The sequence below is a fragment of the Nuphar pumila genome, chromosome 8, assembly GCF_984573655.1.
Source record: "Nuphar pumila chromosome 8, dmNupPumi1.hap1.1, whole genome shotgun sequence".
Lineage (NCBI taxonomy): Eukaryota > Viridiplantae > Streptophyta > Magnoliopsida > Nymphaeales > Nymphaeaceae > Nuphar > Nuphar pumila.
Genome location: NC_143256.1, coordinates 17,733,448 through 17,866,419, shown reverse-complemented (window position 1 = coordinate 17,866,419; position 132,972 = coordinate 17,733,448). Strand labels below are relative to the sequence as shown.

General features: G+C 39.2%; 1 protein-coding gene across 1 annotated transcript; it reads right to left on the bottom strand.

Moving 5' to 3' along the window:
• Nucleotides 1-16,110: 16,110 nt before the first annotated feature.
• On the bottom strand, nucleotides 16,111-98,527 carry LOC149829698 (actin-interacting protein 1-2-like). The gene is made up of 6 exons (XM_090015259.1): nucleotides 98,484-98,527; nucleotides 86,060-86,221; nucleotides 81,803-81,986; nucleotides 63,266-63,688; nucleotides 19,510-19,917; nucleotides 16,111-16,368 (listed from the first exon to the last, which is right to left on the bottom strand). The coding sequence occupies exons 1-6, from the start codon at nucleotides 98,525-98,527 to the stop codon at nucleotides 16,111-16,113; spliced, it is 1,479 nt and encodes a 492-aa protein (XP_089871385.1).
• Between the last annotated feature and the right edge of the window lie 34,445 nt (nucleotides 98,528-132,972).

Below are 132,972 nucleotides of genomic sequence, written 5' to 3'. Positions count from 1 at the left end.
AATGGCTGGTTGACATGGTGAGTTGATTCACTTTCTGGGAAGCATATTGATTTTGTCAGTTATCAAGTTTGAACTGAAAAGTTTACTTCAACGATAGGGTCGCGAGATCGAAACTCAGAGGAATTGACAGGGGCCTGCACAAGATTTGAATTGCTTATCCGGTTCGGGCGTCAGGTGTACGGGGGACATAAAAACAATGAAAATATCAGATACAATATAATTGCACCAACATTAAGCACCTCATCACCCTCCATCTTGAGGACAGCCTGTCAGTTGTGGGGCCCAGGGCCTGATGGAGGGCAGTCAAGTGCATAATGCACAAATTTTGTGCCATGTGATTGCACCCGATCAGAATCCACAAAATAGGGTGGTTGTGTCTTAATCTTTGAGAGTCTTATATCGTAGTGGGCCGAGCCCATTAAGCGACCTGGTCTTCGATACGGGTTTTCTTGTCATTAAAAAATAAAGTTTAGATTAAAATATTGTTAAATTGTAAAATAGATGCCGTCATTATCCTAAAGAATTAAACATTAAAATTTTTTAAATATTTTCTAAATAGTCACTTTTTGAGCGCACAATGGTGAAATTTGTCCTTAGCGACCTGTTCCAGCACACAGAGACAAGGTCCTACCCCAGAACTACCCAACAATTAAGCGCACACTCTATCCTACTGAGAAAGTGGAAACTCACTATGACACTTTAGTGATTGGATGTCATCCAAGAAAGTTTGCTCACAAAAAAACCAGGACCGTTTTATGGCACAATATTTGCTACCCCTCGTGGGTAAGGAACCCCTCAGTGAAAAACTGTAATATTTTTATTATTTTTTGCACATTTGACACGATCTACATGTTTAGTTTAGTAGAAAAGGACCTTTGAAACATGTTATTATAACATGCATGTGAGATTTTTTTAGGGTTAAAAAATCAACGGCCTACAATGTACCTTCAAAAAATAATATTTTTACATAAAAAAATATGATCTAAGTGTTCATTCTTACGAATTCGACCATGTTGAATACATTTGCTCAAACCAACCTTCTCCTGTGAGTTCCAATTAGAGGGTCAAATGCTTTCCCCATCTTATATTGCCCTTCGTAATGATGCATCTACTCATTCAGGAATCATGTCAGCCTTTTACATTAATGTTAGATCGTGGTTGTTTTTACTTTAAGCTTACGACATTGTATGTAAGGGTGTCAATAGGTCGGCTTTGGTTCGACCTAGGTGGAACCAAACTTGGATCAGATTTTTGGGTAGGATACTGGGTCTAGACCCAGGTCTAATCGAGCCTACTATAAGATAAATCATACCTAGATCCAATAAGAACTACATGAACCAGACCCAGATCATACCTGATAAAATAATAATTTTTTATCATTTTTACATTAAAAATTTATGGTCTTAATCAAAGCTTGAGTCAAGCTTGGGTCTGGTATAAAATTTCACAAACTATACTCGGGTCCATATATTAATCGGTTCTTCAAGTCGGGACATGAGTCTTAATCGGGTATTCTTTTTTGTCACCAAACCCGAACCCTATAGGGTTTGGTCGAAGTAAACCCAACCCGTTGACACCCCTAATTATATAGAGTCAAACATATTACTTTTCCCTAACAATTATGAGGGTGTGCTTGAGTGCCGAGATCTTGTAATATCGTGTATTAAATTTAGAGATATTTGAGGTTTTGGCTAAGTGCCATAAAAAAATCGATAAATCCTCGATTTTAGGTAGCGTCAATTGAGTTTGGGTTTGACCCATGGGTCATTGATAAGACCTAAATGAGCCAAACAAGATATGATAAAAACTTTTATTTTTGACCTTTAAAATCAAGCAAAATTTGAGCAAAATTCAGGTTAAATTCAAGTTATACATCATTAGATATACCTCAAAATGTTGAATTCAACTATATTTTATTTTTCTGAACTCAGGCTATGGTCTGCTCGAAAATCATATTTTTTAAAAAAGGGTCTGTCTCGATGGGACCGGGTCCAGATTGGATCAAACTGAATCCAATCTGTATGATCCAAGTTAATATGGATCTGAACTCAATCCAAAACCCATATTAATTAGGATCTGATCCAGTTCAAGATCCATATAAATATTGGATATGAATTTGCATCTTGGATCTGGACCCAGATCTAAAATCTAGGTCCAACGAAATTAAAGCTTTCAATTCGGTATAAAGGTTTAATTTAAGGAAATTTAAGGTTAAAAAGACTCCAAGGTGGATAAGGCACTCTATGAAATTTTCTAGATATTTATTAATTATTAATTATTAATTAATTCCAAATTTTAGTTATATATGGTAGTTACCAAATAGTGAAGTCTCTAAAAGAGTCCCTTTGATTGCTTTAAAAAAAATTATTTTTCAATAGGGATGAGTTGGGGTCGCTACAGGTTTGGTATCAGAGTCGACCATAAAATATTATATTTTAATCATTTTTGTGTACCAGAATTTTCTTTTGATAATCAAGCCATGTCCAAATTTTATCAGAAAGTCATGACTTGTATTCTAGAGCAGTCTCCATCACTAGTAAGGGCTACCTGGTATTTTTTTTTGCTAATATCAATTTATTTAAATTTCATATGATAGACTGTGAGAATGGCTTAATTTAATTCCTTTTTATGTGAATTAGGAATTTGATGTGAATATGCAATTATGATTGTTGAGGGGATCAATCCTAAGGGGGTAGGTTTGATAAGGGTGCAAATTTTTTAACTATTTTTCATGTTTTAGATGTATACCCGCTCCCGAGCTTTGACTTCTGGTGCTCCCGCTGATTGACAGGAGCAAAAGGACTTCATGTTGAATGCCCTGAACACCTTGACAATGATAGTGACCACATACGTCCAGGCACAGGTGGCGCAACAGATCATGTGTGTCTATCTTGCCGAGGTCACTCCAAACCCCACCGTGGTGATGTTCAAGAAGTTTCTTAGGTTGAATCTCCAACCTTCTCAGTGAAGGCCGACCCAGAGGCAGCTGAGAGTTGGGTTGAGGAGACTAAAAGGGCGTTTTGTATCCTGCCTGTGCCTGAGGATAGGCAGACTAATTTTGGCATGTTCCAATTGAAGGGTGATGCCAAGAAATTGTGGGACACCCTGTGATGAGTGAAATACGACAGAGTGGAGGTAATTCCTTGAGTGACTTTCAATGAGAATTTCTTAGATGCTTAGTTCCCTGCTTATGCACGAGAATGTATGTAGCAATATTTTTTTGGGTTTGTTCAGGGGAACATTAGTTTGGTGAACTATACCACCAAATTCAGGAGTTTGGAGCTCTACTACTTGAACCTTTTTACTAATGATAAGGCAAGGGCAACGAAGTATGTTCGTGGGCTGAAAGACGGACTCCAGGTTCGTGTGATGACGAGTTGTCCTACTATATTCAGTGATGTGATCAAGTCTGCATCCATCTTGAATGAGGAGTGGAAGAGGTTCAAGGATGAATCACAGAAGAGTGGGGGGTAACCAGGGCATCACCAGTGGCGAAGCGAGGAAGAACCCACCTGTGGGTGGCAGGGGGTAAGGTAAAGAGGCAGAGGACACAACAAGGGCATCAGAAGAATCGACCCCAACAGAGGAAGCAATAGGGGAAGACTTTGTTCATGTGTCAAAGGTGCAACAAGAGTCATCATTAGGGCTCTTGTCCACTCTTTAAGGGAGTCTGCTACTAGTGCCAACAGCCCGAACATATCGTTATCTATTGTCCGAACAAGGCAACGACTCATGGAGGACAACAATAGTAGCAACATAGGCCTCAACAATAGGCGCAACAGAGGACCAACAGGAGAGTGTACGCTGCAACAACTGCCACACAGGGTAATCAAAATGACCTGCTCGAAGGTATTTTCGTAGTCTTTGAACACTATGCTCGTGTGATGTTTGATTTGGGTGCTACCCATTCTTTATATCCTCCTCCTTTGCGAGTTTGCTTGATCTTGTTACATCTAGCCTCGAGAAGGCTTTTTACGTGATGTCTCCGATGGGTATATCTTCTTCTTGCGAAAAATATTTTCCTACAATCTGAGTGATCATCGAGGGGCATGAGTTGTTTGCTGACCTGATCATACTGAACATGACTTTCTATGATGTCATTTTGGGTATAGACTGGTTGTCTAAATACAATGCTACTCTTTAGTGTTGGAGAAATGAGGTTCCGTTAGAGCGCCCTGATTTGTCTGTATTGGTGTTTTAGGCGATTTGATCAACGAGCGAGGTGAAGATTGTCTCGACATTGAAGATCTCCAAGTACCATAAGCAAGGTTGTATGGTGTTCTTGGCCAGTGTGTCTGCGACAGACAGTTAGGTGACACATTTGGAGCAGTTGAACGCGGTTCATGAGTTTTTGAACGTCTTTCCCGAGGACTTGTCAGGTTTGCTACCTCACAGGAAGATCAAGTTCTCAATCGAGCTAATGCCTGGCATGACACCAGTTTCCTGAATACCGTATCACATGGCACTTGCAGAGCTGGTTGAGTTGAAGAAGGAGTTGGTTCTGTAAGATAGATCTTTGTTTCGGGTACCATCAGTTGTGAATCAGGGCAGAGGATGTTCTAAAGACCACATTCAGGTCCAGATACGGGGACTATAAGTTTTTGGTGATGTCTTTTAGACTTACCAATGCCCCTACAACATTCATGGACCTGATGAATCGGGTCTTCAGTTTATGGTTGGATTCTTTTGTCATTATATTCACCGATGGCATTCTTATCTACTCTGAGAGCGTGGAGGAGCACTGAGAGCATCTGTGGATTGTGTTGCAGACACTGAGAGAACATCAACTTTATGTTAAGTTCTTGAAGTGTGAGTTTTGGCTCCACAGGGTGATGTTTCTCAGCCACGTGATCTCTAAGAAGGGCATTGAGGTCGATCCAGCCAAGGTGGAGGCAATGTTGTCTTGGAAGCAACCGAAGACAATTTTAGAGATCAAGAGTTTCTTGGGATTGGTGAGCTACTACTGTCAATTCATTGAGAACTTCTCTCGTATAGTGGCTCCAATGACTCGACTTTTATAGAAGAAGATAAAGTTGGTTTGGTCACCTCGATGTGAGGAGAGCTTTCAGAAGCTGAAGAGGAGGTTGACCACGGCCCCAATATTAACTTTACCTTTTGGGACAGGTAGATTCATTGTGTACAATGATGCTTCAGGGACCGGACTGGACTGTGTCTTGATGCAGCACAGAAAGGTGATCACGTACGCTTCTTGACAACTAAAGGTGCATGAGAAGAATTACCCCATGTATGACTTGGAGTTAGCGGCAATTGTCTTTGCACTGAAGATCTTGTGTCACTACATGTATGCGAAATAGTTTGAGATCCTCTCTGATCATAAGAGCCTCAAGTACATATTCACACAATGTGATTTTAATTTGAGGCAACACAAGTGTTTGGAGTTCCTGAAGGACTACAAGTTCTCCATCACCTACCACCCTGGTAAGGCAAATGTAGTGGCAGACACGCTTAGCAGAAGGCTTTAGTCATGATACTTAGCTTAATAGGGCATATTTGGGATATGATCAAAGAGTTTGTGAGATGACAACCATTTGCAGATGATTCTGGATGCATCCTTTATGCGGGGATGCAGGCGTAACCTAAGATTATAGACCACATTGAGGAGCTTCAGTCAATCGATCTAGAGTTTGAGAGGTTGTGCATGAGTGCCCATAAGCATGATGCATAGTTTTGTCGTGAGGAGGATGAAACCATCATGTTCAAAGACAGATGGTGGGTTCCAAAGGCACTGCAGGAGGAGCTGATGAGTGAGGCATACCGGTCGAGGTATTTTGTTCACCCAAGTTCTACTAAGATGTTCAAGGACCTCCAACGGATGTATTGGTGGAACAAGATAAAGCAGGACGTAGCAGAGTTTGTGTCTCGGTGTCTACCTACCAGTAGGTGAAGATCAAGCATTAGAGACCTGGTGGACTTCCTCAGTCATTAAACATTCCAGAGTGAAAGTGGGATGACAACTTAATGGACTTCATCATAGGGTTGCCGTGGACCCATTGTCAACATGATGCCATCTAGGTGATAGTGAACATGTTAACGAAGAGTGCCCACTTTCTACCGATCAGGATCAGTCAAAGCTTGGAGAGTCTAGCAGACCTCTATGTGGATGAGATAGTCTGGCTTCACGGGGTGCCACATTCGATCATGTCAGATCGATACCCTCATTTTATGTCTCGTTTTTGGCACCAGTTGTAGAAGGCCCTTGGTGCCACATTGAAGTTCAACATGACTTTTCACCCACAAACTGATGGTCAGACAAAGCGCATGATACAAATACTAGAGGATATGCTTAGAGCATGCGCGTTAGATTGGGTAGGAGAGTGAGATAGGCTGTAAAGCTTGTAGAGTTTTCATACAACAATAGTTACCCTGCCAGCATTGGTATGGCCTCATACGAAGCTCTGTATGGCAGACCATGTAGATCCCCAGTGTGCTGAAATAAGGTTGGAGTGAGAGCAGTGGAGTCACCAGAGGCCATCAAGCACTACTCAGACCAGATACGGTTGATCCGACAGAGGTTGGTCGCAGCACAAAGCAGGCAAAAGAGCTATGCCAATCAGCGGCGTAGGAAGCTCAACTTTGCCATGGGTGACCACGTGTTTGTACAGATCTCGCCCACGAAGAGTGTCTTCCGGTTCGGGAAGAAGGGGAAGTTGAGTCCTCAATATGTTGGACCCTTAGAGATCCTTGAGAGTGTTGGGTAGACCGCATACCGTGTGACACTTCTCCCTTAGTTTTCTTAGATTCATAATGTCTTTCACGTCTCGATCTTGAAGAAGTATGTGACTGACCCCTCACATGTGATCCACTATGAGGCGGTTGATGTACAACCTGACTTGATGACATAGGAGAAGCTGATGAAAATTGTGGATCGCCAGGAGAGGACACTGCACAGTAGGATGATTCTATTTGTGAAGGTGTGTTGGCAACATCACAGATTGGACGAGTGCACTTGGGAGCCCAAGGTTGATATGCATGAGCACTACCCACACCTATTCAGTACGTTCTAATTTTGTGAATGAAATTCTTTTAAGAAGGTAGGGATGTAATATCGTGTGTTTTTACACAGTCAAATTCAAAGATTTTGGTTGTGTTGCAGAAAAATTGATAAATCCTCAATTTTAGGTGGTGTCAATTGAGTTTGGGTTTGGCTCAAGTCTCATTGACAAGACCTGAATGAGCTAAACAAGATATGATAAAAACTTTTATTTTTTACCTTTAAAATCAAGTAAAATTTAAGCAAAAATTGAGTTAAATTCATGTGAAAATTGGAGGCAAAATTCAAGTTATGCATCATTGGATGCACCTTGAAATATTGAATTCAATGATATTTTATTTTCCTGAATTCGAACTATAGTTCGCCCAAAAATTACATTTTTTAAAAAAGTGCCCATCTCGATAGGATCGGGTTCGGGTTGGATCAGACTAGATCCGATCCGCATGATCCAAGTTAATATAGATCTAGACTCAGTCGAAGACCTATATTAATTAGGATCTGATTCAATTCAAGATCCATATGAATATTGAATATGGATTTGGATCTTGGATCCAAATTCAGATCCAAAATCTAGGTCCAACGAAATCAAAGCTTTAAATTTAGTATAAAGGTTTAATTTAAGAAAATTTAAGGTTAAAAAGACTCCTAGAGGGATAAGACACCCTCTAGATTTTTTGAATAATTATTAATTATTAATTATTAATTATTAATTAATTAATTAATTATTAATTAATTATTAATTAATTAATTAACTATTAAAAATTAATTAATTTGAAATTTCAGTTAGATATGGTAGTTACCAAATAGTGGAGTCTCTATAAGAGCCCCTTTGGTTGCTTTAAAAAAAAAGTAAGTAATTAGAAAGAGGAAGGAGTTGGAAAAGTCAACAAAAAAAATCTAGAAAGATTAGGAAAGGAGGTTGGAGATAGAATCCCATATGGAAAATTCTATCCCCTGTCCATGTGAGGAAGCCCTAGAGGGGCGTCACCCTCTAGAGGCCCCCTCTGATATAAAACTTGAAAAAGAAAGAAAGAAGAAACAAAGAGAGAGAGAGAGAGAAACCGTGGGAGAGAAAGAAAGAGAAGAAAAAATAAGAAGAAAAGAAGAAGGAGAAGAAGGCTCTTTTTCTCTCCGATCATTCGATCTTTCTTCTGGTCTCTTTTGAGCTTCAAAAAAAGGTACAAGCTTCCTTCTTGATTCAAATGCAGAGAAATAGCACAGATGAGGTTTATGTAATGTTTTTGGTGGAATGAAAAAAGAAGAAAAAAATGAGAATATGATTTTACTAGGTATATATATATAGAGAGAGATTGATAGATAACATTACATTAGTTTTATATATATATATATATATGGTTATAATATATATATATATATATATATATATATATTATAACCATTCATAAATTTTATTCTTTTAGCCTATGCATGCTGTTTCGATTTTCGGTGCATATAGTTAGATTTGTTCCACTGTTCACAAGGATAAATCTGTCCTACCATGTGTATGGACAAATGTGGATAGATCTGCCTATTGTAATGGTGGACAGATCTGACAAGCCTCATAAACGTGCAAATTTGGTCCGGATCTACGGATGTCAATGATTGTTTTTTTTTTTTGGCTTGTTATGCGATAGATTTTCAGCATGTTACATAACTAGATTTTTGGTCTGTTACATGATTAAGATATTGGTCTATTATATGGCTGGTTCTTGGTCTGTACATGATCAGTTCTCGGCCTGTGGCATGATAAGTGTTCAGACTGGTTATATAACATACTAATATAATTGTTTAATGCATTATATAAGACTGTTCATGTTTTACATTATGTCACCAAAACCCAAATTTCGTAAATTATGGTTTTAGTATTGATTTTCAAATTTATTTCATTTTTTTTATGAACTGTGAACAACCTAGCTGACAAAAGTCGGCTGAGCAGTTTCTCTAGTACACAGGCCCATCCAAGTGTTGTTAGCTGAGCAGGGTTCAAAAAATAATACGAGACACTAATATGCCCAACCAACTGTTGTCGACTAAGTATAATTCAAAAACTTCTGTGCCCAACCAACTACAGTTGGCTGATCATATTTTATAATCTGTTATGCCCAGCCAACTGTAGTCGGCTGAGCAGTTTCTAAGCCTGTCAAGCCCAACGGACTGTAGTCAGCTGAGCAGATCTCATGTGTTGCACTCCAGCTGACTGCAGTCAGCTGGGATAGACTCAAACAAAAAAAATGATGAAATGGAGCTGATGTCAGTGGGTTTTAGCCCAGTCGATTATCATCGTCTAGGACCCATATCCAACTTTGTTTGATGCTGCCATTTAGGCCAGCATCAAAACAACCTTTAAAGTTTCATCTTGAACTCTAAGTTAAGATCAGGTATGCTGCCACTGTTAGATTGAATATGGCTTGTTTTGTTGCTGCCACATGAACTGTAGTAAGTCTGATTTTTTTTGGCCTATTATATAGTTGATTTTTTGCATGTACATTACCGAATTCTTGGCCTGATATATGACATATTTTCAGCCTGTCATATAGCTCATTTATGGCCTGTTACATAATAAAAATTTCAACCTATTATATAGTCAGTTTATGGCTTGTTTCATAACAAAAATTTCAGCCTGTCATATAGTTGATTTTCAGCTGGTTACATGACAAATTATCGGACTGGTTAAATACATAATCATGTGACTGTTCATGTATGTCATGATAAGACTGTTCATGCTTTATAAAACGTTACATAATGTGTGCTTCTATATGACTGTTATGCACACTTTTACAGGATTGTCATGCCTTATGAATATTACTAAAAATATGTTATGTGACTGATTATGCATGCTTTTATGTGACTGTTCTTGTATCAAAAAATGTCACAAAATTTTTATATGGTTGTGTCGTAAAGAGACACCACATACGTGGAGAAATTAATATGAGACTGCATATGGTTATCGGTTGAGGCTGTGATGGTTTTGCCTAAGCCTAACCGATTGCCAATGAGGTCTTAGTGTTATGCCGTGTATGATTAACATACCTTCAGGCTCAGTATGTTTTGATTGGTAACCCGAGCATACTCGAATTTGGTAAAGATGTGGTTGTTTACATATGCTCATGAACTTGAGTTTTGTGTTGGCTTAAATATGCATATAGTGAACACGTGAATTCTGAAATTACATTGTTGTTGCATCAGCATGATCATGTGTACGTCTGTATATTATGCATGAGATGAATCATGAAAATAAAAATGTATATTGAAAGCATGTGTTCATATGCATATGTAAATTGTTTATTCATGCACATTCGTATTGTGTGTGAATGAATGTGCATTTGTGAACATGTTTGGATAATTATGTGATCACATGTTCACTTTGCATAAGATGCACCAGTGGTCAGATGTGATCCACTATAGGCCATGTGGACCATGAGCAGGTGTTGCTCTAAGTTTATTCTATGCATTGCAAAAATCCATTTGAAACTATTGATTTCCGAATTAATTGCACTGTTAAATTTTGTAACGGGCCAAGGTCACATGTTGTATTTTGCATGTTGATTTGTAAAATAAATCTTTTGAAAAGAATGTCTTTTGATAAAAGATAAAAAAGATAAAATAGTGTAATTAATGTTTCTTCTTGAATGTTCCTTTTACATTATGGGAATCCTAGATGGCGGTTTTGGAGAACCGTAAGGATACTAAAACTCTGTGTGCGATTGTGCTCCTAAATATGATATGGTGGTTCACCTCTCAGCCACGATTTAGGGAGTTTCTGTCACTTTGCCTGAGGGTGGTGTGCAGACATAGTTATTATTGGTATACCAAGAAAGTGATATCTGTAGATGTTGATTTTCCTGGTGTTCCGACATTAAATGTTGATTTCTAATGTTCTGATGTATGACATTGATTTTTGATATCGGTCGAGGGCCAAATCTGAAACCCATTAATAAAACACAAATTATGTGTTAAGCTATAATTAGGATATCTTGAACTTCGGGAATTGTTGTGCCCATTTTTTCATATCCGCAGGTTTTAATGAAAAGTGAAACTAAAATTGTGTACATTTAATAGCGACATGCATACAAAAGAAAACTCTGACAAGAATTTAGTAAGCTATTCATGCATGTGCATTGATATCATGCATATTTACTATTCTGAAATTAGTTTATGCACCTTTACCTATTTTCATTTCATGTGAGATATTGTTGTTGCATGCTAATTGTTATTAAATGCATGATTGGTTGTTTGGATTATGAGATAGTTGTAGTCATGTTCCTCTAAAAATGTTATATGAATTGATTTATACTTCTCTTGCCTATTTGTATCTTTAGAAAAATTCGTACACAGGATCTTTAATTTTGACCCTGTGCTCTTTATGTTTTTCATAGGTCCTGAAGCCCAATGATGAGGACATGTACTATATGGGGCTTATGAGGCTTCATGACTACTTTCTGATATTTTGTTTGGGACAGTGTGGCTCTATAATTAAGGACATTTATTTGATTATGTTCTTAAACTTTAATTATTGATGAATAAAGTTAATTAGTCGATTGTTGGGTTAATGTAAGATCCCTTGTGGTTTGGATTGTGTTATATCTGTAAGGCTCCGGATCTCTGGGTAGAGTTTCCACAATTATAAAAAAAAAATCCACTTTTCAATAGGGATGAGTTTGGTTTGTTACAGATCTCTGGATTGAAGTCAAATTCGACAGATGCCAAATCCTTTTTTTTAGAAAGGCAAGATGGGGTTAGGCATAACCCCACCAGTTATTGTTCAATGTACCACTAAGGTTTTTTAACCTGCAACATCCCACCACAAGGAGACGTACACTGATAGCTCTTACCAACCACGCCGAGCCCCATTGGTAACTCATGCCAAATCCTCCAATTACTAAAATGAGAGATCTCAAATCCGTGGATCTAAAATCTTCAAAACTGCCAAAAATGCAAGGCTTTTTGGCAAGGGGGTCAAGCTAAAAATCCTTTGAGGATCCCAATTTCATAAGATGTTAGAGCAGTATTTCAAAGAATGGCTAAGTGCCATGGCTATTTGACACAGGCAAACACATGACAACATTTCACGTGGGGTCTAAACTTTGTAGTTGTGGGCGCCATGCAATGCTGTCGTGTGATTGGCTAGTGTCATATAGTCATGGTTGTTAGCTGCTCCTTTAATCTCAAACTCAAAGAGACTTGTGCACACTTACATATTTTTATTAGTTTTTTTACACCTAATGGTGGGTTTGACCGATTAGATTGTGCCTTGCTGGTGACTGATTAGATCTTGGTACTAGCCCTTGTGTGTGGATGTAGAATTATTATGGACCAGCAACTCGAAAAATGATTTTGTGGATGTGCAATCATGTTAAGGGGGTGTTTGATTCACCGAAGAATCTCTTGGAGGGACACCACACTCCCTGCTGAGGTGTTGTCCCGCATTTGATTCACCTATCATGTGTGTTATGTGCTCAATTTAATTGAGGGGATGCAAAAGTCCAAAACATTTGTCTCTCACTCAAGATTCTTATATCCAGAACATTTGTCGCTTTGCTTGTTCGACCGACAAATGTTCTACATGGCAAACACTTTTTAAGAGTGCATTGATGCCAATATGTTTTAAGAGGGGCAGAAAGGGAGATAATAAAAGTATGAAAAATTATCATAAGTATTGTACGACAAAAATGATGCATTTCACGAAAAACCTTATAATTTTCAAAAATTTGTTTGATGTCCAAAATTGCAAATATCTGTCATTAAAAAGACCATTTTAACCTTTGCATGAGTGGTTTTCTTTCAGATATGCAAATTTTCCCCCAAATATGTTCCCAAGTATTGCATCAAAGATTTATGACAGACCTTATCACTGATTTTTTACCTAAAAAATAAATGATTTCAAAAACACACACAAAAGAACAAAGAAATTAGACATAAATACCATTTCAACGATACCTAATTCGCTGAAAAATTGTGAACAAATGTTGAGATACAACCCTTACAACATTTCTAAACAGGAGATGAAAAGGCACGACTGTGGTTATCCTTATTATTCTATGCTAATGACCACCTGCAGTAGAAATCTGAAAAAACAACAAAAGGGACAAAGACAAATCGAGGCATTAACTTTCCAATACCATAAAGATCACCTTAATCTAATGAGTGGTTGGGGAGAAATATCCTTTGAAAGATAGACTGTTTGGTTATTCTAGTCTGCAGAGCATGTTTTTGTTTCAGTTTTAGAACTCAAAAACGAGAATCCTAAAGGGGTTTTAGTTGTTACACAAAACAAGAAAGTTACATGCATGTATCTCATTTTCAACAACTATAAAAATGTAAATTTTCAACATCATATCAGAGAGATACATATCAGAGAACAAAGACTGTCATGCAAAAAATATGCAAATTTTATTTAAAATATGTGAATTTTCTCTCAAATATATGAATTTCCTCCTAAATATGTGATTTTCTCCTACATATGTGATTTTTTTTCTAAATATGTGTCAAAGTATTGCATTTAAGATATGTGTTAGAATTTGCCATTAATTTTTTACTTAGAAAATGAAGGATTTTTGAAAAATACATAAAAAACCAAAGAAACTTGACAAAACACATTTTGAACGATTCCTAATTCGCTAAAAAACAATGAACAAGCATTGAGAAACAACCCTGACACGATTCCTAAAATAAGAGATGAATAGGTGTGATTGTGTTTATCCAGATTATTCTATATTATTTTCTGCCCACCTGCATCAAAAATCCAAAAAAATAATAAAAAGAAAAGAGACAGATTGAGGCCTTAGCTTTCCAACACCACCAAGATCACCTTAATCTGATGAAAGGTTGGAGAAAAATATCCACTAGAAGATAGATTGTTTGGTTGTTTCAGTCTGCAGAATATATTTCTGTTCTGATTTTGAAACTGAGAAAGGGGAACCCTAAAGGGCTTTTCGGTTCTGACTTAAAACATAAAAGTTACAGTCTTGTGTTTCCGCTTTCCAACTATTATAAAAATATAGGTTTTCAACTTCGGATATGAGAAATAAAGATTTGAGAACAAAAATTATTCTACAAAAAATATGTGAATATGCGAATTTCATCCTAAATATGTAAATTTCCTTCTAAACATATGAATTTCCTCTTATATATATGATATTTTTCTCTTAAATATACAAATTTCCTTCTAAATATATAAATTTTCTTCCAAATATATGAATGCTAAATGCTAATGCGATAATGATTTGTACTAACGAAGACAAATTCTTGCAGCGATGATTACTTAAGAATGCTAAACATTTCAACAATTTATACTAATGAATGATAAATGCTGAAACGATTATAAACGATTTTAAACCATTTACCTTAGCATTATCCTCCTTGACATTTATTGTAGCCTATCGGTCGATCTTGGAAAAACCATAAATCGCAGGGCCACACTTTGGACAAAAGGCGACAATATGCTCTCATGCTCAGGCCTACAAAAATAATATATTAGTAAGACTATAACCTTCAACAACATTAGTCTATAACTACCAAATATGTAATAAATAATTACCTTAACAAATGGCTAAAACCCTTCGACGGTTTTTGTACCCTTACTCACACGGTAAAGTTGACTGCATAAGAATGCAAGAATAGTAGCACCCCATGCATAGTTGTCTACTTCATCAAAGTCTTTCAAGAACTGCAGCCACAGGTAACTTAACCTCGAACCAGACAAATCCGAAAATAGAGTAAGTCCAAAAAAATAAAGAAGGAAGTTGCGCAACTCTTGGTCAGCTCTTTCAGATGCACATGTAGCAGACCGGCCTTCCCATTTATTACGAAAAGAAGAAACTTTCATTAATGTGAAATTGCTTTCACCAAAAATACATTGACCCCAATCCTCCATCGACATTCCTAGAAGGGTCGTGCACTTGTCCCTTGCATTATAGTTTGAATCTCATGCTAGGACAACAATTCTATGGCACTTAAGACCCGTAATTTGTGGCACATCTTCTAGGGTCATGGTGATCTCAAAAGAATCAAACTGGAATGTGTTCATCTTATGATTTCACTTATTGACCGGGTGGGTCATAGTGTTCCAACACGAGAAAGCCACTGAAGTGCATATTTCATAATTGATCATTCTGATATTCACTCAGATGTCCATATTACGACAGAACTGCAGGCCACTGACACCGCCCTTTGAGCTTTTCACCTGGCGCTCTACTTATCTTCTGACCTCTGTGTTGCACAAAATAACATATTATTTGTATCAAATCAAAATTACTCTCATTTGTACTTTTACATGTCGCTATACACAGTAATTCCTATATATAATAATCGTTGCACACTTGCTATCACTGTAATCATATACACAATAATCAATATCAAAGTAATCGCTATACGTACTAATCGTTATACATAGGTCACAATAATCACTATGCATAGTAATCGCTATCACAGTAATCACTGTACATAATAATACCTATCACAATAAATCATTACGTAATCGCTATATGTTACATATAAACAGATTCAGATATCCTTCAAATTTGGATATTTATCAGATTTGAAAGCAAAATCAGAATCGAATTATACTCGAATAGTTTTAGCTTATCAAATGCAACTGAACAATCAAATTTGGTCGGATATAGAATAAAAAATATGATTCACTGAGTGGCAGTTGTGCCAGAGAATGATGTTAAGGCACTTTATGCATTTGAGAAAGGAGGTGAGACGGCCTTTGTATTTGCATTGAAAACTGGATTTAGCAAGGGATTAAGCATTCTATTATTTCATCACAATTCCAGCAATGAACATTGCATACACAAATATGATCATGGAAAATATTTAGGTGTATGCATGGCTGATCAGACCGACAAAAGGAGAAGGAAAAAAAAAAACACCCAATATAACCCAAAAAGGCGAAAAACTCACATCAGCAAAATCATATCAAAACACGAGCCATTCTGCTATGTTCTTCTAGTCTTCAATCAAAGACAAACTGGAAAGGGTTTTCCTACAAACAAAACAGAGAATTCTTTTGACGAAGACTGCACAGAACAAGAAATGTAAGGCCACACAACTTGCTTCCAAAACCAAATCAACCATCAATTGCAGTTACGATCCCGTTACTGCTGCACTAATCTCCACACACGAATGCATGCATCTTCACCAGAGCTTACAACAGTGCAATCATCATTGAAAACTAATCCATAAACACCTCCCAAGTGAGCACCCTTTATGGTTATACGACTTGAAGCTGGCTTATCAACTTCATATATAATTATGCTTGTGTCTAGAGATCCCGTAGCAACCATTGTGCTATCAGGAGACCAAGCCACACAATTTATACGAGCAGTATGGTACAACATGTTCTTAAGCTTAACCTGCAGAAGATAGTCAACTGGTTAGTGAGACAAATGTTCAGGAAGTTAAAAATCAAACCTTGGTAATTAACATTACATTTCTAAAAAGGATTAATGCGGAAGGGAAAGGAAGAAAGAGAGATGGACTATGCAAATGGGAACCAAAAAGTTAGAAGTATGAACAACTTAAATATAGTGACAAAATCTATCAAAAATAAAGAAAAAAAAAACATGGATGAAGCATGACAGCCTTCCACTACTTTAATGTGTGTAAAAAGAATTTAGGAAACAAAAAGAAAATTAAAAAACCATATAGGATTTACATTGTGCCTGATAAATTGAACCATGGCATTTTGCTATGTCACATGGGTGCGGGTGCGACACGGGTGCGGCGCAATTTCAAAAATTTTGGACACGGGGACTCGGCTATATATATATATAATTCTAGTAAACAATTAAAATTAAGTAGCCAAAACTATGACCTTAATTTTTTCGAAAGTTTCAATTTGGCATTCCCATTTCTTTATGGTAGTTCTTAAGCTAGCTTTTCTAATACTTGTGAAACTAGTATTTTTTTAAACTGGAAAAGCATTTATTTAGCTATCTCAAATGGTTGGGTTACCTTTTATCGTGTTTTATACATATTTTTACATAAGTTGTGACTTGTGAAACAGTCACACAGACTGTGCACACAGTCTGTGCAATGCAGTCTGTGACTGTGCAGACTGTGCACAGTCACACAGACTGTGTGCAATGACTGTGCAGTTGCAGTTGCACAGTCTGTGACTGTGCAACTGCATGCATTGCACAGTCTGGTTATATATTAAAAAAAAAAGATATATAAAAATTGTTTTTTTTTGTTTTTTGTCTTAAAAATGGACATTTTTGGACTCGATCAAAGTTGACCGAGTCCAAAATGTGGACGGATGCGGCCTGGACTCGTTGACCGAGTCCGACTCGGCGTTGACCGAGTCCGGGCCGAGTCCGAAGCCGCACCCGTGTCGGGGCGTGTTGACTCGGGTGCGGCACCTCCCTAGTCGAGTCCGTGTGACATAGGCATTTTGTAGTCTAGGAAAACAAGGGTAATTATAATACCGCACACAAGGCCATAAATGCTTAAGAATTTTCAAGGTTTTTGGATCTAGAATGCCATTGACATACAATAGAATGAATGTCTACTACATTTTTCATAACAGGGATATTGCGCCGAATCAATTCATTCTAGGTCTTGATTGCTTTGTCACCTTCTCATGAAAATCCAGAACATGCAATTAATAGCAAAGTACACCATTATTATCAAAACTGGTATTTGTCTTATGCACCACAATTTGCTTTGTAATCCCATTGTTGCTTAATGCTAAACTTATGGTCCCCAATAGTAATATTCCTGCTTATTGCTGATCTCCAATCTTTACTGGGCTCCTCCTTTTCCCAGTTCCTTCAACTTGCTTCATGTCAAATTTTTTGTGTTCTGTAATTTCAGACAGCTTGTAACATGCCCATTCTATCCCTGACAATGCTCATCTTTCTGTTTAATTAACTCTTAAGGACAAGATGTAAGGATATGTGGCATTTCTTCAATATGTGTTTTTATTTTTGCTTTACGTAACATGCATTAGTATTGTATCATTGTCATCAATGGCTCGGGTAATTGATTTGTAGTACCAGTTGGAGTCACACTATCTCAACCGGGCCATATTCAGGCAAACCTAGCTTGACTAATAAAAAAAAATTAACTCAATCCTAGTGAGGATTAATCTATTATGAGAGATCATCCCATGTGATTAATGAGTTGGGACATCAACCTGTTGTAGTTGGAATATTCATTTTCTCTTTCCTATTTCATTGAGTCAAATTGAAATGACAAAAATTGACACAGAATTAGAGCAGCCATGACGAAGTGATCTATTAATCTCATCTTCATGCTTTTTCCTCTAATCTTCTAACCTCTTTCTTCTCTATGGATTTAATATTTTTCAGAAGATTTCTTTGTTTTGAATGTTAAATTTTAAAACACTTACTGGAATCATAGGCAGATCTGACTGTTAGCTTTGAACAAATCTGGAATCTAACTTGTTTTTTGGTCCCATAGGCTTGGGTGAAGGGGATAAATGGATTGGTACGTGCAAATGGTAGCTCTATCTCAGCTGGTGGTGTGGTTGGCTGGAACCAAATAATCAAATCTTCAAGGGAGTACGACCTTGCAAAGGGGGGTGATTGAATTGGTAATTAAGTTTATGGTTCAAATCAAGCTTGCAAAGGGGTCAAGCTGAGGTTCCAGACTGACTTATGGTCCAGGGATGTAACTCTTGCTGAAAGATATCCACCGTTTTTTCACATAAACAGAGATAACAACATACTTGTAAGTGAATGTTGGAAAGGAAGAGCTAGTTAGTTCACTGAATTCAGAAGGAATTTCAAGGAGCAAGAGGTAGAAGATTGGTTTTGGTTATGGCTATTGGATTTTTAGGCCCATGGAAAATTTCTGACAGCGAGAATTCCTTATATGGAAATGTGACGGATGTGTTATGTTCTCTATAGCTTCATTTAGCCATGCTTTTGGCTGTAAAGATGTAGACCACTTTCCAAATGACACCGTCCAGGGTTTCCATCCCTCTCCTACAGCCAAGATATTTGTGTGGCTCTTAGCACTTGATAAGGTTAATAACCAGTGCAAATTGAAAGACAAAAGTTTCCAGCTTGCAAGTACTTGCTACTTCTGTTTCGATGAGAACGAAACAATTGAGCATTTGTTTTGGTTTTATCCAGCATTTCAGTGGTTGTTCAAACAAGCTTTGGATTGTGCCAATAAAATGGCCAGATGGGGATTTAGCTTGGATTGGTCGGAATAGGACTGGTGGTTAAGAATCTTAATTTGATCTATTCTGTAAGCTTGTTGAAAGATTTCTTATCCCCTGGCTTAAATTATTTCTCTTAGACAAAAAAAAAAGGATTTACATGGTTTGCAAAGTGTTATAATGTGCATCTCCCTCGCATACTGTCTGTAGACTCTGTACATACACCAATTCTTGTTTTCTTTTTGTTATGTGTGTGTGCTTGTGTTCAAGGATTGATACACACACACACACACACACACACACACACACACACATATATATATATATATATATATATATAGAGAGAGAGAGAGAGAGATGGTACCTCTCGAGTGACATGGTCCCATACAACAGCTTCTCGATTGAGATCACCAGAAATAAACATAGAGGCATCTGGGGAGAAACGAATGACGTTAATAGCACCACGATGCTTCTCAAGGACTGACTCTTCAGTGAGAGTGTCCCCATTGACAGAATAGACGTGGAGTTTCCCATCTTGGCCACCAACAATGGCCTCACTTCCATCAGGTGAAATTGCAGATGCCGTCACAGCAAACCCAAGATTCAGAGTTGACAACACTTTGGATCCACGAAGCATGATTACTCCTGAATCAGTTGAAAGCAATGCCAGCTCGGGCTTATCAAGTGCAATATTTAAGTCCTTTGGTTGTGCACCAATATCAATTTGTTCTTCATCACCACACTGATCAGCATGCAGCGGAATTCTCCTTACCTGTAAAATTTTGGGAAAAGGATCATCTCTTGTAGCAAAAGCAAGTTGAACATATTGTACATAGCTACAGTTGTTGTACAGTCAGCAAAATATAAGCCCCACAGCAGGATATCATCAATTGGAATTTGGCAGGTAGATTAAGAAATTGTTCCTTATTAAAGGAATATGCTATTCATCAGACTTGGTGAGCAATACTACCGTGTATTGAACTTTTATAATTGGCTGGAAAGCTTTCCAGACAAGAATATATGGACTATCCCTGATATTTACTATCCGAACATCAAAGAAGAGGACCAAATATTTGGAGAACACCTGATAAAATCATCAAATTGGACTAGGACAATATAACTTAAAAACGAGGAGAAAATCTCCAACCGAATAGCCTTTGGAAATCTTTCACATGTTATTGCCATTAGACATACTAGCGAGCACAGACATGCTCCCAGTCTATGTCACAGGGACTCACCAAAGAGGCCTCTGCACCCACGTTGACGCGACGCGGGTGTGGCACCCAATTCGGTCAACCCGCACCCAAGGTTATCATTGTCCAAAATGGACTTGGTTAACTTTGTCCATTAAAAAAAGGGACAGGGCTTGATAATGGGTAAGGGTACCTCGAGCACCCCCCTCCCCCCCCAATTAAAAAAATAAGGGGGTACCTCGAGAAGGGGTAAAGAGGGATGGGGCTTGAGAATGGGGTACCACGAGAAAGGGTAAAGGGGTGGTGTTAAAATATATATATATATACCCTCCCGCACCCCCACACCCAAGTTCTTTTAAAGTGCCGCATCGCCGCCCCCGCATCTGCACCCGTACCTATGTGACATAGCTCCCAGTTTATCCAATACATATATGCACATGTATGAATACAAATTGTAGTTAGTTGCCTGTTTATAGAGAGCGTGAGAGAGGTTGACTATACCATGCACGTGCGAAAATCAAATTCCACTTGTACAACTTATATAATGAATAAGAAATAGTGTCAACTGTCACATACAAATCAATTCCTTATGCTGTGAACATTGGATCAAGAGAATTTCTACTCATGACATTTTATATGTCAAAATTACAACTGGCACGGTAACAATGTCAGAACAAAACAATATCCATAGTGCTATGATTAGGCCAATGAAGCACTGCTCGTCATATTATATCATTACATGGCAAGGTGTACCTTTCAAAAGGTATATGTGTAATTAGGTTAACCTAAAGTTAGACATAACATACAAGAGAGTTGACTGCGACATCACCCACCATATGAGGCACTTTACAGCCCTGTGGTACCTCCTGTTATCTCTTCTCTATTCTTCGTCTTCACCACATGAACATAAAGTTGAATTACTTGCTTAAAAGATGTAGTACTGCTCATTTCAAGCATGGGCGTGAACAAATCTCAATTCATTTTTTATTTCTTCTCAAGGAGTATTGAAAATGATATTACTTGCATATTTTGGTCAAACTATTTCAATGGAATATTATATAGAATTTCAAAGGCTATTTAAGTTTCTAATTCAAGAATTTGACATCAAGAAATTGGTCTCATTTACGTACCTCTTAGAGATTGAAGTTACAAGAACAACAAAGAGTATATTTATCTTTTAGAGAGAATATGTTGGAAGATACTGTTATTAGTCAGTTTGGAGCCTTGTGAATTAACTAACATATCTGTTATCCGATTAGCCTGATTAATCAATTCATGCACAATGAAATGATACTGAGATGGGCCATGAATATTCAAAAAATTAAAGGCTACTCATCAAAAAGGAATCTTATGCCAATTCCTTTGAAGTACAAAATAGATGACCTGCATGTATGTGCATAAAAGAACCGCCTCTGGTTTTATTTTCTTTGAGAGTGAATTCCGTACCATTGAATAGAAAAGAGACAAATGATCATAAGCTTAAATGTTGAAGCCAAATTATAAAGCCATGTCTTTTGGGCCATTTGAAAAGAATTCATGTAAAAGCAATATTACAAAAGGCAGAGATTCAGGTGAAACTTCTAGGAAGCTTTATGGTGATAAATAATATCTATGAAAAGAAGCAACCATATATTGGTGACTTGCCACTTTAATAAGAAAGAGTTGCATTCAAGATGTTTAGCACTTCAAATTTTCTGAACAGAATTGCAAATTCTCCAAGAGAGTTCAAGGCTTGACTTCATAAATCAATTCGATAGATATCTTTGCAACACCTCAAGATGGAGCATTGTTGCCTATCTCAATTAGGGGTGGCAATCGGGTCGGGTTGGCAGGTCGACCCGGCGGGTTGGCTGGTCAGCATACCTCAACCCGACCCGTTTATTAAACGGGTCGGCTGTGGCAAACACGAACCCGACTCGTTTATTAAACGGGTAACCCGACACGACCCGCCAACTCGTTTATAAACGGGTTGGGTCGGGTAAACGGATTGGCAGGTTGACCCGCCCGCCTAACCCGTTTATTAAACGGGTCAGCTGGGTTGGCATACCCCTAACACGAACCCGACCCGTTTAATAAACGGGTTAGGCGTGAAAAGATACTGTCATTTAGTATAAAGTCTGGATCTCAAGATCCAGACCCAATTCCTTTCATTTTAAACACATGCTCATTAATGTTTCATTAATGACATGCTATAATTTTATCATAACATGTAATGGGTATTTTCGTACCCTAGCTATTGTATCTGTGTGTATTTAATCAGAGAAGCAAAAATGAATACCCTGATTAGGGATTTTTGTTGCAGCCTCGTTCTCTCTCCCCATGCTATGTTGTTGCTTGTAGATGAAGAAAGGAAACCATGATTTCTATCATGGTATCAGAGCAGCAGGTTCAATATTAAAGATCGGTTCCTTCTATGACTGATTTGTCTCCTTCTAAGGTACCTGTTTTCTCATTTTTCCTATCGATTTCTCTTGTATTTAAATCTGCAGTCTGGACTGAAATCTCTTCTTCGTACTCTCCTCTTTCTTTTTGCTCTTTTGAAATACATCATTAATCTGCTTATTGTCTTCTTCAAGTACCTCCTTTTGATTCCCCTTTTTTATTTAAGCCAACATGTTTCTCTTATTTCCAAAATCCAAAACTGAAATTTGGTCACGTTGGCATATTTCCTCCTTCTTTCATTCCCTGTTGTTCTTCTGTCATATCTACTACTTCTTTCACATTGCTGCACGTGATCTTACCCATCCATAAGCAAAATAATCAAGCAAGATCAATTTTTTTGATCTATGTGTGATTACAAGAGTTGAAAAGGATCACTCCAAACTCATTTGCATATTGACGTCAGATCAGATTGTGATCTGCACGCCCAGATCTATCTTGATTAAAATAATTTCATCTTCGAATTCATTTTCATCTCTGTTTTGCCTGTTTTCTCATTATTCTAAAAGGAAAACACATTATTTTCAAAATAACGTACCTATTACTGATTGAATTTTATTCAGAACAGATTCTTTACTATGCAGTCCTGTTTTTCTGCCTCGTGTTCATCAGTTAAAAAAAAAAAACTAGTCTGGTCTTTAGACTTCTCTGATATTAAAATTTATGTTCTGAATTATACTAGAATTCAATTGTGGTTGGGTCTTTGTCGTAAGGCCATTTCTTATTTTTTATTCCTTCTCTTGGTTGGATCTTATTCCTTCTTGTTTTTGGCTTCAAAAGAATATGGACTCATTCCCTCATTCTCAGTCTGGTCTTTCCTCAAACTTTCTCAGCCAACTCGTGTTTGAGAAACTGAACAATTCCAATTTCCTAACTTGGAAGCAACAAATCATACCATTCATAAGAAGTCAGGACCTTTCTGGACATCTGGATGGTTCTGTTCCTGTTCCTCCAGAATTCATACCACAAGAAGAAAAGAATGGTGAGAAAGATCTTTCTATTACCTATGTTAGAAATCCTGAGTATGTATCCTGGATGAAGTGAGATCAGGCGTTGGTTGCCTATATCACTTCTACATTGTCACAAGAAGTGCTTGTGGCAATTCCAGATGACTGCTCTGTTAAAATGTAAAACTGTGCAAATGTTTCATATTTACTGACAAAAATGATAAACTTTCTCCTCGTGTGATTCCCTGTGCCTTTTTAGGATATGCTGAAAACCAGAAAGGTTATAGATGTTTTGACTTCAAAAATAATAAACTATATGTGTCTAGAAATGTTTCCTTTCTTGAAAAGGAGAGCTTCTTTGATTTTAGAAAATTAAAAGACGTCACTGAGTACTCCTTTTTGCTAGATCTAATATCAACATCTGATGAATATGACCTTGATTGTAACTTTGATGATGATCAAAGAATGATTGATCTTAATGTTGAAAATGAAGAAGTTCATAGAGATACTAGTATTCAATATTCCAGGCGACAAGAGTCTAATCCTCCATGTGCACTTGAAAAATATTCTAACATTCCAACTAGACAATCATCCCGAATCTCGAGGCCTCCAGGAAAGTTTATATTCTAACCTTGATTGAAACCGAGTCGACTCATGACTCGGAAAACCGAGTCGAATCGGGACTCGTGAAATCGAGTCGACCGAGACCCGGGCTCTCGATGAGTCTAGAGCCTGCCAAAAGAGGCGAGGGGTAAAACCCTAGCCAGTTTTCTAAAGCTCTGCCCCTCCATTCCAGCGTTCCCCTTCAGTCACAGGCAAGACGACAACCCCATTCGCCGGCAACCCTTGTGCTCTGCAGTGCCGCCGGCCTCCCTTCGGTGAACCCGCGGTGGCGGTGCCCCCCTCTGTAAACACCCCAAATTTTCACTCACCTCCCCTACATCTCCACCAAACATCATCATTCAACCTCTGAAATCGTCGGAGGGCAAAATGGTCATTTTTTTGAGCCCGGACCTTGCAAAAGTCCAAATTTCATCTGAAACTCTCAAATTTTCTCTATTTTTATCTCAGATGTTCAAGATTTTACTCCTGACAGGAGACAGACATCTCCAGAGTCTTGGTTCAAGGTTACATTGCATAAGACATGACATTGCATATCATTGCACGAGCATTTCAAATCACTGCATTGCAAAGCATGTCATTTCGAGGTCCAGAACTCTTGATTTCAAAATTTTCAATCCAGATTAGAATTTCAACTCTTTTCAAAATTGATTTCAAAACCCTGGGTCTTCAAAATTATCAATTCTTCCCATTTCACCCCCAGGACTCTGAATTTTAAAATATTTTCTCAGGAAAACGATCTGGATAGTTTTTAATGTGGATTTCAGTCACTTCACCTCAGATTTTGCCGTTTTTGACAAATTTCAAATATCTTTCTTTTACAAAATCGACCTACAAGGGCCAACTCTTTCCAAAATTCCTGTTTTGCCCATTAGTCCAGATTTTATGAAAATTCCAAAAAGAAGTTGTTATTTTATCCTTATTTCAAAGAAGCAATGTGGGACCCACACTGAGGTGGTGTCACACAAGCTTTTTTTTTTTTGAAAAATTTGAATTTTGAAAAAAACCCAAAAATATAGGAGCCTTGTCCCCTGGATTGGTGCCACTTGTCCTTTCTCTCTCCTCTCATCCACATGCCAAGTGTCAGTGTGGGGCTACCTTCAGAAGTCGCCACATGTCATCCCATTTATCTGCCATGTGTCACCCTACCCATCCTGCGCCATGTGTCATTTCAAAGACTACCAGAAGATGCCAAGTGTCATAGGTTGTCCTGTCTAGAAAAAGTGGAGTTTGTCTCCTCTGAGGTGGCGCCACTTGAAGTGTGTCTCCTGCAGGGGACACGTGTCAACCTCTCCCTCCTTCTAGAAAAGTAGCCTGACACATGTCTCTCCCTACTTTTCTCAAAAAAAGTAGGGGACATGTGTCACTCCTAAATTCCTACAAAAAAGGTAGGCTTGTCTCCTCTGAGGTGGCGCCATCTGGAGTGTCTCCTGCAGAGGACACATGGCAAGCTCTCATTTCCTCAGAAAAAGCAAGTGCCATGTGTCATTTCCTGCTTTCTTCAGAAAAACTAGAATTCAAAAGTTCAAATCTCCTCATAGGTGGCGAAAATCAAGAACTCCTACCTTTTTCATCCCGTCTGAGATGGCGCCACATGGCTTGGCCCACCTTCTCTCCCCTCTGCCACGTGTCATTCTCTGCTTCTTTCAGAAAAAGTAGAGGACACATGTCTTCTCCCTACCTCTTTCAGAAAAGTAGGAGACACATGTCACTCCTGGCCTTCTTCAGAAAAAGCAAACCATTTAAAATTCAAACAAGGCATTAGGTGGCGAAAATCCGAAGCTCTGATTTTTCCAGATGGCCTGTGAGGGCGCCACATGTCCCTTACCTCCTTCTCATCCCTCTGCCACGTGTCATCTTCTGCTTCTTTAGAAAAAGTAGGTAACACATGTCTCCTTCTCATTCCTTCAGAAAAAGTAGAGGACACATGTCCTCTCCCTAATTTCTTCAGAAAAGTAGGAGACACATGTCACTGCCCTCTTTTTCCTCCCTCTTGCCACATGGCATTGTAGGAGCCACCCTGAGGTGGCGCCACATGTCCATCCTCCATTCCTCCAGGGCCAACCTCCATTTGAATTTCAAACTTCTCCCTGAGGTGGCGCCATTTGAGAAAGCCTCTCCAGCAGGCTGACACTTGGAACCATCCTGGACTGCCACATGTCCAGATCTCCTTTCACCAGAAAAAAACAAAATTCAAATTCCTCTGAGGTGGCGCCTTCTGAGCCCACTGCTCTGTCCTTCTGACATGTGTCAAACACCTTTTGAGGTGGCACCATTCCAGGACTCCACTTGGCTCCATTTTTATTTTTATTTTATTTTTAATAAAGGTAGCCCACCATGAGGTGGCGCCACCTGAAGACTCCCTACAAAAAGTGAATTTGAAATTCAAACTCCAAGAGAGCACCCTCTGAGGTGGCACCTTCTGGGAACTCCCTGCAGAGAGAATCAAGCAAACTTTTAAAAAAAATTCCAAATTCCCCCTGCTGAGGTGTCTGACCCACAAAATTTCCATTTTTATTTTTCTCAAAAAATCAAAATAGCCTTTTGAGGTGGCGCCACCTGAGGGCTCCCTGCAAAAGCCAAATTCGAATTTCAAACCCCCAGATGGCACCCCCTGAGATGGCGCCACATGGAGGGCTCAGATTGAACCTGTTTGAATTTCAAAAATTTTCAGAAAAATTATAAAAACAAGGGTTCACGCCCAGCCTAGGGGAGGATTTTTTTTAGCTCTTGTGAACCTGCAAAATCCGACCTAGCCTTCCTAAAATCCGATTTTGAACTTTGGAAATCGTGCCCCCTTTGGCTCATTGAAGAAAGGTGGAGTAGAGCTCGTGCTGTGGCGAATTCGATTCCAACAGAGGTCGATTTTTGTGAACCATCCGAAGCTTGGAGCGAAGGATGAAGGAAGCTCGTGATAGCTGCCCATTTCAAGAGCTCCTACACTGCGTAACGAAACAAGGTGCACTTCTTTTCCCCTTGATGTGACTCTATAATCCGAATCGGGAGTCGTTTGAAGAAAAAGCTCATCCGAGGGATGGATTGAGCTATTCTCGTAAAACGACGTATATAAAAATGTTTCATTATGCTTCCTTGATGATTTTAACATTCATATAGTTAGCTAGGTTTAATTTGCATTTTATTTCATTCATTTAGCATATTTCATGAATTAATTAGGATTAATTTAGCATTTATTTCAATTCTGCTTATTTTCAGTAGGTCTCTGTTTTTGTCAGTCAGTCCACACGTCATTTCATGCATTTGTTTTTTATTAAAAATCCCAAAAAAATCACGGAATGCGCCCTTATGTGTCCCTAAAATTTTGCCAAAAATTCGGAGGCATTTGAATTTGTTTACTGCGGTAAACATTCAAAATGGCAAGTCGGGTTTTTTTACCCGGGATACGTTTTGAAAATCATTTTCCGACTTGTAAAATCGAGATATCCCTCATGGGAGATCCGATTTCCGATCCGAAAGATGTTTGGAACTCGGGAAAATGTCTAGTTTGTAATATGATTTTATCCGATTTTTCTGATTTTTTTTAATATCTGACAAAAATCCGAGATGTCGGTACACGTGTCAGAGCCTAATTTGGGCCTCTGAGATCTTGGATCGACTTAGGGCTATGGTTTCTCTTTGTGTGTTGCTCCAAATCCAAAACTGTAAAAAGTGAAAGTGGTTTCCGAGATGTCCTATGTTTGAATCTGAAAGCCTGTAATTTTTAGAACAGTGTTGACCCATGCTTCAGATTTTTTTTGTCAGCCCCTTGTTTTGCTACATTTGTCTGTTCTGTTAGTTTAGGCAGAAATAGTTATATTTTTATTTGTGTTTCCGTTGATCAAATGCCGAAGTCATAAACATGAAAGTTGTTCATGTAGGTGTCGTGCATAACTCTGATTAATTTCATAAATTTTCATGGCCGTTTTGTATTTGTTTAGCATTTTACATCAGATTAGTGTGATTTTTACCTCTGTCAGAACTAAATCCCTGTTATTGAACTCACCATGGCTCAAATCCCGAGGCTGTAAAAACCAAAAATGTTCCATTTCGGGTATTTTAGCAGTCTGCAAAATATCAGAAGTTTCCATGGTATAAATCTTGCATTATCATATTAGGCATTGCATTTGGTTCGGATCCATAGGCAAAATCCATCATTTTAGGACTTTCTTTGAATTTTGGCATTTAAATCATATCATTTCATGATTTTTAGCATTCTAGGCTGTTTATCAGAGTGTTTAGATGCTTCATACCGAATTTGGTGCAATTTGGAATCCATTTGAGGTTCGGATCATCCATAATACCAAAACAGGGTCCCGCAGGACCCAGATCCAAGCGAAAAACAAGCTAAAATCGCTATTTTTGATAAATTGCAAAATACCAAATTCTGATTTTACAGTCCTAATGTGTTTAGAAGCATGTCATATTGCATTTCATCATCATTGAATTCAATTTGAATTTCGAAATCCCAATTTTACTAAGTTTTCCTCCAAAAAACCCTGATTTTAAAGGTGTAACTTTAATTTTAGGGGTATTTTGGTCATTTTGACCCCAATTCCGAATTTCAAACTGTTTTCCACTGAATTTCTTGCATTTTCATCATTTCAAATATCAAGGAAGCATGAGAATAGGGTTTATATCCAATTAAGTCCAATAATTTCATAATATTATTGGAAAATCTTGGAAAAACCCACATATTTGAGCTAACTTTATTTCAAGCTTGGCAGGGACATTCCAAAGAAGGAGTTGAAGTCTGCAAATTTCTTTTATTTCCTTTATTTAGTGATGTAATAATGTAAATTTTGGAATAAGAGATTTAATTTCCTGCTTAGACTAGGATGCATGTCATATAGTTTGAATTTATGCAATATCTTGATTATATGATTCATGCATTTTATTTCAAAAGCACTATGGATGTTCACGAATGGCACGTGCACCAACTCTTAGGGAGTTGATGGACTCGGTGGGATCCATATTTACGGCCCTAGTCGGAATATGGACGAGACCCAGATCCGTCATCTTTCTACTAGTCACATTGAGCCTACACTCTTAGGCTATCTTAAAATGCACATCATATTTCCAAAGTTTTCAAAATCATGTGCATCAAATCAACTAAATTCTGAACATATTCATGGCCACAGTCAGGATATGTGAAGGATTTATCTTGACTTAATGCATATTTTTCCAACAAATCTCTTAGAAAATCTTTTCAAAGTGCGTTCATTCACTCATGACATTTACATCATGAAATCATTGATTTTCTCAAGATTTTCTCAAGAAAACTTCATTCTCAAGAAATCGATTTCTCAAGAAATTCTAAGGATTTTTCAAAATCGGTTTTCCAAAGACAAGTTTTTCCACAGTTTTCCCAGGAAAATGATATTTTCTTAAGATATTCAAAAGAGTTTTCCAATCTTTCTTCAAGATCCAAAATCGATTTCCAAGTATTTCAAAAGGTAAAATTCCCAGGATTTCGATTCCTCAAGTTTTGAATTTCCTTCTCCAATGAGCTTTCCTATGAATTTCCACCATTTTCCTAAGAAAACTCTCAAAGTCCAAGTTTTCCTAAGAAGTGCTTCCCTTTTCAAAAGGTTCATCTTTTCTCAAGAATCACTTCCATTTTCCCAGGATTACCAACCATTCATAATTTTCCCAAGTCTTTATGAACTTTCCTGAGATTTCAAATCTTTTCCATCTGAGTTTCCTGAGAAATTAACTTTCAGCTTTTTCCTGAGAGAATCTTTTTAACTCCAAATATTTTCTAAGCATACATCATGTTTTCCAACTTGCATTTTCCAAAATCTCATAGCACATGCCTGAATTCTTTGTGCATTTAGGATAGAACATAACTTCGATAATTTAACTAAGTCAAGCATAGTTTTGGTCCTTGGTTCGATTACCCCTGTTAAAGGCGGCAGGAACGGTCGAACCTCGTACCGACAGGTCGAGCCCCATCCCATGGATTTTCCCGCAATTTTCAAAAACGGAGGCGAGTATTTCAAAACAATTTCCAAAATCCGGTCAAAGTTTGAATCGCGAAAGCGTTTCTCTCTTTTTCTCTTCTGCAAGGAAGGGAAGGCGGGGGAAAAATTTCGCGACGATAACAGGTTTGGCGACCGTGATGGGACCTGTCCTTGTCTGACCTAAATTATGCTTGACTTAGTTCAATTATCAAAATTATGTTCATAAAATGTCAGCTCTTTTACTTTCAATATCATGTGAGCCTAGGAGCCTAGATTCTGACCTAGCTGACATTGATTGCATATAGCTTAGGCATGGTTTGGTAGGACCATATTGAGGAGATATTTTCATGCTCACATAGACTTAGGTCTAAATACAACCCTCCTCAATTTAGGATCTGAATGCAAACAATGTATGCTTCTTCAAAATTTTCAAAATCTATCTCTCTAGGACTTAGAGCCCTCTATTTCTTGCATGTGATCATTTTTTAAAACCCTCAATTACCTATCATTACCCGGTCTTCACGTTGCTGGGCTCTCTTCCAGAACCATAGTTCGGGACAGAGCCCCACAACTGGACCAACTATTTGGGTTAACACCCCCCTACCACGTACCGCGGGCCACAGTCCGAAGTATATCGGTAGGCGCTCAAGGATGTTGGAAAACCTTACCTTAGAACCGGAGTTGAAATTCTATGCCACGTACCTCGGATTTCGATTCGGGTATATCGGCATAACTGGATTGGACAAAGATGATCTGAACCTAGAGTTAGGATTAAGGTCCTACAGCTGTTTTCAAATCGATGCATTTAGAGTCAGCCTTTTAGGGAGTGCTGAATGTGCATAAATGTTTGTGCAGGATGTGATTGTATGTATGATTTTCTCAATTCTTTATTTCCCAATGTTTTAACTCATTAGGCCTTTTTCAAAACATCCTTATTTTCCACAAGATGTTTTTTTCAAACCCTGGATGATTTTCTCAAATATCCCATTTCTTTCAAAACTCCAGGTGATTTTTCATTCTACCTTTCTACTGGATCTCGAATTTCTAGCGGCATTTTTATCCTGCCTGCAAAATCTTTCAAAATTTCTCATATTTTCCTAAGTCTCATTCCGAGTCTTTCTCTGTTTTCAGTTCGATGGCATCCAGTCAAGTCGATCCTATCTTTCCTGAAGGTCACATCTCCTTTGAGGTGCGACAAGGTCGTCCTGAACATCGAGCCCTTAGCACCGGAACTTTCATTCCCCGGTGGTATTATTCCTGGCTAAAGAGCTTTTCTCGAATGTTCCCGGACCATTTGAGCGAGTGCGGATTAGAGCTGACATCAGCAGTCGGAAAGCAGACCATCAATGGCAACCTGATCCATGCAATGGCAGAGCGATGGAATCCTCGAACGTGTACCTTCTGGTTCCCGTGGGGAGAGATGACTGTTTTAATGGATGAATTTTCAGAAATCATGGGGTTGCCAGAATCAGCTGGTCGACCAAGCGACCCATTAGAGCATCAATTCCTTATCAATGTCAAGGGTTTGGACCCCCGAGACTCCTTAGCTCGTATGACAGGCCGCCGATCTTGGCCCCTGATCCAGTTAGAAGGAAATGAATATGTTGACCTACTTGAGTTGTACCGCCAGTACGGGACCTTCGTCGAAGTCAGCTCGCTTTCAAGAGCAGCCAAAGAAAAGATTCAGAATGCAATGGTTCTATGCACTGTAGGACTGTCCCTTTTCCCAGATGGACAGAACTACATGGACATCAGGATAATCCAACTTATGAGAAGATGGGGAAGTCGGCAAACCAATCGCCTCTCCATAGCCATGGCAGCGCTCGCCTTCCTATATCGAGGTCTAACTCGATTCTCACTTGGAGAGTCCATTTTAGTTGAAGGATGCATCTACGCACTTCAGTCCTGGTTTTTCCAGCACGTTCCAGCCCGAGCAAGCTCTTTCAGATACAACGGTCAAGAACTCCTTCCAGTGGCGCAGTACCGGTCTATGATCAACAACATTCAAGAGGATGACGTTGTTTGGGACTATTTTGATCGGCAAATATCTCCCCCCAGATATACCTACGCTTATGGCAAGCGGTTCAAGTTGCTGGGACCATTCTTCTGCACTTATTATCAACCAGAGAGATGTGTTCGACAGTTCTCTCAAAGGCAGCAGTACGTTGAAGCCCGACTGTTATCAGGAGCTATGGCAGAGTTCGATCTCACCTCCGCGCAATGGTCCGGGGCATATCATTCTGCCCGCTACGGCTGGGATTCCTTTGTCTCTCTTAAAATCTTTTCAGGTCCTAGAGTGTCTGTCGACTATCGTGAATGGTGGCAAATTGTTTGTCCCCCACCTCTTTGTCAAGATCAATAAAATCTTATTCTTCTCATTTTAATAAAATTCTCTCTTTCCATTGTGGTTTGACGACCTCGCCTAGGTAACAAGGCACATTTTCATTGTTTATTTCTTTTGCAGAAGGAATGACAACACAATTGCCGTGATTCCCACGACGACTCAGTCCCTAGTAATGGGACATCTTTTCCAAATTGTCTACCATATTTTCAGCAAATATTTCCTCCAAAAGCTAATTCCCTCAAAATCTAATCAGGTCTTTTGCCCTGCAGAGAGCATCCATATCATTTGATGGTTGAGACAAGATCAGGCAAAAGAACCACAGCATCCCAGTACTCGTCAGCCTCGGAAGAAGAGATGAGTTCCCCTCGATCCGAGAAGAGTCAAGAGCAGCAGCAAGAAGACGATGGCATAGACCCTCAAATGTATGCCATGTTCAGAAAAATGATGAACAAAATGATGAGTGAGCAGCCCGGGACCAGCTCAGAAAGGAACCCATTCAGAGAAAAGTTCCATGGTCACAGGGGTAAGAAGGCTCCCAAGAAGCAGATCCAGCCAGAAGAGATTTCAGATGAATCAGATTCCACTGAAGATACAGATGAAGAATATGAGGTGCCTCCGGCATTTCAGAAGCGTGGCCAAAGTAAAAGCCGCAGATCCAAGAGCAGAGATAAAGAAGAGCCTTTGCAAGCGCAATTTAAAGAAATGGCCCGAATTGTCAAAGATCTGCAAGCCCGCGACAAGGGCAAGAAAGTCTTCACCAGTGAGGACTTCTATGACGGCTTAGAAGGGGATGACGATCTGGAGAATCTCCCTCGTAAATTCATCAAGTTCGATGGTTCTGGCGACCCAAAAGCTCATCTCGCCACCTTCTTCGCAGAATGCTCGAGGTTCAGAAGGGATAACCGAGCATTGTTTCTATGCTTCCCCCGCAGCTTGGAAGGAGTTGCCACCAAATGGTATGCTGAGCATATCAACCCCATCGAGCTCAAGGAGTTCGATAAAGTTGTAAATCTCTTTATTGAACGCTTCTTGTTCAACACAGAAGCACTGCCTACATTAAGTCATCTCTGCAATTTGAGGCAGAATGAGAATGAAAAAGCACGGGACTTCATTCACAGATGGAGATCAGCCTGTAACAAGATGAGAGATCCTATCTCGGAAAGGCATGCATTGTCCTTAATCCTCAACAATTTCTCGCAGCCATTAAGAGGATTAATTTCCACAGCGCCGTCCAGGACCTTCATTGAGCTGACTGAACGAGCCGAATGGCTCGAGCTGAGTGTGGAAAATGGAGTCTATGAAGGCTTCACTTTTTCCAAGAACAACTCCCATGGTGAGCAGAAGAAGAAAGCTCACTTCACTTATTCTACCAACAACAACAGCAAAGGCCGTAATCAGCACAAAGGGCAGCAGAAAGATTACTGCTACAGCTCAGGCAGTTCGAACAACAAGGATCAGAAAGCAAAGCCTGCTCCTCAATACAGCAAGCCTCCTCAGCAGGATCAAGGGCCGAAACTGCGTGAGAAGACCAAACATGAAGGATGGAGTTACGACAGAAAGTTTACTCCCCTTGACCAATCGCTCGAGGACGTGCTCGAGTACATGCTATCAAAAGAGATGGTCAAATTGCCCAGATTGGCCGATCCTCCTGTGCCCATGGGGAAATGGAAAGATCAGTTCTGCAAGTTCCACAGGACAGTGGGACACAATACCGAGAACTGCTTTGTTCTCAAAAACATCGTGCAAGATCTCATTGAAAAGAATCTATTGGTAGAAGGAGAAGAAGAAGAGAAAATGGACATTCTCAACCACCCCTTCCCTTCGCATACCACAGCAGTAGTGTCTGCACAACCATTTCTACCGCATGAACATATCAAGCCATGTTCTGCGCAAGACCTCCAAGTTCAACATCAGGTGACGGTGCTACGACAAGCAGCTCCAGATTCTAAGAAGATGGACTTAATTTCAGCATTCGGTAAAATGAAAGTTGCGGAAGCACCTGTGAAGTCAATTCCCAAATCAAAAGGAACTCCTGACTTCTTCAAGCAAATCGTTAGACCAAGGCCAGAGAAGTCAAGTCAGAAGCCTCTGACTGCCTTATCCAATGTCTCCATCCTTGACTTGGCCAAGAATTCTAGCAAGCACCAGCAAGTACTGGATGATTTACTCAGGAAAATCAAAGTTAAGCCCACTACCACTCCTGAAGACATGGCACAGATTGTGAACTCTGCCATGACCAATGCGCCAATCACCTTTTCAGATGAGGACCTTCCAAAGCCTCATTCCTTTCACAATAATGCTCTTTATATTGTCGTTCGAGTCAGAGGAATGACGGTTCCCCATGTGCTGGTCGATGGAGGTAGTAGCCTCAACATATGTCCCGAAATGACCGCAAAAGCATTAGGGATCAAGGATGAAGAATATATTCCGGATCCCATCACTATCTATGGGTTTGACAATCATGGTCAAACGGCCAAGGGCAAGATATTCTTGGAGGTGTTTATCAACTATTCGGTGCACTCTGTCCTTTTTCATGTGGATAACGTACCACCAACCTACAACTTGCTACTCGGAAGGACATGGATTCACAATGCTAATGCAGTGCCTTCTACCCTCCATCAATGTGTGAAATGGTCAAAGGGTGGAATGATAACCACAATACTGGGAGAAGACCCAGAAGAAAGGCTCCCGCAGCCCATGATTCCTCGGCCATCATTCAATGCAGACATTGCCAGCATCAGGGAAAGTGAAGAGATCAATCTCGGGGAGAATCGAGAAATACTTCAGGCACCATCAGAGCCATCTCTGCACACAGTAGCCACGACACAGTGGAAAGGTCCTCAATTCTTCAAGGTTGGAGGTCGAATCGACTACAGCACCATTAAGGATCATCCCTTGTTTCCTCAATTCATGAAGTCAAGAAAGGGATTTGATTTACTCCTGAAGCATGGCTATCAACCCTTCAAGGGACTCGGCAAGAATGAAGATGGCCGCATCGAGCCAATGATTCAGAAACATCATCCCCACAGAGCAGGACTGGGGTTCTCCGGAGGAAGCTCATCAAGGAAGACTGTTTTTGTCAAAGGGGCACAATGAAGACCATTTGTTATTTCCTTTCTATTCTTTTCCAAATAAATGTCTCATTTTACCAAGGTCATTGATTCATTCAATCAATAAAATTCCAAGCTTCTTTGTCTATCCGGATGCCATCTACTCCCTTTTTGTCTGTCTCATCATTTTATAATTCAATGCCATTTTATGTATGGTTCTCTTCAAATGATTGCTTGTCTTACTATAGGCCAATTTGTCTGAACCAGATTTCTTCTCCAAAATTTCAGAATGACTTCTCGGACAATCAAGAAGCTCGTACTCAATCCCAAGGCCTTTCAGAAGCCGACAGCAATTCACAGAATCAAAGCAAGCACCGGAAATGACAAGAGTGCAAAGCAGTCTGATGATTGTGCAGAATATGATCAGTCTCTTCAGGAATTACCGGAGTTCGCCGCAGTTCAGAAGCAGGACGAACCATCTCCTCTAGTACAAGAGCCAACTGAAGGTGTCAATATCGGTTCAGAGGAAGATCCAAAAATTCTCCAGATCGAAACCAGTCTGAGTCCAGAAGAAAAGAAAAGGCTTATAGATTTTCTCAAGCGGCATGAAGAAGTGTTCGCATGGACGTATGAAGACATGCCGGGATTAGACCCCAAATTAGTCGAACACCGTCTTGTCCTAAAGCCGGAAGCTAAGCCAGTCAAGCAGAAGCTGAGAAAAATGGATCCCAGAATAGAACAGCAAGTCAAGGAAGGACTTGAAGATCTGCTCAAAGCAGGATTCATCCGAGCTATTGACTACCCGGATTGGTTAGCCAATATCGTCGTTGTCCCAAAGAAAAGCGGAAAAGTAAGGATTTGCATAGACTTCAGAGACCTCAATAAGGCAACTCCGAAGGATGACTATCCACTTCCAAGCATCGATCTTCTAGTCGATAGCACGACAGGACATGCCATGTTCTCTTTCATGGACGGATATTCCGGCTACAATCAGATTAAGTTGGCCGCCCGCGACCAATCAAAAACTTCCTTTACTACGCCTTGGGGCACTTTCTGCTACACGGTTATGCCTTTTGGGCTCAAGAACGCTGGAGCAACATATCAACGGGCAATGGCTGTTATCTTTCACGATCAAATGCGCAAAATCATGGATGCGTATGTTGATGATATTCTCGTGAAATCTAAAGAGGGAGAAGATCACCTCGAAGCACTTGATCAAGTCTTTAAAAGACTTATTCTTTACAAGTTAAGGCTTAACCCGCAAAAGTGTGTCTTTGGAGTCGAATCAGGTAAACTGTTGGGTTTTCTGGTAAGCAAAAAGAGAATTGAAATTGACCCAGCCAAAGCAAAGGCTATCATTGATATGCCTCCCCCGAAGAATCTCAAAGAACTGCGTAGCCTTCAAGGACGTATGCAGTCAATCCGGCGATTCATTTCCAATTTGGCAATGAGATGCGAGCCTTTCAACCACTTGCTCAGAAAAGGAGTGAAGTTCGAATGGGGACCAGAGTGTCAGCAATCGTTCGATCGGATCAAGAAGTATCTTCTTAATCCTCCCATCCTGAAGCCGCCAGAATTGGGAAAGCCTCTTTTGTTATACATCTCAGTCAATCAAGTCGCATGCGGTGGATTCTTGGCGCAATACAAAGAAGGCAGCCTGATAGAGCATGCTATCCATTATGTGAGCAAGACTTTCATAGATTATGAAAAGAGATACTCTCAAATAGAGAAGACCTGCCTAGCTCTGGTATGGATGTGTCAGAAGCTAAGACACTACCTGCTTGCATCAGAAGTCAAAATCTTGTCTAAACTCAACCCTCTCAAGTATATCTTAGAGCAACCTTTCCTCAGCGGACGAGTCGCAAAATGGCAAGTCTTACTGATGCAGTATGACTTAGAATACGTCTCGCAACAATCAATCAAAGGCCAAGCAATTGCAGATCAATTGGCAGATTTTCCTCTGACCGAAGAAGTGAAAGCCGAAGATGACTTCCCTGATGAGCAAATTTGCAACATCCAGCAATCTCCAGTCTGGAATTTATTTTTCGATGGTTCTAAGAATATGGCGGGAATAGGCATCGGAATTTTATTAATCACTCCAGAAAAGGAGATGATTCCATTTTCTCTCAAACTAGACTTTCAATGCACTCACAATATGGCTGAATATGAAGCCCTGATTCAAGGTCTAAAGATTCTACTAGACTTCAATGTTAAGAGAGTGCATGCCTATGGCGACTCATTACTCGTGGTTAATCAAGTTCAAGCCGAATGGCAGGTCAAAGATCAGAAGCTATTTCCCTATCAGAAAATTGTTTCAGCTCTTATCAGCGAGTTTGAAGAATTCCAGCTCTTCCATATCAAGAGAGATTTCAATCAAGTGGCTGATAGCCTAGCCAGCTTAGGCTCCATTATGGCATTCAAGAATGGAGAATCTTGTCGCTCTTTTGAAATTGGCAGACTTAACCAACCTGCCTTCATTCCAGCGGAACAGGTAAACCAGGCTGAGCAAAGGAAAAAGCCCTGGTATTATAACATCAAAACTTTCATAGAAACTGGCGAATTTTCTCCAGAACTCTCAAAGAAAGAGCAGCGAGCAATCCAGCGTATGTCTACTCGATACTTCATTTTGGCCAATGTCCTCTATCGTCGCGGATTCAGTTCAGAGTATTCCAGATGTTTAGATGAAGACGAAGCCAAAGAAGTCGTGCGAGAAGCACACGAAGGCATTTGTGGTGGTCACGTTGGCTACCAAACCCTTGTCAAGCAAATCATAAGAGCAGGGTACTACTGGAAGACTATGCAACAAGACTGTTATCATTATGTGAAGAAGTGTGTGCAATGCGAGATACACGCACCTTCTATTCATGCTCCGGCAACTTATTTACAGTCTGTTGTCTCTCCATGGCCATTTTCTATGTGGGCCTTCGATGTCGTAGGTCCCATCACTCCTTCAGCTTCAAATGGCCACAAATATTTCCTTGCCGCAACAGAATACTTCACCAAGTGGGTAGAAGCCATCAGTCTCCGCACAGTAGAAGGCCGACATGTGGTCTCTTTTATTCACAAGAACATCCTTTGCCGTTTCGGCGTCCCGCATGACATTGTGTCAGACAATGGCAGTCATTTCAAGAATGAAAAGATGAAGACATTCTGCTCAAAATTCAAGATCTATCACCATTTTTCCGCTCCATATTATCCTCAAGGGAATGGTCAGGCAGAGGCCACCAACAAGATTTTAATTCGTATTTTGGAGCGAACTGTGGAAACAGGCCGTGACTGGCATGAGAAGATCCACGATGCACTGTGGGCCTATCGGACCACCATTCGTACACCAACGAATGCTACCCCATCAGAACTGGTTTATAGAACAGAGGTAGTATTGCCGCTACATGTTCAGAAACCCGCTCTGAAATTTGCTTCACTTCTGCAATTACCTCTTGATCAATACCAGCAGCAGCGACTAGTGCAGCTAGACTTACTCGACGAGAGAAGACTAAAAGCAGCAGAGCATGCTCAATCCTATCGCCAGAGAGTAGCCAGGCAATATGCGAAGTCTATCATCAAAAGAAGATTCAAAGTCAATGATTTAGTACTTCGATCCACAGCTTATCTCAAGCATCGTCCTGGCGGCAAATGGTCGCCAAATTGGGAAGGTCCCTATGTTGTCAAAGAAGCATTACCCCGCAACTCATATCGGCTCATCAATGCCGATGGAGTAGAATTGCCAGATCCTATCAATGCTCGACACTTGAAAAAGTTTTATACTTGAAACATTTATTCTCCTCTTGTAATCCTTCCTGTTTCCTTCAAATAATGATCCAACTTTCTTTCCCAGTTACACTGGGGCATTTTAAAATTTTGTTCTATATGCAGGCAGGATAAACAAATTCCTCATTTCATGCACATGTGCATTCATATGCATCAACCCATATTCATTTGCATTCAATTGCATTAATAACAATCCGGTCAGTATTGGGATTTCAACAAACAGTCCCATCACAATTTCTAATGATTCAAAGATCATCGCCAATACTGAACCAAAACCCAGCGCTCGAACTGGTATTATTTCAAAATCCAGTATTCAAGCTGGTACATTTTTCTAAGATCCAACTTTTTGGAAAACCGAGTTCCGACTCGGGTTTTTATTCAAATCATTTTCCTTTGTTGATCCGGGTTCCGACTCGTGATCTCTCTACTTTATTCGAGCCTTGACTCGATTTCTTCATTTTCCTTTGTTGATCCGGGTTCTGACTCGTGATCTCTCTACTTTATTCGAGCCTTGACTCGATTTCTTCATTTTCCTTTGTTGATCCGGGTTCCGACTCGTGATCTCTCTACTTTATTCGAGCCTTGACTCGATTTCTTCATTTTCCTTTGTTGATCCGGGTTCCGACTCGTGATCTCTCTACTTTATTCGAGCCTTGACTCGAACCAATCATTTTCCTTTGTTGATCCGGGTTCTGACTTGTGATCTCTCTACTTTACTCGAGCCTTGACTCGAACTCTTCATTTTCCTTTATTGATCCGGGTTCCGACTCGTGATCTCTCTACTTTACTCGAGCCTTGATTCGAACAAATCATTTTTCTTTGTTGATCCGGGTTCCGACTCGAGATCTTTTTGAGCTTGTCATTCTCTTTTGTTGATCCGGGTTCCGACTCGTGATCTCATTACCTTACTCGAACCCTGAATCGAGTTCTTCATTTTCTTTTGTTGATCCGGGTTCCGACTCGAGATCTCTTTATCTTATCCAAGCTTTAATTCGAGTCCTTCATTTTCCTTTGTTGATCCGGGTTCCGACTCGTGATCTCATTATCTTATTTGAGCTCTGATTCGAGCCTTCCATTTTCCTCTATTGATTCGGGTTCCGACTCGTGATCTCTATATTTTATTCGAGCTCTGACTCGAACTCATCATTCTCTTTTATTGATCCAAGTCATTTCAATCATCAGGGTCTGTCAATTGCTCAAATTTGATATTTTGCTCTCCAAATTCCAATTTAAATCTTCAAATCAGGCAATTCTCCAATTTCGACCTCTGGGTCACCCAATTTTCAATTCTCAATTTCAGTTACCAATCTCAATTTCGACCTTCGGGTCAATCAATTTCCAAATTCTCGACCTTCGGGTCAATCAATTTCCAATTCTCGACCTGCGGGTCAACCAATTTCCAATTTTGACCTTTTTGGTCAAATCAATTTCCAAATTTCGACCTTCGGGTCACCCAATTTCGACCTTTTGGTCAATCAATTCTCAATTTTGACCTTTTTGGTCAAATCAATTCTCAATTTCGACCATCAGGTCATCCAATTTCGACCTTCGGGTCATTCAATTTTCAGCAACCAATTTTCCAATTTTCAATTACGACCTTTAGGTCAATCAATCTCAATATCCAATTTCAATCATTTTCTCTTGCGAGAGACCCTTTTTAGGGAGAGTTCGAGGGAGCTCGTTCTTTTCGCATGCTATCCAATTCGTTCACTTAGCCCTTTTTAGGGAGAGTTTGAAGGGACTCGCGTCTTTGTGAACCGTTTGCAAAACAATTTCCAATTTCACACGAGGAACCCTTTCAAAGGGAGAGGCTCGACGGAGACTCGTTTTCTTGTAACCCCCCAATTTCATACTAGGCCATTTTTCGTCATGAAAGACCCTCTTTGCAGGGAGAGTGTGATGGACTCGTTCCTTTCATGACCCAATTTTCAGACCTCACTATTATCGGCCCCCTTTCCATAAGAGAAGCCTAATATTAGGGAGCTTTGACGAAAGCTTAATTTCTCTTCGAAAGTTCGTTTTGCAAACACCTCCTCTTTAGGGAAGAGAGGAGTATTTCCCATTTCCCATTCAGGTAAGGGCTAAGCCTGAGTCTCTCTTTTTAGGGAAAAAGAGAGGAGAATTTTCGTCACGGATGTGTTGAGCCGGATTTCAAATACTCACTTTCACCAAGGATTTCAAGAAAATTTTGTCAAATTTGTCAATCAATTGTTGATTTCAGAATCTTTTATTGCACTAATCTCTATCTCAATTTACCTTCAGCATCACTTCCAAAAGAGTGAAGCTTTTGCGAAAAGGGATTCAAACTCAAATTCTTTCTATTGGCCAACCAAAAGGATGAAGGATAAATCCTCAATATGGCCAGAAAAGAAGATTCAATGTTATTGAAAAGCCATAGATGATCGATATTGATCGCAGTCGATGGCACATCTTTAAAGGCTATTCTTGCAAAGATGAGGCAGTGGAAATATCCTGAGCGCTAGAAAAGAGAGCATTTACCCAAACCCTGTCTCCTCAAAATCACCTAAGCTGCAATTGAGTATCCGCAAAAGGGATCTCTCACCTGTCGTCAAGATGAAGGCGAATTAGGCGAGTAGACCCCCGGGGCCAAAGAAGTTTCGAAACATCTCCAAGATGACGGAGTTTGTGACGAATCCTTCCAGGGAAAGTCCAAAGCACTGTCGAGATGAAGGCAGATGCGATGAACCTCTCGACAATCCCTAAAAGATATTTAATTTCAGCTATCGCCCAAAGATCTCCAAACCCATCATCCAAGAAGGATCGAAACATCTCCAAGTTGAAGGAGTTTGTGACGTACCCTTTTCCCAAAAGAGAGAAAGAGAAAAAAAAAAAAGAGAAAAAGTCAGAACATCTCCAAAATGAAGGAGAATGTAGCAAAAACCCAGAGAGCCAAAAGAGTGCAGAAAGATTGTCAAGAGAGAAGCTCTCAGGATATCAAACTGCCAAATCTATCAAGAATCCTCTTTAATCTTGTGAAATTCTATTATCAATATTCTTTCATCAATTGCTTTCATAATATCAAATTCTCTTTTCTGCTCATATCAAGGAAATTGATAACTTCCTTGAAGAAGGTCAATTGCGAGCAATTTGGATTTCAAATCTCGATTCTACGAAGTGAACCTTATTTGGAGGTAATGCTTTGGGTAGAAAAGAAAGAATATCTCTGCAACCATGTGCAACATTTTCAAATACTTTGGATTAACAACAAAATTCTCAATATTTTGATAATATTTTCTAGCTATCCTGACGTGAAGTGAGAGCTCGATATCCGTCTTCGATGCATCCTGACACCAATTTTAAATCCCTCCTAAGGACTTGATTCCTTCCCTTCTTTGAGAGCATGAACTCTCAGAATTGCACACTTCCCTGTGTCCCCACTGTCCCACCATAGACAGTCCCATTTCGGTTTGAGGTCGAACCACCAATCATTTTCTCGCAAAAGGCAATTTCAAAAGCTGATTTTAGTCTCAGCAATGAGACGCCCAAAACCAATCCCTTTTCAAGCTTTAGGGACCCCATTCTCCTTCCTTTTGCAAAAAAAACCCTATCGGATTTATTGTGCAAGATCCGAAGGTTCCATCATGGTCTCTTCCTTCGAGGATTCCATTTCATTTTTCGCCCGATCAGGATAAGGGTACAAACCTGAGCCTCAATCAAAGAGGTATTTCATTTTTCCGCCCGATCAGGATAAGGGTACAAACCTAAGCCTCAATCAAAGAGGTATTTCATTTTCCGCCCGATCAGGATAAGGGTACAAACCTGAGCCTCAATCAAAGAGGTATTTCATTTTCTGCCCGATCAGGATAAGGGTACAAACCTGAGCCTCATTCAAAGAGGTATTTCATTTTCCGCCCGATCAGGATAAGGGTACAAACCTGAGCCTCATCCAAAGAGGTATTTCATTTTCCGCCCGATCAGGTTAAGGGTACAAACCTGAGTCTCATTTCGATGAGATATTCCATTCCCCAATCAGGTCAAGGGTCAAAACCTGAGCTTCATTCCATGCGAGGTATTTCTGTCCCATCAGGTTAAGGGTCAAACCTGTGCTTCGTTCCATGCGAGGTATTTCTGTCCCATCCAGGTTAAGGGCATAAACCTGAACTTCACTCTCATAGAGTGAATCTTTTCTCTCCATTCTTCGTTTCATATCTACCATCTTCCTCGGGCCAATTTCTTCACACCCAGTCAGATCCTTCTAACTGGGGCATTTTTTTATGTATAGCCCAAATTTGGTGTGTTTTTCTTTGCCACTAAGCTCGGCCATGAGCCGGCTTAGTAGCAAAGAGGGGCATCTGTAAACACCCCAAATTTTCACTCACCTCCCCTACATCTCCACCAAACATCATCATTCAACCTCTGAAATCGTCGGAGGGCAAAATGGTCATTTTTTTGAGCCCGGACCTTGCAAAAGCCCAAATTTCATCTGAAACTCTCAAATTTTCTCTATTTTTATCTCAGATGTTCAAGATTTTACTCCTGACAGGAGACAGACATCTCCAGAGTCTTGGTTCAAGGTTACATTGCATAAGACATGACATTGCATATCATTGCATGAGCATTTCAAATCACTGCATTGCAAAGCATGTCATTTCGAGGTCCAGAACTCTTGATTTCAAAATTTTCAATCCAGATTAGAATTTCAACTCTTTTCAAAATTGATTTCAAAACCCTGGGTCTTCAAAATTATCAATTCTTCCCATTTCACCCCCAGGACTCTGAATTTCAAAATATTTTCTCAGGAAAACGATCTGGATAGTTTTTAATGTGGATTTCAGTCACTTCACCTCAGATTTTGCCGTTTTTGACAAATTTCAAATATCTTTCTTTTACAAAATCGCCCTACAAGGGCCAACTCTTTCCAAAATTCCTGTTTTGCCCATTAGTCCAGAGTTTATGAAAATTCCAAAAAGAAGTTGTTATTTTATCCTTATTTCAAAGAAGCAATGTGGGACCCACACTGAGGTGGTGTCACACAAGCTTTTTTTTTTTTGAAAAATTTGAATTTTGAAAAAAACCCAAAAATATATGAGCCTTGTCCCCTGGATTGGTGCCACTTGTCCTTTCTCTCTCCTCTCATCCACATGCCAAGTGTCAGTGTGGGGCTACCTTCAGAAGTCGCCACATGTCATCCCATTTATCTGCCATGTGTCATTTCAAAGACTACCAGAAGATGCCAAGTGTCATAGGTTGTCCTGTCTAGAAAAAGTGGAGTTTGTCTCCTCTGAGGTGGCGCCACTTGAAGTGTGTCTCCTGCAGGGGACACGTGTCAACCTCTCCCTCCTTCTAGAAAAGTAGCCTGACACATGTCTCTCCCTACTTTTCTCAAAAAAAGTAGGGGACATGTGTCACTCCTAAATTCCTACAAAAAAGGTAGGCTTGTCTCCTCTGAGGTGGCGCCATCTGGAGTGTCTCCTGCAGAGGACACATGGCAAGCTCTCATTTCCTCAGAAAAAGCAAGTGCCATGTGTCATTTCCTGCTTTCTTCAGAAAAACTAGAATTCAAAAGTTCAAATCTCCTCATAGGTGGCGAAAATCAAGAACTCCTACCTTTTTCATCCCGTCTGAGATGGCGCCACATGGCTTGGCCCACCTTCTCTCCCCTCTGCCACGTGTCATTCTCTGCTTCTTTCAGAAAAAGTAGAGGACACATGTCTTCTCCCTACCTCTTTCAGAAAAGTAGGAGACACATGTCACTCCTGGCCTTCTTCAGAAAAAGCAAACCATTTAAAATTCAAACAAGGCATTAGGTGGCGAAAATCCGAAGCTCTGATTTTTCCAGATGGCCTGTGAGGGCGCCACATGTCCCTTACCTCCTTCTCATCCCTCTGCCACGTGTCATCTTCTGCTTCTTTAGAAAAAGTAGGTAACACATGTCTCCTTCTCATTCCTTCAGAAAAAGTAGAGGACACATGTCCTCTCCCTAATTTCTTCAGAAAAGTAGGAGACACATGTCACTGCCCTCTTTTTCCTCCCTCTTGCCACATGGCATTGTAGGAGCCACCCTGAGGTGGCGCCACATGTCCATCCTCCATTCCTCCAGGGCCAACCTCCATTTGAATTTCAAACTTCTCCCTGAGGTGGCGCCATTTGAGAAAGCCTCTCCAGCAGGCTGACACTTGGAACCATCCTGGACTGCCACATGTCCAGATCTCCTTTCACCAGAAAAAAACAAAATTCAAATTCCTCTGAGGTGGCGCCTTCTGAGCCCACTGCTCTGTCCTTCTGACATGTGTCAAACACCTTTTGAGGTGGCACCATTCCAGGACTCCACTTGGCTCCATTTTTATTTTTATTTTATTTTTAATAAAGGTAGCCCACCATGAGGTGGCGCCACCTGAAGACTCCCTACAAAAAGTGAATTTGAAATTCAAACTCCAAGAGAGCACCCTCTGAGGTGGCACCTTCTGGGAACTCCCTGCAGAGAGAATCAAGCAAACTTTTAAAAAAAATTCCAAATTCCCCCTGCTGAGGTGTCTGACCCACAAAATTTCCATTTTTATTTTCTCAAAAAATCAAAATAGCCTTTTGAGGTGGCGCCACCTGAGGGCTCCCTGCAAAAGCCAAATTCGAATTTCAAACCCCCAGATGGCACCCCCTGAGATGGCGCCACATGGAGGGCTCAGATTGAACCTGTTTGAATTTCAAAAATTTTCAGAAAAATTATAAAAACAAGGGTTCACGCCCAGCCTAGGGGAGGATTTTTTTTAGCTCTTGTGAACCTGCAAAATCCGACCTAGCCTTCCTAAAATCCGATTTTGAACTTTGGAAATCGTGCCCCCTTTGGCTCATTGAAGAAAGGTGGAGTAGAGCTCGTGCTGTGGCGAATTCGATTCCAACAGAGGTCGATTTTTGTGAACCATCCGAAGCTTGGAGCGAAGGACGAAGGAAGCTCGTGATAGCTGCCCATTTCAAGAGCTCCTACACTGCGTAATGAAACAAGGTGCACTTCTTTTCCCCTTGATGTGACTCTATAATCCGAATCGGGAGTCGTTTGAAGAAAAAGCTCATCCGAGGGATGGATTGAGCTATTCTCGTAAAACGACGTATATAAAAATGTTTCATTATGCTTCCTTGATGATTTTAACATTCATATAGTTAGCTAGGTTTAATTTGCATTTTATTTCATTCATTTAGCATATTTCATGAATTAATTAGGATTAATTTAGCATTTATTTCAATTCTGCTTATTTTCAGTAGGTCTCTGTTTTTGTCAGTCAGTCCACACGTCATTTCATGCATTTGTTTTTTATTAAAAATCCCAAAAAAATCACGGAATGCGCCCTTATGTGTCCCTAAAATTTTGCCAAAAATTCGGAGGCATTTGAATTTGTTTACTGCGGTAAACATTCAAAATGGCAAGTCGGGTTTTTTTACCCGGGATACGTTTTGAAAATCATTTTCCGACTTGTAAAATCGAGATATCCCTCATGGGAGATCCGATTTCCGATCCGAAAGATGTTTGGAACTCGGGAAAATGTCTAGTTTGTAATATGATTTTATCCGATTTTTCTGATTTTTTTTAATGTCTGACAAAAATCCGAGATGTCGGTACACATGTCAGAGCCTAATTTGGGCCTCTGAGATCTTGGATCGACTTAGGGCTATGGTTTCTCTTTGTGTGTTGCTCCAAATCCGAAACTATAAAAAGGGAAAGTGGTGTCCGAGATGTCCTATGTTTGAATCTGAAAGCCTGTAATTTTTAGAACAGTGTTGACCCCTGCTTCGGATTTTTCTTGTCAGCCTTCTGTTTTGCTACATTTGTCTGTTCTGTTAGTTTAGGCAGGAATAGTTATATTTTGCTCTGTGTTTCTGTTGATCAAATGCCGAAGTCATAAACATGAAAGTTGTTCATGTAGGTGTCGTTCATAGCTCTGATCAATTTCATAAATTTCCATAGCTGTTTTGTATTTGTTTGGTATTTTACATCAGATTAGAGTGATTTTACCTCTGTCAGAACTAAATCCCTGTTATTGAACTCACCATGGCTCAAATCCCAAGGCTGTAAAAACCAAAAATGTTTCATTTCGGGTCTTTTAGCAGTCTGCAAAATATCAGAAGTTTCCATGGTATAAATCTTGCATTATCATATTAGGCATTGCATTTGGTTCGGATCCATAGGCAAAATCCATCATTTTAGGACTTTCTTTGAATTTTGGCATTTAAATCATATCATTTCATGATTTTTAGCATTCTAGGCTGTTTATCAGAGTGTTTAGATGCTTCATACCGAATTTGGTGCAATTTGGAATCCATTTGAGGTTCGGATCATCCATAATACCAAAACAGGGTCCCGCAGGACCCAGATCCAAGCGAAAAACAAGCGAAAATCGCTATTTTTGATAAATTGCAAAATACCAAATTCTGATTTTACTGTCCTAATGTGTTTAGAAGCATGTCATATTGCATTTCATCATCATTGAATTCAATTTGAATTTCGAAATCCCAATTTTACTAAGTTTTCCTCCAAAAAACCCTGATTTTAAAGGTGTAACTTTAATTTTAGGGGTATTTTGGTCATTTTGACCCCAATTCCGAATTTCAAACTGTTTTCCACTGAATTTCTTGCATTTTCATCATTTCAAATATCAAGGAAGCATGAGAATAGGGTTTATATCCAATTAAGTCCAATAATTTCATAATATTATTGGAAAATCTTGGAAAAACCCACATATTTGAGCTAACTTTATTTCAAGCTTGGCAGGGACATTCCAAAGAAGGAGCTGAAGTCTGCAAATTTCTTTTATTTCCTTTATTTAGTGATGTAATAATGTAAATTTTGGAATAAGAGATTTAATTTCCTGCTTAGACTAGGATGCATGTCATATAGTTTGAATTTATGCAATATCCTGATTATATGATTCATGCATTTTATTTCAAAAGCACTATGGATGTTCACGAATGGCACGTGCACCAACTCTTAGGGAGTTGATGGACTCGGTGGGATCCATATTTACGGCCCTAGTCGGAATATGGACGAGACCCAGATCCGTCATCTTTCTACTAGTCACATTGAGCCTACACTCTTAGGCTATCTTAAAATGCACATCATATTTCCAAAGTTTTCAAAATCATGTGCATCAAATCAACTAAATTCTGAACATATTCATGGCCACAGTCAGGATATGTGAAGGATTTATCTTGACTTAATGCATATTTTTCCGACAAATCTCTTAGAAAATCTTTTCAAAGTGCGTTCATTCACTCATGACATTTACATCATGAAATCATTGATTTTCTCAAGATTTTCTCAAGAAAACTTCATTCTCAAGAAATCGATTTCTCAAGAAATTCTAAGGATTTTTCAAAATCGGTTTTCCAAAGACAAGTTTTTCCACAGTTTTCCCAGGAAAATGATATTTTCTTAAGATATTCAAAAGAGTTTTCCAATCTTTCTTCAAGATCCAAAATCGATTTCCAAGTATTTCAAAAGGTAAAATTCCCAGGATTTCGATTCCTCAAGTTTTGAATTTCCTTCTCCAATGAGCTTTCCTATGAATTTCCACCATTTTCCTAAGAAAACTCTCAAAGTCCAAGTTTTCCTAAGAAGTGCTTCCCTTTTCAAAAGGTTCATCTTTTCTCAAGAATCACTTCCATTTTCCCAGGATTTCCAACCATTCATAATTTTCCCAAGTCTTTATGAACTTTCCTGAGATTTCGAATCTTTTCCATCTGAGTTTCCTGAGAAATTGACTTTCAGCTTTTTTCCTGAGAGAATCTTTTTAACTCCAAATATTTTCTAAGCATACATCATGTTTTCCAACTTACATTTTCCAAAATCTCATAGCACATGCCTGAATTCTTTGTGCATTTAGGATAGAACATAACTTCGATAATTTAACTAAGTCAAGCATAGTTTTGGTCCTTGGTTCGATTACCCCTGTTAAAGGCGGCAGGAACGGTCGAACCTCGTACCGACAGGTCGAGCCCCATCCCATGGATTTTCCCGCAATTTTCAAAAACGGAGGCGAGTATTTCAAAACAATTTCCAAAATCCGGTCAAAGTTTGAATCGCGAAAGCGTTTCTCTCTTTTTCTCTTCCGCAAGGAAGGGAAGGCGGGGGAAAAATTTCACGACGATAACACCCTCCGAGCTTCTCCCTCTCGGCTGCAATCTCCGGCGACGCGAGGCACCGGTGTCGCAGTCAGTCGGACCTTTGCCAATCTCCGGCAACCATCGCTAGCAGTTTGAAGAAGACCCTCTTATCTCCTAAATTTGAGGGTGGGTTTTGTTCATGTTCAGTGGCTCTGGTGATACAGTATCCAGTTATCCATTCTACAGGAGCAATACAGGCCAATCCTTCAATTTGGTTCTTGATCCTTTCTTTTTGGGGCACAACTGAACGTGGGTCTAGTTTCTTTCCTCCTTTTTGGGCGCAACCTCATTGGAAGAGTCAATCTTGCTATCCTTTCTTGGTCATCGTGCGTGCATAGGACTCTCCTTTTGTGCCTGCTGCTAAAAAAAGGTATGGATGTCTATCAATGTAACGAAGGCAATGGATAGCGTATCTTTATCTACCAGATAGTTGGTGAGTGAATTGCTTGTTCTCGATTGTCTAGGATTCTTGTAGTGAGTAACTGTGGCCATTGACAGATTTTAATATTTGGGCGTCTGTATTTTTTGTCTAACAGGCATTTTTATACTCTTTTTGCTTGAATTCTGCATATGGTGCATGTTGGTCATCATCGGTGTCATAAAAAATGTATTCATTTTTTAGCTTAAAGCTTTTTCGGGGTTCTACGGCCAATCTTGGTGGTCAGAGGCGGAGTTGGGGGGGGCGGGGGCAGGAATGGGCTGTAGCCCAGTCCTGCCTCTCGAAACAGTTAAATTTTTTTTTTTTAAAAAGCCCAGTCCTAGCCCAGCTCAGCCCTGACTGCAGCAGATAGTTTGATTTGTCCATATAAAATAGATTTTTATTAATAATTGTAGCCATTTTTTATTTTATCTCAATTTTTTTTTTTCGGAAGCGCTGCCCCCGAGCCCCCGACTATCACGCCATTTTTTTTTTTTGCTACACCCCTGTTTGCCCATCCCCCACGTCAATCCTAGCTACGCCACTGGTTTGTATCATACGAGTCTTTCTCACCCACATATAGGGCAGTTATTGCATTAATTCGCTCATATGAAGAACCATCCACATATTTTCAAGCAAAAAATGATATCAAATGGATAGAAGCCATGAAAGCTGAATTAGATGCACTTGAAAAGGCTTCTACATGGAATATTCAAGATCTTCCTTCAGGGAAGAAAACTATAGGATGTCGATGGGTTTATAAAATTAAAACCAAGAGTGATGGTACTCTTGAAAGATATAAAGCCCGTTTAGTAGCCAAAGGTTATGCCCAAGAATATGGGATTGATTATGAAGAAACCTTTGCTCCGATGGCTCGTATGACTACTGTCCGAACCTTAATTGCCTTAGCTTCTATCAAAAAATAGTCTATTTTTCAAATGGATGTCAAAAATGTTTTTTTAAATGGAAAGCTAGTTGAAGAAGTATACATGGAACCCCCTCCTGGTCTAAGTATTCCTAAGGGTAAAGTCCTTCGCTTAGAAAAAACTCTTTACGGACTTAAACAAGCACCAAAAGCTTGGTATGATAGGTTTAGTCGTGTTATGATTGATATTGGTTTTCAATTCTGTTTAACTGACACTGCTTTGTTTATTAAGAATTCTGATGCAGGGATCATTGTGCTTCTTCTCTATGTGGATGATATGATCATCACCGGAAGCGATAAACAGGGAGTTGAAACAATCAAAACACTTCTTAAATCTCATTTTGAAATGACTGATTTGGGCTTGTTGAGATACTTTTTAGGCATTGAAGTTGCTTATTCTCCTAGAGGATATTTATTATCTCAGACTAAATTTGCTTTTGATATTGTTTTCAGGTCTGGTATTACTGATGATAAGAAAGTTGACACTCCAGAAGTTGTTAATGTTAAAATGAAGATTGATGATGGAGAACTTCTTGCAGACCCTACTCCTTATAGACAGCTTGTCGGGGCACTTTCCTATCTATCCATTACCAGACCAGATATAGCACATGCTGTTCATACAGCAAGTCAATTTCAACATGCTCCTACTTCTGTTCATATGGGAGCAGTCATGCGTATTATCATATACATCAAGTCCTCTCTTTCACAAGGACTTTTCTTATCTTCCTCCTCTTCTCTTGATTTAATTGCATATACTGATGCTGATTGGGGAGGTGATCCCAATAACAGACACTCAACCACTGGCTTTTGTGTCTTTTTAGGGGAATCATTGATCTCGTGGAGGTGTAAAAAGCAGCAGAAGGTATCTCTCTCATCCACCGAAGCTGAATACAGAGCCATGGCAACCACGACCATGAAAGTAGTTTGGCTCCGACGACTGCTTGCTGACATGGGAGCTGAAGCAACAAAGGCTTCACAAATGTGTTGTGACAACAAAAGTGCGATCTACATTGCCAGTAACAGAACATTCCACGAACGCACCAAACACATCGAAATGGATTGTCACTACGTCAGAGAGGAATATCTACACGGGATAATTGATCTGCCATATGTCACTTCAGAATATCAGTTAACAGACTTCTTTACAAAGCCTCTCGCTGCTCCCCGATTTCACTTTCTCTTAGACAAACTTTCGCTCATTGTACCGTAAGTTTGAGGGGGAGTGTTAAAATGTAAAACTGTACACATATGTATATATAATAATATTATATTATTATTATATATATATATAAATACATTTTTCATTTCTTTCTTTTCTGTATTTTTTTTCCTTTATTTTTATTTTTTGTCTTTATGTCATCTAGTTCAGTTTGAACTAGAATGACTGTTGCTAGTCAAGTCCTGTCCAGACTTGACTAGCAATAGAGCTGTTGGACTGACACATTCCAACAGCTCTTAATAGAGCTGTTGGACTGACACATTCCAACAGCTCTAAATAGAGCTGTTGGACTGTGTCCAACAGCTCTATTGAGTCCTCTTTCAGCTGTGTATATAAAGGGGTGCAGCCCCTCTTGTATTTCATTCCAATGCTTCTTAAGCAATTGGTTTTTCATATCAATAAATAATACATTTTTGTTTTTATTTTGTTTCCGGTTATACCCTTTTTAAGGGTTATGCTTTAGTGTCATTCTTGACACTTGCCCTTGTTAATCTAAGCTCGTGTTTCGAAGATCCCCATTTCATTTCATGCTCAACAATGCAATTATGGCATCGACTGGTTCAAACATATTCTCAAGTTTCTCAGGCCAGAGTATTATTTTTAAAGAAAGAGTTTCAAATGCTAAGAAAGGACTCCATGACTATTATGGAGTATTTGAACAAAATGAAGACTATTACAGATCAATTGGCCATTGTGGGATGCCCTGTTAGTGACAAAGATATGGTGCGACAAACTTTGAGTAGGTTGGGGTTGGACTATCATATGATGGTTACTTCCTTATTGTGTTTGCCAGATTTACCTACATTTGAAGATCTTCGTGTCAAGCTTTTACAGTATGAGATGACGTTGAAAGGATTTTCTGAAGATACTCATGCTCATGTTGGAGCACACAATGTTCTTGCCACAGGAGTTGCCTATGGGCGAGGACGTGGTAGGTATGATTTTCGAGACAAATGGGGTCAAGAAAGAAATGGACAAGGAAGTTGTGGAATACTACCTACACCCAATGTTCCTCCCAATGGGCAAAGGCAAAGGACAATACCTACCTGCTTTCTCTGTAACAAAAAGGGACACATAAAGGCAAATTGTTGGTTTAACCCGCAAAATAGAGGAAAGCAATTGGAGACAAGAAAGGGAATAGATACATTGAAAAATAGTGGAGAAGTCAAAGAGTTACTATTATTCGCCTTGGCTGAATTGAATATCAAACAGAATAATCAAGGTACTTGGTATGTTGATTCGGGTGCAGCCACTCATGTCACTGGTGATGCTGGTAAGCTCCTAAATCTTGTTTCTTATGTTGGTAGAAATAGTATAGTCACTGGAGATGGGTCTCACCACCATATTTCGCACATTGAAAATTTTGTAATCCCATTGTCCAACTATTCTCTTGCACTTTCAAATGTCATTCATGCTCCTAATATCAAGAAAAATATTGTTTCTATCTCTAAACTTGTAGATGGCATTAATGCTTCAGTTGAGTTTACTCCTTTTTCTGTTTGTGTTAAGGACCTTCAAACGAGAGAAACATTCACTGAAGGAAAACGTCAAGGAAATATGTACGTGTTCCAAGAGAATCCTTCCTCTCGTGTTCAACCTGTTGATTCCATCTTGAAGCTCACATCATCATCTTCAGTTTCTACTGAGAGTGTTTGTAACGCCCCGGATTTCCAAAACAAAGCTAAGTTAAAATTTTCATGAATTTCTTTTTTTTTTTTTTTTCATTGCAGCGGAACTTAGAAAAGCTTTTAGCAGCGGAATAAGACGATAATGAGTCGTCAGTTTTAGAAAACTCCGAGCACGTTGCAGGTATGTGGCCAAGCAACTCATTGACCACCAAAGTGTTCCATTTTATCGAAAACATATGTTTATTACAACACTACTGCTTAGGAAAGCAGTGTAGGTTCAATAAAAAGGAAGCAGTACAACTCTGTCTAGAGAAACCCTGGAACTTGATGCCGCCTTGCTCCGCATATCGCCACGCAGGTTCAACACCTGAAATCCCCATTAAACGGGGTCAGAACCACTGATGGTCTGGTAAGTAGGCAAACACCTATCTGTTCAACTCAAGTAAATGCATAGACCACTCAGGGTCGCAGTTCGTAATACGACGCTCAAGCCTCCATGACTTAGCGTATATCGCACAAGCCTCATCAGGGCTATGAGTTGAACATCCACGCAAGTCGTCATGACTTCGCATGAGCCTCTTCAGGGCTGTGAGTTAGAATAACCTCTCAAGTCTCTACGACTTAGCCTTGACTTCCTCAGAGTCACGAATGGATGTCTAGCTCAAGCCTTTATGCTTGGCACATCCGTATCCTACGAATCTAAGGACAGCTCTCCGAGCTTCACTTAGTCGTACGGATATCAATGGGGTTCTTTCCCAATCGGTCCAGTAGTATACCGACCATGACACCTTCACAAAGGTTATGCAGGACTGACTCAACAACGTCATCCACTCATACATTCAAAGTAGCGCTGTACCTAAGCTAATGCTTTGTTTCGATAATTGCACCTCCCCCTGGGCTTAGGGGACTCATATCTGGGCGACAACGCGACGATCTGGGGGTTGATTATTCTATGTATTTTAGATACCCCAGAGGCCTGTTGACCCCATCCCCCTAGTAGGACGGTACAGCATACCGGAAGAGATCCTTACTAGGTATCCGAATGCATTCTGCTACTGCAGTAGTTGGGTTCAATCCTTAGATATTAAAGGATAACCACGACCTCCATACCTCTGAGTGACGAAGGCCATCAATGAACTCTATCAGGTTCGGGTGAAATATATGTCACTCAAGGCTGCGCCATCACCGTCTTCCTCGGTGAGAAATTCTGAAAGGGGCCTGCCGGTCTTACAATTACTTGACGAACATTGCATGCCTATAGGGCAGCCTTTGAGAAGTATGTACCCGACCCCAATCAACCACACGGTTTTCACCGTGGAACAAAAGTTTTATTCATATGCATGCTTAACTCTGCTCTCGGCACTTCGGCTTTGACGAGCACTTCACCTCTTTCGGTGGAAACAACACACTCCGGCTCAGCGGCCCTTACGAGTCTGGTTGTCTGATAATTCTCAATGAGCATGCACATGACTCGATCTCTACGGATCGGCTACTCGGCGTATTTTTACGCAACGAGCTCAGGACCTCGTCAAGGCGCTACCACTACTTTGGCGCAACGGCTCTTACAAGTATGATGCCCTTGCAGGTGTCAGGGAGACGAGTCATTCTGACATCGTTCCAACAAAGGACGTCATTGTGCCACTTAACTGGTTTTGGCAGCTCTTCTGCCAACCATTCTGTCAACACCTTCTCTGCTCTACCGGCAGTGGTGCGACGAACCTTTCTACATTGTAGAAGGCGTTTCATAACTCGGTAGCACTTCTGCTACGTTCTTTCTGAGCCATTCTTAGCTCCTTCAGGAATTTCAGCAGCACTTCCTCTCTTTTACGGAGAAAGCGTGCGTTTCTTTTATCCATTTCAGCGGCATCTCCCCTCTTTGGTGGGAAATCGCTACGCTTAACTCGGGAAATGGATGCGCACCGTTGTGCGTACTTTGCATCCATCAAGGTTGCAGGAACCTTGGGCCATAGCTAGGCCATACGTAATTGATTTAGTCTTTACGTAAAGAGCATTTTGCCAAAAGGCGAAGCCTTTCCAATAGGGGCTTCATTCGTCAAGCAGAATCTTGTACGAGGAGCGGTAAGGGAATCGCATGGGCGATTTTGGAGTTGATCTCCGTTTGAACGCTCACTTACGCGCCATATATGTAATATAAGCAGAAGCCTGTGCTTTATACAGCGGCGGCGTAAAGGAAATGCATATACTATTGTTCAGGGTGTGTAACTGAACGAAATATTCTACATATATAACAAAGCAGAAGCCTTGGCATCGTTCGATGCGACGGCGTAAGTAAATACATTGCAGAAAGAAGGAGCCTTGGCATCGTTCGACGCGACGGCGTAAGTAAATGCATAATCGGAAGTACAGTAATCGGAAGTACAGAAAGCAGGGAGCCTTGGCATCATACGACGCGACGGCAAAGGTAAATTACATGGCCTGTGCGATATAAGACGCGTCGGCAGTATCAGCAGATATACACCTAGATCTGTATCCAACGATAGTTACGAGGCGAGCGAGTGAACACCGAAGTGTCCTAGAGGGCTCAACCAAGAACTAGGGTGAGATACTATTTTGAAGAACGCATATACTGCGTATTCGAACATATATATCCGACGATAGTTACGAGGCGAGCGCGTGAACACCGAAGTGTCCTAGAGGGCTCAACCAAGAACTAAAGCAAGATACTACTTCAGAAAGTATATTCTATATACAAACAATCAAATACTTGAGAGAGATGGTTTAATGAAGCGAACTTACTTCAAATCGTGGAAGAAACGGCTCCGGGTTGCTTCTTTGGCTTCGAGCCTTCCTTCGAGAGGTCAGACTAAGTCAGATGAAGCTGACTTAGTTGAGAAAGAGGTAGAGCAGGTCAAGCTACTCAACCTAAGTGGTTTGAACCTAACAGGGTTCAATCCAAGTCAACTGGGTTCAGTAGGTTCGAACTCAGCTCAAGTAGGCTAAGTCTGGGTTCAGAAATCCAAACCGGAATCTGGACCAAAAAGGACTTTGACTTTGACTTTAAACCCAACTAGGTTCAAGTCAAGTCAACTGGGTTTGGACCAGGTCAAGTGGGTTCAGACCCAGGTCAGGTGGGTTAGGACCAGGTCAGGCAGGCTCAGGCTAAGTCAGGCAGGCTCAGACCAGGTCAGGTGGGCTCAGGTGGGCTAGGCTAGGTAGGGGAGGTTTAGGAGAGAGAGAGAAGGCAAGAGAGAGAGGGGGGGTCGATTTTTATGAGAAGAGAGAGAGTGGGGAGGGCTATTTATAGCCCAAGCCCACCTCCTCTTGGGTTTTCTCATGCCCAAACTACCCCCTTGGCTTCTTTTTAATTCCAAGAGGTTCCTTGGTGTGGGGCCCACTTGGATATTCCATGGGATATTTTTGTGGGTCCCACCAGATATTTTCTGAGGAATATTTCTGTGGGTCCCACCAATATTTCCGTGGGTCCCGCAAGAATTTCGGGTTTCCGGCGATTTTTTCCGAAAAACTCTGAGTACGCCATTTTCTTCGTATTGACGTAACTAAGAAAGTTGGCTCGTACGAATCTATTGATTTCGTTTAGTTAGGAAGTTATGGCTTCCCGAGTGTTTGAGCATATATTCGCGATTCGACGAATATCCTAAGTATAACTGGCTCGCAGGAATTGATTCGTTTCGCATTCTGAGAAGAAATGCTATTTTTACCGGTAAATGCCTCATGAATTTTATTCAGATATTTTCTGAAAAATTGCGGGTCTTACATCATTACCCCCTTAAAGGAATTTCGTCCGCGAAATTCAGCTAAGAGTACAAGGTGAAGAGTTCAGGATATTTATCCCGCATATCCGATTCGGGCTCCCAAGTGCAATCATCGACTCCGTGATGTTGCCATCTTACTTTGACAAGTGGAATGACCTTTGTCCTTAGCACTTGCTCCCGTCGGTCCATGATCTCTATTGGCCTTTCTTCCACCGTCATATCCTCCTGGATGTCAATATCTTCATGTTGGATGACGTGGGAAGGGTCGTGAACGTATTTTCTAAGCATTGACATATGAAATACATTGTGTATCTGTGTATACTGCGGTGGCAATGCTACTCTGTAGGCGGTCTCTCCTATCCGGCTCAAAACCTCGAAGGGACCAACGAATCTGGGGCTGAGCTTCCCCTTCTTTCCGAAACGAAACACACTCTTGGTTGGGGAGACCTTGATAAAAACCTTATCTCCAACCGCAAAAGCGAGTTCCCTACGCTGCTGATCGGCGTAGCTCTTCTGTCGACTCTGAGCAGCCAGTAGCTTCTTTCTGATCATGTGGACCTGCTCAGTGTAATGCTGTAACACAATGGGCGAGTCCAAGGTTCGCTCACCCACTTCACCCCAATGGATCGGTGATCTACAGGGTCGTCCATACAAGGCTTCATACGGCGCCATCCCAATGCTAGCGTGGTGGCTATTATTATAAGCAAATTCAGCCAACGCTAGGTGGGAATCCCAATCACCTTTCCATTCCAGCATACAGGCTCTTAGCATATCTTCAAGAGTCTGTATGGTTCGTTCTGATTGCCCATCTGTTTGGGGATGGAATGCTGTACTGAACTTGAGTTTCGTCCCCAGGGCTCTCTGAAGCTGCTCCCAAAAGTGAGAGGTGAACTTCGGGTCACGATCGGATATGATCGAAATCGGCACTCCATGGAGTCTAACGATTTCCCGAATGTAGATCTCCGCCAATCGTTCAGTTGAGTATCGAGTGTTGATTGGCAGGAAGTGAGCAGACTTGGTGAGTCTGTCCACGATCACCCATATTGAGTCATGTTGTCTCCTGGATCGAGGCAATCCAACGATGAAATCCATCGTAATGCCTTCCCATTTCCATTCTGGAATCTCGATCCGTTGCATCTTTCCACCAGGGCGCTGATGTTCGATCTTAACTTGCTGGCAGATCAAACACTTCGAGACAAACGTAGCCACATCCCGCTTCATACCCTTCCACCAGTACTTTCTCTGCAAATCTCGGAACATCTTCGTACCCCCAGGGTGGATAGTATATTTGCTACTATGGGCCTCCTGGAGTACTTCTTGTCTTAGCTCAGGGTTATTTGGAACCCAAATTCTCTCTTCCATCCATATTCCTCCATCTTCTTTCAAATGAAAGAAAGTATCATCTTTTTCAGCACGAGCTTTTAATTCCAAGTACTGGGGATCCTTGAACTGTTCGGCTACGATGCGATCGAGGAACTCAATGTGGATCGTCAAACATGACATTTTGATTCTACCTGAATCAGCCAAAAATGGCTTCCACTTGACGAAATCCTCCATCAACTTCCATTGTCCGGTTAGGCTGGCCAGAGTGCCAACAGTCTTGCGACTAAGGGCATCTGCTACAACATTCGCCTTTCCAGGGTGATAGGAAAGCGTGAATTCATAATCTTTGAGGAATTCCAGCCATCGCCGTTGCCGCATATTGAGTTCTTTTTGAGAAAAGAGGTATTTTAGGCTTTTATGGTCCGACATGACCTCAAATTTCTCTCCATTCTGAGAAGAAATGCTATTTTTACCGGTAAATGCCTCATGAATTTTATTCAGATATTTTCTGAAAAATTGCGGGTCTTACAGTGTTTTTAATCTTTCTGAATGTATTGAGTCGAATCTTTGGCATGGTCATCTGGGTCATTGTAGTAGTCGCTTTATTGATAAGCTTGTTTCAAGTAGTCTTATTCCCAAGTCAAGTCTAGACTTAAGTGTCGATAATAAAAAGTGTTCTAGTTGTCTTCAGTGTAAGAGTCATGTTCTTCCTTTTCATTCCATTAATAAAAGAGCTTCAAGACCATTTGAAATTATATGTTCTGATGTTTGGGGCCCGGCTCCAGTTCCTTCCATGTATGGCACTAGATATTATCTCATATTTGTTGACAGTTATTCTCGATATACATGGATCTTCTTTATGAAAAGTAAATCTAAAACCTTCAAGTTATTTCAGAATTTTCATTCTTTTGTTCAAAACCAATTCTCTCAGAATATTATTTGTTTCCAATGTGATGGAGGGGGTGAATTCTCTTCAAATGACTTCATAAATTTCCTCCAAACAAATGGAATAAGTAGATATGTGTCTTGCCCTCACACACCTCAACAGAATGGGATTACTCAACGGAAGCATTGTCATATTGTCAAGAGTGCAATGAGCATGATGCATGATAGTAACCTTCCAGTTACCTTCTGGGCAGAGGCTTTTCACACAACTGTCTATGTCATAAATTGATTGCCTATGAACATCTTAGAGAACAAATCACCCTATTTCTCTTTGCATGGTGTGCATCCAAATTATCACGATTTGCGTGTATTCGGGTGTATGTTATGTTCATGTTGACAGTTCAATGCGGCACAAGTTTCAGGATAAGGCCTTAAAGTGTAGATTTGTGGGGTATGCTGATGATTACAAAGGCTACAAATGCTATGATCCCGTGAGCAAGCGCATAAAAATATCCAGAAATGTTGTGTTTGACGAATCAAATTTTGGTCATAATGCTAGCACTCCTCCTGAAATTGAAGTTTATCACCCTTGGTTGAACTCAGATCTCTTTTCTAGTATTGATAATGTATGTTCTTCTTAATGTAATCAAAGAGACTAGGGAAACGTATCTACTGTTGCGCAAAGAACTCAAGAAAGTGTAACGTCTGAATCACTATTGGCCCCCGAAAGGTATAAAGGCATTGGTTACTCTCGACGTGAGAAGGAGATACCTCCCAGCTTTAATCAGGAGCATAATTCTCCTTATGTTTCCACTCAATCACTTGCTCACAGAAGGTCTACCCGACCTCGGCATCCTATTGATAGGTGGGTCAGTTATGATAACTTCACGATGGATTTTCAACTTTTCTTAACCTCTTTGGGCAAGGAAGATCAACCGACAACATTTTATCAAGCAATAAATTCTAAGAGATGAATTAAAGCTATGAACAACGAAATGGCGGCTCTTCATGAGTCTGGCACTTGGGATATTGTTCCCAGACCACATAATCGGAATGTGGTTGGGTCAAAATGGGTCTATAAGATAAAGTATAAGCTAGATGGTGCTATTGAGCGATATAAGGCAAGGCTGGTTGCTAAAGGATTCACACAGGAGCAAGGACAAGACTATGATGAGACCTTTATTCTAGTTGTGAAAATGGGAACTATCCACATCATAGTATCATTGGCTGTTGAGCACCAGTGGACTCTCAACCAATTGGATGTGAAGAATGTGTTTCTACATGGAACTCCGAAGGAAGAAGTATACATAGAGCAGCCCACTGGGTATGCAAAAGGGAACTCTAAAGAATACGTGTGCAGGTTAAAGATAGCTATATATGGTCTAAAGCAGGCATCTCGATCTTGGTTTGACAGTTTCGCTCTTGAAGTAGAAAAATATGGGTTTAGTCGGTCTCTTCTTGACCATTCTCTTTTCATATTTAAATGCAAAGATATAATTACCCTGTTATTGATATATGTTGATGACATTATCATTACAGGTAACTCTAATGAACATATTGAACAGGTTAAAGAACTTTTGAATCATAAATTCAAGATGAAGGATCTTGGTAAACTGCGATACTTTCTTGGAGTAGAAGTTGACAGGACTCCTTAAGGCATGACGCTTACTCAGCATAAGTATACCATTGATGTTCTTAGCAAGGCAGGTATGACAGATTGTAAGCCCCTCAGCACACCCAATGTACTTCATCAGAAACTCAGTTGCTAAGATGGAGATTTGTACGAGGATCCTACAGGATATCGCAGGATAGTAGGAATGCTTCAATATCTTACCTTCACTCGGCCTGACATTGTCTATTCTGTCAATCAGGTATCTCAGTTCATGCATGAACCACATATTGGGCATATGAAAACCGTTAAATGCATTCTTCAATATTTGAAGGGTACTATTGGAGATGGTCTTCTGTACAGAAAGAGTATGCCTGGTCATCCCATGCATGAACTCCTTACTTACACAGATGTAGATTGGGCAGGAGATCCAGATGAACGTAGGTCTGTCTTAGGATACTGCATTTCATTGGGCTAAATCTTGTCTCCTAGAGCAGTAGAAAACAAAAAGCCATAGCCAGGTCGAGCACAGAAGATGAATATAGATCAATGTCAGCTACTACAGCCGAAGTAACATGGATCAGACACCTGTTGACAGAAGAGAATCGATTTCTAAAAGTATTCTCTTGTGTGACAATCAAAGTGCTATCAACATGTCATTCAATACTATCTACCACAGTCGTGCCAAACATATTGAAATTGATCAACATTTTGTAAGACAAAAGGTTGAAGAGAAGGAAATTGAACCAGAATACGTGCGGACTGCTGATCAAGTTGTTGACTTGTTTACAAAAGGACTTATCAAGGACAGATTTTGGATGTTCATGGTCCAAAACCATGTACAACTGGAGGGGGGGTGAAAAGATACTGTCATTTAGTATAAGGTCTGGAACTCAGAATCCAGACCCAATTCCTTTCATTTTAAACACATGCTCATTAATGTTTCATTAATGGCATGCTATAATTTTATCATAACATGTAATGGGTATTTTCATACCCTAGCTATTGTATTTGTGTGTATTTAATCAGAGAAGCAAAAATGAATACCCTGATTAGGGATTTTTGCTACAGCCACGTTCTCTCTCCCCATGTTGTGTTGTTGCTTGTAGATGAAGAAAGGAACCCATGATTTCTATCAAGGCGGGTCGACCCGTTTATTAAACGGGTTAGTTTAAGCCCAACCTGAACCCGCCTAAAAGGCGGGTTGGCGGGTCGGGTTGGGAGGTCGTGTCAGGTTTTGCCACCCCTAATCTCAATATTTGTCATATTTTATGACAAAATCTTTGCAGTTTGTAGTTCTACTTTTAAAGGCAGTGACATTTTTTATTGATAAAAATATAATTTACAATCAAGCTCCTTTACCACCGGAGAAAATTATTAACACTATCACAGTTCACTATACATGGAGTTCACAAAACTATACTAGTCATCAATAACTTCACTTTTCATATTCTTTATATATTTTATATTTTTCACTCCATTGTTCTCTAAAATGCCAAAATTACTTCTGTAATATCACATAAGGGCATTTTTGTGAAGCACATTCTTGTACCATTTCTATATTGAGGGATCTAACATTTCTCCATCAACGCAAGATTTCATTTTCTTGTTATTCAATTGCAATGAACATCTAGTCAGTCTTTTCCCTCAAGACATGTTTTATTTAGAACACAAGATCTTGTTGGCTTACTATGCCTGACTCAACATTGAGTAGTAATTTTAGCTAGTGTGTAAATTTCCTACCCCATCAAGGTGCAAGATTGAATTGAAATATATTCATTTCAGTGATCATATTGGATAATAGGAAGACACATCATCATGTTCTCCAGCCTAGTTGCAATCATAAGTCATCAAGAAAATCAGCTTCAAAAAGATGGTGCAAGCACACAAACCACAAGATATAAAAATAAAGGCAACTACTACATGTACATGAAGAAATGGTGCTACCTTGTTATCAAAGGCAAATGTGGTGAGCTCTCCTTCCACCACTGCAAAACATTTAATTTGAGAGTTCTCCCTTCTCTGTAACCTTCCTGCACATCCAACTCCTTGCATCCATCGGACAATCACCCCATCATAACTGCTAGATAGAATAATATTCTGGCTGCCTTCAGAGGTGACTGCCAAACCAGTGACGCTCTTCATGTGCCCAGAAAATGATACTGGCATCTTTTCTAGGTCATTGGCTGAATATATACTAATAGTGCCACCAAGGGAAACAGTGACAAGATGATTATTCTGCCACAGGCAACCAACTAGCATTCCATCCAGTCCAGAATCAGATGAAGTAAGTGTCTTCTTCACCTTACCATTTCCATTTTCATCAATCTCCCACACTTTTGCAGTTTTATCTGCAGACACTGTTAGCACCTGAAACAACAAGATAAGCTTTCGCAGTAAGATATGAGAGTTGGCTACTAGAGAAATAAATATATAAAACAAAGAATGAATAGGTATCTTTCTGTTGAGTCACACCAAAAGAAAAAATCATAATCAGCAAGTGCATTCTCTTTGAAGACCTAAAAATAAGAAAAAACAATGTATCAAATATTGCATTAACACTTTAATCCACCTGTAAAATTGCAACAGGCAATTCAGTCAAAACCAGAAATCCAGCAGTAGCCGATGTGATTCGAAGCTAACAAGGAAAATGAAGGGCTTTTCACCATCTCTATTTCTCATAGTGACATAATCACTTCAACAGATTAAGTTTGCAAACTAAAGGCTATTAAGATACAGCATACAATGCAAACTACTTGTCTTAGATGTTCAAATGATATAACCCAAATATTGTTAATATATATATATATATACATATATATATATACTTGTATATATATTATATACTTTAAAGTTAAGTCAACTGTGGTTGACTTAGACTAGTTGTTGGACTGCTGGTCCAACGGCTAGAAATCTAGCCATTGGACTAGGTCCAACAGCTAGTCAAACTAATGTGGACTCCCTTTTTCTCTCCATTAATCTCTTTTCTTCCTCCGTTTCTCTATAAATATGGGTGCCTTTGTAAGGTAAGAGAGTGATGGGTAGTTTTAAGCTTCTTGTGTGTTTTTGAGTGTATTGTAATGATGATTAAAATGTATTTTTCTTTGTATTTTTAATGTTCTTTATTAATGAAGTTATTCATTCACATTCTATTGTGTTTTATTTTAGTTATTATGTTTTTATCCAAATGCATTGTGTTTTTATTCTTGGAGTTCATTATAGAGTGCATTGAGGTCCATGCCATTTTGTGACATGGTATCAGAGCAAGGCATCATGGTCTTGAAAAAGATTCGTATTAATGAATAGCATGGATTCGAGGATTTTGCATTCCGGTATGTATCTTTAGCTTTTCTATCTTTATATGTATGGTAGGTGTTTTAAAAGGGTTATATTAAAAATGAATGTCTTCTTTTGAAATTAGAATATGTAGAAATTGTTAGAAGTCAAGCACCTTCGACCAGATCTTCATCCACAGCAGAAGAGAAAGGGATTTGCAAGAAGGAGAGGCGGCAATGACTGACACGATTCTCAATGAGAGGTTGTGCCCTATATTCAATGTTATATATATGATACAAGTTGGATTGGGTCTGTCAACCCAGACCCGATAATACCAACCATGTAAATACAATACAAAAGAATCATTTTGGGTCTAGAACTAGACCTGTACACTACATTCTCAATACCCTCCTTCAAGTTGTGCATGGTTTTGCAACATGGACAACTTGTTCTTCAAGAACCAAAAACGCATATTGGTACGACCCTTAGTGAACAAATCTGCCACTTGGTCAGCCGTAGGAACATAAGCAGGTGCAACTTCTCTATCTTCAATCTTTTGCCGAATGAAGTATTGATCAATCTCTATATGCTTTGTGCGACTATGGTGAATAGGATTAAAAGCAATTTGTATGACACCTTGATTATCGCGCAAGAGAGTGGTGGGTAGCATAGATTCTCCAACTTCAGTCAAAAGATGTCTCAGCCATGTGGCCTTTATTGTAGCAGCCACCATAGATCGATACTCAGCTTCAATACTAGATCGTGCAAATGCACGTTGTTTCTTGTTACTCTACGCCATCAAGTTCCCATCAAGAAAAGCACAATATCCAGAAACCGACTGCCTGTCATCTGGAACTCCAGCCCAATCTGCATTTGTGTATACATCCAGTCGATGTTGCTCCCCTTTAGTCTTGGATTGATGATAAACTAGACCATCTCCAAGAGTTCCTTTTAAATATCGAAGGATTCTCTTGACAACATTCATATGCTTTGTTCGTGGGTCATGCATGAATTGTGAAACTTGATTCACTGCATACACAATGTCTAGTCTAGTGAAGGTGAGATATTGGAACATACCCACAAGACTCCGATATTTCTTGGAATCTTCATATGCTTCCCCATACCGGGATCCGAGTTTATGATTAAGGACACTAGGGGTGGATAGAGGTTTATAATCCTTCATGCCTGCCTTATCCAACAAATCCAAAGTATATTTGTGTTGGGTTAGTGAAGTGTTTCATCCTGTCGATCCACCTCAACCCCTAAGAAATAACGCAAAACCCCCAAATCTTTCATCTTAAACTGTCGACTCAATAAGATCTTGGTAGCTTCTATGTGTTCATCGGAGTTCCCAGTAATAATAATATCATCCACATATATAAGAATTAAGGTGCGTACCTGACAATCTCGAAAAATAAAAAGCGAATGATCAAGATGAGATCGAACCCATGTCTCTGAACTTCAATAGAGAAACTATCAAACCATGAGCGGGAGGCCTGCTTTAGCCCATAGATGGCTCTTCGTAGCTTGCAAACATGTGTGTTGGGGCTATGTTTGGTATAACTAGAGGGTTGCTCCATATACACCTCTTCCTTGAGAGTGCCATGCAAAAAATACATTTTTGACATCAAGTTGACTTAGAGTCCATCCATACTGAACTGACAAGGACAGAACTAATCGAATAGTTTCCATCTTGATCACAGAACTAAATGTTTCGGCATAATCTTGCCTGTATTCTTGAGTGAACCCTTTCGCTACTAGCCTCACCTTATAGCGTTCAATGGATTCATCGAGTTTATACTTGATTTTATAGACCTATTTAGATCCTACAACATTCTTGTTCGATGGTCTAGGAACAATCTTTCAAGTCCCACACTCATGTAAAGCTTTCATTTCCTCATTCATGACCTCAACCCATTTGATTGACATAGATGCTTGTGAGAAACTGATAGGTTCATCATGCTTTTCAATCTGAGAGATGAACAGTTGTAAGTCTGTAGAGAAGTTGTCATAACTTACCCATCTTTCAATAGGATGGTGAATCCTCTCAAGCCTCCTGGGTTGCACAATAGGTCGTTGAACTTTGTCTTTGTTTCACTGCACATAGGTAATCCCTTAAAACTTTGTAACATCTGAAATGACAGGCATAGTAATATCTTGTGTGTTTGTCGACATTTCCTTTTCTGGGTGTACAACTGTACTATTTTGTTCTGCAGATAGTGTATGACATGAGGGTACGTCATGCATCACCATTTGATCAAGCACCTCAGCAACAAGCCATGGCTGATAACTTTTAGCATCCTTACAGTGTCCCTCTGTACTTCCTGAATCATCAGTATGAGTCTCGTGAAACACGACATTCCATGAAACTCTGATGCGACTGGTAGTGGAGTCATAGCAGTGATATCCTCTATATTGATCAACATATCCAACAAACCTACACCTGCATGCCTTTTTCTGAAACTTATCACGTTAAGAACTGTCAATATGAACATAGCATATGCAGCCAAACACTCGCAACTTATTATAGTCAGGATGAACCCCCAATAGTGTAAATAGCGTAAAATAAGGGGATTGATCTGCTAACAATTTCATTGGCAGTCGATTTATGACATAGACAGCTGAATGAAAAACTTTCATCCACAAGTTTAAAGGAATGTGAGTGTTATGCAACATACTCAGCGCACTCTCTACAATGTGCCAGTATTTTCTTTCAGCCGCACCATTTTGTTGTGGTGTGTGTGGACAAGATATTCGACGACCTATTCCATTATCTTAGAGAAATTCAGTAAATTCCTTTGATAAGTACTCTCATCCACCGTCACAATGAAAATATTGAATTTTAGTTGAAAATTGATTACAAACTAAAGCACAGAATGAGCAGAAAAGCTTGAAAACTTCAGATTTATATTTGATAAAATAAATATAGGTGTATCTAGAGTAACTATCAATGAAAGTAATGTAATAATGATTGCCCAATAAAGAAGACTGTGGGGCATGTCTCCAGACATCAGAATAGACAATTTCAAAAAGCATAAAATCTCTTTGATTTATTGAATGAAATGGAAGAACATGACTTTTACATAATTGACAACGGAAACAAAGAAGAAAATCAGCCTCGACATTCAAACTAGACTGCGGAACAAGTCCACTAGACACAAGCTTCTCAATAAATGAATGATTACAATGACTAAGACGACGATGCCAAATCTCTGGCTTATTACATTGAGATAGACTAAAACAAACTTTGAATGACACTGGACGAACTGGTTGTGAATTTATTGATGCATCATGAACTAGAAGAGACTCCTTGAAGACATACATGTTTCCTTGTCGTTCTCCTTCAACGAGTGTCTTCTTCGTGAGAAGATCCTTGACACATACAGAAAGAGTAAATTCGACAAAAGAATTAGTATCATCGACAAGTTTAGAAACAGAAACAATGTTTTTAACAATACTAGGAGAATGGTAAACATCAGATAAAGGTAATGAGGAATTGGGGAGTAGAAGGAAAATATTTCCAACATGAGAGATAGGATGAAGAACACCATCTCCGGTTTTAATAAATCTTACCAATATCACATGTCACATGTGCAGCAGCCCGGAGTTAATGTACCAAGTCTCCTACTCAGTTTGCTTGAAGCTCAATTCTGAAAGAGCGAAAATCAAAAGATTCTTCACATTTTTCTTTTCATCTCCTTTACGGTCGTCTCCTGCTTGTCCCCTAGTAGAAGGCCCAGCACTATTAAACTTGCCTTTGTTTTGCGGATTATGCCAGCAATTTGCTTTAATGTGCTCCATTTTATTACACTGAAAACATGTCGGGATGTTTATAGGGTTCCCTGGATACAAGTTAGGTGACATGTAGGGTATGGGAAAAAGCCCACGGCCTCCTTGATTACCTCTTCTATGTCCACGCCCGCCTCAAAAGCCCCCATGTCCTCACCCTAATACTACTCATGTGACAAGTACCTCATGGTTGTTGGAATTCAGGGTCATCTTCTCGCCCCTAATGGTAACTTCATATTGTAGTAGCTTAGTCCGTAGATCTTCAAAACTGGGCAATGAAGGGAGGCATAGAAGAGAGGTGACTAACATGTGGTAGTCAGAACCCAGACCATTCAGTGCCTGTTGAACCTTTTCTTTGTTAAGAATTACGCAACCCACCATGGCTAGTTGATATGTAATACTCTTGATTTTGTTCATGTATTATGTCACTGATAAACTCTATTTCTTTAAAAGCTGAAATTCTCTCTTTAAATGCAAAATCCTAGCTTATGAAATCTGTGAATAAGTCTGCGCCAATATTTGCCACAACTCTCTGGCTGAACATTCATCTAGGATGGCCACTAATATCTCATGGGAAAGCATAGAGGTAATGTAAGCCACAACTGCCTGATCTTTTCTTCTTCATGTTACAAATTTTGAATTATGAATCAATTTGTTGGAAACCTCCCCTTTATCATCTCGCTCTTCTTGCAGAATGAATTCTAGTGGTGCATGGATCGTTCCATCAAGATATCCAGAGAGATCCAGACTCTTAATAAAAGGAAAACTTTGTCGCTTCCAGGTTAAGTAGTTATATGAGTTGTCCAAGGAAACTGGAAGGGAGAATCCATGTGAAAGGACAACAAAAGAACACTCTGACCAGCAGTTTGATTTACCAGCAATGTAAATCTGTTTTTTTTTCTTTTTGCTACGAAAATAATATTGCAGGGAAACAAATAATCAGTAGAACACGACAAATTAATGATCTGAATTTTTTTTTTTGTATGGACCGAAACTTTGATTTGGTTTTGGAGAATAAGATTTGACTTGAAAGACAAAAGAGAGATCTAGGTTTAAATGGAAACACAAATCTGATATGATACGATCAGATTTGATTTAACGCTGCTGAAGGGAAGAATCAATATGCCATGGCCAGATCTAATTTAGTCTGGCTTGGAACGAAAACACTAGATCTGGAACGATCCGATCCAGCATCAAAGAGGAAAAAAAATAATCAAGATTTAAGAAAACAGATCTGGTTTGACGTGACCAGACTGTTTGACGTGAACAGATTCAGTTTTAAGAGATCGAAAACTTAGAGAGGAAGAAAGATGTTTAAAATTTTTAAGAAAGAGATTTTTAACCCAATATGATAAGATCAATTTTCAGGACAGAAGGAGAATAGAATCTGATCTGATAAGATCAGATCTTGGATCAAAGAAAGGAAGAAGAGAACTCGACCTAGTATTTACTTCTCAGCTGTGAACACCCCAAATTTTCCAAAAAAATCCAAAAATGACCTTTTTTGCCCCTGACTCCATCTTCTGAGAAAATCAAAGCTAAAATTCAATCATTCTTCAGATTTTCTGGATTGAATTCCATATTGATATATTCAAAATCAACTTCGGATCCGAATCCAGTACTTTAAATCCATATTTCCTCAAAATCCGGATCAAAAACCCATTTCTGAGGAAATTTTCTCAAAATAGCTTTTAATTTCTCAGAAAAACTCCCTTTTGTAAATATTTTTGCAAAAACACAAAAAATTAGTTTTAATCTTTTATTTTCTCAAATCTTAGGACTTTTACTTAAAAATACAAAAAAAATGGAAAAATAACACCAAAAACCAAAAATTGGGAAAATTTCAAGAAAAACGAATGAGTTTGAGACTTTTAAAAATCGATATTTTGCTAAAAGCCTCAGGAGCCCCCTCTTTGTAAATTTTCGAAATAACAAGGGGCCCCTTCTGCAAAACAGGTTTTTTTTTAGGGTTTTTTTTTTACCCTTCGTAAGGAAGGAGATGGGAGAAGAGCGCAACCGCCTCTCCCGAAACCCTCTTCGTCGCCCAAGCCCTCCATGGCCGACCTCCCTCCACCCTCCATCACGAAACCGTTGGGTCTCTCTCCACCCTCCATCACGGAACCGCTGGGTCTCTCTCCACCCTCCATCACGAAACCGCCATCTTCACCCTTCATCTCTAACCTCCTCTTCCTGAATCTTCCCTGCTCCTCCTTAAAAGGGGATTCAAGGAAACCCTAAGATCCACCGCTTCTTCACCTCCCCATTCGCATCTTCTTCCTCTTTCGTTTTGAAGGGAGTCTGACAGCAGACCCATCTCCTATCCCTTCAGTCGTCTTCTTTGCTTCTTCTCCTTCCCTTGGTTTATTTTCCCCGTCAACTGGAGGAAGTCGACTCTGCTTCAGAAATCTCAAGCGATCTGATGAGGGCTTCTCCAACATTCATTCCTTCGACCTTATCCAAAAGAAATTCGGTAGCTCCCCTTTCATCGAGAGCCTCTGCATCTAAGAGGAGTTGACCAATCCTGAAAGTTACAGCCTACAGAGGGACGCCACTCCCGCTTCAGTTGAAATCTCGCAATCGGGAGTCTTAATCCTGAATCATAAGCCACAAATTTCTTCCCTGTCAACTGAAGTTTGATCTCATAAGCCGAGAATCACAAGCAAGACAAAGCTCATGCTTCGATCAGCGAACCAGGTAAACATCGGTTGTTTCCTCTATTTTAATTTCGTCTGATAGTAATATTCTCTTTTCATCGTTTTTTTTTTCCTTTTCTTCCTTCCCCTTTTTCTTTCTCTTTTTATGTTGTCTCTGATTTCATTAATCTTCTCATGCGTCGCCCCTTTTGAAAGCACCATAGGTAAGATCGTGTTGTCTATAGCAACAGTGATCTACCTATGTGCTATATCAATGGAATCCTAAATTCCAACATCTTTTTCCTGCATTGCAAATTTTGTTTTCTTCAGTTCGTTTAGCATCCAACATTTTTTTTTTATAACTCGTTACTATATCTCTGCTGCTAGAGATAATCCACCTAAGCCTTGATTTATCAACATTCTCATCTATCTGTTTAAGATTACATGATCCATGTTTGCTGCATTTTCCTTGATCCCTACCTCCATCTTATAACATTCCAATTTGAGTCTGTTTTGTTTCATATTTTTTTTTTTTTTTGTGGATTATTGACTTGCTGGTTTATATCCTGGGTTTTTCTTCTAAATTCCGATTTCCAATTTGCATCATAGTCATTCCTCTTGGATATTTGATTTCCTATTTTCATCCACCATCATTTTGATTTCGTTTGCATTTTTTTTTTTTCCTTTCATATCCGTCTTGACCTCTGATTGATACTTGATTTGTTGTTTTCACGTTGGCCATTGTATGGTACCTATCTAACCAGCATCTGCATGTATTTTTCTGTAACATTTGAACATCATCAGTGCATCCCTCTGGTAGCTACTCCCCATCTCTGCATATGTAAGAGTTTAAAGAGACCCCCCCCTTTGAACTGCCTACATAAGGCCGTAGAAGGTTACATATAGTAAGGACACCTGATCTGCTTTAGTATCAGATTAGAGCCATTGTGTAACAATCCTTCATCAATCTTAGATTTCATCCTCCAATTTTGTGTCATTATTAAATCCTATTAAAATTTCCCTTTTACGGTATATTAGCTTTGCTAAAATATCTGCATTTCTTAGATCCTCTTGTTTTATTCAATTCTCATACTAGTTATGTTGGATTCTCCTTGCTTCCTATGATTCCATCTTCTTTCCTTTTCCCTTTTAGCTTATGGGTATGCGTGATTTTGCGTTCTAATGGCGAGCTTATTGATTTGTTCTCTGTGGCATTGATGGGTTTTTGTTGTTTTAGCAAATTTACTTCCAGCACCCTGGTTCTATAGCATGATGGTTTTTGCCTATTGGAGGCATTCTAAGATTTAGATTGTATGCCCAAAAGTTGGGCATAGCTCCACATGAGTTATGGTAAGTAATCTGCCTAATCCAACAAAGGACTTTTGCAGCCAGATTTCACAATTATTGTTACTTGCTTCAGAATTTGCCTGGTAGTTGCAGTCAGGTGCCACCTGCGTCATCTATTCTGTTCAATCCTCTGTTGCTCCAGGTGAGTGGTGACCTCTTCCCCTGTAATCTGCCAAACAACATTTTGGAGGTAGGTGTTTATATTTTCCTTGCAAAAACTCTTGAGATATCTACTATGATGGACTGTTATGATAGTTTTAATGCATTAAATTCTGAATGTATGATTTTGTTAATGATAGTAAAAAAAAAAATTGGAAGCCATCAGCTTCTCTTGTTGCATTTCCACGTTGCCTTGCGGTTGTTGCATATTTCCTCTCATATCTCACAACTTTTGCACTATAATATCATCGTCCCTATATATTTTCATAACATCCATGATTTCCTTGTTGTTGCACCATATATTGTTTTCTTTATGCTACTTTCTGTTTCGTTATATCTTATACCTTGTCATAAGAATTCATAACAGGTCATTGCACCCTTTGCCCACGTCTATTGAAGCCTCCTTATAGCATCTACGTCAGCATTCTTACAATGTTGCAGAAGTTACACCTGCAGAAGTCAAGAAAAGTGTTGCCAGAGTTGACGAATTCGATACAATCTGATGTTACCTGTGGCTATAAAGAAACGATGCTGAAGTCCTATAAAATTTCATCATTAGACTGTAGCTAAGGAATTTTATTGTTGTGAAAATATTATGCGCTAATGTCCCTTATGCCATAGTTTTGTGGTCATGTGCTAGTAACTGTCTAGTCAATACCTACCTTTACTAAGAATGAAGGGTCTGAATGCCAAAGACTCTCATCAGAAAAACCATGCTGTCTTCGAGAAAAATACACCGAAGATGAAGCTTTTTGAGTTGTGTGAGGCTGCACCTACATTACCATCGGTACATAACTTTCAACATCCATATGCTGTCACCCTCCACTAAGAATCCACTCATCTGCTGTAGCACCCCGACAACACCTATATTCTCCTGTATATAAAAACCTTCACCCTATCCTATCCATTTTCCAGCATTTCCATTTTACAAATGTGTACTCCATCCCATTCATCTACAGTAACATTTCTGGGCTTTAAACACAGCCCACCTTCAGCCCACCACACTCCAGCAACACCTAGGCACCAACTGCTGTTTACACTACTGATTGTAGTTTTTACTTTAACCATTCATTTCATTTTGCTTCTATCATCTGTGCATTTTGTTCATATCTGGTGGCATCATTTGATATTACTTGTTTCCTTATGTTTCACCATTTTACACATAACAGATCATATGTGCATCAATCATTGGCATAAATGTATATTTGTTGTTCATTGTCATCATATATGTGTTATAACATGCATTATCTCATTAGCTCAATATGTCATTTTAGCATTCATTTCTTTTTCAGTTCAATGCATCATACATACATTCCAATATGCATTTTCTCATAAACATTTAGCACATGCACTTTTTTTTATTTATCAGTGTATACATTCCAGTTTCAATATAGCATCTTAAATCCTCTCTATGTTTCACCTTTGTTTCATGCTAACATCATTTTACAGGAGACATGTGAAAAGGTCTATTGTATGAAGTTGTAAACTTGATTCAATGAGTTGTAATATCTAGATTTAAATAAAAATTTACATTTCCTGCTTTAGGTAGAATGAATGAGCATTGTTATCATGAATTGCTTGTTTTCATGCATTTTTTTTATTTCTCAAATTATCACCAATGGTGAAACACGAATGGCACGTGCACAATTTCGTAAGAGGTAATCGATACTAAGTTGATGATCCACATAAATGGCCATAGTCAGGGTGTGGACAAAACTTAGCATTTTTATCTTTTACAAAATAACACTGGATCCACTTTCAAAATTCATCATAGTTTCTCAAAATATTTTCTTTCTTTTATCAGAATTTAACTTAGGATTAATTCGAAATATATACCAATGGCCATAGTCAGGGTATATTTAGAGTTAATCCCATTTTAACTTCTATAAAAGCACCAAAAGTGTTTCATTTTTCTCTTGAATTTAAATATAGATTAGTATATAATACATTCAATGACCATAGTCAAGGATGTATTATATTTTCAATCTTATTTTAATTTATTTAAAGAATGAAATAGCTTTTCAAATTCCAAATTTCAAAACTTAGTCAAATTCATTCATCATATAGGGCAGAATTGCATCGTATTTTCAAAAACTCCTTTTCAAAATCCCAAGTGTTTCTTCTTCTTCATCAGATCTCTATTCAAATTCTACCTAATTTTAAGATTCAAAAATTTGATTTCAAGGTCCTACTTGGACTTCTCAAAACCCAAAATCCAAATCCTAGTCTCAACTTGGATCCAGATTTCCAAGTATAAACCCCATTTCGCCTCGGATCTCCAATCACAGATCCAAGTTCTATTTTAAATCCAGGATCCTCATTCCACTTTGGGTCTCAGATTCAGATCCAAATTCCAATTCTTAGGATCCAGAGCCCAATTCTACATTGGATCTCGGACTTCAGATCCAAATCCATTCTAGGATCCAAATCCTCATTCTACCATTGGATCTCAGATTCAGATCCAAATTCCAATTCTTAGGATTCAGAATCAAACCCTACTTTGGGTCTCAGATTCAGATCCAAATTCCAATTCTTAGGATCCAGAGCCCAATTCTACATTGGATCTCGGACTTCAGATCCAAATCCATTCTAGGATCCAGATCCTCATTCTACCATTGGATCTCAGATTCAGATCCAAATTCCAATTCTTAGGATTCAGAATCAAACCCTACTTTGGGTCTCAGACTCAGAACCAAATTCCAATTCTTAGGATCCAGAACCCAATTCTACATTGGATCTCAGACTTCAGATCCAAATCCATTCTAGGATCCAGAATCCAATTCTACTTTGGACCTCAGGTCCAGTTCCATCTTGGGATCCAGAATCCAATCCTATCTTGGATCTCAGATTTCGAATCCAAATATCATCTTGGATTCCAAATCTTGAATCCGATTCCACTCAAAATTCCAAATCCAAATTTCACTTTAAATTCCAATTCTTAAAACCAATTCCATTTCATTCCAGATTTCAGATCAAGTTCCCATTTCAGATCCTAAATCCAAAAATCAACTCAAAACTCTATTCAGAATCCAGAACTTGGATTCGGATTTCATCTTGAAGTTCCAACTGTTACAAATCCCATTCCTCGATTCCTTTAGATTTCCCACATTTCCTTCTAAAATCAAAACTTCAAAAGTGGAATTCAATTCCATTCCAAACATTCATCCAAGTTCAAAACTTCTAAATTCAAAGTCCATTTATGACTTGGAAAATTTCCTTCATTCTCTTTTTATTTCAAGACTTCAAGATCAATTTCCAAATTCCAAATTTATTTTCCCAAGCTCTTGATTATTCTAAAAACTTAGAACTTTAATCTTAAGTTCTAAGTTAGAAAACATTTCTTCACTTTATTGGATTCACTTGGGAATTCTTCAAAACATTTTCTAAAAAAAGCATACATCTTTGCATTTGCACAAGCATGATTCATTGTGCATTTTAGACTTAGGATAAATACTTAGATAATTTTTTAGCAAAGCAAAAGGCATTGATTCGACCCTTGGTTCGATTACCCCTGGTAAAGGCGCCAGGAACGGTCGAACCTCGTACCGATGAGCGGATCCCGTCTCCCAATTTTCCCGCAAATATTTCAAAAACGGAGGCGAGTTATTTCAAAATATTTTTCAAAATTAAGGTCAAGTGAGACCCGCAAAAGAGTTCCTCTTCTCTTCTCTTCTCTTCTTTCTTTTCTCTTCTCTCTTTCTTTCCGTTTTTTTTATCTTTCTCCCTTCAAAAAGGAGGAAAATAAGGGATTAGAAAGGAAAAGAGAAGGAAGAGAGAGAATATTACGAGAGGAAAAATTTTGCGATGATCACATCAGCCTGCTCTGATACCATGTTAGAAGTCACGCACCTTCGACCAGATCTTCATCCACAGCAGAAGAGAAAGGGATTTGCAAGAAGGAGAGGCAGCAATGACTGGCACGATTCTCAATGAGAGGTTGTGCCCTATATTCAATGTAATATATATGATACAAGTTGGATCGGGTCTGTCAACCCAGACCAGATAACACCAACCATGTAAATACAATACAAAAGAATCATTTTGGGTCTAGAACCAGACCCGTACCCTACATTCTCAATAGAAATTATTGTCTTTTAATATATTTTTTAGATTATGGATATGTATATTGAAAAAATTATATTTTGCAAAAATATGTGGTTTCTTAAAATCTTATGTGTTTCATGTTTTGCAAAATATTAATTTTTTACATTTTTTTTTGTGTCTCTTAATGTATGTATTTACATAGATTATCTTTGGGATTTTTAATATATAGTGATGTTTCTTTGGTGATTCTAACTATGTGACCATGCATGATTTTAATTATGTAGCCTTTGTGATTATTATTGGATGGCATAAGCATGATTTGTCATCATGAACTCGAATGCATATTTTAATTTCTCTATTATGCATTATATTTTTTAGTGGGTTCTTGTGTATGCTTCTTGAGCATTTTATGAATAAAACTTATATTTTTTAAAAGACTCTTGTATGATTGTTGCTTAGCCCTTAGTAGTTTTATGTGCTTTTTGGTAGCTTAGTGACTTGAGTGTTTGTGCACTTTTGTAACCCTTAGTGGTTTCTTTCTTGTGCATTGATACTTCATTGCATGTTTCTTAAAGATTTTATATTTGTTACATTGTGATAAAATTCTTTGTATGATATATATGAGTTCATGGTTGTTGATAGTTATATAGCTCTTTGTGAATCTCTATATGTTTGTCATCAATTGTCTAATAGTAGACTAATGATTTAGATCTAGCTTCTTAGAAGCTTTTCTTTAATAAAATCATATACTTTTGTCTTTTTATTGAGATTCATTGGATCTTTTGTATATGATGTGCCTTAGTGCACTTGTTTCTTGATTGGTGGATTCATGATTCCATTATCTTTTGAAAGATACTCTAACATCATAATTTCATCACATCTATGTAGATTATTTATATTGGGCATGATTCTTGTCCATTATTTGCTTGTCAAAGTTTGTAAAATTTGTCATGAGACATCTTGTGTTGGAAGTGATTGCATCAATTGACATATTGTTGTGCATATGATTGAACTATATTCATTCTAAGTCTTCATCTACCTTTATTGGATTTGATTTAAAACTTTGTTTTTTCAAATCGGTACTTTTATATATGAACTCACTTATTTGAAAATCAATTTCCGTGAGTATTTTTTGCCTTCTTTTGGCATTGTTTTTTGTCCATCATAGATTTTTCTAGGATGCGCCATTTATTTTTGGCCTTGTTGTTGGGTCAGAGTTAGCCGTTGAGGTGAGTTATGTGTGCACCTCATGTCATCTTACTAGTCTAGATTCCCAAAGGTTATGAGTGATGTGTTGTCACTTGTCTTGGGTTTGATTGGTATCTACATCCATGTTGCTTTTGTTGAACAAGAGATGCTTGTTGGGGTGAGTTGTGTGCACCTTGGTTTTCTTATCAGTATAGATTGTCGCCTTATAGTTTGGCTCTAATTGACGGTTGTTTGATCTCTAGTTCTATGAGTGTGTTATATCACTCATTTGTTTATTTGGACAATGTTATTATGAATACTTATAATTATGTTTATCTGTGATGGTTATCTATTTTGAAAATATGGTGTTTGAAAGATTGTTAAAATTGATACATTTATCCTTCTTGATGACATTAGTTTGTTTTTATTACAAGCTCTCTTACTTCGTGTCTTCTCCTATTATGTCTCTTATTTAAAAGATATTTTTGTGGTGAGTTATATGCACCCATTGGTTATTCACATTTTGTGTGTTTGTATTATACTCTTATTCTAGTAGCTGATGCACTTGAATATTGAGGTTTGTCTCTTATTTAAGTGTCATTTTACGTAGACAAGAAAGATTTGTTTGCAATGAGTTAGGTGCACCCATTGGTTATTCATACTTTTTGTGTGTTTGTATTATGCTCTTTTTCTAGTAGCTGAAACATTGAGGTTTGTCTCTTATTTAAGTGTTATTTTATATAGATGAGATGTTCACACTTTTTGTGTGTTTGTTAAGCTCATAAGTGGCATTGTCATTGATCTCTTGTTCTAGCAGCTATTACACTTGAATTTTGAGGTTTGAAGGTCAAGCGAGGTAAATTGCTTATGGTGGTCGAACTATTGTGAAGGTTTGCAAAATATCATTTCTTGATATTTGTGGGATTTTCAAATCTCTCCACAAAATTTCTAAAAAAAAATCACTCATTTACCCTTGTCTGGGAAATGGTTATTGAAAATTCTTCATGCATTTTGCATTGAATATGTTTTAATTGCATGCTTAAAGATATTTTAAATGTGTTCCATGATTAGTTATCTTGGGTGATTTACATCATGATATGCCTTGGTTGCATAGGATGCAATATTTTGAGTGTATTTATAGATATTGTTTCTATTGTTGAGATTTAAATTGTTATTAATATTTGTCATTATTACAAAATATCTCTTGTTATGATTTGTACGTGGGATTTTGAACTTCCCCATTATTTCTGTTGTACATTTAATATGGCTACTTGTTTTGAAAAACTCTGCTTTATGAATATTTTTTGTGTGGGTTAAACTCTTTTGTGAGTTATTTATTCATGGTATTGATGTTGTTTGAAAATTCATATTTCATGCATTAATGTGCTTTTCGAGATAGATGTGTGTATTGACTTTCAATAATGCATGTTTTCATGAATGTTTAAAGTGATGAATGATTTATACGTTTATCTTTGAGATATTTTATGCATGCATCTCTTCTTTTGATAATATGCAATTGTGTTCTCTTATAAATCAAGAACTATGATTTCGTAAAATTATCTATTGAGGTGAGACTCTCAATGAATATTGTGTATAAAAATTTAATGACTTTCAAAATTGATGTTGAAAAATTTTCTTACTATTAAAAGATTTTGAAAATTATTAAAATGTCTTATTAAATATGTATTGTATTTTTGGCGTGTTTGGTCATTTATATATATATATATATATATATATATATATATATATATATATATAGAGAGAGAGAGAGAGAGAGAGAGAGAGAGAGAGAGAGAGAGAGAGACAGAGAGATGGGTGTGTACGAAATGAAATATGCGAATGAAATGTGCTAAATGGGTTTTTCTGCTCTTTTGGTGTGGGTTTTTTTTTTGCAGTTCTGACCCATAAATGTGTTGGGCATGGTCAATTTACGAGGAATCCACACTTGGATCATGTGTTTTCGATGAAAAAAATGATATTTGGAGCCTAAAAATTAACAAAGATTTTGGAATGGTGATTTTTTAAACGTTATAAAAACCCGCTCATGTGTCAGAATCGAACACTTAAAGAGTTGAACCCTATAAAATCAAGTACATAGATCACATTTGTACGATTAGAATTTAAAAATAAAACAAAAAATCCCTGAAAAACTCATTTAGCATGTTTCATCTAGCATATTTTATTTAGCACGTACCCATTACTCTCTCTCTCTCTCTCTCTCTCTCTCTCTCTCTCTATATATATATATATATATATATATATATATATATATATATATATATAGTTATTTTTAGTTGGATTGCTCCTTTTGCACTCTTTAAAATATTGGCATTATTGATGATTCTAGAGACCTTTCGAGCATATCAAGGAAGATCTAGAAGCTCCTTCAAGAATTTGTATTATAGAAGAACATGTCGATATCTTGTGTAATGGGATTCCTTTTGTAATTGCAAACTTATAGTGAGTCAATGTAAGTTTGAGCGGGGGCGTTAACATATATCATGGTTGCCAGTCGAGGAAGCAGGAGCAGGAAGCGTGGCACTTTCAAAATTTTAGGAAGCGAGAAACGTGAGACTACTTAAAAGCGAATCAAGAATCATCTTGGAAGCGACCTAGGAAGCGAACCGGAAGCGACCTACGAAGCGAGGGGGAAGCGAAAAAATAAAAATAAAAAAAAATGAAAAAAGGGAGGAAGCGCAGGAGAAGCGCGGGGTAAGCAACGGGAAAGCACGCTTCTCAAAAAAAATGGCGCTTCCCAACGCGTTTCGGAAGCACAACATTTCGTGCTTCCACTAGGCTAGGTGCTTTCGGTAACTCTGATATATATACTTTAAAGTTAAGTCAACTTTGGTTGACTTGGACTAGTTGTTTGACTTATGGTCCAATGGTTAGTGTGGTCTCCCTTTTTCTCTCCTTTAATCTCTCTCTTCTTCCTTCTTTTCTCTATAAATATGGGTGGGTGGGTGCCTTTGTAAGGTGAGGGAGTGATGAGTAGTTTTAGGCAGAGTTACTCGAAGCACCTAGCCTAGTGGGGAAGCATGTTTCGGAAGCGTAAAACGTCGCGCTTCCAAAACGCACTGAGAAGCGCCAATTTTTTTGAAAAGCGCATTTCCCATTTATGGGAAGCACGTTTCTCCTTCGCTTTCCCTGCATTTCCTCCCTTTTTTGTATTTTTATTTTTATTTTATTTTTCGCTTCCCCCTCGCTTCCTAGGTCGCTTCCAGATTCGCTTCTGGTTCGCTTTCGAGACGATTCTTGATTCGCTTTTAAGTCGTCCCATGCTTCCCGCTTCCTAAAATTTTGAAAGTGCCACGCTTCCCGCTTCCACTTCACATATCGCTTCCCGCTTCCTCGACTGGCAACCATGGTTTTAGGCTTCTTGTGTGTTTTTTAGTGTATTGTAATGAGGATTAAAATGTATTTTTTTTGTATTTTTACTGTTCTTTATTAATGAAGTTATTTACTCACATTCTATTGTGTTTCATTTTAGTTCTTATGTTTTTGTTCAAATGCATTATGTTTTGACCCTCGGAGTCCATTATGGAGGGTATTGGGATCCGTGCCATTTTGTGACAAATATAACCTCAACCAGGTTTATCCAACTGCACAGAAAATATGAAAGAATTTCTATCAATACCAAAGTAAAGCAGACTAAAGCACACAATGAAACTTTGGATTAACACTTCCACTCACACCTGTAATACAGACAAGTACAGCCCCATCAGAACCAGTATGGTGCTGGAGACCATTAGAATATAGGTAAACCAGATTGTATAAAACTTTCATTCAACAGATAAATGAATGTGCTTCTTCGATCAACCAAAAAACAAAAAAGTAGAAGAAAAACTCTCCATTAGTCAGGCATTTGATTATATAAGTAACATTTAAATTTAATTGTGTTCCAATTAAAATGTTCATATTATCAATCTAAGAATCTGAAAAAGGAAAAAGTAGATATCATTCAATGTAGATATTTGCATCCTAAGTCCACCACTGGAAGTATAATTATTAATCAATAATGAAAATAGCATAGGAATATCATAAATACCGCTTTACTGTCAGGACTCCAACTAACAGCATAGATGCTACCATTGTGACCTTCAGCAGATAGCTCCCCAATCTTTTCTCCTGTCCTCCCATCATATAGTATACCTTTCTTATCTGAACTTACATTGATAAACTTGCTTCCATCAGGAGAAAACCTTACACAATTGACAAAGTTGGAATGTTCCCTGCACTTCAAACAATAATGTTTCCTTTACATACAACCTCTGTTCGGTAAGACACAATCAAGAACATCTTCCTCAGCACATTATATTTTATTATGGCCACAAGCCTACATTGCTACAATGTCATGAATGAGTTTTTTATCATTGACATAAAATTAAAATAATGACTACATTTCTCTTACAAGAAATTTTGAAAAAAAAAAAGAAAAAATACCAAGCACTCGATGTTAATTAATATGAACCCTAGAACATTTTTCCAGAAGTTTTGCATTGGACTCTGCAAATCAAGGACACGACTGTTGCTCCAAAATAAAGAGTATGCTTCAACAATTAATGGGGAAAGGCATCTTGTAAACAATGTAGCCAAATCACACCAATGCACAATATTTGATGGGCCAAACAAGCAATGCAAGGAAACTTGAATAAATGTTATGTTTCTGCGTTCTATCTTGAACCAAGAGGCTACCATGAATTAAAATCTTAGAAGGATGAAGACATCTAACACTCAATCCAATTGCATCGATCAGAAGATGGCAGGTTTAGTGGATACTTAAGGGAAGTTTTCCACTTTTTCACTTTTTCTGTTTTGGTTAGCCTAACTGGAGTGCAGACCAGTGAATTAATGAGGTAACAAAAATAAAGGGTTCATATACATCATGATGACCAGTTTAGAGGTTTATCCCAGGGTTACCGGAAGTACCATAGGACATGGGGAAGCTTGCTTCTCCGAAGCGTATTTCGGAGGCGCGAAACGTGGCGCTTCCAAAATGTATCTTTTTTTCCTTTTTTTGTTTTTTCCTTTTTTTGTTTTTTCCTTTTTTTGTTTTTTCCTTTTTTCGCTTCCGCTACCCGAATCGCTTCCCCAACTGGCAACTCTGGTTTATCCTTTGAAGTACAATATGTTATAAGGAAGCATTACATGAGAGTCAAAATTGATTGGCTAGTGAAGTCCTTTTTTGTATTCAAGACCCAATAGGTCAAAAGATATAGTTATGAAGGGCATTTTTGTAAACTGACTTAAATTACCTTTATAAGGGTCAATATGAGAGGGATAGGGCACGATTCCAGCCCCTATTCTCTTTCTCCCTTGTCTTTTCTCACTTCCTCTCTTTTCCTATATCTTCTTCTTCCTCCTCACTCACTCATTTCTCTCACCTTGTTTCACAGTTCGCACACACCACATATTCTTTCACACATCAAAGGAACATAATCATGTTACCATCAATCTGAAGATGGTATCAGATCAGATGAAGATATGAAGGGAAATTTTGAAGCATACATCAACCACAAAATGACAAGGGGATTCATGACCTGCCACATGGGAGCTCCAATCAATTTTGGTTGCATTCATGCAAATAATATTTCAGAAGATTTTGGTTAGGGAGCTCCAAAATCCAAAATTCAGTTTTTAAACATTATAACAAAAAGTATTCTTAGGTATTTCCAAAAAATCTATGTAGTATAAACCTCCTTCTTTACAGCCTTCTCCAATCAGCTTCCCTGAGAGACGATCCCGCACTCATAAACCAATAGAAGAGAAAGAAACATTATACCAAAGGTCACATAATTAAGAGACAAATAAAAGATTTAGGCTTAACTTGGGAATATATCTAATTTTTTGAATAAAAAATCTCTTTAAAATATTTTCAAAATTTCTTATTCCCTTTATCTCAAGAGATATTCTATCAACAATAAAAAACATTTGACTCGCTTGAGTTATGACATCCAGATAAAATATCACAATTTAGTGTCATATGAAATGAGGCACATAAGCCAAGAAGCCAAAGAGACTTACTGGGATCAAAGATGCCAACAGAAGAGACCGTAGCTTCGGTTGGTGAAGCTCCTTTGAATAGAGGTTGAAGAGCTTCTACAATTTGAGTCAAGGACATGCTCTCAATAGTTGATTCTTGTGTAGCTTTGAATTCACTTGACTGTTGAGCAACGGAGGCTACCTTCTTCTCATAGGGTATCTTTAGTTTAGGACAATATATCTTGACATACCCCGGTTCACGACAATAATAGCAAATAATTTATTTTTTTTTCAAACTCATTGTCTTGCTTTCCATAGCTATCATTGTTTGGTCTCTTATAATGTGATAGTTATAATGTAGTAGTTGGTAAGCATGGACATGGTTTCTCAGCCTAGACACGGCTATGACCGAATTATCATCATCTTTAAATGTCTTTTTTTTAGTCTATTTTCTTTTATACTTAGCTCTTCAATAGAGAGAACTTCTCCTTTATGAAGAAAAGCCGATTTAGTAGACTCAAACTCCGGTCTTAGACCATTGATGAATTGAAAGAAATGTTTCACATCAATTTGTCTTTGACGGAGTTCTATGTCTTTGGGATAATGTCCTTGTGACTCAAGAAGAGCAAACTCATTCCAAAGGTCGAACAACTTACTAAAATATTCTCTAATACATTTTTCTCCTTGAATCATAGTGTGTACCTTGTCTTACAAGTTGCAAATGTGGGTAATATCTTTAAGACTATGTCACAGGGACTCTTCAACTAGGTGCCGCACTCACATCGCACCCGCACCCGATGCGATCAACCTGACCCTGGGTGCAGTCAATGCACCCAGGGTCATTTATGTCCAACTTTTTGCCGCATCCCCGCACCCAAGTTTTTTTAAAGTGTCGCACCCCTGCCCCTGCACCTGCACCCATGTGACATAGATTTAAGAGAATACATTTTCTTAAGATAGTCTCATGCAAATATTTATTTGCATGTTCAAATTTAGCTAGACTCAAGCACTTCTTGATATCAAGACTACTAATGACCCAAGACATAATCTTGGCATGCCCCATTCTCCATTCTTTCCATTTTTTCTCATATGTGGCCATAGCCATAAAGATTCAAATAGAGATACATGTTTAAATTACTTTGAATAGAAAGCTAATCTAGTTTGATCTAATTTCAAATCTAACAAATATGTTAATCAAATCCTCAAACTGTATGAATCCATATGTATATATGAAACTTAAACCTTTATGAATGTGCAATTAGATTTTCTAGAGAAGCGTCATTTGTTAGTAGCCTTTTCCCTTATCGGTTAACTTACTCTTTTATCATTTATATATCCATAACCTATGTTAACTGTTAAGAAAAGGAAAGTTTGCCAAGCCCCTCATGTTCTTGTCATATTTTCTGCTTTTTGCCATTTTTATAACCTTCCAGCCTTAAACACAGAGGGAGAGAGACCTAAATTAGTAAGTGTTCCTGATGTGCTCAGACTAGATTCATAACTATATCGCTCTCATGAAGGGGGCTTGGCAGTTATAATGTATTTTGAAGCAATATTATCAAGATATGAACTGTGATCTGGAAACCAGCAGGGCCCATCCTCTAGGACAGAAAAGCTCTCTAGTTATGGCTTGAAAAATCTGTTTAGATTTTTGGTAGAAAAAGTGGTAGTCCTGTCCCTACAAGAACAAAGATCAATTATATTAAAACATTTACCTAGACGGTGCAGTTAATTTAAACCTGTGTTGGCCATTTTAGGAATAATAGTTTAAATGTTATCTTCAATACCCTGATATATTCCCCTTGGATGTTATTAGTTAATTCTCTTACTAGTTCTAAACAGACTACACATCAGATAAAGGGCAGGTATACATCTCCCTCACTAGAGCACATAATTCCTTACAATTTGGAGAAAATATTATTTACATCATGTGCATTGCTTTTGGAAAATGTCATTCAAGCATGAAGATACTAGGAACACTTATTTATACCATGATTTTATATTCCATTGCAAGTTAAACGTTATAGTAATGTTTCAAGCTAGAGTGCACTCCTAAAGTTTGAGAATGGTCATTATTTACTTAAAAGCTAACAAATCATATACTGAATAGCTATTAGAATTTCATTTGCTTCGACAGGCTAACATGTCACGCTTCAGTTCCTGCATTGGATCCTCATACCTTTACCAAAAAAGAAAGACAATGTACCAAAGGATTCTTCATACAAAACAATTATGTTAAAACAGCTGAACCTTTAGCAAATTTGCACTATCATTGACCTAATATAGTATAAATCAATCTCTTAATACCATAAACAAGACTAACCTTTGTGACAGTTTGAACCTAAATGGTGGTCCCTCATAGAAATTCACCAAGTAATCTTCTCCACATGTAACAATACGAAAAGGTCTTGTAGGCTTGAATGCACAACTTAAGACATGTCTTGAATGACCGTCAAACTCACCAACAGTTGATCCTGAATCCCACCTACAAACAAAAACAAAAAATACAACAAAGAGAAGGAGATCACCATGACAAAGATGGATTAAACTATAAATTGTGCAAAGCACAAAATACAACCGAAACAAATTTAAATGTAAAATATCAAGGCAATCTCAATCAAACTTCACATATGGTAAATAATGCTAGAAAAAAAAAAGATATTATCTCTATCATAAACAGAATGTCAATGATAGAAAGACAAAAAAATCACCCTTTCCTTACTCTTTGAGGTATCAAAAGAAAATGGAATTAGCAACATTATGCATGCTTGCTTTGTCATTTTTTAATTGTGTGCAAATGATTCAATTATAAATAATAAAAAAACTACATGTGACGTGCACTAAATGGAATTAGCAACATTAAACTGTTTAAGAGAAAAAAGTTTGTTCGGTTCTGAGTGCCAAACGTGTAAGCCTGTTAGGTTATTAGTGGACAGGGTCACACGCATTTACTTTTTTTTTCCCTTTTTTTCGACAGTACCATTGGGATTCGAACTTACAACCAACACAAGTGACGTGCACTAACTGCTCTTGCCAGATAAGCGGATCTCCCATTGGTATCTATTTTTTTTCTATTATATTTTTTTATAATCCAAAGAAGAATAAAAAATCATCACCGACGGCAGATTGTCGGTCCCTCATATTTTGCTTGCACTCTGAGACTAGGCCATGGGTTAGATTTAGATGGTGCATTCATTTATGTGAATCCATTGGCATTCATAAACGATAGGACGAACTCGGTCTGGATTCAAGTGGGTCCGGCGTCCTACTCTGTCCTTGAGGGACCTTTTACCAGACTGGCTTTTAAGAAAGCTACGATTCCGAGTCGACCAGACGTTTGCTGCATGGATTGTCAAAGTTGGGCCGCATTTAAAAAATGTGACGCCTCTTTTTCTAGTCTTTTGGCTACGATGAAACAAACATTTAGCGGCGTTTTCTTGTCAAGGAATAGGGTTCTGCGGCACTTCTTTAGTGGATTCTTCTGCGGCGGAAACTAAATGGGACCCACATGAGAACAGTTTTTCGAGAAAAATGAGAGTTAAGTGTGTAAAATGACACACCCGTCGAGGCATTTTTCCATACGCCATGTTTGTTTTGGCATTGTAAGTTCTGCAGAAACGCACGCCCATCGATGTATTTTTTGCGAAAAAACTTGAATTTTCCATGACACACAAACACCCCCTTAAACATCACAGTTAAAATTGTCATGTTGGCATCGGTGAGTCTCAGTTTTTTTTTTGTTACCTTTTCTTTCTTATTTTTAATAAGCAAGATGGGGTTAGGCCGACTCCACCCGTTACACTACATACCATTGGGTTTTGAACTTGCAACGTTCCATCACATGGTGACTTGCACTAACAACTCCTACCAAACAAGCAGAGCCCCCGTTGGTTACCTTTTATTAATCCTTTCATACTTCTCTCAATTAAATTGAACTGGCAAGAGCTTTTAAAAATCGATGCCTATTTTTGTATGATAGATCATTCCCATCCATGAAAATGGAACAAACAGGTCTTTGAAATATAAAAAACATTATTTTTTGACAAAATATTATTATGTAATATATACAAATTGGGGTCTCAGGTTCATGGCGTTATCCCTCAACTTGCTCATCAAACAGCAAAAAAAAATAAAAAGAAAAAGACAATTCTCCCTCAATCAACACAGCTTATTTGTCTCTTCTGGTTCATTTTTTATGTTTGTAAATGTAGCTATGAGAAACTCAAAGTTAACCAAGCAATGGGTCAAGTCAAGCTAGATGATGGGTTCAGGGCTAGTCAAACTCTTCCTATTTATTTCTTGTCCTAAGTAAGATTATGTTAAGACGTTGCCAAAATACATATTTGCTCCTAATTAAGTGAGTCATTAGTAGCCAAAGCTGTGTTGTTGGTAGGAGCTGTCAGTGCATGTCTCCTTGTAGTGGGAAGTTGCAGGTTCAAAACCCAATGGTAGGTTGAATAACTGATGGGGTCTGCCAAACCCCACCTTGCCTTTCAAAAAAAAGAAGTGAGAGCCATTAGTCTCTTAGCCTAGTTGATCATGTCTCATTAATTTATAACCTTAGGGAGACTGGTCATGCCCTTCAACGGACAAGATGGCGTGGATGCCAATTCCTTGGGTGGTAAGTCATGGATACAAATATAGTAAGTAGCAAGTCATGGAGACGTGGATTGGTAGCCCCAAAGGGTTTTGTGTAATGGAAGGGCCCTTGGCTGCTAGGCGGGTGGTTAGAGTTTCTCACAAATGTCAGCCCCTTGCATTATGAAGGGTAAGGGTATCATGCCTTTAGCTCGTGCCGAAGCAAGACGACTCCCTAAAGACAAGGTGTGTCTCAGGGGGTTTACACCGTGGTATCAACGGCTGAATGTGCGATATGCATAGCCAGCGCAGGGTCTGATTTCGCAGGTGGTTTCAACATTCCTCATAAAAAAAAGACTTCTTGATGTTTAATAGAGTCTTCCTTTTATATATATATAGTTAGTTAGTTAGTTAGTTAGTTAGTGGAGATGTGCATACAATATATACATAGTTAGTTAGTTAGTTAGTGGGGATGTGCATACAATATTAATGAGTTGAAATGAGCAATATCTCATAGCTCGTGTTATTTTATGTGAATCTTTATAGATATGATCTACATGGTCTATTTGGTTGGGATCAAATTTTTTGTTTCATGGGAATCCAGTTTATGCAAGTGTTTTTTTTTTGGTGATTCAAAAATCAATGGTCACAAATGCTTAATTTTTTCATAGCTTAAAAAAAGTTTCTTTTGTTGAAAAAATGTGATCGATATAAAACTCGGTTGTTAGAAAAAGAACACCGTGGATTATCATTGGTTGTAGATTTTGGACCTTCTTTTAGTTGGACTGTCCCTCTTCCTATATATAGAGCACCTACTCCCATCTAGTAAAAGGTTTGGGTTTTCCAAATCTTGTAGTTTTTTTTTTAGTTGATAAGACCTTATAAATGTGATCTATATGCATTTTTAAACAGAAAACAAGTTTTAGATCATGCTATTGTAATCATTGTATAGGTTTTTTAAGACCTTAAAAAAGTCAACGGCCTAAAATGTAGCAAAGTTTCATGATTTAAAAAATCTTATTTTATGTCCAAAAACATGATCTGAACATGATTCTTATCAAATAACTATGTTGAACACGGAGTCCGATTGAGAAGATACTACATCTATGATTTTACTATGTGTGTAGGTAATCCCGAAGCAGCTTAGCATTACTTTATATATATATAGCATACATCAACGAACCTACTGCCGAAGCATAGGGAATTTTCTGCATCTTTGTTCCTTCTTCATCATTTGTAGGACATTGTCTTGAGCTAAGTTTGAAATGGCTTGCAAGTGGACAATTAACAGGCTTTGCTTTGTCCATGTTGAACCTCTCAAGAACCTTTCTGATATACTTTTCTTAAGATAACCATATCATCTCATGTGATCTGTCATGAACGATTCTCATCCCAAGAATCTGCTTTGCTGGACCTAAATCCTTCATGGCAAATGTCTCACTTAGCTCCAACTTTAACTTGCTAATCTTGCTGATGTCTTGGCTCACAATCAGTATATCATCCATATAAAGCAAGAGAATGATAAAATTACCATCTGGAAATTTCTTCACAAACACACAATGGTCTGTGGAGGTTCTTGAGTATCCATGCTCATTCATAAAGAAATCAAATTTCTTATACCACTGTCTTGGTCTTGCTTCAATCCATACAAGCTCTTCTTCAACTTGCAAGCTAGGTGCTTTTTACCCTTGTCAATGAAACTCTCAGGTTGCTCCATATAAATTTCTTCTTTCAAGTCACCATATAGAAATGCAGTCTTCACATCAAGCTGCTCAACTTCCAAATTCATGCTTGCAGCTATATCGAGCACAGTTCAGATGGAGGGCATCTTCACAAGTGGTGAGAAGATCTCATCAAAGTCAACTCTTTTCTTCTGAGCAAAACCTTTCACAACAAGACGTGCCTTGTATCTAGGTTGAGAGTTGTTTTCATCAGTCTTCTACTTGAAGACCCATTTGTTCTTTAACACCTTCTTCCCTTTAGTTGTCTTTACCAGATCAAAGGTGTGATTCGCATGCAATGAATCCATTTCTTCTTTCATTGCCTTAAACCACTCAGACTTGTTTTCATCCTCCAAAACTTCTTCAAAAGTTTCTGGCTCACCTTGATCTGTAATCATCACATACTCATTTGATGAGTATTTTCTGGATGACTGTTTTTCTCTAGTGGATCTCCTTATCGGAGTCTGAGGAAGTGACTCTTGGGGTGTTGGCTCCCCCTCAATTTCTGACTCAACACTTCCTTCCTTTGCATCATTGCGAGGAGGTGGAATCTCCTCCACGAAATCATGAACAGTCGGCGCATCTAGGGGATCTAAATCAATAAGATCACCTGTACTGGACTCTGATGGCTCAGACTCACCAATGTCTTCAATGGTCTAATCTTCCAATAAGACAACATCTTGACTTCTGACCACCTTTTTATCAATAGGGTCATACAGTCTGTAGCCAAATTCTTCATGTCCATAGCCAATGAATATGCATTGCTTGACTTTTGGATCAAGCTTGGACCTCTCTTCCTTCGGAATGTGAATAAATGCTCTACAGCCGAACACTCTTAAGTGTCCATAGAAAGGTTCTTTTCCTATCCAAACTTTCTCTGGAACATCTCCCTTCAAGGGAATAAAAGGAGACAAGTTGATAAGATCAATTGTTGTCCTCATTGTCTCACCCCAGAAAGATCTTGGCAATTTAGAGTGTGACAGCAAACATCTGACTCTCTTAAGAATGATGTGCTTCATCCTCTCAGCAACCCCATTCTATTGAGGTGTCATCCTTATAGTTCTTTCATGCTTGATGCCATGATTGGTGCAATAATGATTAAATGGCCCAATGTATTTGCCACCATTATCCGAGCGAACACACTTCAACTGCCTGCCAGTTTCTTATTTAGCCATGGCCTGAAAGTGCTTGAATACATCTAGAACTTGGTCTTTAGTCCTCAGTGTATAAGCCCAGACTTTCCTAGAGTGATCATCAATGAAAGTCATAAAGTACAATGCACCACCAAGTGTCTTGACCTTTACAGGTCCACACACATCAGAATGTACAAGATTTAGAACATGAGATTTTCTAGATGCAATGCATCTATGGAAAGAAACTCTATTTTGTTTACCATGGAAGCAATGAACACAAGGTTCCAAAGATGTACCTGCTGCACCTGTCAGGAACTCTTTCTTAACTACGACTTGCAGCCCCTTCTTGCTCATATGCCCAAGCCTTCTATGCCATAATTTTGTGGACGAGCCAGTCTCCACAACATTCACAACACTCTTCCAGATCTTCGCTTACAAAGTGTAAAGGGAACGAGCCTTTGTTCCTCTGGCTATCACCAATGAGCCTTTGGTTAGCTTCCACCTTCCATCACTTTAGGTGTTGTTATAGCCCTCATCATCTAACTTTCTAGCAGAGATCAGATTCAATCGGATGTCTGGTACATGCCTCACATTTTTCAGCAACAACTTACAGCCTACACTTGTTTCCAAGCAAATGTCGTCCATGCCAACAATCTTTGACACATCTTCATTTCCCATTTAGACATTACCGAAATCACCTTGCGAGTAGGAAGTGAAGAAATCAACCCGTGAGGTAACATGAAATGAAGCTCCAGAGTCAATCACCCAATCGGTCTCCTGATCGATCAAATTTATGCTAGTGCCATCACAGACAACCATGAGCTCTCCATCTGTGACTGTGGCACCTTATTCTTCTTCTGAGCTCTTCTCTCTGTTCTACTCCTTAAGCTTGAGCTTCCTGCACTGTCGCTTCATATGCCCCTTCTTGTGGCAATAATAATACTCGACGTCTTTCTTTGAGCTCGAGTGTGAGTGGCCTCTGGATTTGCCATGGTAGTGCAGAGCCCCGCTCTTACTTCTGCTTCTCCCCCTGTTTTCAATCACAAGTGCCTTTGAGGTAGAAGGACCTAATGACTTTCTCCTGGACTCTTCATTCAACAGACTGCTGGTAACTTGGCTCATCGTTACCATTCCATCAGGTGCAGAGTTACTGACTGTGACCACCAAGGTTTCCCAACTCTCAGGAAGGGAAATAAGAGCAACAAAGTTTGTAACTCATCATCAAAAGTGATTTTCATTGTGGCCAACTGATTTACAATGCTTTTGATCTCATTCAAATGCTCTGCAATAGAGCCGCCCTCTTTATACTTGAGGTTCACAAGCTTTCGAAATAGAAAGGCCTTATTCACTGCTGCCTTTCTATCATAAAGGCTCTCTAGTTTGGTTCAAAGACCATGCGTCAAAGTTTCTATGAATACATGATGAAAGACACTATCATCTATCCATTGTCGAATGAAACTGATCGCCTTTCGGTCTAGTTTTTTTCATTCGACATCTTTCATCTCTTCTTGTTTGCCTCTCACACCGTCTATGGGTCCATCCAAATCTTTATAACCCAAGAGGTCTTCTATTTTAGTTTTCTATGCCATCCAGTTTGTGCCATTCAAACTGATCATACGCCCAATGTTATTCTCCATGACTTCACACAGAAATTTACTAACCAAATTTCTGATACCATATGTTGGAGTTAAAATGGACGTACCGGGTCTCCCCACAAGTGTGAATTGATGAAAACAATACGATGATGATAGTGGTAGAAAAATAAACCAAAACAAACTAGCTGCGAAAATAAAAATAGTGCACAACGATCTACGTGGTTCCCTCTCAACTGAGGTATGTCCACGACGACCAATAGGTCAACAACTTCCACTATCTTCAAACAAAGATTACAAAGTGGCCAAAAGGCATAAGCCTTACAAACACACAAGGTGTAACGAAATGAACAAGAGGATATGCCTCACTGAGGAACAAAGAACGAATGATTTGAAGAACTAGCTTGACGAAGTTGTCTTGAAAGAAGTGTCGCAAAACTTCTTGTTTTTTTTTTCCTTCGCACCCTTTCGGTGCCCTAAAAGTGTTTCTCACACTCTCTTCCTAATATTCTGCCTTTTTTGCTCTCTCCCATTGCTTTTGCTCTCTCATTCATCCCTTAAATAGAAGACAAGACTCACATTAAATGCGGAAGACTAAATATCTTGCATAACTTACGATGCGCCTTATCACAAATCGCTATCCAGCGATACCACAAATCGCTATCCAACGATAACCACAAATCGTCATCCGACTGAAACACATAACGCTAACCACAAATCGCTATGCAACTGAAGGCACTCACCACAAATCGTCATCGACAACTCGCTGAACCTCAAACTCTGAACAGTTGAATAGTCATTTAGCTGAGAGGACTTCTACAAATCGCTATCCAGCAAATACTCCAAATCATCTTCGAAAAGATCAAGCATCGTGCTTGAAATTCTGCAGTGATACTGAATGTGCATCGAACCAATGGATCCCACAAAGGAGGGAAACCCAACATACATCTCATCAAAGGGTGTTATTCTATAATATCTGCCCAACAGGTCTCCTGCTAACTCGAGTGAGCATTCAAATATTTGTCCCACATTCGTTCGTGAAGGTACTCTTAATGGATTGAATGCCATATCAACTGGTGTCCCATTTTGCAAATAAGACATATCCGGTCTAGGCAATTTTTTTGAAATGAAACCTTTTTTCCTATGACTTCCGACTACTTTATCGCCCACTTTGATTTTACGGGAGATTTACCACTTCCACATGTGCATCTGTTTGGAATGCAACTAAAAAGTTGGAAATAATACTGAAAGAACATTAGGAAGGTTGTTGAAGCAGTTACCTGTGTGATATCTGGTGTAGTATTTGGTAACTACCACCTCATGTAAGTGGGATGTAAAATGTGGAATTGGACGTGTCAAATACCATCTCACTTGCATCATTTCTTACAACTCCATCCATCACCAACAATTCTGGTGTTGGTATTCCCACTCTGGCTACTTCTGACAACTAGTTTCCAAACATCGCCTAAATCTATGAAACCCATCCATTTGGATGGGCAAAATTTCATGTTTATGCATCCGCACAAATATACGTGTGGTGTTGTAGTTTCAGTTTGGGTTACAAACTCTGTAGCGCATGTACAAGAGAGAGAGAGAGAGAGAACATTCACCATTCAACATTACCAAAATACATCCAACAGAATATTGGATGGGAGAGACAAAAGAGAAACATAAGAGCAAAACAGCCACAATCTAGATGGCGATTGTACATAGTTCAGAGTACAAGCCGATCAGCCCCTCCCCCCTACTATGTAATTTAAGAGCCAGATACACATCAGACATGACCCGTTGTCGAAGCCTTCCGAAATCGAATTTGATGCCCCTGAAGAAGATGTCGTTTCTTTCAGTCCATATGACCCACCATGCTGAAAGCAACCAAACCCGCCACAGTAATCTCCATTTTTTTTGTGTCGTACAATCCTGGGACCAAGCAAGAGGTCCCAAATAACGGAGCACGGACGAGTTTGAACAAGTGGCGCACCCCAAGTTTAAAAAAATAAGTCTAGAATGACCGGGCAGAGCCAAAATAGGTGAGTCGTGTCCTCTACAACCTTCTTGTAAAGAACACACATGCTTGGAAATTGAATCCCCCGTTTCCTGACATTAATTTGGGTTTGAACACGATCCAGAGCCACAAGTCACGCCAAAGCTTTTGCCCTTGGAGCTGGCCCCTTACCCCATATACAATCACTGGGAAACCAGTTCATCCCGGATGGCAACAAGGAATGGTAAACTTGCTTAATGGAGAACCTATCTCCGCTCGCCATGGCCCAGTGAAGCCATGTCATGCCATGGACAGGCCTAAAATCTCTGCCACTGAAGGATCGAAGTGTCTTCCGCCACTCTAGCCAGAGGGACGAATGACACACTGAACTGGGCGTGGAAAGAAGGGATTCATGTAGACTACCATATTTTTGCCTAACAATCATAGCCCAAGAAGATTGAGATATGGAAGCTTCCCAAGCCCACTTCAAGACTAAAACGATGCTCCTCTTTCTCATAGTTGGAATCTCTAAGCCACCTTGGTGCCTCGGAAGCACGATCTGTTGACAAGAAACAAGCAGGTACTTTTTGTGCGACACATTCCCAGACCAAAGGAAGTGCGAAAGCAAACGATTGATCGTCTGCTCTACTGTCGTCGGTATAATAGACATGCTCATTCGAAACTCTGGTAATCGGGCTAAAACATGGCGAATGAGCATCACTCGTCCCGCAAAAGATAAATATTGAGCCTTCCAAGCCTGCAATCTTTCTTGCACCCGCTCTATGGTAGACATCCAAGTAGAAGTTCCCGCTGATTGTAGAGAGTGCAACGATGGACCCAAGAAATTGACAGGAAGTCGGATATTGGGCAGTTGAAGATCCTTGCAGCAGCCGATTGGAGAAGAGGGTCAGCATTGAGTAAGACCAGAGCGCACTTACTCTCGTTCAGGCGAAGGTCTGAAATTGCAGCAAAGACTTTAATAATGAAGTACAACCTAGACATTTGATTAACATTCGCATGTCCAAATATTAAAGTATCGTCTGCATATTGAATTGTGTGACAAACAAAACCAGGAATGCCCAAGGATTCCAAGAAGCCTGTTTCTTCTGCCCTTTTCATGAGAATAGGTAAACCATCTACCGCGATATTAAAAATGATAGGTGCTAGAGGACAACCCTGTCGTACACCTCTAGCCAACTTGAATTCTTCCCCTCTCATTCCATTGATGCAAACTGATGATACGGATTTTGTGACCAACTCCTTAACCCATGCTATAAATCGGCTGCCAAGCCCCATATTTGTTAGAGATTCAATCAGAAAATCCCATGCCATTCTGTCATAAGTCTTGTGAAAATCCAATTTTAGCATGAAGTGCGGTGATCCAGTCGACTGTAAAGAGTGAAGAAGCTCAGTTGCACAAATAAAGGATCCTTGCAAACTTCGACCTGGATCAAAAGCACCCTGGTTCGGACAAAACAAGTTGATCAATGACAGCGCGCAACCGATTAGCCAACACCTTAGATATAATGCGATACAGAGCACCCATCACCGAAATCGGCCTAAAGTTGGATATGTCTGATGCCCCTTGCCTCTTAGAAATCAAAGAGATGACTGCCACATGATATGGTTTAGGCAGCCTCGCATTACGATAGAATTCATCGAACAAGTGGAGCAGGTCAGTTTTTACAATTGACCAAAATGCTTTAAAGAAGTCAATGTGAAAACCATTAAGGCCTGGTGCCTTCCATCCCGATAGTTCGCTAATAGCATTCGAAATCTCCACTTCAGTGAATCTAACCTGCAAAGAAACAAATTGGTTTGCCGCCAACTGCTTATAGCCCATATCGCCGATGACCCCCCTGACGCCTAAGTCGGCCGAATACAACCTGGAGAAATAAGAAGTAATAGCTGGCAGGCAATTGTGCGGACCAAACTGGCATCCATCGATCTCGATCGAGAGTATACAGTTCTTACTGTATTTATTTGATGCGTTCATATGAAAAAAATGTGTATTATCATCGCTATTAGCCAACCATGCAACTCTAGCCCTCAACTTCCATCTAAGCTCATCTCGTGCTCTCCATTCTGCAACGAGAGTAGAGAGTACGACGATACGCTCCTGCAATTGAAGCACTTGACCCTTCGGTACACCAACAAGATCGACCTGACGTTGGGCCAAATCGGAGAGCTCAGCTTCCCACTGGCCGATGAACCTAAACTTGTTCAGGTTATTAAAACTTAGCCATTCCTTAATACGTTTCCGAAGACGAAGAAGCTTAACATGGATGCGGATGGCCACCCAAGATCCCGTAGCAGGTTGCGCCCACGATTGACCTACCAACTGCTGAAAGTCTGGCACCCGAAGCCACCATTCCTCAAAGAAGAACCTACGACATGCCTTGAAGCCTGCGCCCCACGAAACAGTCATTTGTCCATGATCGGACATGGTCCGTGGACACAGACAAGCAGTGACATCCGGAACTGCGTGAAATAGTTCTGGGGAGAGAAAAACGCGATCAAGTATCCGCAAGCAAGGGCGAGACCTCATATTTGACCACGAGAATTGCTCCCCTACAAGAGAGAGAGAGAGAGAGAGATCTAAAATGGTTTACAATTTAAGTACTTGATTGCCAAATTATTCGAGATCTAAAATGGTTTACAATTTAAGTATTTGATTGCTAAATTATTCTAATGGCTGGATGACATGGTGAGTTGATTCACTTTCTGGGAAGCATATTGATTTTGTCAGTTATCAAGTTTGAACTGAAAAGTTTACTTCAACGATAGGGTCGCGAGATCGAAACTCAGAGGAATTGACAGGGGCCTGCACAAGATTTGAATTGCTTATCCGGTTCGGGCGTCAGGTGTACGGGGGACATAAAAACAATGAAAATATCAGATACAATATAATTGCACCAACATTAAGCACCTGATCACCCTCCATCTTGAGGACAGCCTGTCAGTTGTGGGGCCCAGGGCCTGATGGAGGGCAGTCAAGTGCATAATGCACAAATTTTGTGCCATGTGATTGCACCCGATCAGAATCCACAAAATAGGGTGGTTGTGTCTTAATCTTTGAGGGTCTTATATCGCAGTGGGCCGAGCCCATTAAGCGACCTGGTCTTCGATACGGGTTTTCTTGTCATTAAAAAATAAAGTTTAGATTAAAATATTGTTAAATTGTAAAATAGATGCCGTCATTATCCTAAAGAATTAAACATTAAAATTTTTTAAATATTTTCTAAATAGTCACTTTTTGAGCGCACAATGGTGAAATTTGTCCTTAGCGACCTGTTCCAGCACACAGAGACAAGGTCCTACCCCAGAACTACCCAACAATTAAGCACACACTCTATCCTACTGAGAAAGTGGAAACTCACTATGACACTTTAGTGATTGGATGTCATCCAAGAAAGTTTGCTCACAAAAAAACCAGGACCATTTTATGGGACAATATTTGCTACCCCTCGTGGGTAAGGAACCCCTCAGTGAAAAACTGTAATATTTTTATTATTTTTTGCACATTTGACACGATCTACATGTTTAGTTTAGTAGAAAAGGACCTTTGAAACATGTTATTATAACATGCATGTGAGATTTTTTCAGGGTTAAAAAATCAACGGCCTACAATGTACCAAACTTTCAACCTTCAAAAAATAATATTTTTACATAAAAAAATATGATCTAAGTGTTCATTCTTACGAATTTGACCATGTTGAATACATTTGCTCAAACCAACCTTCTCCTGTGAGTTCCAATTAGAGGGTCAAATGCTTTCCCCATCTTATATTGCCCTTTGTAATGATGCATCTACTCATTCAGAAATCATGTCAGCCTTTTACATTAATGTTAGATCATGGTTGTTTTTACTTTAAGCTTACGACATTGTATGTAAGGGTGTCAATAGGTCGGCTTTGGTTCGACCTAGGTGGAACCAAACTTGGATCATATTTTTGGGTAGGATACCGGGTCTAGACCCAGGTCTAATCGAGCCTACTATAAGATAAATCATACCTAGATCCAATAAGAACTACATGAACCAGACCCAGATCATACCTGATAAAATAATAATTTTTTATCATTTTTACATTGAAAATTTATGGTCTTAATCAAAGCTTGAGTCAAGCTTGGGTCTGGTATAAAATTTCACAAACTATACTCGGGTCCATATATTAATCGGTTCTTCAAGTCGGGACATGAGTCTTAATCGGGTATTCTTTTTTGTCACCAAACCCGAACCCTATAGGGTTTGGTCGAAGTAAACCCAACCCGTTGACACCCCTAATTATATAGAGTCAAACATATTACTTTTCCCTAACAATTATGAGGGTGTGCTTGAGTGCCGAGATCTTGTAATATCGTGTATTAAATTTAGAGATATTTGAGGTTTTGGCTAAGTGCCATAAAAAAATCGATAAATCCTCGATTTTAGGTAGCGTCAATTGAGTTTGGGTTTGACCCATGGGTCATTGATAAGACCTAAATGAGCCAAACAAGATATGATAAAAACTTTTATTTTTGACCTTTAAAATCAAGCAAAATTTGAGCAAAATTCAGGTTAAATTCAAGTTATACATCATTAGATGTACCTCAAAATGTTGAATTCAACTATATTTTATTTTTCTGAACTCAGGCTATGGTCTGCTCGAAAATCATATTTTTTAAAAAAGGGTCTGTCTCGATGGGACCGGGTCCAGATTGGATCAAACTGAATCCAATCTGTATGATCCAAGTTAATATGGATCTGAACTCAATCCAAAACCCATATTAATTAGGATCTGATCCAGTTCAAGATCCATATAAATATTGGATATGAATTTGCATCTTGGATCTGGACCCAGATCTAAAATCTAGGTCCAACGAAATTAAAGCTTTCAATTCGGTATAAAGGTTTAATTTAAGGAAATTTAAGGTTAAAAAGACTCCAAGATGGATAAGGCACTCTATGAAATTTTCTAGATATTTATTAATTATTAATTAATTAATTAATTCCAAATTTTAGTTATATATGGTAGTTACCAAATAGTGAGGTCTCTAAAAGAGTCCCTTTGATTGCTTTAAAAAAAATTACTTTTCAATAGGGATGAGTTGAGGTCGCTACAGGTTTGGTATCAGAGTCGACCATAAAATATTATATTTTAATCATTTTTGTGTACCATAATTTTCTTTTGATAATCAAGCCATGTCCAAATTTTATCAGAAAGTCATGACTTGTATTCTAGAGCAGTCTCCATCACTAGTAAGGGCTACCTAGTATTTTTTTTTACTAATATCAATTTATTTAAATTTCATATGATAGACTGTGAGAATGGCTTAATTTAATTCCTTTTTATGTGAATTAGGAATTTGATGTGAATATGCAATTATGATTGTTGAGGGGATCAATCCTAAGGGGGTAGGTTTGATAAGGGTGCAAATTTTTTAACTATTTTTCATGTTTTAGATGTATACCCGCTCCCGAGCTTTGACTTCTGGTGCTCCCGCTGATTGACAGGAGCAAAGGGACTTCATGTTGAATGCCCTGAACACCTTGACAACGATAGTGACCACATACGTCCAGGCACAGGTGGCGCAACAGATCATGTGTGTCTATCTTGCCGAGGTCACTCCAAACCCCACCGTGGTGATGTTCAAGAAGTTTCTTAGGTTGAATCTCCAACCTTCTCAGTGAAGGCCGACCCAGAGGCAGCTGAGAGTTGGGTTGAGGAGACTAAAAGGGCGTTTTGTATCCTGCCTGTGCCTGAGGATAGGCAGACTAATTTTGGCATGTTCCAATTGAAGGGTGATGCCAAGAAATTGTCGGACACCCTGTGATGAGTGAAATACGACAGAGTGGAGGTAATTCCTTGAGTGACTTTCAATGAGAATTTCTTAGATGCTTAGTTCCCTGCTTATGCACGAGAACGTATGTAGCAATATTTTTTTGGGTTTGTTCAGGGGAACATGAGTTTGGTGAACTATACCACCAAATTCAGGAGTTTGGAGCGCTACTACTTGAACCTTTTTACTAATGATAAGGCAAGGGCAACGAAGTATGTTCGTGGGCTGAAAGACGGACTCCAGGTTCGTGTGATGACGAGTTGTCCTACTATATTCAGTGATGTGATCAAGTCTGCATCCATCTTGAATGAGGAGTGGAAGAGGATCAAGGATGAATCACAGAAGAGTGGGGGGTAACCAGGGCATCACCAGTGGCGAAGCGAGGAAGAACCCACCTGTGGGTGGCAGGGGGTAAGGTAAAGAGGCAGAGGACACAACAAGGGCATCAGAAGGGTCGACCCCAACAGAGGAAGCAATAGGGGAAGACTTTGTTCATGTGTCAAAGGTGCAACAAGAGTCATCATTAGGGCTCTTGTCCACTCTTTAAGGGAGTCTGCTACTAGTGCCAACAGCCCGAACATATCGTTATCTATTGTCCGAACAAGCCAACGACTCATGGAGGACAACAATAGTAGCAACATAGGCCTCAACAATAGGCGCAACAGAGGACCAACAGGAGAGTGTACGCTGCAACAACTGCCACACAGGGTAATCAAAATGACCTGCTCGAAGGTATTTTCGTAGTCTTTGAACACTATGCTCGTGTGATGTTTGATTTGGGTGCTACCCATTCTTTATATCCTCCTCCTTTGCGAGTTTGCTTGATCTTGTTACATCTAGCCTCGAGAAGGCTTTTTACGTGATGTCTCTGATGGGTACATCTTCTTCTTGCGAGAAATATTTTCCTACAGTCTGAGTGATCATCGAGGGGCATGAGTTGTTTGCTGACCTGATCATACTGAACATGACTTTCTATGATGTCATTTTGGGTATAGACTGGTTGTCTAAATACAATGCTACTCTTTAGTGTTGGAGAAATGAGGTTCCGTTAGAGCGCCCTGATTTGTCTGTATTGGTGTTTTAGGCGATTTGATGAATGAGCGAGGTGAAGATTGTCTCGACATTGAAGATCTCCAAGTACCATAAGCAAGGTTGTATGGTGTTCTTGGCCAGTGTGTCTGCGACAGACAGTTAGGTGACACATTTGGAGCAGTTGGACGCGGTTCATGAGTTTTTGAACGTCTTTCCCGAGGACTTTCCAGGTTTGCTACCTCACAGGAAGATCAAGTTCTCAATCGAGCTAATGCCTGGCATGACACCAGTTTCCTGAATACCGTATCACATGGCACTTGCAGAGCTGGTTGAGTTGAAGAAGGAGCTGGTTCTGTAAGATAGATCTTTGTTTCGGGTACCATCAGTTGTGAATCAGGGCAGAGGATGTTCTAAAGACCACATTCAGGTCTAGATACGGGGACTATAAGTTTTTGGTGATGTCTTTTAGACTTACCAATGCCCCTGCAACATTCATGGACCTGATGAATCGGGTCTTCAGTTTATGGTTGGATTCTTTTGTCATTATATTCACCGATGGCATTCTTATCTACTCTGAGAGCGTGGAGGAGCACTGAGAGCATCTGTGGATTGTGTTGCAGACACTGAGAGAACATAAACTTTATGTTAAGTTCTTGAAGTGTGAGTTTTGGCTCCACAGGGTGATGTTTCTCAGCCACGTGATCTCTAAGAAGGGCATTGAGGTCGATCCAGCCAAGGTGGAGGCAATGTTGTCTTGGAAGCAACCGAAGACAATTTTAGAGATCAAGAGTTTCTTGGGATTGGTGAGCTACTACTATCAATTCATTGAGAACTTCTCTCGTATAGCAGCTCCAATGACTCGACTTTTATAGAAGAAGATAAAGTTGGTTTGGTCACCTCGATGTGAGGAGAGCTTTCAGAAGCTGAAGAGGAGGTTGACCACGGCCCCAATATTAACTTTACCTTTTGGGACAGGTAGATTCATTGTGTACAATGATGCTTCAGGGACCGGACTGGACTGTGTCTTGATGCAGCACAGAAAGGTGATCGCGTACGCTTCTCGACAACTAAAGGTGCATGAGAAGAATTACCCCACGTATGACTTGGAGTTAGCGGCAATTGTCTTTGCACTGAAGATCTTGTGTCACTACATGTATGCGAAATAGTTTGAGGTCCTCTCTGATCATAAGAGCCTCAAGTACATATTCACACAATGTGATTTTAATTTGAGGCAACACAAGTGTTTGGAGTTCCTGAAGGACTACAAGTTCTCCATCACCTACCACCCTGGTAAGGCAAATGTAGTGGCAGACACGCTTAGCAGAAGGCTTTAGTCATGAAACTTAGCTTAATAGGGCATATTTGGGATATGATCAAAGAGTTTGTGAGATGACAACCATTTGCAGATGATTCTGGATGCATCCTTTATGCGGGGATGCAGGCGTAACCTAAGATTATAGACCACATTGAGGAGCTTCAGTCAATCGATCTAGAGTTTGAGAGGTTGTGCATGAGTGCCCAGAAGCATGATGCATAGTTTTGTCGTGAGGAGGATGAAACCATCATGTTCAAAGACAAATGGTGGGTTCCAAAGGCACTGCAGAAGGAGCTGATGAGTGAGGCATACCGGTCGAGGTATTTTGTTCACCCAAGTTCTACTAAGATGTTCAAGGACCTCCAACGGATGTATTGGTGGAACAAGATAAAGCAGGACGTAGCAGAGTTTGTGTCTCGGTGTCTACCTACCAGTAGGTGAAGATCAAGCATTAGAGACCTGGTGGACTTCCTCAGTCATTAAACATTCCAGAGTGAAAGTGGGATGACAACTTAATGGACTTCATCATAGGGTTGCCGTGGACCCATTGTCAACACGATGCCATCTAGGTGATAGTGAACATGTTAACGAAGAGTGCCCACTTTCTACCGATCAGGATCAGTCAAAGCTTGGAGAGTCTAGCAGACCTCTATGTGGATGAGATAGTCTGGCTTCACGGGGTGCCACATTCGATCATGTCAGATCGATACCCTCATTTTATGTCTCATTTTTGGCACCAGTTGTAGAAGGCCCTTGGTGCCACATTGAAGTTCAACACGACTTTTCACCCACAAACTGATGGTCAGACAAAGCGCATGATACAAACACTAGAGGATATGCTTAGAGCATGCGCGTTAGATTGGGCAGGAGAGTGAGATAGGCTGTAAAGCTTGTAGAGTTTTCATATAACAATAGTTACCCTGCCAGCATTGGTATGGCCTCATACGAAGCTCTGTATGGCAGACCATGTAGATCCCCAGTGTGCTGAAATAAGGTTAGAGTGAGAGCAGTGGAGTCACCGGAGGCCATCAAGCACTACTCAGACCAGGTACGGTTGATCCGACAGAGGTTGGTCGCAGCACAAAGCAGGCAGAAGAGCTATGCCAATCAGCGGCGTAGGAAGCTCAACTTTGCCATGGGTGACCACGTGTTTGTACAGATCTCGCCCACGAAGAGTGTCTTCCGGTTCGGGAAGAAGGGGAAGTTGAGTCCTCAATATGTTGGACCCTTAGAGATCCTTGAGAGTGTTGGGTAGACCGCATACCGTGTGACACTTCTCCCTTAGTTTTCTTAGATTCATAATGTCTTTCACGTCTCGATCTTGAAGAAGTATGTGACTGACCCCTCACATGTGATCCACTATGAGGCGGTTGATGTACAACCTGACTTGATGACATAGGAGAAGCTGATGAAAATTGTCGATCGCCAGGAGAGGACACTGCACAGTAGGACGATTCTATTCGTGAAGGTGTGTTGGCAACATCACAGATTGGATGAGTGCACTTGGGAGCCCAAGGTCGATATGCGTGAGCACTACCCACACCTATTCAGTACGTTCTAATTTTGTGAATGAAATTCTTTTAAGAAGGTAGGGATGTAATATCGTGTGTTTTTACACAGTCAAATTCAAAGATTTTGGTTGTGTTGCAGAAAAATTGATAAATCCTCAATTTTAGGTGGTGTCAATTGAGTTTGGGTTTGGCTCAAGTCTCATTGACAAGACCTGAACGAGCTAAACAAGATATGATAAAAACTTTTATTTTTTACCTTTAAAATCAAGTAAAATTTAAGCAAAATTTGAGTTAAATTCATGTGAAAATCGGAGGCAAAATTCAAGTTATACATCATTGGATGCACCTTGAAATATTGAATTTAATGATATTTTATTTTCCTGAATTCGAACTATAGTTCGCCCAAAAATTACATTTTTTTAAAAGGTGCCCATCTCGATAGGATCGGGTTCAGGTTGGATCAGACTAGATCCGATCCGCATGATCCAAGTTAATATAGATCTAGACTCAGTCGAAGACCTATATTAATTAGGATCTGATTCAATTCAAGATCCATATGAATATTGAATATGGATTTGGATCTTGGATCCAAATTCAGATCCAAAATCTAGGTCCAACGAAATCAAAGCTTTAAATTTAGTATAAAGGTTTAATTTAAGAAAATTTAAGGTTAAAAAGACTCCTAGAGGGATAAGACACCCTCTAGATTTTTTGAATAATTATTAATTATTAATTATTAATTATTAATTAATTAATTAATTATTAAAAATTAATTAATTTGAAATTTCAGTTAGATATAGTAGTTACCAAATAGTGGGGTCTCTATAAGAGCCCCTTTGGTTGCTTTAAAAAAAAAGTAAGTAATTAGAAAGAGGAAGGAGTTGGAAAAGTCAACAAAAAAAATCTAGAAAGATTAGGAAAGGAGGTTGGAGATAGAATCCCATATGGAAAATACACACACACACACACACACACACACACACACACATATATATATATATATATATATATATATATATATATATATATATATATATATATAGAGAGAGAGAGAGAGAGAGAGAGAGAGAGATGGTACCTCTCGAGTGACATGGTCCCATACAACAGCTTCTCGATTGAGATCACCAGAAATAAACATAGAGGCATCTGGGGAGAAACGAATGACGTTAATAGCACCACGATGCTTCTCAAGGACTGACTCTTCAGTGAGAGTGTCCCCATTGACAGAATAGACGTGGAGTTTCCCATCTTGGCCACCAACAATGGCCTCACTTCCATCAGGTGAAATTGCAGATGCCGTCACAGCAAACCCAAGATTCAGAGTTGACAACACTTTGGATCCACGAAGCATGATTACTCCTGAATCAGTTGAAAGCAATGCCAGCTCGGGCTTATCAAGTGCAATATTTAAGTCCTTTGGTTGTGCACCAATATCAATTTGTTCTTCATCACCACACTGATCAGCATGCAGCGAAATTCTCCTTACCTGTAAAATTTTGGGAAAAGGATCATCTCTTGTAGCAAAAGCAAGTTGAACATATTGTACATAGCTACAATTGTTGTACAGTCAGCAAAATATAAGCCCCACAGCAGGATATCATCAATTGGAATTTGGCAGGTAGATTAAGAAATTGTTCCTTATTAAAGGAATATGCTATTCATCAGACTTGGTGAGCAATACTACCGTGTATTGAACTTTTATAATTGGCTGGAAAGCTTTCCAGACAAGAATATATGGACTATCCCTGATATTTACTATCCGAACATCAAAGAAGAGGACCAAATATTTGGAGAACACCTGATAAAATCATCAAATTGGACTAGGACAATATAACTTAAAAACGAGGAGAAAATCTCCAACCGAATAGCCTTTGGAAATCTTTCACATGTTATTGCCATTAGACATACTAGCGAGCACAGACATGCTCCCAGTCTATGTCACAGGGACTCACCAAAGAGGCCTCTGCACCCACGTCGATGCGACGCGGGTGTGGCACCCAATTCGGTCAACCCGCACCCAAGGTTATCATTGTCCAAAATGGACTTGGTTAACTTTGTCCATTAAAAAAAGGGACAGGGCTCGATAATGGGTAAGGTTACCTCGAGCACCCCCCTCCCCCCCCCCCCCCCCAATTAAAAAAATAAGGGGGTACCTCGAGAAGGGGTAAAGAGGGATGGGGCTTGAGAATGGGGTACCGCGAGAAAGGGTAAAGGGGTGGTGTTAAAATATATATATATATATATATATATATATATATATATATATATATATATATATATATATACCCTCCCGCACCCCCACACCCAAGTTCTTTTAAAGTGCCGCATCGCCGCCCCCGCATCTGCACCCGTACCTATGTGACATAGCTCCCAGTTTATCCAATACATATATGCACATGTATGAATACAAATTGTAGTTAGTTGCCTGTTTATAGAGAGCGTGAGAGAGGTTGACTATACCATGCACGTGCGAAAATCAAATTCCACTTGTACAACTTACATAATGAATAACAAATAGTGTCAACTGTCACATACAAATCAATTCCTTATGCTGTGAACATTGGATCAAGAGAATTTCCGCTCATGACATTTGATATGTCAAAATTACAACTGGCACGGTAACAATGTCAGAACAAAACAATATCCATAGTGCTATGATTAGGCCAATGAAGCACTGCTCGTCATATTATATCATTACATGGCAAGGTGTACCTTTCAAAAGGTATATGTGTAATTAGGTTAACCTAAAGTTAGACATAACATACAAGAGAGTTGACTGCGACATCACCCACCATATGAGGCACTTTACAGCCCTGTGGTACCTCCTGTTATCTCTTCTCTATTCTTCGTCTTCACCACATGAACATAAAGTTGAATTACTTGCTTAAAAGATGTAGTACTGCTCATTTCAAGCATGGGCGTGAACAAATCTCAATTCATTTTTTATTTCTTCTCAAGGAGTATTGAAAATGATATTACTTGCATATTTTGGTCAAACTATTTCAATGGAATATTATATAGAATTTCAAAGGCTATTTAAGTTTCTAATTCAAGAATTTGACATCAAGAAATTGGTCTCATTTACGTACCTCTTAGAGATTGAAGTTACAAGAACAACAAAGAGTATATTTATCTTTTAGAGAGAATATGTTGGAAGATATTGTTATTAGTCAGTTTGGAGCCTTGTGAATTAACTAACATATCTGTTATCCGATTAGCCTGATTAATCAATTCATGCACAATGAAATGATACTGAGATGGGCCATGAATATTCAAAAAATTGAAGGCTACTCATCAAAAAGGAATCTTCTATGCCAATTCCTTTGAAGTACAAAATAGATGACCTGCATGTATGTGCATAAAAGAACCGCCTCTGGTTTTATTTTCTTTGAGAGTGAATTCCGTACCATTGAATAGAAAAGAGACAAATGATCATAAGCTTAAATGTTGAAGCCAAATTACAAAGCCATGTCTTTTGGGCCATTTGAAAAGAATTCATATAAAAGCAATATTACAAAAGGCAGAGATTCAGGTGAAACTTCTAGGAAGCTTTATGGTGATAAATAATATCTATGAAAAGAAGCAACCATATATTGGTGACTTGCCACTTTAATAAGAAAGAGTTGCATTCAAGATGTTTAGCACTTCAAATTTTCTGAACAGAATTGCAAATTCTCCAAGAGAGTTCAAGGCTTGACTTCATAAATCAATTCGATAGATATCTTTGCAACACCTCAAGATGGAGCATTGTTGCCTATCTCAATTAGGGGTGGCAATCGGGTCGGGTTGGCAGGTCGACCCGGCGGGTTGGCTGGTCAGCATACCTCAACCCGACCCGTTTATTAAACGGGTCGGCTGTGGCAAACACGAACCCGACCCGTTTATTAAACGGGTAACCCAACACGACCCGCCAACCCGTTTATAAACGGGTTGGGTCGGGTAAACGGATTGGCAGGTTAGCAGGTTGACCCGCCCGCCTAACCCGTTTATTAAACGGGTCAGCTGGGTTGGCATACCCCTAACACGAACCCGACCCGTTTAATAAACGGGTTAAGCGTGAAAAGATACTGTCATTTAGTATAAAGTCTGGATCTCAGGATCCAGACCCAATTCATTTTAAACACATGCTCATTAATGTTTCCTTAATGACATGCTATAATTTTATCATAACATGTAATGGGTATTTTCGTACCCTAGCTATTGTATCTGTGTGTATTTAATCAGAGAAGCAAAAATGAATACCCTGATTAGGGATTTTTGTTGCAGCCTCGTTCTCTCTCCCCATGCTGTGTTGTTGCTTGTAGATGAAGAAAGGAACCCATGATTTCTATCATGGTATCAGAGCAGCAGGTTCAATATTGAAGATCGGTTCCTTCTATGACTGATTTGTCTCCTTCTAAGGTACCTGTTTTCTCATTTTTCCTATCGATTTCTCTTGTATTTAAATCTGCAGTCCGGACTGAAATCTCTTCTTCGTACTCTCCTCTTTCTTTTTGCTCTTTTGAAATACATCATTAATCTGCTTATTGTCTTCTTCAAGTACCTCTTTTGATTCCCCTTTTTTATTTAAGCCAACGTGTTTCTCTTATTTCCAAAATCCAAAACTGAAATTTGGTCACGTTGGCATATTTCCTCCTTCTTTCATTCCCTGTTGTTTTTCTGTCATATCTACTACTTCTTTCACATTGCTGCACGTGATCTTACCCATCCATAAGCAAAATAATCAAGCAAGATCAATTTTTTTGATCTATGTGTGATTACAAGAGTTGAAAAGGATCACTCCCAACTCATTTGCATATTGACGTCAGATCAGATTGTGATCTGCACGCCCAGATCTATCTTGATTAAAATAATTTCATCTTCGAATTCATTTTCATCTCTGTTTTGCCTGTTTTCTCATTATTCTAAAAGGAAAACACATTATTTTCAAAATAACGTACCTATTACTGATTGAATTTTATTCAGAACAGATTCTTTACTGTGCAGTCCTGTTTTTCTGCCTCGTGTTCATCAGTTAAAAAAAAAAAACTAGTCTGGTCTTTAGACTTCTCTGATACTAAAATTTATGTTCTGAATTATACTAGAATTCAATTGTGGTTGGGTCTTTGTCGTAAGGCCATTTCTTATTTTTTATTCCTTCTCTTGGTTGGATCTTATTCCTTCTTGTTTTTGGCTTCAAAAGAATATGGACTCATTCCCTCATTCTCAGTCTGGTCTTTCCTCAAACTTTCTCAGCCAACTCGTGTCTGAGAAACTGAACAATTCCAATTTCCTAACTTGGAAGCAACAAATCATACCATTCATAAGAAGTCAGGACCTTTCTGGACATCTGGATGGTTCTGTTCCTGTTCCTCCAGAATTCATACCACAAGAAGAAAAGAATGGTGAGAAAGATCTTTCTATTACCTATGTAAGAAATCTTGAGTATGTATCCTGGATGAAGTGAGATCAGGCGTTGGTTGCCTATATCACTTCTACATTGTCACAAGAAGTGCTTGTGGCAATTCCAGATGACTGCTCTGTTAAAATGTAAAACTGTGCAAATGTTTCATATTTACTGACAAAAATGATAAACTTTCTCCTCGTGTGATTCCCTGTGCCTTTTTAGGATATGCTGAAAACCAGAAAGGTTATAGATGTTTTGACTTCAAAAATAATAAACTATATGTGTCTAGAAATGTTTCCTTTCTTAAAAAGGAGAGCTTCTTTGATTTTAGAAAATTAAAAGACGTCACTGAGTACTCCTTTTTGCTAGATCTAATATCAACATCTGATGAATATGACCTTGATTGTAACTTTGATGATGATCAAAGAATTATTGATCTTAATGTTGAAAATGAAGAAGTTCATAGAGATACTAGTATTCAATATTCCAGGCGACAAGAGTCTAATCCTCCATGTGCACTTGAAAAATATTCTAACATTCCAACTAGACAATCATCCCGAATCTCGAGGCCTCCAGGAAAGTTTATATCAGTGGCGGAGCCAGGGGTGGGCATGGGTGGGCGGCCGCCCACCCTAAAATTTGAAACCGAGTCGACTCATGACTCGGAAAACCGAGTCGAATCGGGACTCGTGAAACCGAGTCGACCGAGACCCGGGCTCTCGATGAGTCTAGAGCCTGCCAAAAGAGGCGAGGGGTAAAACCCTAGCCAGTTTTCTAAAGCTCTGCCCCTCCGTTCCAGCATTCCCCTTCAGTCACAGGCAAGACGGCAACCCCATTCGCCGGCAACCCTTGTGCTCTGCAGTGCCGCCGGCCTCCCTTCGGTGAACCCGCGGTGGCGGTGCCCCCCTCCGAGCTTCTCCCTCTCGGCTGCAATCTCCGGCGACGCGAGGCACCGGTGTCGCAGTCAGTCGGACCTTTGCCAATCTCCGGCAACCATCGCTAGCAGTTTGAAGAAGACCCTCTTATCTCCTAAATTTGAGGGTGGGTTTTGTTCATGTTCAATGGCTCTGGTGATACAGTATCCAATTATCCATTCTACAGGAGCAATACAGGCCAATCCTTCAATTTGGTTCTTGATCCTTTCTTTTTGGGGCACAACTGAACGTGGGTCTAGTTTCTTTCCTCCTTTTTGGGCGCAACCTCATTGGAAGAGTCAATCTTGCTATCCTTTCTTGGTCATCGTGCGTGCATAGGACTCTCCTTTTGTGCCTGCTGCTAAAACAAGGTATGGATGTCTATCAATGTAACGAAGGCAACGGATAGCGTATCTTTATCTACCAGATAGTTGGTGAGTGAATTGCTTGTTCTCGATTGTCTAGGATTCTTGTAGTGAGTAACTGTGGCCATTGACAGATTTTAATAATTGGGCGTCTGTATTTTTTGTCTAACAGGCATTTTTATACTCTTTTTGCTTGAATTATGCATATGGTGCATGTTGGTCATCATCGGTGTCATAAAAAATGTATTCATTTTTTAGCTTAAAGCTTTTTCGGGGTTCTACGGCCAATCTTGGTGGTCAGAGGCGGAGCTGGGGGGGGGGAGGGGGCAGGAATGGGCTGTAGCCCAGTCCTGCCTCTCGAAACAGTTAAATATTTTTTTTTTAAAAGCCCAGTCCTAGCCCAGCTCAGCCCTGACTGCAGCAAATAGTTTCATTTGTCCATATAAAATAGATTTTTATTAATAATTGTAGCCATTTTTTATTTTATCTCAAATTTTTTTTTTCGAGGGCGCTGCCCCCGAGCCCCCGACTTCACGCCATTTTTTTTTTTTGCTACACCCCTGTTTGCCCATCCCCCACGTCAATCCTAGCTACGCCACTGGTTTGTATCATACGAGTCTTTCTCACCCACATATAGGGCAGTTATTGCATTAATTCACTCATATGAAGAACCATCCACATATTTTCAAGCAAAAAATGATATCAAATGGATAGAAGCCATGAAAGCTGAATTAGATGCACTTGAAAAGGCTTCTACATGGAATATTCAAGATCTTCCTTCAGGGAAGAAAACTATAGGATGTCGATGGGTTTATAAAATTAAAACCAAGAGTGATGGTACTCTTGAAATATATAAAGCCCGTTTAGTAGCCAAAGGTTATGCCCAAGAATATGGGATTGATTATGAAGAAACCTTTGCTCCGATGGCTCGTATGACTACTGTCCGAACCTTAATTGCCTTAGCTTCTATCAAAAAATGGTCTATTTTTCAAATGGATGTCAAAAATGTTTTTTTAAATGGAAAGCTAGTTGAAGAAGTATACATGGAACCCCCTCCTGGTCTAAGTATTCCTAAGGGTAAAGTCCTTCGCTTAGAAAAAACTCTTTACGGACTTAAACAAGCACCAAAAGCTTGGTATGATAGGTTTAGTCATGTTATGATTGATATTGGTTTTCAATTCTGTTTAACTGACACTGCTTTGTTTATTAAGAATTCTGATGCAGGGATCATTGTGCTTCTTCTCTATGTGGATGATATGATCATCACCGGAAGCGATAAACAGGGAGTTGAAACAATCAAAACACTTCTTAAATCTCATTTTGAAATGACTGATTTGGGCTTGTTGAGATACTTTTTAGGCATTGAAGTTGCTTATTCTCCTAGAGGATATTTATTATCTCAGACTAAATTTGCTTTTGATATTGTTTTCAGGTCTGGTATTACTGATGATAAGAAAGTTGACACTCCAGAAGTTGTTAATGTTAAAATGAAGATTGATGATGGAGAACTTCTTGCAGACCCTACTCCTTATAGACAGCTTGTCGGGGCACTTTCCTATCTATCCATTACCAGACCAGATATAGCACATGTTGTTCATACAGCAAGTCAATTTCAACATGCTCCTACTTTTGTTCATATGGGAGCAGTCATGCGTATTATCATATACATCAAGTCCTCTCTTTCACAAGGACTTTTCTTATCTTCCTCCTCTTCTCTTGATTTAATTGCATATACTGATGCTGATTGGGGAGGTGATCCCAATAACAGACACTCAACCACTGGCTTTTGTGTCTTTTTAGGGGAATCATTGATCTCGTGGAGGTGTAAAAAGCAGCAGAAGGTATTTCTCTCATCCACCGAAGCTGAATACAGAGCCATGGCAACCACGACCATGGAAGTAGTTTGGCTCCGACGACTGCTTGCTGACATGGGAGTTGAAGCAACAAAGGCTTCACAAATGAGTTGTGACAACAAAAGTGCGATCTACATTGCCAGTAACATAACATTCCACGAACGCACCAAACACATCGAAATGGATTGTCACTACGTCAGAGAGGAATATCTACACGGGATAATTGATCTGCCATATGTCACTTCAGAATATCAGTTAGCAGACTTCTTTACAAAGCCTCTCGCTGCTCCCCGATTTCACTTTCTCTTAGACAAACTTTCGCTCATTGTACCGTAAGTTTGAGGGGGAATGTTAAAATGTAAAACTGTACACATATGTATATATAATAATATTATATTATTATTATATATATATATATAAATACATTTTTCATTTCTTTCTTTTCTGTATTTTTTTTCCTTTATTTTTTTTTTTTGTCTTTATGTCATCTAGTTCAGTTTGAACTAGAATGACTGTTGCTAGTCAAGTCCTGTCCAGACTTGACTAGCAATAGAGCTGTTGGACTGACACATTCCAACAGCTCTTAATAGAGCTGTTGGACTGACACATTCCAACAGCTCTAAATAGAGCTGTTGGACTGTGTCCAACAGCTCTATTGAGTCCTCTTTCAGCTGTGTATATAAAGGGGTGCAGCCCCTCTTGTATTTCATTCCAATGCTTCTTAAGCAATTGGTTTTTCATATCAATAAATAATACATTTTTGTTTTTATTTTGTTTCCGGTTATACCCTTTTTAAGGGTTATGCTTTAGTGTCATTCTTGACACTTGCCCTTGTTAATCTAAGCTCGTGTTTCGAAGATCCCCATTTCATTTCATGCTCAACAATGCAATTATGGCATCGACTGGTTCAGACATATTCTCAAGTTTCTCAAGCCAGAGTATTATTTTTAAAGAAAGAGTTTCAAATGCTAAGAAAGGACTCCATGACTATTATGGAGTATTTGAACAAAATGAAGACTATTACAGATCAATTGGCCATTGTGGGATGCCCTGTTAGTGACAAAGATATGATGCGACAAACTTTGAGTAGGCTGGGGTCGGACTATCATATGATGGTTACTTCCTTATTGTGTTTGCCAGATTTACCTACATTTGAAGATCTTCGTGTCAAGCTTTTACAGTATGAGATGACGTTGAAAGGATTTTCTGAAGATACTCATGCTCATGTTGGAGCACACAATGTTCTTGCCACAGGAGTTGCCTATGGGCGAGGACGTGGTAGGTATGATTTTCGAGACAAATGGGGTCAAGAAAGAAATGGACAAGGAAGTCGTGGAATACTACCTACACCCAATGTTCCTCCCAATGGGCAAAGGCAAAGGACAATACCTACCTGCTTTCTCTGCAACAAAAAGGGACACATAAAGGCAAATTGCTGGTTTAACCCGCAAAATAGAGGAAAGCAATTGGAGACAAGAAAGGGAACAGATACATTGAAAAATAGTGGAGAAGTCAAAGAGTTACTATTATTTGCCTTGGCTGAATTGAATATCAAACAGAATAATCAAGGTACTTGGTATGTTGATTCGGGTGCAGCCACTCATGTCACTGGTGATGCTGGTAAGCTCCTAAATCTTGTTTCTTATGTTGGTAGAAATAGTATAGTCACTGGAGATGGGTCTCACCACCATATTTCGCACATTGAAAATTTTGTAATCCCCATGTCCAACTATTCTCTTGCACTTTCAAATGTCATTCATGCTCCTAATATCAAGAAAAATATTGTTTCTGTCTCTAAACTTGTAGATGGCATTAATGCTTCAGTTGAGTTTACTCCTTTTTCTGTTTGTGTTAAGGACCTTCAAACGAGAGAAACATTCACTGAAGGAAAACGTCAAGGAAATATGTACGTGTTCCAAGAGAATCCTTCCTCTCGTGTTCAACCTGTTGATTCCATCTTGAAGCTCACATCATCATCTTCAGTTTCTACTGAGAGTGTTTTTAATCTTTCTGAATGTATTGAGTCGAATCTTTGGCATGGTCGTCTGGGTCATTGTAGTAGTCGCTTTATTGATAAGCTTGTTTCAAGTAGTCTTATTCCCAAGTCAAGTCTAGACTTAAGTGTCGATAATAAAAAGTGTTCTAGTTGTCTTCAGTGTAAGAGTCATGTTCTTCCTTTTCATTCCATTAATAAAAGAGCTTCAAGACCATTTGAAATTATATGTTCTGATGTTTGGGGCCCGGCTCCAGTTCCTTCCATGTATGGCACTAGATATTATCTCATATTTGTTGACAGTTATTCTCGATATACATGGATCTTCTTTATGAAAAGTAAATCTAAAACCTTCAAGTTATTTCAGAATTTTCATTCTTTTGTTCAAAACCAATTCTCTCAGAATATTATTTGTTTCCAATGTGATGGAGGGGGTGAATTCTCTTCAAATGACTTCATAAATTTCCTCCAAACAAATGGAATAAGTAGATATGTGTCTTGCCCTCACACACCTCAACATAATGGGATTACTCAACGGAAGCATTGTCATATTGTCAAGAGTGCAATGAGCATGATGCATGATAGTAACCTTCCAGTTACCTTCTGGGCAGAGGCTTTTCACACAACTGTCTATGTCATAAATTGATTGCCTATGAACATCTTAGAGAACAAATCACCCTATTTCTCTTTGCATGGTGTGCATCCAAATTATCACGATTTGCGTGTATTCGGGTGTATGTTATGTTCATGTTGACAGTTCAATGCGGCACAAGTTTCAGGATAAGGCCTTAAAGTGCAGATTTGTGGGGTATGCTGATGATTACAAAGGCTACAAATGCTATGATCCCGTGAACAAGCACATAAAAATATCCAGAAATGTTGTGTTTGACGAATCAAATTTTGGTCATAATGCTAGCACTCCTCCTGAAATTGAAGTTTATCACCCTTGGTTGAACTCAGATCTCTTTTCTAGTATTGATAATGTATGTTCTTCTTAATGTAATCAAAGAGACTAGGGAAACGTATCTAATGTTGCGCAAAGAACTCAAGAAAGTGTAACGTCTGAATCACTATTGGCCCCCGAAAGGTATAAAGGCATTGGTTACTCTCGACGTGAGAAGGAGATACCTCCCAGCTTTAATCAGGAGCATAATTCTCCTTATGTTTCCACTCAATCACTTGCTCACAGAAGGTCTACCCGACCTCGGCATCCTATTGATAGGTGGGTCAGTTATGAGAACTTCACAATGGATTTTCAACTTTTCTTAACCTCTTTGGGCAAGGAAGATCAACCGACAACATTTTATCAAGCAATAAATTCTAAGCGATGAATTGAAGCTATGAACAACGAAATGGCGGCTCTTCATGAGTCTGGCACTTGGGATATTGTTCCCAGACCATATAATCGGAATGTGGTTGGGTCAAAATGGGTCTATAAGATAAAGTATAAGCTAGATGGTGCTATCGAGCGATATAAGGCAAGGCTGGTTGCCAAAGGATTCACACAGGAGCAAGGACAAGACTATGATGAGACCTTTATTCTAGTTGTGAAAATGGGAACTATCCGCATCATAGTATCATTGGCTGTTGAGCACCAGTGGACTCTCAACCAATTGGATGTGAAGAATGTGTTTCTACATGGAACTCCGAAGGAAGAAGTATACATGGAGCAGCCCACTGGGTATGCAAAAGGGAACTCTAAAGAATACGTGTGCAGGTTAAAGATAGCTATATATGGTCTAAAGCAGGCATCTCGTTCTTGGTTTGACAGTTTCGCTCTTGAAGTAGAAAAATATGGGTTTAGTCGGTCTCTTCTTGACCATTCTCTTTTCATATTTAAATGCAAAGATATAATTACCCTGTTATTGATATATGTTGATGACATTATCATTACAGGTAACTCTAATGAACATATTGAACAGGTTAAAGAACTTTTGAATCATAAATTCAAGATGAAGGATCTTGGTAAACTGCGATACTTTCTTGGAGTAGAAGTTGACAGGACTCCTTAAGGCATGACGCTTACTCAGCATAAGTATACCATTGATGTTCTTAGCAAGGCAGGTATGACAGATTGTAAGCCCCTCAGCACACCCAATGTACTTCATCAGAAACTCAGTTGCTAAGATGGAGATTTGTACGAGGATCCTACAGGATATCGCAGGATAGTAGGAATGCTTCAATATCTTACCTTCACTCGGCCTGACATTGTCTATTCTGTCAATCAGGTATCTCAGTTCATGCATGAACCACATATTGGGCATATGAAAACCGTTAAACGCATTCTTCGATATTTGAAGGGTACTATTGGAGATGGTCTTCTGTACAGAAAGAGTATGCCTGGTCATCACATGCATGAACTCCTTACTTACACAGATGTAGATTGGGCAGGAGATCCAGATGAACGTAGGTCTGTCTCAGGATACTGCATTTTCATTGGGCTAAATCTTGTCTCCTGGAGCAGTAGAAAACAAAAAGCCATAGCCAGGTCGAGCACAGAAGATGAATATAGATCAATGTCAGCTACTACAGCCTAAGTAACATGGATCAGACACCTGTTGACAGAAGAGAATCGATTTCTAAAAGTATTCTCTTGTGTGACAATCAAAGTGCTATCAACATGTCATTCAATCCTATCTACCACAGTCGTGCCAAACATATTGAAATTGATCAACATTTTGTAAGACAAAAGGTTGAAGAGAAGGAAATTGAACCAGAATACGTGCGGACTGCTGATCAAGTTGTTGACTTGTTTACAAAAGGACTTATCAAGGACAGATTTTGGATGTTCATGGTCCAAAACCATGTACAACTGGAGGGGGGGTGAAAAGATACTGTCATTTAGTATAAGGTCTGGAACTCAGAATCCAGACCCAATTCCTTTCATTTTAAACACATGCTCATTAATGTTTCATTAATGGCATGCTGTAATTTTATCATAACATGTAATGGGCATACCCTAGCTATTGTATTTGTGTGTATTTAATCAGAGAAGCAAAAATGAATACCCTGATTAGGGATTTTTGCTGCAGCCACGTCCTCTCTCCCCATGTTGTGCTGTTGCTTGTAGATGAAGAAAGGAACCCATGATTTCTATCAAGGTGGGTCGACCCGTTTATTAAACGGGTTAGTTTAAGCCCAACCTGAACCCGCCTAAAAGGCGGGTTGGCGGGTCGGGTTGGGAGGTCTTGTCAGGTTTTGCCACCCCTAATCTCAATATTTGTCATATTTTATGACAAAATCTTTGCAGTTTGTAGTTCTACTTTTAAAGGCAGTGACATTTTTTATTGATAAAAATATAATTTACAATCAAGCTCCTTTACCACAGGAGAAAATTATTAACACTATCACAGTTCACTATACATGGAGTTCACAAAACTATACTAGTCATCAATAACTTCACTTTTCATATTCTTTATATATTTTATATTTTTCACTCCATTGTTCTCTAAAATGCCAAAATTATTTCTGTAATATCACATAAGGGCATTTTGTGAAGCACATTCTTGTACCATTTCTATATTGAGGGATCTAACATTTCTCCATCAACGCAAGATTTCATTTTCTTGTTATTCAATTGCAATGAACATCTAGTCAGTCTTTTCCCTCAAGACATGTTTTATTTAGAACACAAGATCTTGTTGGCTTACTATGCCTGACTCAACATTGAGTAGTAATTTTAGCTAGTGTGTAAATTGCCTACCCCATCAAGGTGCAAGATTGAATTGAAATATATTCATTTCAGTGATCATATTGGATAATAGAAAGACACATCATCATATTCATTCCTGCTCCTGCTTCCTCGACTGGCAACCATGATATATGTTAACGCCCCCGCTCAAACTTACATTGACTCACTATAAGTTTGCAATTACAAAAGGAATCCCATTACACAAGATATCGACATGTTCTTCTATAATACAAATTCTTGAAGGAGCTTCTAGATCTTCCTTGATATGCTCGAAAGGTCTCTAGAATCATCAATAATGCCAATATTTTAAAGAGTACAAAAGGAGCAATCCAACTAAAAATAACTATATATATATATATATATATATATATATATATATATATATATAAAGAGAGAGAGAGAGAGTAATGGGTACGTGCTAAATAAAATATGCTAGATGAAACATGCTAAATGAGTTTTTCAGGGTTTTTTTGTTTTATTTTTAAATTCTAATCATACAAATGTGATCTATGTACTTGATTTTATAGGGTTCAACTCTTTAAGTGTTCGATTCTGATATATGAGCGGGTTTTTATAACGTTTAAAAAATCACCATTCCAAAATCTTTGTTAATTTTTAGGCTCCAAATATCATTTTTTTCATCGAAAACACATGATCCAAGTGTGGATTCCTCGTAAATTGACCATGCCCAACACATTTATGGGGTCAGAACTGCAAAAAAAAAACCCACACCAAAAGAGCAGAAAAACCCATTTAGCACATTTCATTCGCATATTTCATTTCGTACACACCCATCTCTCTCTCTCTCTCTCTCTCTCTCTCTCTCTCTCTCTATATATATATATATATATATATATATATATATATATATATATAAATGACCAAACACGCCAAAAATACAATACATATTTAATAAGACATTTTAATAATTTTCAAAATCTTTTAATAGTAAGAAAATTTTTCAACATCAATTTTGAAAGTCATTAAATTTTTATACACAATATTCATTGAGAGTCTCACCTCAATAGATAATTTTACGAAATCATAGTTCTTGATTTATAAGAGAACACAATTGCATATTATCAAAAGAAGAGATGCATGCATAAAATATCTCAAAGATAAACGTATAAATCATTCATCACTTTAAACATTCATGAAAACATGCATTATTGAAAGTCAATACACACATCTATCTCGAAAAGCACATTAATGCATGAAATATGAATTTTCAAACAACATCAATACCATGAATAAATAACTCACAAAAGAGTTTAACCCACACAAAAAATATTCATAAAGAAGGGTTTTTCAAAACAAGTAGCCATATTAAATGTACAACAGAAATAATGGGGAAGTTCAAAATCCCACGTACAAATCATAACAAGAGATATTTTGTAATAATGACAAATATTAATAACAATTTAAATCTCAACAATAGAAACAATATCTATAAATACACTCAAAATATTGCATCCTATGCAACCAAGGCATATCATGATGTAAATCACCCAAGATAACTAATCATGGAACACATTTAAAATATCTTTAAGCATGCAATTAAAACATATTCAATGCAAAATGCATGAAGAATTTTCAATAACCATTTCCCAGACAAGGGTAAATGAGTGAATTTTTTTTAGAAATTTTGTGGAGAGATTTGAAAATCCCACAAATATCAAGAAATGATATTTTGCAAACCTTCACAATAGTTCGACCACCATAAGCAATTTACCTCGCTTGACCTTCAAACCTCAAAATTCAAGTGTAATAGCTGCTAGAACAAGAGATCAATGACAATGCCACTTATGAGCTTAACAAACACATAAAAAGTGTGAACATCTCATCTATATAAAATAACACTTAAATAAGAGACAAACCTCAATGTTTCAGCTACTAGAAAAAGAGCATAATACAAACACACAAAAAGTATGAATAACCAATGAGTGCACCTAACTCATTGCAAACAAATCTTTCTTGTCTACGTAAAATGACACTTAAATAAGAGACAAACCTCAATATTCAAGTGCATCAGCTACTAGAATAAGAGTATAATACAAACACACAAAATGTGAATAACCAATGGGTGCATATAACTCACCACAAAAATATCTTTTAAATAAGAGACATAATAGGAGAAGACACGAAGTAAGAGAGCTTGTAATAAAAACAAACTAATGTCATCAAGAAGGATAAATGTATCAATTTTAACAATCTTTCAAACACCATATTTTCAAAATAGATAACCATCACAGATAAACATAATTATAAGTATTCATAATAACATTGTCCAAATAAACAAATGAGTGATATAACACACTCATAGAACTAGAGATCAAACAACCGTCAATTAGAGCCAAACTATAAGGCGACAATCTATACTGATAAGAAAACCAAGGTGCACACAACTCACCCCAACAAGCATCTCTTGTTCAACAAAAGCAACATGGATGTAGATACCAATCAAACCCAAGACAAGTGACAACACATCACTCATAACCTTTGGGAATCTAGACTAGTAAGATGACATGAGGTGCACACATAACTCACCTCAACGGCTAACTCTGACCCAACAACAAGGCCAAAAATAAATGGCGCATCCTAGAAAAATCTATGATGGACAAAAAACAATGCCAAAAGAAGGCAAAAAATACTCACGGAAATTGATTTTCAAATAAGTGAGTTCATATAAAAAAGTACCGATTTGAAAAAACAAAGTTTTAAATCAAATCCAATAAAGGTAGATGAAGACTTAGAATGAATATAGTTCAATCATATGCACAACAATATGTCAATTGATGCAATCACTTCCAACACAAGATGTCTCATGACAAATTTTACAAACTTTGACAAGCAAATAATGGACAAGAATCATGCCCAATATAAATAATCTACATAGATGTGATGAAATTATGATGTTAGAGTATCTTTCAAAAGATAATGGAATCATGAATCCACCAATCAAGAAACAAGTGCACTAAGGCACATCATATATCTATTATCCAATAAATCTCAATAAAAAGACAAAAGTATATGATTTTATTAAAGAAAAGCTTCTAAGAAGCTAGTTTGGTCTCTAGTGGATCTCCTTATCGGAGTCTGAGGAAGTGACTCTTGGGGTGTTGGCTCCCCCTCAATTTCTGACTCAACACTTCCTTCCTTTGCATCATTGCGAGGAGGTGGAATCTCCTCCACGAAATCATGAACAGTCGGCGAATCTAGGGGATCTAAATCAATAAGATCACCTGTACTGGACTCTGATGGCTCAGACTCACCAATGTCTTCAATGGTCTAATCTTCCAATAAGACAACATCTTGACTTCTAACCACCTTTTTATCAATAGGGTCATACAGTCTGTAGCCAAATTCTTCATGTCCATAGCCAATGAATATGCATTGCTTGACTTTTGGATCAAGCTTGGACCTCTCTTCCTTCGGAATGTGAATAAATGCTCTACAGCCGAACACTCTTAAGTGTCCATAGAAAGGTTCTTTTCCTATCCAAACTTTCTCTGGAACATCTCCCTTCAAGGGAATAAAAGGAGACAAGTTGATAAGATCAATTGTTGTCCTCATTGTCTCACCCCAGAAAGATCTTGGCAATTTAGAGTGTGACAGCAAACATCTGACTCTCTTAAGAATGATGTGCTTCATCCTCTCAGCAACCCCATTCTATTGAGGTGTCATCCTTATAGTTCTTTCATGCTTGATGCCATGATTGGTGCAATAATGATTAAATGGCCCAATGTATTTGCCACCATTATCCGAGCGAACACACTTCAACTGCCTGCCAGTTTCTTATTTAGCCATGGCCTGAAAGTGCTTGAATACATCTAGAACTTGGTCTTTAGTCCTCAGTGTATAAGCCCAGACTTTCCTAGAGTGATCATCAATGAAAGTCATAAAGTACAATGCACCACCAAGTGTCTTGACCTTTAAAGGTCCACACACATCAGAATGTACAAGATTTAGAACATGAGATTTTCTAGATGCAATGCATCTATGGAAAGAAACTCTATTTTGTTTACCATGGAAGCAATGAACACAAGGTTCCAAAGATGTACCTGCTGCACCTGTCAGGAACTCTTTCTTAACTACGACTTGCAGCCCCTTCTTGCTCATATGCCCAAGCCTTCTATGCCATAATTTTGTGGACGAGCCAGTCTCCACAACATTCACAACACTCTTCCAGATCTTCGCTTACAAAGTGTAAAGGGAACGAGCCTTTGTTCCTCTGGCTATCACCAATGAGCCTTTGGTTAGCTTCCACCTTCCATCACTTTAGGTGTTGTTATAGCCCTCATCATCTAACTTTCCAGCAGAGATCAGATTCAATCGGATGTCTGGTACATGCCTCACATTTTTCAGCAACAACTTACAGCCTACACTTGTTTCCAAGCAAATGTCGTCCATGCCAACAATCTTTGACACATCTTCATTTCCCATTCAGACATTACCGAAATCACCTTGCGAGTAGGAAGTGAAGAAATCAACCCGTGAGGTAACATGAAATGAAGCTCCAGAGTCAATCACCCAATCGGTCTCCTGATCGATCAAATTTATGCTAGTGCCATCACAGACAACCATGAGCTCTCCATCTGTGACTGTGGCACCTTATTTTTCTTCTGAGCTCTTCTCTCTGTTCTACTCCTTAAGCTTGAGCTTCCTGCACTGTCGCTTCATATGCCCCTTCTTGTGGCAATAATAATACTCGACGTCTTTCTTTGAGCTCGAGTGTGAGTGGCCTCTGGATTTGCCATGGTAGTGCAGAGCCCCGCTCTTACTTCTGCTTCTCCCCTTGTTTTCAATCACAAGTGCCTTTGAGGTAGAAGGACCTAATGACTTTCTCCTGGACTCTTCATTCAACAGACTGCTGGTAACTTGGCTCATCGTTACCATTTCATCAGGTGCAGAGTTACTGACTGTGACCACCAAGGTTTCCCAACTCTCAGGAAGGGAAATAAGAGCAACAAAGTTTGTAACTCATCATCAAAAGTGATTTTCATTGTGGCCAACTGATTTACAATGCTTTTGATCTCATTCAAATGCTCTGCAATAGAGCCGCCCTCTTTATACTTGAGGTTCACAAGCTTTCGAAATAGAAAGGCCTTATTCACTGCTGCCTTTCTATCATAAAGGCTCTCTAGTTTGGTTCAAAGACCATGCGTCAAAGTTTCTATGGATACATGATGAAAGACACTATCATCTATCCATTGTCGAATGAAACTGATCGCCTTTCGGTCTAGTTTTTTTCATTCGACATCTTTCATCTCTTCTTGTTTGCCTCTCACACCGTCTATGGGTCCATCCAAATCTTTATAACCCAAGAGGTCTTCTATTTTAGTTTTCTATGCCATCCAGTTTGTGCCATTCAAACTGATCATACGCCCAATGTTATTCTCCATGACTTCACACACAAATATACTAACCAAATCTCTGATACCATATGTTGGGGTTAAAATGGACGTACCGGGTCTCCCCACAAGTGTGAATTGATAAAAACAATACGATGATGATAGTGGTAGAAAAATAAACCAAAACAAACTAGCTGCGAAAATAAAAATAGCGCACAACGATCTACGTGGTTCCCTCTCAACTGAGGTATGTCCACGACGACCAATAGGTCAACAACTTCCACTATCTTCAAACAAAGATTACAAAGTGGCCAAAAGGCATAAGCCTTACAAACACACAAGGTGTAACGAAATGAACAAGAGGATATGCCTCACTGAGGAACAAAGAACGAATGATTTGAAGAACTAGCTTGACGAAGCTGTCTTGAAAGAAGTGTCGCAACACTTCTTGTTTTTTTTTTCCTTCGCACCCTTTCGGTGCCCTAAAAGTGTTTCTCACACTCTCTCCCTAATATTCTGCCTTTTTTGCTCTCTCCCATTGCTTTTGCTCTCTCATTCATCCCTTAAATAGAAGACAAGACTCACATTAAATGCGGAAGACTAAATATCTTGCATAACTTACGATGCGCCTTATCACAAATCGCTATCCAGCGATACCACAAATCGCTATCCAACGATAACCACAAATCGTCATCCGACTGAAACACATAACGCTAACCACAAATCGCTATGCAACTGAAGGCACTCACCACAAATCGTCATCGACAACTCGCTGAACCTCAAACTCTGAACAGTTGAATAGTCATTTAGCTGAGAGGACTTCTACAAATCGCTATCCAGCAAATACTCTAAATCATCTTCGAAAAGATCAAGCATCGTGCTTGAAATTCTGCAGTGATACTGAATGTGCATCGAACCAATGGATCCCACAAAGGAGGGAAACCCAACATACATCTCATCAAAGGGTGTTATTCTATAATATCTGCCCAACAGGTCTCCCGCTAACTCGAGTGAGCATTCAAATATTTGTCCCACATTCGTTCGTGAAGGTACTCTTAATGGATTGAATGCCATATCAACTGGTGTCCCATTTTGCAAATAAGACATATCCGGTCTAGGCAATTTTTTTGAAATGAAACCTTTTTTCCTATGACTTCCGACTACTTTATCGCCCACTTTGATTTTACGGGAGATTTACCACTTCCACATGTGCATCTGTTTGGAATGCAACTAAAAAGTTGGAAATAATACTGAAAGAACATTAGGAAGGTTGTTGAAGCAGTTACCTGTGTGAGATCTGGTGTAGTATTTGGTAACTACCACCTCATGTAAGTGGGATGTAAAATGTGGAATTGGACGTGTCAAATACCATCTCACTTGCATCATTTCTTACAACTCCATCCATCACCAACAATTCTGGTGTTGGTATTCCCACTCTGGCTACTTCTGACAACTAGTTTCCAAACATCGCCTAAATCTATGAAACCCATCCATTTGGATGGGCAAAATTTCATGTTTATGCATCCGCACAAATATACGTGTGGTGTTGTAGTTTCAGTTTGGGTTACAAACTCTGTAGCGCATGTACAAGAGAGAGAGAGAGAGAGAACATTCACCATTCAACATTACCAAAATACATCCAACAGAATATTGGATGGGAGAGACAAAAGAGAAACATAAGAGCAAAACAGCCACAATCTAGATGGCGATTGTACATAGTTCAGAGTACAAGCCGATCAGCCCCTCCCCCCTACTATGTAATTTAAGAGCCAGATACACATCAGACATGACCCGTTGTCGAAGCCTTTCGAAATCGAATTTGATGCCCCTGAAGAAGATGTCGTTTCTTTCAGTCCATATGACCCACCATGCTGAAAGCAACCAAACCCGCCACAGTAATCTCCATTTTTTTTGTGTCGTACAATCCTGAGACCAAGCAAGAGGTCCCAAATAACGGAGCACAGACGAGTTTGAACAAGTGGCGCACCCCAAGTTTAAAAAAATAAGTCTAGAATGACCGGGCAGAGCCAAAATAGGTGAGTCGTGTCCTCTACAACCTTCTCGTAAAGAACACACATGCTTGGAAATTGAATCCCCCGTTTCCTGACATTAATTTGGGTTTGAACACGATCCAGAGCCACAAGTCATGCCAAAGCTTTTGCCCTTGGAGCTGGCCCCTTACCCCACATACAATCACTGGGAAACCAGTTCATCCCGGATGGCAACAAGGAATGGTAAACTTGCTTAATGGAGAACCTATCTCCGCTCGCCATGGCCCAGTGAAGCCATGTCATGCCATGGACAGGCCTAAAATCTCTGCCACTGAAGGATCGAAGTGTCTTCCGCCACTCTAGCCAGAGGGACGAATGACACACTGAACTGGGCGTGGAAAGAAGGGATTCATGTAGACTACCATATTTTTGCCTAACAATCATAGCCCAAGAAGATTGAGATATGGAAGCTTCCCAAGCCCACTTCAAGACTAAAACGATGCTCCTCTTTCTCATAGTTGGAATCTCTAAGCCACCTTGGTGCCTCGGAAGCATGATCTGTTGACAAGAAACAAGCAGGTACTTTTTGTGCGACACATTCCCAGACCAAAGGAAGTGCGAAAGCAAACGATTGATCGTCTGCTCTACTGTCGTCGGTATAATAGACATGCTCATTCGAAACTCTGGTAATCGGGCTAAAACATGGCGAATGAGCATCACTCGTCCCGCAAAAGATAAATATTGAGCCTTCCAAGCCTGCAATCTTCCTTGCACCCGCTCTATGGTAGACATCCAAGTAGAAGTTCCCGCTGATTGTAGAGAGTGCAACGATGGACCCAAGAAATTGACAGGAAGTCGGATATTGGGCAGTTGAAGATCCTTGCAGCAGCCGATTGGAGAAGAGGGTCAGCATTGAGTAAGACCAGAGCGCACTTACTCTCGTTCAGGCGAAGGTCTGAAATTGCAGCAAAGACTTTAATAATGAAGTACAACCTAGACATCTGATTAACATTCGCATGTCCAAATATTAAAGTATCGTCTGCATATTGAATTGTGTGACAAACAAAACCAGGAATGCCCAAGGATTCCAAGAAGCCTGTTTCTTCTGCCCTTTTCATGAGAATAGGTAAACCATCTACCGCGATATTAAAAATGATAGGTGCTAGAGGACAACCCTGTCGTACACCTCTAGCCAACTTGAATTCTTCCCCTCTCATTCCATTGATGCAAACTGATGATACGGATTTTGTGACCAACTCCTTAACCCATGCTATAAATCGGCTGCCAAGCCCCATATTTGTTAGAGATTCAATCAGAAAATCCCATGCCATTCTGTCATAAGTCTTGTGAAAATCCAATTTTAGCATGAAGTGCGGTGATCCAGTCGACTGTAAAGAGTGAAGAAGCTCAGTTGCACAAATAAAGGATCCTTGCAAACTTCGACCTGGAATAAAAGCACCCTGGTTCGGACAAAACAAGTTGATCAATGACAGCGCGCAACCGATTAGCCAACACCTTAGATATAATGCGATACAGAGCACCCATCACCGAAATCGGCCTAAAGTTGGATATGTCTGATGCCCCTTGCCTCTTAGAAATCAAAGAGATGACTGCCACATGATATGGTTTAGGCAGCCTCGCATTACGATAGAATTCATCGAACAAGTGGAGCAGGTCAGTTTTTATAGTTGACCAAAATGCTTTAAAGAAGTCAATGTGAAAACCATTAAGGCCTGGTGCCTTCCATCCCGATAGTTCGCTAATAGCATTCGAAATCTCCACTTCAGTGAATCTAACCTGCAAAGAAACAAATTGGTTTGCCGCCAACTGCTTATAGCACATATCGCCGATGACCCCCCTGACGCCTAAGTCAGCCGAATACAACCTGGAGAAATAAGAAGTAATAGCTGGCAGGCAATTGTGCGGACCAAACTGGCATCCATCGATCTCGATCGAGAGTATACAGTTCTTACTGTATTTATTTGATGCGTTCATATGAAAAAAATGTGTATTATCATCGCTATTAGCCAACCATGCAACTCTAGCCCTCAACTTCCATCTAAGCTCATCTCGTGCTCTCCATTCTGCAACGAGAGTAGAGAGTACGACGATACGCTCCTGCAATTGAAGCACTTGACCCTTCGGTACACCAACAAGATCGACCTGACGTTGGGCCAAATCAGAGAGCTCAGCTTCCCACTGGCCAATGAACCTAAACTTGTTCAGGTTATTAAAACTTAGCCATTCCTTAATACGTTTCCGAAGACGAAGAAGCTTAACATGGATGCGGATGGCCACCCAAGATCCCGTAGCAGGTTGCGCCCACGATTGACCTACCAACTGCTGAAAGTCTGGCATCCGAAGCCACCATTCCTCAAAGAAGAACCTACGACATGCCTTGAAGCCTGCGCCCCACGAAACAATCATTTGTCCATGATCGGACATGGTCCGTGGCAGCAGACAAGCAGTGACATCCAGAACTGCGTGAAATAGTTCTGGGGAGAGAAAAACGCGATCAAGTATCCGCAAGCAAGGGCGAGACCTCATATTTGACCACGAGAATTGCTCCCCTACAAGAGAGAGAGAGAGAGAGATCTAAAATGGTTTACAATTTAAGTACTTGATTGCCAAATTATTCGAGATCTAAAATGGTTTACAATTTAAGTATTTGATTGCCAAATTATTCTAATGGCTGGATGACATGGTGAGTTGATTCACTTTCTGGGAAGCATATTGATTTTGTCAGTTATCAAGTTTGAACTGAAAAGTTTACTTCAACGATAGGGTCGCGAGATCGAAACTCAGAGGAATTGACAGGGGCCTGCACAAGATTTGAATTGCTTATCCGGTTCGGGCGTCAGGTGTACGGGGGACATAAAAACAATGAAAATATCAGATACAATATAATTGCACCAACATTAAGCACCTGATCACCCTCCATCTTAAGGACAGCCTGTCAGTTGTGGGGCCCAGGGCCTGATGGAGGGCAGTCAAGTGCATAATGCACAAATTTTGTGCCATGTGATTGCACCCGATCAGAATCCACAAAATAGGGTGGTTGTGTCTTAATCTTTGAGGGTCTTATATCGCAGTGGGCCGAGCCCATTAAGCGACCTGGTCTTCGATACGGGTTTTCTTGTCATTAAAAAATAAAGTTTAGATTAAAATATTGTTAAATTGTAAAATAGATGCCGTCATTATCCTAAAGAATTAAACATTAAATTTTTTTAAATATTTTCTAAATAGTCACTTTTTGAGCGCACAATGGTGAAATTTGTCCTTAGCGACCTGTTCCAGCACACAGAGACAAGGTCCTACCCCAGAACTACCCAACAATTAAGCGCACACTCTATCCTACTGAGAAAGTGGAAACTCACTATGACACTTTAGTGATTGGATGTCATCCAAGAAAGTTTGCTCACAAAAAAACCAGGACCATTTTATGGGACAATATTTGCTACCCCTCGTGGGTAAGGAACCCCTCAGTGAAAAACTGTAATATTTTTATTATTTTTTGCACATTTGACACGATCTACATGTTTAGTTTAGTAGAAAAGGACCTTTGAAACATGTTATTATAACATGCATGTGAGATTTTTTCAGGGTTAAAAAATCAACGGCCTACAATGTACCAAACTTTCAACCTTCAAAAAATAATATTTTTACATAAAAAAATATGATCTAAGTGTTCATTCTTACGAATTCGACCATGTTGAATACATTTGCTCAAACCAACCTTCTCCTGTGAGTTCCAATTAGAGGGTCAAATGCTTTCCCCATCTTATATTGCCCTTCGTAATGATGCATCTACTCATTCAGGAATCATGTCAGCCTTTTACATTAATGTTAGATCGTGGTTGTTTTTACTTTAAGCTTACGACATTGTATGTAAGGGTGTCAATAGGTCGGCTTTGGTTCGACCTAGGTGGAACCAAACTTGGATCATATTTTTGGGTAGGATACCGGGTCTAGACCCAGGTCTAATCGAGCCTACTATAAGATAAATCATACCTAGATCCAATAAGAACTACATGAACCAGACCCAGATCATACCTGATAAAATAATAATTTTTTATCATTTTTACATTGAAAATTTATGGTCTTAATCAAAGCTTGAGTCAAGCTTGGGTCTGGTATAAAATTTCACAAACTATACTCGGGTCCATATATTAATCGGTTCTTCAAGTCGGGACATGAGTCTTAATCGGGTATTCTTTTTTGTCACCAAACCCGAACCCTATAGGGTTTGGTCGAAGTAAACCCAACCCGTTGACACCCCTAATTATATAGAGTCAAACATATTACTTTTCCCTAACAATTATGAGGGTGTGCTTGAGTGCCGAGATCTTGTAATATCGTGTATTAAATTTAGAGATATTTGAGGTTTTGGCTAAGTGCCATAAAAAAATCGATAAATCCTCGATTTTAGGTAGCGTCAATTGAGTTTGGGTTTGACCCATGGGTCATTGATAAGACCTAAATGAGCCAAACAAGATATGATAAAAACTTTTATTTTTGACCTTTAAAATCAAGCAAAATTTGAGCAAAATTCAGGTTAAATTCAAGTTATACATCATTAGATGTACCTTAAAATGTTGAATTCAACTATATTTTATTTTTCTAAACTCAGGCTATGGTCTGCTCGAAAATCATATTTTTTAAAAAAGGGTCTGTCTCGATGGGACCGGGTCCAGATTGGATCAAACCGAATCCAATCTGTATGATCCAAGTTAATATGGATCTGAACTCAATCCAAAACCCATATTAATTAGGATCTGATCCAGTTCAAGATCCATATAAATATTGGATATGAATTTGCATCTTGGATCTGGACCCAGATCTAAAATCTAGGTCCAACGAAATTAAAGCTTTCAATTCGGTATAAAGGTTTAATTTAAGGAAATTTAAGGTTAAAAAGACTCCAAGATGGATAAGGCACTCTATGAAATTTTCTAGATATTTATTAATTATTAATTAATTAATTAATTCCAAATTTTAGTTATATATGGTAGTTACCAAATAGTGAGGTCTCTAAAAGAGTCCCTTTGATTGCTTTAAAAAAAAATTACTTTTCAATAGGGATGAGTTGAGGTCGCTACAGGTTTGGTATCAGAGTCGACCATAAAATATTATATTTTAATCATTTTTGTGTACCATAATTTTCTTTTGATAATCAAGCCATGTCCAAATTTTATCAGAAAGTCATGACTTGTATTCTAGAGCAGTCTCCATCACTAGTAAGGGCTACCTAGTATTTTTTTTTACTAATATCAATTTATTTAAATTTCATATGATAGACTGTGAGAATGGCTTAATTTAATTCCTTTTTATGTGAATTAGGAATTTGATGTGAATATGCAATTATGATTGTTGAGGGGATCAATCCTAAGGGGGTAGGTTTGATAAGGGTGCAAATTTTTTAACTATTTTTCATGTTTTAGATGTATACCCGCTCCCGAGCTTTGACTTCTGGTGCTCCCGCTGATTGACAGGAGCAAAGGGACTTCATGTTGAATGCCCTGAACACCTTGACAACGATAGTGACCACATACGTCCAGGCACAGGTGGCGCAACAGATCATGTGTGTCTATCTTGCCGAGGTCACTCCAAACCCCACCGTGGTGATGTTCAAGAAGTTTCTTAGGTTGAATCTCCAACCTTCTCAGTGAAGGCCGACCCAGAGGCAGCTGAGAGTTGGGTTGAGGAGACTAAAATGGCGTTTTGTATCCTGCCTGTGCCTGAGGATAGGCAGACTAATTTTGGCATGTTCCAATTGAAGGGTGATGCCAAGAAATTGTGGGACACCCTGTGATGAGTGAAATACGACAGAGTGGAGGTAATTCCTTGAGTGACTTTCAATGAGAATTTCTTAGATGCTTAGTTCCCTGCTTATGCACGAGAACGTATGTAGCAATATTTTTTTGGGTTTGTTCAGGGGAACATGAGTTTGGTGAACTATACCACCAAATTCAGGAGTTTGGAGCGCTACTACTTGAACCTTTTTACTAATGATAAGGCAAGGGCAACGAAGTATGTTCGTGGGCTGAAAGACGGACTCCAGGTTCGTGTGATGACGAGTTGTCCTACTATATTCAGTGATGTGATCAAGTCTGCATCCATCTTGAATGAGGAGTGGAAGAGGTTCAAGGATGAATCACAGAAGAGTGGGGGGTAACCAGGGCATCACCAGTGGCGAAGCGAGGAAGAACCCACCTGTGGGTGGCAGGGGGTAAGGTAAAGAGGCAGAGGACACAACAAGGGCATCAGAAGGCTCGACCCCAACAGAGGAAGCAATAGGGGAAGACTTTGTTCATGTGTCAAAGGTGCAACAAGAGTCATCATTAGGGCTCTTGTCCACTCTTTAAGGGAGTCTGCTACTAGTGCCAACAGCCCGAACATATCGTTATCTATTGTCCGAACAAGCCAACGACTCATGGAGGACAACAATAGTAGCAACATAGGCCTCAACAATAGGCGCAACAGAGGACCAACAAGAGAGTGTACGCTGCAACAACTTCCACACAGGGTAATCAAAATGACCTGCTCGAAGGTATTTTCGTAGTCTTTGAACACTATGCTCGTGTGATGTTTGATTTGGGTGCTACCCATTCTTTATATCCTCCTCCTTTGCGAGTTTGCTTGATCTTGTTACATCTAGCCTCGAGAAGGCTTTTTACGTGATGTCTCCGATGGGTACATCTTCTTCTTGCGAGAAATATTTTCCTACAGTCTGAGTGATCATCGAGGGGCATGAGTTGTTTGCTGACCTGATCATACTGAACATGACTTTCTATGATGTCATTTTGGGTATAGACTGGTTGTCTAAATACAATGCTACTCTTTAGTGTTGGAGAAATGAGGTTCCGTTAGAGTGCCCTGATTTGTCTGTATTGGTGTTTTAGGCGATTTGATGAACGAGCGAGGTGAAGATTGTCTCGACATTGAAGATCTCCAAGTACCATAAGCAAGGTTGTATGGTGTTCTTGGCCAGTGTGTCTGCGACAGA

Excerpts from the sequence above, each read along its gene's own strand:
- LOC149829698 (XM_090015259.1), bottom strand. The coding sequence starts at position 98,527 with ATGGGGAAAGCATTTGACCCTCTAATTGGAACTCACAGGAGAAG. Across the intron at positions 19,918-63,265 it reads CATTTGCCTTTGATAACAAG|GTAAGGAGAATTCCGCTGCA; the intron begins GTAGCACCATTT and ends AAAATTTTACAG. Across the intron at positions 16,369-19,509 it reads GGGACCATGTCACTCGAGAG|GTTAAGCTTAAGAACATGTT; the intron begins GTACCATCTCTC and ends TATCTTCTGCAG.